Source organism: Perognathus longimembris, chromosome 8 (genome assembly GCF_023159225.1).
Source record: "Perognathus longimembris pacificus isolate PPM17 chromosome 8, ASM2315922v1, whole genome shotgun sequence".
NCBI classification, from domain to species: domain Eukaryota; kingdom Metazoa; phylum Chordata; class Mammalia; order Rodentia; family Heteromyidae; genus Perognathus; species Perognathus longimembris.
In genome coordinates, this window is record NC_063168.1 from 24,255,091 (window position 1) to 24,399,269 (window position 144,179).

Here is a 144,179-nt window from a genome sequence, read left to right on the forward strand (position 1 = left end):
TTCCCTCGCTGCTTCCCGAGCCCGCTGGGAGAGGAGGCTGGGGTTCGCCGCGGAGCTGGGCCAGGCCGGGGGCGCCCCAGGTCGAGGGGCTCCGCCCTCCGACGGTGTGGGGATCCCCGGCCACCAGAGACCCGAGTTGTGCGATCCGGGCCGTGGCGCGGGGCTGGGGCTGGGGCGCCGGGGCAGGGCAGGGCAGGGCGGGGCGGGGCGGGGGGGGGGTGGAGGCGGCGCCAGGCGGGGACCAGGTGCGAGCGCGGGGCGCGGGAGGACTTTCCGGTCGGTCCCGTGGGCCGCGGGACAACCAGGAACTCGGGCTCAGTCTCCACCCCGAGGGGGGCGGGTCCGCCGGCATAAGTACGCCCGAGGTGGGGTCTCCGCCGCCGCTGAGGACGCCCGCAGTCCCGACTCGGCTCGTGAGGTAAGGGGTGGAGGGACCCCGCGCACCGTGCCCGGCCGGGGCGTGGCCCTCGGGGAGGCCGGGGAAGGGGCGTCCGCCGCCAGCCCGCGGGCGCCGCCCTGGAGTCCCCGGGGTGGAGCTGGGCCCGCGCCGCTCGCTCCCGGGGGGAAGGGAAGGCAGCCGCGGCCTCGAACGCAGGAACGACCCGGGACACCGGCACTTCGGTGCCAGGCGGAGGCCTCGGTCCTTCGTTCTTGGTTTCTGCGCTGGGATTAGTAATCCCCAGAGCTAATGCATCGCCCACTTCCTGCGTTTTAACATATTTTTTAAAACCCCAAACTTCTACGATCCAAGTATGAACATAGAATAATGAAACCCTTAAGAGGCAAGGGTAAGAAAGAGTCATAGAGGGGTGAATTTAACTGAAGTACATTATGTGCATATATGGAAATACTACTGTGAAGGGAGACAGACAGACAGTGACACAGAGACAGAGAGAGAGACAGACAGAGACAGATTTTTTCCCCTAGTCTCTTTTCTCCTCCTGTGTCCGTGGCCTGGGCACAGGGCCTGGTACACACAGGAGAGTTATGAGGAGCTCCACGGTGTGGGACAGCCCCTCTTTCCTCTTGGCTTTGAACAGCTGGAGACTTGGAGATCAAAGAGGATGGCTTTTCAACAGTTTGCCAACTTGTGTGCAGTGTTCTGTGTGGGTCTGTGCTGAGTGGCTCATGTATTTTTTTTTTTTAATGAAAACTGGGCATCTGCTCTCTCCACTGACACAAGGATGGGTATGATGCCTGTTTCCAAATTAGCAGTCCCATGGCCCATCGATTCTGGGACCTCTCGGCCCCTTTACACTGCAAGTAACTATTATTTGGTGGCTTTAAACCACAATCCTTCAGATCTCAATGTCTCCAGTAGCCAGGATTACAGAAGTAAGCCACCACACCCACTTACCTTCTCTTTCTACTTGCTCTTTCAACACTCCAAACCTCTGAGAAATCACTGGCACAGAAAGAGCTAGGGCCTGGCTATTTATAGAGTCCAAGGCCAGCCCAGGCAGAAAAGCCCAAGAGACTCCATCTCCAAAATAACTAGTAAAATTCTAGCCCCAAAGTGACTTGAGTGGTAGAGCACCTGAGTTCAAACCCCTGTATACAGGAGTGGAGGATGAAAGGGACTGGAATGAGAAAAATGGTTAACATAGCCCTTTGAGAGTGACTGACTTCCCAGAGCCCTGATCTGCCAAAAGCCAGATCAGACCAGGTTTCTGTTTGGGGGTTAGTACACGCACCTATACCCCTGCATACCTATTGGATTAAGGACATCTGTGAATTTCTACCAGACATACTTGCATTTGGTTAGGGGCAATTTTTCTTTGAAAGCAATATAGAATAATCTGCACAGCTGGGCCACTCCACCCCTCAACACTTGAAAGGTAAGCCTTCCGAAGTTCATCCCAGAGTCATGTCCTTCGGGCATGATGATGTCTGGTTGTTTGGTTGGCTGTGGGCTTTGGACTCAGGGCCTGGGTGCTGTCCCTGAGTGATTTTGCTCATGGCTAGTGCTCTTCCACTTTGCGTCACAGCACCATGTCCGGCTAGCATCACGTCCAGCTTGCACCATGTCCGGCTTTCTGGTAGTTAATTGAAGATAAGAATATCGCTGGTTTGGAACAGTGATCTCAGATTTCAGCCTCCTGAATAGGTAGGATTACAGACATGAGCCACCAGTGCCCAGCTTTTTTTTTTTTAATGTCCAGTTACTATATTTCCCAATCTTGCTTATCTGTTTATAGACTCAGCTTGGTTTTCTCCAAGTAAGATCACGGTGTGGGGTAGGCTCTTGGAAAGATGGTCAATGTGCCAGGGAGTACTTGACACTATACACAAAGGTGGGTTTTTCTTAGGTGTTGATTTCACCCAAATATATAAGGATCAAAAATATTCTTAATATTAAAATTGCTGAGTGCTGGTAGCTCATGCCTATAATCCTAGCTACTCAGGAGGCTGAGATCTGAGGATGATGGCTCGAAGTCAGATCAGGCAAGAAAGTCCCTGAGACTCTTATCTCCAATTAACCACCAAAAAAAAAAGTATACATGCTCCTGGATCAAGTGGTAGAGCACTCTCCTTGAGTAAAAAAGTTAAGTAAGAGCAGGAAGGAGTTCAAGCTACAGTACTGGAACTAAAAACAAACAAAAACCTTAAAAAAAACCAAACCCACCCAAGGCCTAACGTATGAAACTGTAACCTCTCTGTACATCACTTTGACAATTAATAAGGAAAAAAAAAACCCCAATACCTGGCCCTTAGGGTTAGTTTTCAACTGAAGTTTTATTAAAGCCACCTGTAGAACAGTTTGGTCAGAAACTGCAATGTCCTTCCTGGAGCAACTCTAAATAATTGTCATCCTGTGTTCATTCATTTAATCTTCCTTTCAGTCTGAGAACTGTTTTGTGAACTCCTTTACAGAGGAGGATCCCTACGACTCCACAATACTTGGTTCACAGTGATTTAGTGTTTGGATTTTCAGTATTCCAGCTTATTAGCTAAATTGTAAGCCAACATTTTACCTTTCTCTCAAGTTTCTGCTAGTCAAGATGCTGTGTGAAGTGGAACTGAATGAGCGAGAACTGTTTCTAGTAGAGAGGGAAGGCTGGGGTGGGTGTGGGTGTTCACATTAGTGTCCCCGACTTCTTGAGGAACTTGGTATGTGGATGAGGGAGTAAACTCACTCATTGTGCTGTTGGACATTGGTGAGTAGGAGGTTTTCTTTTGAACTCAGGGCCTAGGCACTTGTCCCTGAGCTTTTCTGCTCAAGGCTAGTGCTCTACCAGTTTGAGCCACAATGCCACTTCTGGTTTTCTGGTGGTTAATTGAAGGTAAGAGTCTCATGGACTTATCTTCCCAGGCTATTTTCAAACCTTGATCCTCCGATCTCAGACTCCTGAGTAGATAGGACTACAGGCATGAACCACCAGCGCCTGTCTAGTAGGTGGTTACTGAATATTTGGCACTGGCTGAATCTGAACAGGTGCCTGTGGAAGCCTGTAGGCTGGATGGCCTTAGATTTGGCAAAAACTCACCAGAAGTATCTAGGCAGAGTAGGCAATCCTTTTCCGATGGAGCTGCAAATGGTTTCTAAAGCCTCATTTCTCAGACTTCAAGAAGCATTGTTTCTCAGTAAGCATGTACAGTATGCACATTCTCACCCCACTCTCTAAATTCTTGTTTTTCTTTTCGAGACAGTCTCTGTTTGCCTAAGTTAGATTCACACTCCCGCCTCAGCCTCCCCTGTGTTGGGTTATAAGTTGTGTGTCATGGGGTCCTTTGGATCATTCCCCAAACTTCTAACTCAGAATGACAGATTGGCATCCAGCATCTACATATTTAACAGCTACCCAAGACTCAGGACCGTGCTTTGAGAAACTGTGCTTTATAAACAATATAGGATACAATTAACACATGATACAATGATACAATTAATATATTATACAAACAATTGGTACATTGAATCAAGCATTAAAAACAATAGATCTTGGAAGGTCTATCACTAAGCTCCAAACTCTAGGTGATAATGGTAAATGCTGAAACTATGTAATGAGGTAAATCCGCAAACCTTCTCATTCCCCAGAATCATTTTTTTGTGTTTGTTTTATCTTGCTTGCACTGGGTTTTGACCTCAGATCTAGTGTTTCCTCGGCTTTGCTGGCTCATCAGGCACTTGAGCTCCACTATGTTGCTGGTTATTTTGGAGATGAGAGTCTCACAGACTTTTCCTGCCTGGGCTGGCTTCAAACTGTGATCCTCTGGATCTCAGCCTACTGAGTAGCTAGGGTTGTACCCAGAAATGATAGTTCTTTCTTATACTAATCATATTTCTTTCCTTATTTAACAATGATTTTTTTTCTCTCCCAAGCGCAACTGAGTATTAGAATAGCTAATGCCACTAGAACAATATACTTAACATTTCTAGATTTTTAGCTCCAACTAAAGGTATTCATTCATTGTGGTTTAATGTGACTGACTAAAATGGGTTAGTGCAGTCAGGATTAGGATTTCTAAAGCCTGCTGCTGGTTTCTTGAGGAGTAATTTCCTTCTCCAGGAAACTAGAAAAGGCACTCTTTGAATTCCATAGGGCGTCAACTTCTTCAGTAGTGTCTTTTAGACGCTGTACAGGACTGGATGACTTAGTAATTCTCATCCTTTTTAGAGACACAGACTCCTAAAAGAATGTGAATGACTCCATGGATCTTCTCTTAAGAAAATTAAACTTACACTTAACATTCTTTTATATGGTTTCAAGGGGCTAATGAACACCTTTCTCAGCCCAGTCAAGGATATCTAGAATGTACCTAGAGACTATATTAAGAATTACTCTGAGCCAGGCTCCGGTGTCTCATACTTGTAATGCTAGCTACTCAGGAGGCTGAGATCTGAAGATTGTGGTTCAAAGCCAGCCCGGGCAGGAAAGTCTGTGAGACTCTTATCCTCAGTTAACCACTAAAAAACCAGAAGTGACTGTGACTCAAGTGGTAGGGCACTAACTTTGAGCTGAAGAGCTCAGGGACAGTGTCCAGGCCCAGAGTTCAAGCCCAATGACCAACAGAGAGAGAGAGAGAGAAAAGAGAGAGAGAGAGAGGAGAGAGAGAGAGAGAGAGAGAGAGAGAGAGAGAGAGAGAGAGAGAGAGAGAGAGAGAGAGATTTCCCTGAAATTTGATGTATTTGTCAGCGTGGGAAAAAATGGATTTTACTTTATTCCAGGAATTTTAGTTCTAAGAGTTTATCGTAAGGATATACTTGGGTGTATGTGTAGAGACACGTACATAGGATGTATATGTTGGAGCCTTATTTTAGTAGGACAAGACTGGAAGTAACCTGTCAGTAAATGGCTGGCTAAAGGATGAAACATATATGCAATGCTAAGATTAGCAGCTGTTAAATGGGTAGGTTGCTAGGTATTGATAGTAAACAATATTGAAATGTTCTATTTTTTAAAAAAATCAGAGTACCAATTTGCATGGTATGCTACCATTTCTGTATATGAAAACGATGGAAGCTGTGTCTATTCTTGGGTGTTTGCTATTGCACTAACTACTTCTGGCAACGTGGGCAGGAAAATTCTAATGGATTGCCTAAGGAATATGACTAAAAAGTCTTACACAGACTTATATACTTTTACTACACTAGTTGAATTTTCTCATATTCATGTGTTATCTGTTATTTTTAATTGGAGAAGAACAAATTGCCTTCTGATTTTTGTGAAGAGGAAAAATAATATAGAAATCACAAATATATAATTATATTTTCCAGTCTCAAAATTGACATATGAGCATGTGCTTCCTTATTTGCATACAAATAACTAACATGTTACCAAATGGAAAATGAACTATACAATTTATGGATAGAGATGGGAGGGAAAAACTGGGAGAGAGCAAGGGAAAGGGTACTATTGTCCAAAAAGAAATGTACTCTACATCTGACTTACATAACTGTAACCCCTCTGTATATAACCTTTATAATAATAATAATAATAAATTTTAAACATAAGTACAAATTAAAACCAAAGACGCAAACAACAACAAAAAGAACGAACATGCTGTTACATTTGCTTTCCCAAAAGGGGAGTAACCACTTTCTTTCCATGCATTTCGACTCACCTGGCTGTACAATGGATGATTCCAGAAAGAAGAATTCCAGAAAGAACAGGATGGTGGGGGAAACTTTATTTTGAAATTGTCTGACAGGTTTAATGGGAAGCAGAGAGAAAAAGTAGGTGAGCAAAGTTAGGTCTTGTGGTCTAGATAGTGCAGGTGAGAAAGAATGTTCTTGCAGAAATATTCTGTCATGAACATTGAGGGGTCTGACCTTGGCCTCCAAGCTTAAACCTCCCCTTCCCCCTGGACTATGTGTTAGTCTCAGAGAGGGCTTGGCTTCTCTGTAGTTCACTTTCTACTTCTCAGGACCCTCACCCTGTGCCAGACATCTGTCATGTTATTTTATTAAGTTGTCACTCCTGTTAGGTGAGTGTGGATACTGTTGCCAATGTACAGATGAGGAAAAAAGTTGAATTTTAATTTAATTTATTTTTTTTGCCAGTCCTGGGCCTTGAACTCAGGGCCTGAGCACTGTCTCTGGCTTCGTTTTGTTCAAGACTAGCACTCTGCCACTTGAGCCACAGCGCCACTTCTGGCCATTTTCTGTATATGTGGTGCTGAGTAATCTAACCTAGGGCTTCATGTATACGAGGCAAGCAGTCTTGCCACTAGGCCATATTTCCAGCCCCCCAAAGTTGAATTTTTTTTGTTCTAGGTTGCTTACTGTCAAGAGGTAGATGTGAACTTGACAATCTAATTCTACTGTATAATGTATAACGAGTTCCAAGTGGAGGGTAGAGCCAGGTTCTGGCAGTTCATGCCTGTAATCCTAGCTACTTGGGAGGCTAAGATCTGAGGATCATGGTTCAAAGCCAGCCAAGCAGAAAAGTCCATGAGACTTTTATTTTCAACTAACCAGCAAAATGTCAGAAGTAAAGCTATAATTCAAGTAGTAGAGCACCATCCTTGAGCAATAAGATAAGGGACTCTTAGTTTAAGTCCAGTACTGGTGCATGCATGCATGTGTGAATGCATGTATGAACACGTGTGCGCGCGTGCACACACACACACAAAATGGAAGAGTCAGGGTTGGGAGATGAAGTTGACTATGGCATCTGCATTCTTTATGAAGTTAAAAGGTCGTCTATGTCTTAACTCTTGTCCAAGATGTATTTGGTATTGACTTAGGTCATTCTAAGTATGAAGTTGCTCCCAAGTGGTAACTGAGGGTAGAGAGCAGAGATTGAACCAAGATAATGTGTTGTATCTTGATTCTGGTGGTCCATCACATGGAATCAGGACTTGGGCATGCTTCTAAAAGTGAGAAAGGGTTGGAGGCATGGTTGGAGGGTAGGTAGAGCACCAGCCAATGAGGAAATGCATCAGGTACCAAGTTCGAGTATCAGTTTTGAACCCAAAAAGAAAGGAAGGAAGGAAGGAAGGAAGGGAGGGAAGGGACAAGGAATAAAGACAGAAGAGTAAGCTCAACACCTTGGGAAGGGTCATGGGGAGATAAACTAAAGGTAAACAGCTCCTGCCAAATGGACAAAGGTTCTTTTATTATATAATGTAGCAGGCACAAAAATTCAAGGATGAAATGAACAAGAACTATATCCTTAGAGAAACAAACAAATCAGACATCACAGAACCAAGATGGAAACACTGGTGTTTCCCTGTAGTCCCAACTACTCATGAGCCTAAGGCCAGATATCTAGACCAATCTGAGGAAAATATAAGATTCTAGCTTAAAAAAAAATCACAGAAATCCAGGTGCCGGTGGCTCACACCTGTAATCCTAGTTACTCAGGAGGCTGAGATCTGAGGATCTCAATTCAAAGCCAGCCCAGACAGGAAAGTCCATGAAACTCTTATCTCCAATTAAACCACCAGAAAGCCAGAAATGGCTCAAAGTGGTAGAGCACTAGCCTTGAGCTGAAGAGCTCAGGGACAGTGCCCAGGCCCAGATTTCAAGCCCCACAACCAACACCCTCCCCCCCTCCCCCCGCCCCCCCCCCCCCGCCCAAAGCACAAACTCTATAAGAGACTTGGTGTATGGTGTACCAACTTGCATGGAATAACAGGCAGTAACCACTTTCTAGTGGCCAGAGAAGGCTTTGTGGCGGGAAAGCCTTTTGGCTTGAGAGGATGGGAGAAAGAGGGCTATGTATGCACAGACTTGGGTTTGAGCAAGCAAGGCTATGTGACTCCAGAGGGCAGAGCCTGTAGGCTCTGTAGAGTTCTTTTGCAGGCCTGGGAGGGGTGGGGCAGCTCTGGCTTCTTGCATGAACTGTAAATCTTTAGTTTCTTTTAACATCTGTTCCATTGTCTGACACAATTGTATAATAAATTGTATAATAAGTGATTTAGATAAAATGGACGTGTTGGCAGGGTACCAGGAAGGAAATAAAGGCAAAAATTCAATTTTGGAGAAACATGAATTCCAGCCCCAAACCTACCCAAGTCACTGACGTTCATCTGAGACATAGTTGACTTTTCTAGTTCCTTTTCTAGTTGACTGGGACTGCATCAGGGCCCTCCTGTGATTCACCACTGCTTCATGATTCACCATGACACCCTCCTGGGTCTAATTGCATGGCTGTCTCCACTCAGCTTTGAAAAAATCTGAGGACAGAGGCCTCGAAGGCCTTTTCCTGTGACCTAGCCTGGCTTTGTGCTGAGCACACAGTAGGTGCTCACTAATGAGGCACTCAGTGAAGGGATGATTTCCCATGGCTTGGAAATATTAGTTCAGACTCTACGCTTGCCCTGTGCAAGCCTTTGTCTCTCACTCCTCTCTCCACCGTGTCTTGAGCTGCAGCCCAACTACAGACTAAGAACTCTTTTCCCAAGTAAGTCCTACTATTTGTAGTCACAACTGAGGCTTGTCTCTGTATGGAAAACTGTCTGTTGAAACCTCCTGTTGCTCAAAGCCTGAGTCAAAGGAAAACTCTTGAATTTCTCAGGGGACTTTGTCTTCATCTGCTCTGCACCTCTCATACTCTATCTTCCATCTGCTGTGTGTCAGGATGAGTTGTCCACCTGCTGTTGCTCTTACTCGGTTACACGCTCCTTGAGCGCAGTATCACATCCCCTCCAGCCTTGTTGCTCCCACAATGCTTAGTACAGGATAGACACAAATATTTGAGGAAGGAGTATGATTGCTCAAGAGACATTATACGCACGGGGCTTATTTAAACATGGTTAAATAATTTCTCTGGGCTCTATTCTACTAGCTGAAGCCCTGGAGTTCAGAGCTCCACCCCGACCCCCAGTCTGTATTCTAAATACTCTGTAGATGATCTTCGCACACTTTGATGCTTTGATACACTCCAGATACCACACGTCGTATGTTACAGTCTATACTGATGAGAAGCCATACCTCTGGACATCACATCCTATCCACATCCAAGGATGCATGCCAGAATAAGCTAGCTGGTGGATATGGGTTAAATCTAAGGGCAGAGGAGAGACTGGAACTCAGTGTGTTCTGGATTCTCTGCCAGCACAACCCCCATTACAGCCTGTACCAACACTCATAGGCAGAGAGAGAATTTTCGTTGGAGTTCCACAGATACTATAAAATAGATCAGACATGTTAGGATTGTTAAATCTTTACAATGGATAGTTTCAGAGAATTCTGCTGACAGTTTTGTTTCTGTTCTCCCATCATTAATATAACTCTGTTTCATTCCCTTGTATTTGATGACAAATTTTCAGCAGGCATCCATACCTATGAAGTGCCTAAATGGTATTTCTTTGGGGCATCAGTAGTTGGAGTCTAGAATCATTACTCTAGAACCCAGGTTGTGAAGCTTGAAAACATATCAAAATTACCTACAGGACATAAAAAAAACCCATACTGCTGGGTCCTACCTGTAGGTCTGTGGTTGAGCCCCCAAAATTTGCACATTGAAAACTCTCCCATGTGATGGCAAGGCTGCCGGTCTGGGAATGATTATTCTAGAACACTCTCTGAGCTGAGTAAAATTTTAGATTGGGATACTGACCTGACTTTTGTTTTTCTTTGTCCTTTTTTTTTTTTTTAATTTTCTTCTGGTCTTCTTCTGGTCCTGGAACTCTGGGCCAGGATGCTATCCCTGAGCTCCTTTTGTTCAGGGCTTAGCGATCTACCACTCGAGCCATAGCTCCACTTTTGGATTTTTCTGTTATTATTTGGAGATAAGAGTTTCATAGACGTTCCTGCCCCGACTGGCTTCGAACCCCAATCCTCAGGTCTCAGTCTCCTGAGATCTAGTTAGTATTAAGGCATTAGCTATCAGTGCTGACTTGTTTTTATTTTTGAGACAGATTCTCATTATGTAGTATTCCAGGCTGACTTCTGACTCCCAATCCTCCTGCCTCAACCTCCTGAGCTCTGGGTTTACAAGTTGTGCCACCATGCCAGGTTCCTTTAATTTTAGTCCTTTCCTAATAGTTCTGCCTCAGAGCACTTTTCCTGTGTCTAAAAAAAGAAGAGGTTGTGGCTAGGCTTAGTTGGCTGGGAGGGGAACAAAATGATTCAGAGGTGGGCTGGGAATATGGCCTAGTGGCAAGAGTGCTTGCCTCCAACACATGAAGCTCTCTGTTCCATTCCCCACCACCACATATATGGAAAATGGCCAGAAGGGGCGCTGTGGCTCAGGTGGCAGAGTGCTAGCCTTGAGCAGGAAGAAGCCAGGGACAGTGCTCAGGCCATGAGTCAAGGCCCAGGACTGGCCAAAAAAAAAAAAAAAAAGATTCAGAGTAAGAAAGTTAACTTCATTGGCCAGTTTCCTCAATCGAAAAATGAGAGGGGTGGGAGAAAAACTAATGGAAACAAAATGAGTATTCTAGCTATGGTAGAGAGATTTTACAAATAATTATGGACATTTTCCAATATACATCTAAGTGAGAGAATGGCAAAATAAACTCCAAAATAAACTACCTGTTCATCATCCAGCTTAACAATTATCAATATTTTATAACAACAAAAGAGATGTCTTAACCTATTAAGGTAACAAAAGAGAGAAATACAAACTAAAAGATGGATAGGTATGATTTAAAACTTTTCTCCAAATTTTTAAAAATATTTTTTGTTGCCATTCCTGGGGTTTGACCTCAGGGCCTGGGCACTGTCCCTGAGCTTCTTTTTGCTCAAGGCTAGCACTCTATCACTTGAGCTACAGCTCCACTTACAGCTGTTTTAGTAATTAATTGGAGATTAGAGTCTTATGAATTTTTCTACTGGCACTGAGCCCATAAGACTCTTTTCTGTGATTAACCACCTACATGTATATACATAATGCACACACAATTACAGTTTATAAAATGTACATCCCAGCTTACATTTCTACCTGTATTCTCATTGAACCATCTGAATCTATTCTACCATCGTGGTTTCCTCTGCAACAGCTCTCCCCAGGTTTGGGAGTGAGGAGGGCCAGTGATAGATGGATAGCCCCATGTTGTAGCTCCTCATCTCAGGGTGGTGTGAGTGGAGTAGGTGTTTCTGGATGGATCCCATATCAGATAGAGTCATAACCCATCTCCCTGCTTATATGTGCGTGTGCGCGCGCACACACACAGACACACACACACTCAACCTAGCTCCATTTTGCTTTAAGTTATCTGGGTTCCTCTCAGCTTTGGATGTGATCTCACATCTGTGCTAGTCGTTTGAGATTTGCCCCAAGAATTTTCTTTTTCTTTCTCAAGCCTTGAACAGTAATTGGCCTCATCAGAAATAGCAAGCTCCCTGTGTGAATCAGAAAGCCAATGTGGAACAATTTTAAATGTTCTGGTTTGTGTGTGTGTGTGTGTGTGTGTGTGTGTGTGTGTGTGTGTGTGTGTGAGAGAGAGAGAGAGAGAGAGAGAGAGAGAAAGAGACAGGGGTGAGGGAGGGAAGGAGGGAGGGGGAGAGAGACAGAGAAGAGAGGGAAGGAGAGAGGGACAGAGAGAGAGAGAGAGAGAGAGAGAGAGAGAGAGAGAGAGAGAGAGAGAGAGAGAGAGAGAGAGAGAGAGAGTGTTTCCTGCCAAAATCAGCTTGAGTTCTGGAGCAGAAGCCTGCGGTGGTCCAGGAGAGAAGCAATCACGTAGATTCCCTGGAGGCAGGTACCTGGGCCTCTTCAATGTCTTTTGAAGAGAAGAGTGTTTGCTCTCTGCTAACTTCCTGTGTAAATCTGTGAGGAAACCTAGGCTGCTTTTCCTGTTTGTCTGGAAAGAGCATGTCCTTCCCTCTTTGGTAAACTAGTAATGATTTGTCTCTCCAGCCAGAAAGAAAGGGATAGGCTGTATATAAGGCCTGTTTTCCCAACTCCAGGCAGAGGAAGCTTACTGGTTTTTCTCAGACTGGAAGCCTGGCCCCAGAGCTGACTCACTGCAGAGAACTTCCCTCTTTTGCTTTACTTTGTTAAACTTTTTTTTGTTGGTGGTCTTGGGGCTAGAACTCAGGGTCTGGCCCTGTCCCTGAGCTTTTTCACTCAAGGTTAGCACTCTACCACTTTGAGCAACAGCACCACTTCCCATTTTCTGGGGGTTCATTGGAAATAAGAGTCTCAGGGACTTTCCTGCCAGGGCTGGCTTTGAACTGCAGTCCTCAGATCTTAGCCTCCTGATTAGCTAGGATTTATAGGCCTGAGCCACTGGCACCGGGCTAAACTTCCCTCCAGTGCTCACCATTGAACTCTGCTTTGTAAGTTGAATTGTTTTAGATTCCATCTAGCAGGGACAATCTACAACATTTGCCTTTCTATGCTTGGCTTGTTTTACTTAGCATAATGTTCTCTGCCTCAGTCCATGTCACAAATGAACAGACTTGGCCTGGAGTAGTGACATGACCAGCACTTGGGAAACTAAGAAAGCAAGCAAGAAAGAGGGAAAGGGGGAGAGAGAGGAAGGAAGGAAGGGAGGAAGGAAGGAAGGAAGGAAGGAAGGAAGGAAGGAAGGAAGGAAGGAAGGAAAGGTAGAAAGGAAGAAGGAAGAAAAGAAAGGAAAAAGGGGAGAGAGGGAAGTTATGGAAGGGGAAAGGAGTGAAAGAGGAAAGTAGGGAAGGAAACTTGTTCTTTTCATTTTTTTTTTTTTTTTTTTTGGCCAGTCCTGGGCCTTGGACTCAGGGCCTGAGCACTGTTCCTGGCTTCTTTTTGCTCAAGGCTAGCACTCTGCCACTTGAGTCACAGCGCCACTTCTGGCCATTTTCTGTATATGTGGTGCTGGGGAATCGAACCCAGGGCTTCAAGTACACGAGGCAAGCGCTCTTGCCACTAGGCCATATCCCCAGCCCCGAACTTGGCTATTTTGAATAATGTTGCAAATCACATGGGGTGCAGACATCACTTCAACATACTGATTTCAAACCTTTTGATAAAAGAAGTGAGATTATTAGGTCCTATGGTAATTCTATTTGTAGGTATTTGTTTTTTGGTGGTGGGACCCAGGATTAAACCTGGGGCCTCACACATGCTAGGTGAGTTCTCTGGCTCTGAATTGCATCTCCAGCTCTATTGTTAGTTTTAGTAGCAGCCACCACAGGGTTTTCCATAATGGCTGCACTCATTTCTATTTCTACCAGCATGCACAAGGTTCTCTCCCTTCACACCTCCTATACTTCACTGTGATTTTTCAAAGAAAGGTAGAGTACATTTTATCTTTTCTGAGAAGGATTCTAAGAGAAAAATAACATGCTAGCATCGGTGTTCTTTTCTCCAATGAGAGATATTAGTTTTTTTTTTTTTTTTTTTTGGCCAGTCCTGGGGCTTGGATTCTGGGCCTGAGCACTGTCCCTGGCTTCTTTTTGCTCAAGGCCAGCACTCTGCCACTTGAGCCACAGCGCCACTTCTGGCCATTTTCTGTATATGTGGTTCTGGGGAATCAAATCCAGGGCCTCATGTATATGAGGCAGGCACTCTTGCCACTAGGCCATATCCCCAGCCCCGAGAGACATTAGTTTTATCACTGAGACTTATGATTGCTTAGACAGAGAGAAGATACTAAGGGGTCTGGTCAACCCCAGGCTTTGGGTCTCAGGATGTGATAGGCTATAGAGTGTGAGCCTTCAGGAGAGACCAAAGTGGTAAGTGCAACAAAGAACTAAACAACAGTGCCACTCATTTCTGATTAGCCAATTGGAATTCCTGTCTAAAATTCTCATTTGCCTGGGCTAGTTTCCCTTTGGTGTTTCTAGAGAGAGAATGTGGAAGTAAGTGATCTTCTACATTTCCTTGAGGGCCTTTGGTTCTAAAATAATCTGGAGAACTGATCAGGAAACAGGTTGTAATCTCAGGGGCAGAGCCTAATGGTGCTTGACAGGCTTTTCTTTAAAGAATTAGTTATACCTTCTTCTACCTGCAGTGCTGTGTAAAAGCCTACTGGGTTTAGGAGTCTACTGAGTTGGTAGAGTACTGTTGCTAACAAAGGGTGTTATAATAGCAGCGTGCTTCCAGTGAGAGACAATTGGCAACCAAAAGACAGAGGCCTCGACCTCAAGTGGTATATATGTATATTATTTTATAGACACAATATGCATCATAAATATACAGATCTTAAGGACCGTTTTGTTCATTGAGGTGTGTGTGTGTACGTGTGTGCGTGTGTGTGGGGTGTGTGTGTGCATGCATGTGTGTGTGTGTGTGTATCTTGGGGCTTGAACTCAGGGCTTTGTACTCTTGCTTGGCTTTTTCACTCAAGGCTGATGTTTGAGCCACAGCTCCATTTTTGGCTTTTTTGCTGGTTAATTGGATATAAAACTCTCTCAGATTTGTCTCTCTGGGCTGGCTTTAAGCAAAGGGGTGAGCTGGGCACTCCCTAAAGTCTTTTCTGCCCAAACAATCCAACCATGGTGGAAATGTACTCTTTTGAGAGACAAACACCCTTTTCTCCCATCTCTACTCCTGAGTTCTTGGTGTAGTTACACATTAACCTTGGAACTGCTCTCTCCCACTGTGGGATGTTTTGTTTTTCTTGGTGTAGACTCTAGGTCTTGAATTCAGGGCCTGGGTGCTGTCCCTTAGCATTTTTCACTCAAAGCTAGTGTTCTACCACTTGAACCACAGCTCTACATTCAGCATTTTGGTGGTTAGTTGGAGATCATAGATGTCTTTCAGATTTGTCTGTTCAGTCTGGCTTTGAACTGTGATCCTCCAATCGCTGGGTAGCTAGGATTACACTCATGAGCCACTGTGCCCAGCTCTCACTGGGGTTTGCTTGGCAGTTTGATCAAATATAAGGGAAATTAATACTGAGTGATTGAAAGAATTGTGTTTAAAGTCTGGAGGGGCCCTTCCTGTAATAACAAGCATCTGTAATCTAGGGCTTGAAAATCATGTTATAGCTGTGTTACCCACACCTTAGGCTTTGAATGGAACTCAGAATGTTTTCTATGCCTAACAAAATTCTGGACAGCTATTTATGGTATGGCTGGCTCTCTGCAGGTATATACAGGACAGCCTTCCTATACCCATGAGCGCAGTCAAAGGGCTTACTACCAACCTACTCTGGCATTAGATTCAGACTAACCCAAGGGCATGTCTAAAGCAGGCTGCCCTGCCCACTGGTTTTAGACCACAACTCACTACTTAGCAGTGGCTGGCCTTAAGCTTATAATCCTTCTGCCTTAGCCTTCCTAATGCCAGAATTACAGGAATGTGCACCACACCCAGCCAGGCTCCACTTTTATATTGTGGTTGGGTCAGCTCTGACCTTCCCAACTGTACTCATGGGATTCTGGCCCTTGTTCTATTCTCAGGCAGGGAACAGAATGTGCCAGGTTAGAATCCATATGTCCTCCTCTCAGCTGGAGATGGCTCATCACTGGCCAAGTATCTGCTCCAAGGGACATTATCACAGAGTACTGTCACACTCTTTGCCAGAAAGGCCGTTCTCTTTAAATGGCCACTGGCTGTGACTTTGACTGGGATAGGGGATGTGTGGTTAAAGTATGGCTCTAGGAGTGTTTTTTTAGTTGTTTTGTTTTTTGTATCAAACATATAAAGTACAAGAAAGTATTTAGTTCAGTGAGAAATGTGACAAGGTTTTAGTTCAGTATTATTCTGAAAGCTTTTTCTTTTTTCTCCAACATGGGGCTTGAACTCAGGGACTGGGTGCTGTCCCTGAGTTCTTTTGCACAAGGCTAGTGCTCTACCACTTTGAGCCATAGCACCACTTCCCATTTTCTGGTGATTAATTGGAGATAAGAGTCTCACAGACTTTCCTACCAGGGCTGGCTTTGAGCTTCCATCCTCAGATCTCAGCCTTCAGAGTAGCTAGAGTTATAGACGTGAGCCATTATCACCCAGCCTGGAATTGTTATCTGCCTTTGTACTTGTTTTTTGAGACACTACTGAGGATCAAACTCAGGGTCTGGTAGACAAGTGCTCTACCACTGAGCTACACCTCCAGTCCTTTTTGTGCTAGGGTTGTTTTTTTTTTTTTGTTTTTTTTGTTGTTTTTGTCTGTCATGGGGCTTGAACTCTGGGCCTGGGCCCTGTTCCTGTGCTCTTCAGCTCAAGGCTAGCACTCTACCACTTGAGCTACAGTGCCAATTCCAGTTTCCTGTTGGTTAATTGGAGATGAGTCTCATGGACTTTCCTGCCTGGGCTGGCTTTGAACTGTGATCCTCAGACATCAGTCTCCTGAGTAGCTAGGATTACTTACGGGTGTGAGCCACAGTCTTCCGGCAATGTGCTGGTTATTTTTGAGACAGCGTCTCACTTTATACCCCAGTGCATACCTAGGTGGTGCTCCACCTATTTTAAGCCTCCCATTACAGCTTGGTGATAGGCACAAACTGGATTGGATAACACTTAGCAGGAGTGACTCCACTTTGATCTGTGTATTGGGACTTAGTCTAGGAAGTTCAGTTTAATCAATAATGCCCTCCCACAGATTTTATCTAACACACATTTCCAAATTTGTGCTTTTTTAATGCCTGTGAATAAAAGTTTGAAAATACTTATGCCACTGACTCAAATCTCATCACTGCAATAAAACTTCCTTTTTCTTTAGAAGGATCTAAATTTCAAGAAGGAAGGGAAAAAGTTGCCTTTATTTTCCCATTTCATAGGCAGTTTTGCAAACCTTCACTTGGGTGGGGCCCAGTCAAATCCATGGGCCAGAAGTTTAAATTTGTCATCTTTGTGGGAGGTAAAATGAAACCATGTCCCAAAGAAAAATAGTGAGTAACACACATGTGATCTTCCAGAAACACTAGATTGTGCCAATGTGAGAATGTGCTACAGACAGCAAGTCCCAGTGAAGAAGGCTTGGGCTCTCCTCCTCCTCCTCTTCCCCCTCCTCCTCCTCCTCCTCCTCCTCCTCCTCCTCCTCCTCCTCCTCCTCCTCCTCCTCCTCTTCCCTCTTTTCTCCTTTTTCTTTCTCCCTCTCCTCTCTCTCTTTATATATATCTCTCTGTGTGTGTGTGTGTGTGTGTGTGTGAGAGAGAGAGAGAGAGAGAGAGAGAGAGAGAGAGAGAGAGAGAGAGAGAGAGACTGGGGCTTGAATTTAGGGCCTGGGTGCTGTCCCCTAGCTTTTTTGCTCCAAGCTAGCTTTCCAAGCCAATTCCCCTTCCAGCTTCATGCTGGTTAGTTGGAGATAAGGGTCTTCCCAGACTGGCTTCTAACAGCAGTCCTCAGATCTCTTGAGTAGCTAGGATTGCAGGTGTGAGCCACACGCACCTGGCTGGGGTTGCCTGTCTTCAGTGGGGTCAATGTTAGGAATCTGGATGTAGGCTGCCAAGCGATGTAGGGGTCTCAAGAAGAGCATCCATTTGCATGTGAATGTCCAGTTGTTGCACACTAAGAAGAGGAGGTTCTGGTGCTCAGAGACAGCTACATGCACATGCACACACATGCACCTTGACTCAGCTAATATATTTATTTACATGAAAATAATCATACCTCAAGTATTTGTAGACAGGTCTTCTTGGGAAGCCCAAACTCTTGGCAACCATGGAATCAGAACAAAAATGGGTAAAATCACCATCACAGCGGAGATGTATCTGGCTCTTTGACCTCAGAATCCATGCATGTGTGTGCATGGGGTCATGTATGATAGATAGCTCTGTTGGATATTTTGCTTAGCAAACAAGAGATGTATTCTGAACATACTTAATTTTTCTTTTGTACAACATCATGAGTTATTTCTGGAAATTTACATAATCTTACTTGAAATAGGTTGAGTTTATTTTAATCTATTGGAGTAGGTTTCATGTTTAATTCCTACATTTCAATTGTTCTAAAACAGTCTGCCTTTAAAACTTTCCTAGTCCAAGTTCTCTTTGTAGAATTGTGGTATTGTTAAGCAGTTGTTGTTTCTCTACCTACATATAATATAAGCCTTAAGGGGAAGTAGTGCTGTGGCTCAAGTGGTAGAGAGCTATTTCTTGAGCACAAAGAGGCTCAGGGACCTTGCCCAGACCCAGAGTTCAAGCCCTACATCTGCCAAAAAAGAAATTAAGTTTAAAATATAAGCCTTAAGGTTTTGTAGACATCACTACAAATGGGGAAGGAATGTCAACTTTAGTCTTAGCCCTTCCATCTTGAAGAGTCCTGATACATTTAGAATAATTTTCATATCCCTGAGATTCGAGCCTGTTTGTTTTTCACAGATGTAAAAGCCACCATGGGGTTACTTATTATTTTGTCAACCCCAACACAAAACCTGAGTCATTGTACGTGATCATGTTGTCCATTTTCTAAAATTGTAGAAATGCCTTCAGAGAAAAAGACAAAGAAATCGAGGAAGCTGAGATAACAAAGCATTCCCAGCAGTGGATCTGCAAGAGTGTAACATTACAGGGAAGGTAAAAAATGGGTGAAGCTTCTAGAAGCAGTGCCTTTTATTTCCTGGGGGCTGATCATTTTGTGCAGCTAGGAAAAGGCCCAGAGGTATTGAGGAACGCAGTTCTTTCCTCACTCGTAGTCTGTCACTGGAGAGTGGATGAGGGCCTCCCCTCAGCTTCCTAATTCCACACAAAACCTTAGGTCTTGGAGATCTACTCAGGAAAAACACTTATGGGTGTTCCACAAAAAAGAGAGTCTCACAAGGTGAACGTTTAACAAGGATTTATTCTAGTATAACAAGGTTATAAAGTAGAGAGAAAAAGAAAAAAAGAGAAAAATATTCCCTGCTCCCCCATGCAGGAAATGAGAGTTGAAAGACTCAAAATGATAGCTGTTAACTTCTGCCTTGATTCTTTCTGAGCCAGGAGGACATACATGTGGTCATGCTGCCAGCAAGCCCCAATGATTCTGGATGGCCAAGATGGGCGTGATTATTATTATCAAGCAATGTCTCTAGGCTTATCCTAAACATAGGGTCAACGGGTGAATTTTAGGACTTCCTTTTTCTTGATAAACTTCTTTCATTTCTTTACCTAGAGTTGACAGGATTTTGGCATTTCGAAGGAGAGAGCAGATTTAGACAGCTAACCACTTTTATGTCTCCCAGTCCTTGTAACTTAGCATTTAAATAGAGGAAAGCTTAACTGCTTTTTCAGTTCCTTTCTGGTTTCAACTTCTAAATCTGGCTTTTATTTGTATCCATTAATAATATAAATTGTTGAATGTCTGTGGCCCATGCCTGTAGTCCTAGCTACTCTGGCTGAGATCTAAGGATCTCAATTTGAAGCCTGGGCAGGAAAGGCTATGAGACTCTTATCTCCAATTAACCACCAAAAATCTGGAAGTAGAGCTGTGGCTCAAGTGGTACATGCTAACCTTGAGCTAAAGAGCTCAGGGACAGTGCCCAGGAGCTAATAGTAGTGGTGGTGGTAGCAGTAGTAGTAAGAGTAGTAGCATATTTTCCCTGTCTCACCATTCTATCCTGCCTCAGCTCCTTTTTCTTCTGCCAAGAACCATTTCCTTCTTTCTAGGAGGCAGACACTGCTGGAAGACTATTGGGTAGTCCAACTTTGCTTATATTGTGCAATAATGCTTGAAGGAATCAAAGACTACCACTTTTTACAATTGTTTCTATACCCTAACTATAAATGCATTTTTGTTTGTTGTTTGTTTTTTGCTAGTCCTGGAGCTTGAACTCAGGGCCTGAGCACTGAACCTGGCTTCTTTTTGCTCAAGGCTAGCACTCTGCCACTTGAGCCACAGCGCCACTTTTGGCTTTTTCTGTTTATGTGGTGCTGAGTAATCGAACCCAGGGCTTTGTGCATGCTAAGCAAGCACTCTACCTCTAAGCTATACTCCCAGCCCCTAGAAATGCATTTTGTACTAGTAAAACTTAAACAGCACAGTGATTTCTGTATAAAAGGACTTGAGCTATGTGCTGACCACATTTCAAAATAGATTGTCTTATTAAAGAAACCCAAAGTTCAAATACGGGACTCTGTTCCCCTTTAGTAAAATATTTCTAGCTTCTTGAGTCATGATGTCAGTATTTTCAGAAGGTTTTGCTCAAGGATTCTTTCTACTTCTTGAGTAAAAAAGGTGTGGAAATGTTCACAGTAGAAGTTGCCTTTTGTGAGAGAGATTCCTCCTTCCCTGCTTCCTCACTTGTCATGGATTGCAAAGCTACATGAAAGCAAAGAAGCGGCCCTGGCTGCTAAAAGCTATGTCTGCCAGATTTGTCAGCCAATCCTCAGTAGCTCCATTCAACTACAGAAGGATGTGTGAGGAGGGAGGTGGGTATGTATTGATTACTCATGATTGTAGAACAGGACCTCAAGATAATGGCATGGGTGAAGCCCCAAGGAAGCTGAAAATAGCTGTTTTGGGCTTTTGTGTATATGTGTTGCTCCTGTTGAAGCCATAGTTGGAGAATTCGGGTTAGGGGTGAGAGGTATATATAGTCTCAATCACAGATATGTTCCTGGTGGTCAGGGGTGGCCTGAGGGAGTCTGGGAGCCCGTTGTCTGAGGATTGACCTGATGGGGTCTTGGTACAATAAGTTATCAATGGCTGGAAGGTTGTTTGTTCTTCTGTCTGTTATTTCCTGGCTTTCAAGATGGCTGTAAACTAACTGTAGGAGAAAATGCCTCAGGACCGGCTGGGAATATGGCCTAGTGGCAGGAGTGCTTGCCTCATATACATGAAGCCCTGGGTTCGATTCCCCAGCACCACATATATAGAAAATGGCCAGTGGCGCTGTGGCTCATGTGGCAGAGTGCTAGCCTTGAGCAGAAGCTAGGCACAGTGCTCAGGTCGAGTCCAAACCCAGGACTGGCAAAAAGGAAAAGAAAAGAAAATGGCTCAGGATCAAGGATATAGATATAAAAACGGAGGCTGAACTGGCAAGCTTTTTTTTTTTCCTGTTTTTAACTCATGGGCCCAACTAAGTACTGTTTTTTACAATTTCATTATTATTATTATTATTTTTAGCAATAGCAGTGGTTATATTATCAATATTTGTTATGGTGATACGATTGATATTTGTATCCATATTCATTTCAATTTTGCTTTTTAGCAAAGGCAGTGCTTATACTCTCAATATTTGTTATTTTTCACAACTATTTAAGCATTTCCAACCTATTTCATCCCTTGACTCCCAGCCTTTTCCTAATCTCTTGTTTTTTGTTTATTTATTTTTTTTTCAGATAAAATATTATAGGTTTATTTAAAACTTAATTCTCACCTTGAGTATGCAAAATACAAACTCCACAAAATGTTCAATTTTTTACTTTGTAGTTTACAAATATACAAAATAGAAGTTTGCTTAAATTTATATTACATATTTATTAAGGCAAGGAACTATATAGAAAAAACACATTTGTTCTGCTTAAGGCATACTTGGGAATAAACCATTGTACAAATTATTGCACATCTGAAACCACAGTGCATAACAGACTGTCTGCATAAAAAAATGTTAAAGAAGTAAACCAGGTGTAATTTACCTGACTTAGGTCATACATATAGATCGGAAGACAAAAATAGATTCCTTGTCAAAGTATGCAGCAGTTTGAGAACTTTGGCTTCCTCTTTTGGTACCTTTAGAACCAAGACTCACCAAGCACCATCATTTAGGCTATTAGAACACATATTCTGTACCTGAAATTTCTTCCTCTTCTTCTAACTGAATAATGGCTTTTAGAAGGCAAAGAGAATACAAGGTGATCTTTATATATTTATATTGCATCTGAAACACAATTCAAGGGAATTCTGGTCTTCCCTTCTCCCCCTCCCCCCCCAACTGACGGATCTAATTTATACCCTGATATCCACAGCTTCCAAGATTTTTTTTTTTTTTGGCCAGTCCTGCTCTGCCACTTGAGCCACAGTGCCCCCTCTGGCCGTTTTCCATATATGTGGTGCTGGGGAATCGAACTGAGAGCTTCATGTGTAGGAGGCAAGCATTCTTGCCACTAGGCCATACTCCCAGCCCCCCTAATCTCTTGTTAATCACTGCATTTACTCTTACCTGGTAATATGTGTCTTCGGCAGGGGGATATCATAAAGCCAGTCCCACATGGCTTTCATAGCAGTAGCTTCATCTGAGGTGTTCCATGGGGCATTTTATGGGAGAGGGACTTACAAGAGCTTATATCCAGCTTACCAGACTAGTGTTTCCTTAGGCTCTGTTCCCCTATCACAGATATCCAGCTATGAAGCTATGATTTTCCTAGAGATTTGTGAGTCTTACATAAACCCAGGCAAGTTCTTTTATTTACTATGTAGCATTCAAGCCCAAAACATTGCCTCTAAATGTGTCACTCAGTTTTTCTTTTTTAATTTGAAGCTCCTCAGGAAGCTGACAATATCAATGTACAAAGTGAAACAATTTCTTCCAATTTTTGGCCTGTTTTTTTTTTCCCCAGTCCTGGGCCTTGGACTCAGGGCCTGAGCACTGTCCCTGGCTTCTTTTTGCTCAAGGCTAGCACTCTGCCACTTGAGCCACAGCGCTACTTCTGGCCACTTTCTATATATATGGTACTGGGGAATCGAACCCAGGGCTTCATGTATACAAGGCAAGCACTGTTGCCACTCATCCATATTCCCAGCCCCTGGCCTGGTTTTTGTAGTTTCTTGATTTTGTCTTCCTCCCATGCACATGTTTTTCATGACCAGAGTTCTTAGCAGTATTTCTGTAGCCTTGGCATAATTTTTTCCCCCTTGTGGGTGTCTCTGAGATTAGTGGCCAAAGCCTCAAACTCACTAATTCTCTCTTCTCTTTTGTAGTACTAGGGTTTGAACTTGAGGCCTTACACTTGCTTGGCTTGTTTGCTAAGATGGCACTCTACCATTTGAGCCACAGCTCCAGCTTTTTGCTAGTTATCTTGGAGATGGAGTCTAGCAAACTTTTCTAACTGGGTTGGCTTCAAACCTGGATCCTCCAGATCTCAGCCTCCTGAGTAGCTAGAATTACAGGTGTAGGCCACTGGATTCCCACTCCAGTGTCTCCTTTAGTTTCATTTAGACAATTGCAGGTAACAGTAACCCAGAAATTGAAAGTTTCAGCTTTTCTCATTAGCTTGCAGTCTATTTGTATATCAGATTAGGTTACAGTATATTTCCTCATGCATTCAATGAATCAGTCTTCTGGGAGTTATATTAGCTCTAAGTTCCATTGGTAGCTTTTAACTTTAGCAACTGATCTTCCAAATGAAGTTATGCTGGGGATTTGGAGAAAAAAAATCATACTGAAGTAAACCATACTGAAGAAAAAAATCATACTGAAGTAAGCCCAGAAAGACAAAGGGCATGTGTTTTCTTTCAGATGTGGCTCATAGACCCAAATATAACCTCCCAGGTAAACACATACACAGGGTGAATGCGTGTATACATGTTCATCCCAACTAAAGTACATATAGTACGTGCAAATATGAAATTCCATGGTATAAACCCTTTAAACAATTAAAAGATAGTTTAACAAAATGAACATCAAGAAGCTGACCTATGTTTTGAATGGGGGTTAATGGAAGGGTAGTGAATACTGTCACAACATTCAATGTGTGAAGAAAGAAGTGGGAAATGATATGACTGGTGGAGGAAGGACTAAGTAGAAGAGGGTGGGAGAATGACAGAAAGGTTAACTGATTAAAGTGTAGGTACACATAAATGGATGTGTTAAATTGTAACTCCCTTGTACAACATTTATAGATTTAAAAAATAGTGTACTGTTTTATATAAAGGAATGTAACACCCAAAGACTAGTTATCTGATAACTATTCCTGACACCTAACACTGAGAAATGACTATAATCTTAATACTATATGTCTGGCACTAAGTGGAGGTAGCAGTGTCATGCCTTTCTTTACCCATCATGAAGTTCATGGCCAACACTCTTACAGCAAAGGAGACAGGTTAACAAAAGGAAAGCATAATAAAGTCATTTAATGTTATAGGTGGCATGAGCATCTGTATAAATAAAGACCTCCAATACCTAAGGAAAATTCTTTTTTTAACACATAGGTTTGTTAAAGAAAGAACAACTGTGTAGAAATGTGATTGGACAAAAGGGTATGCCATAGTCATCTGAAGGAGGAAAGCTGGCTAGACCTGTCCAGAGTCTTCTTGGGCTCTGAATAACATTCTTTTTACCTGAGTATGAGGCAGGACCTCTTGAACTGAGTGACTTATGACCTACTGTCAGATAAGGTAGGTTGGAGAATTGTTTTATGGCTAGCTCCTACACAAAAACTCGGGGAAAGGGCATTCCGACTGACTTTGCAAAGAGTGTCTGTAACCTCCCCGTAGAGAAGAGGAATTCTAGTTTCAGTGACTGGTTTGGGGACAGTCAATATAGGGGGCAAGAGACAGGAGGTAGGAGAAGGTTGGAGGACCTTGCTTTTGAGGCTGCTGGAGAGACCTCCATTCTCTTTTAGTTCAAGGTACTTACCATGTCAAAGTGTCATTCTTTGAGGTATTGTGATCAGTTTCAACAGATGTGTATTGGTGAAATTCCCACACCAAGAAATTCTCCAGTTCTCAATGGACACCAAGTAGGTATTCTATTCTGACAGTCTACTTGGAATTAGTGTCATATCTCACAGGTTTAGGTTCAGTCCCACAAGACTGTCCCACTTAAGATGTCAATCCCGAGACCATGTGTGTGTCTGACACCCTATAAACTGAGGACTCTTGTCTTTTAATTGTTTGCCAATATGGCTTCCAGAACTCAGGAAAACAGTTTACTTACTTATGAGTTTATCATAAAAAGCTATAAATCAGGAATAGGCAGATGGACAAAGTGCACAGGACAGGTATGTGGTAGATGACATGGAATTCTCATGCTATTCTCCTATCCACCTTTTTGGAGTTTTATGCATGCTTTATTATGATTAAGTCATTGGCCATTGGTGATTAAGCCAGTCTCCAGCTCTCTTCTCTTCCCTGAGATGGGGAAGTAAAACTTTCAATCCTTCAATCACATTAGGTTATCATGGCAATGAGTCCCTTATTCTGTGGGGCTTTCTAAAGGTCATTCATGAGCATAAACGTGTGGGAGTGGTTGGGAGGGCTTCCTGTGAGAAACACAGATCTACCTTTTGTCCTTAGTGGGCAAAGGAAATTAGGAATTTAAAAAATTATAGAGATTCTTTGCCAACAGGATGAAAACCAAATATCCCCCCCCCTTTTTTTTTGCCAGTCCTGGGCCTTGAACTCAGGGCCTGAGCACTGTCCCCTGGCTTCTTTTTGCTCAAGGCTAGCACTTTATCACTTGAACCACAGTGCTACTTCTGCCTTTTTCTATATATATGGTGCTGAGGACTCGAACCCAGGGTTTCATGTATACAAGGCGAGCACTCTACGACTAGGCCATATTCCCAGCCCGACCAAATATTATTTCTTATTATAAGTCACAACAGCACATAGACCTTCTGTATCTTCACCTTGTGATACTCTTATCCTTGTTCTTGCTTTAATCACTGGAGGCTTATTTCTACCTCAGGATTCTTGGACCTACTGTTCCCTCTATCTGAAAGAGTTCTTCCCCAGAATCCCCTTCTATCCATTCAGAACCTCACTGAGCCCACATATTATCTCCTCAGAGATGCTTTCCAGATCCCCTCCTGTCCAAACTCACCCTGTCCAGTCCAGCTGTTTCCTGGTCACCTGATGACAGCATCCGCAATGTGAGAGGCTGACCAAGTTTTCCTGTAAATATGTTCACCTTTGTGGATACTATAGTTTCTGTCACAGTTATTCATTTCTGTACTTGTAAGCATAAAAGCAGCCCCAGAAAATATATAAACAAATTGAGGTAGCTATGCATCAATAGGTCTCTATTTATGGAAACTGTTAAGAGATAAAATTTCAATAAATCTCCTTTTGTATATCTTAATTGGCTTTATGATTCTAGATCCAGGTGCAGCCTAGATTAAAAAATAGCTTAGAATATCTGGTCCTACAACACAAGCAGGTTTTATTTATAACTAGAGAAAAGGAAGAGAGAGTGACAGACAGAAAACAGGAAATGAGGTACAAGTGATAGCCTGATGAATTATAGCTTTTACCTATTTGAAGGTGACTTGAACAGTTGGCTGCTTCTGATTGGGTGAAGTGTGGCTACTTGTTAAAGAAGTAGGTTGTAGTCCATTTACCTACCATTTTAGGTTACAGTATATATAGTATATGGAGAAACCTTTAAGCCAGACTTAAAAATGTTCAGAGGCAGCTTTAGGACAAACTTAACAGCACTGAATTTAAATTTTATATCATTTTTATATGTCATGATGTATCCATCTTTTGGCTTTTTTTGTCAATTGCTTTTTTTTTTTCTTTTAGTCATGGGGCTTGAACTCTGGGCCTGGGCACTGTTCCTGAGCTCTTCAGCTAAAGGCTAGCACTCTATCACTTGAGCCACAGTGCTGTTTTCAGTTTTCTGGAGATAAGAGTCTCATGGACTTTCCTGCCTTGGTTGGCTTTGAACCTTGACCCTCAGGTCTCAGCCTCCTGAGTAGCTAGGATTACAGGAGTGAGCCACCAGTGCCTGGCAGTTGTCAACTATTTAAAAAGGTAAATGTATCCAAAGCCTAACGTATAAAACTGTAACCTCTCTGTACATCAGTCTGATAATAAAAATTTGAAAAAAAAATAAAAAGGTGAAAATAGGTCTTAGCATATAGGCTACAAAGACAGAATTTGACCCATGAGCTAATGTAGTTTACAAGCCCCTGCGGTGTAGTATTATCCCATTATACATTTTTCTTACTAGTATCTGAAATGATCTTATGTATACACTGGTTTATCTTTTGGCTTTCTCCTGGTTGACTATAAGCTCATGAAGGCAGGTTCTTTGTCTTATATACTGTGTTCTTTCCATCAACTAGGGCAGTACCTGGAATATGCAGTTATGTTATGAATATTTGGTGATTGAATGAATATATTTATATAGTCAATGAGTCATGACATCCAATAAAGTCCTCAAGAATATTATATTCCATGTGCCACACCCTATCCACCTCTTTCTATAGTCATCCCTCAAGCCTTCCTGACTCTTTAACTTTCATTCTAGTTTCTCTTACTCTGACTGTCTGACAGTTTAGCACCTTTATAAAGCATTTCATATAATGTATCTGCAAATAACAAAGCTAACCACTTTTTTCCCATTGCTTGCAGTATAAAGCTACACTCCTCACTTGGGGGAACAAAGCCCTTACTTACCAGCCAATTGCTCCTATTTTCTAACCTGATCTCTGGGCCGACCTCAGAACCTAGGCCTATGTCCTAGGAAGGAGTTGAATCTCTGTGTAATTTGAGATCAGTTCACAATGAATGGTAAAACCAGGAAGAACACAACTAGGAAGATGAAAAGTGAGCACAACCAAACCAAACTTAAGTGATAAAAAAGTGAGATATGGGGCTGGGAATGTGGCTTAGTGGTAAAGTACTTGCCTAGCATGCATGAAGCCGTGGTTTCCTGAGCACAATATAGACAGAAAAAGCCAGAAGTAGCACTGTGGCTCAAGTGGTAGAGTGCTAGCCTTGAGCAAAAAGAAGCCTGGGACAATGCTCAGGCCCTGGGTTCAAGCCCTAGAACTGGTGAAAAATAAATACATAAATAAATACATAAATACATAAATGAGATAAAAAGGACTTAGCTATCATTAAAAAGTGATCCTTAGCCTGGTTGTCTAGGCTGGTATTGTTCAAACTACTGGGCAGACAAATGTTTCCAAAATCTTGTTAAAATGAGGATTTTAGCAGTAGATCTGGGGTAGAGGCCTAAGAGTTTCCTTTTATTATTATTGTTGTTGTTTTGTTATTTGTTTTTGAGGCAGAGCCTTGCTGTATGGCCTAGGCTAGCCTCAAACTCCCAATCTTCTTCCTCAGCCTTCTGTGTGCTAGGATTACAGGCATAAACAACTATGCCTGGCCTGATTCTGCATTTTTAGCAAACTCCAGAGATACTCAAACTTCTGGTTCTAGGATGACTATTTGAGTGTCAAGGATCTAACCGAATGCTTAGAAATGATGTCTGATGCATAGACTTAGATAGGGAAAAGGAGGCAGATGGTCTACTCCTCAGGGACTTGCCTAGAATGTTGTTAGACCTCCAACAAGGGTCTTCTTCCTGTGCTCTGAAAAATTCTTTTTATGAGGAGAAAGTGCTAGAAACTGGGGACAAAATTGAATGGGTAAGGCTGCAATAAAAGGAAGAATAATCTTGAGGTGGCCTCAGTGAAAATAGCCATTGTGAAATGAACAGATTCTAATGTTGGTAAGACCACTGGTCTGTTTCTCTCTCTCTCTCTCTCTCTCTCTCTCTCTCTCTCTCTCTCTCTCTCTCTCTCTCTCTCACACACACACACACACACACACACACACACGTGTGGGTGCTATATTTTCCCCGGTATAGGTGGATCATCTCTTCTTTTTAGTGGGGCACCTCTCCTGGTTCACCATAGTATATAGTTTAGAATCCATGTCCAGCTTCAATATCAGTAGTAAAGCTGAAAGCAGAGTGTTAGGTTCTAGGCCCCACTCAAGGAGTTCTACATGTCAGGTCTGACCACTCAGTCTAATACACCAAATAAAGAAACGTGGTAAAGGGCAAAGAAGGGCAATATCATGTGACACAAGCAGCTACAGGAAGATGGCAGCCCATCTTCTGGCTATAGATGTGAGCTTTAGGTTAAAATAGACAAAGAACTGGAGGTAGAGGGCGTGCGTTATGCATAATGATCAAGCATCTCTGGCCACAGGTGTGTTGTGGTGTATGATTTTTTTTTTCTTATGCTGGTCCTGGAGTTTGAACTCATGGCCTAGATGCTGTCTGTGAGCTTTTTTTTTTTTTTTTTTTTTTTTTGGCTCAAGGATAACACTCTACCACTTGAGCCACAGCTCTACTTCCAGCTTTGTGGGCTTTGAACAGTCATCCTCAGTTCTCAGCCTCCTGAGTCGCTAGGACTGTAGGTGTGAGCCATCAGCCTGGCCTCAGTCCTTGTTTTCTTAAGAGAGGATCTGTAAAATATCACTGTCTTTGTGAGGATAGACAAGTCATCATTGCCTGACAGTGATCTGTCTTGTAGTTCTCTGCTGTTTCTTTTCTTGGGGCCATATTTTCCATTCCTGCTTCTAAACATGTTATCAGTAAGTCCTGTGCGTCCAGATCCCATGACAAAGTAACTGCAAAGAGAATAAGTTAGAGCAAAGACAGACACAAAATGGAGGCAGGGATGCTAAGCTTTTCTCCTGCTTTAAATTAATTCATGGTTCCAGGTAATAAGTCAGTGCTTTTCAGCAGTGCAGTTTAAGTACCTGGTTTTTATAGTGTGTGTTTTTAAGTACCTGGTTGTTTTTATAGTGTGTGTCTCCAAACAGAAGAGCTACTAGGAAACTATTTTGTTGGCATAATAAACTTGACTGTTCAAACTGTTTCTCTTTAATGATTAGCCTGACCCTTGACTCTGTGCCTACTGCCGAACTACCTTTAGATGAAGGGTATGTGTCATTTCTGTTTGGCTTAACTTGGTGCAAATAACAGAGTAATGATTTTAACATCACTTCCTTCATCATAGTCCTTTCCCCTCTGCTTTTTCCACAGAGAGGCTTCTGTCAGGTGACTGGTTCTGATTGTAACCATGGCCATGGTAAGTTGCGGAGTGCCTCGCCCTGGGTGCCAGCCACAGCCAGGTACAGAATGTGAGCTTTGGGACAGGTTTTGTTTACCCAGCAGAGGGGAGAGGAGAGGATATGAAAAGACAGTTTCTTTTCCCCGTTTTGTTTTTGAACATCATTTAATTATTTATCATTTCAGAGATGATGAATAAATAACTTGACCCTGAAAATTAACTCAAAGTTAGAATCCTGTTAACATCCTGATAATATAAAAACAAGTTACAGTTTTCTCTCGTGTTCATAAGACATATGTCCTACCATTGTCAACCAAGGTTGGTGTAGCCCCATCATTTCAGGTGCATTGAGGGGTGATTCCTAGCAATGTATGTTCATCACTTAGCTCCTGCTTTCATCTGTGATCGGATCCTGTGGGGCTTGGTTATCTGATCTTTGAGACAGGCATGGAATCAGATCCTTTCGAGCACTGGAGGAAGCTGAGTCTCTTGACTATGAACACAGCTCTGCTAAGGCTATCTGGTCTCCTCCCACTTAAAGAAGGTTCCCGATAAATGGGTCATTACAATCCTAGCTCCACTAGAAAAAATAATAGGAGTAGAATTGTAACACCTGGAAAGGAACTGGATACTCTGCCAGCTCTAGATGGCTTCCTTTAAAAAGATGGATAAGAAAACCATCCTGAACACATAATATATTCTTTTTAAAAATGGTACTAGAGGTTAGATCCAGGGCCTCAACATTGCCTAGCGGATGTTCTACCTAACAATGTGGCTACCACTAGAGCCACCCACAGCCCTTTTTTGCTTCAGTTATTTTGACATAGGATCTCACAGTTATGAGCAGGCTGACCTGGTCTGTGATCCTTTTTATGCTTCTTGAGAAGCTGGGATTGTAGCTGTGTGCCATACACCCAGCTATTGATTTAGATAAAGTTTCCTTAACATTTTCTTCAGGCTGACCCTCTAGATCTCTGCCTTCCCAGTAGCTAGCATTACAGACATGAACCACCATGCCCAGCAAGAATATACTCAAACTTTTTTGGGGGGGGTTGTGTGGCTTGAACTCAGGCCCTGAGTGCTGTCCCTGAGCTTTTTGCTCAAGGCTAGCCCTCCACTGCTTTTAGCCACAGCTCTACTTCTCGCTTTTTGGGTGGTTAGTTGGAGATAAGAGTCTCATAGACTTTCCTACCCTGGCTGGCTTCAAACCATGATCCTTGGATCTTAGCCTCTTGAATAGCTGGGATTACAGGAGTGAGCCACCAGCACCCAGTTTCAAACTTGTTTTATTCTAGACCTTTCTTCATGATCCCTGACAAAAAGCTTATTTGTATTCACTTCAAATCTTAATGCTTTGGTCATCTGTTTCTTGTTGCTTGATGCTCTGTAGGCTGAAGAAAGTTTACCCAGAAATGTTCTTAGTTTTGAGGGCTCAAAATTAGTGCGTTCAACAAGTATATAGCTTTCTTGCAGTGAAGACAGTAGCCAACTAATCTTGCAGCAGTGGGCTGTAAAGAATCACCTCAGTTGCCCTCATTTTCCCTCCTAGATCCTGTTCATCTATTATGACTGTCATTTTACTGGACAGATAGAGGATATTTTTAGAAGAAGAAAAATCACATGATTCAGTCACAACATTGAAATACATATTTCCCATTTTATATAGACTCCTATGAAGTGATTTTTAAAAACATAAATGTTTTGTGTTCTGCTCCAGTCCCCACTTAGTATAGGAAAATACTTAGAATAAAATTATACATGGAATAGGATATAAAGGTATGTCTTCAAGGCCAGGCATGGTGACTCTGAGATGTAACCTAGGTATTCAGGAGGCAGAGATCGGGAGGATGGAGGTTCAAACCCAATCAAAAGAAAAGAAGTTAGCATATCAATCAGTAAACTAGATGTAGTGCTGTGTGTCTATCTGCCAACCTTATGCTGGGGGTGTAAATAGGGAGCTCATGATCTGAGGCCAGCCTGGACAAAACAAAAATGAGACCCTATATGAAAAATAAAACAAAAAGAACTGAGGGTCTAGCTCAAGTGGCAGAGGAATGCCTGCCTAGCAAACATACGACCCTGAGTTCAAAATAGTACTTCAAAGAGAGACAGGGAAAGAGGGAGGGAGAGAGAGAGAGAGAGAAAGAGAGAGAGAGATACATATTCACTCCAATACTTTATCTCATCTTTATACTAACATCTTTACATTACATTTTAAAGCATTATAACTATTTACTCTAGTACCATACTAAAATTACGTGCTCTAAACTGTGGAGGTTTTAATCCTCTTCTCTTTGGTTTGTTTTATTTTAAAAAATTCTCTACAAGGGGCTGGGAATGTGGCCTAGTGGTAGAGTACTTGCCTAGCATGCATGAAGCTATTTCATCCTCATCTAGCATCACTTCCCACCTATGGTCTTGGCTAAGACCCTCAACTGCTCTCTGTGTCTCCTAGCAGCAGGAGTGAGCATGTCATATGCAAATAAGATCACACACGTGGCCTCCTCCACTGTGGCTATCTTTTGCACTTAGAATTAAAGCAAATTCCTTACCCAGCTTGGAAGCATTATGGTCTTGATTCTCCCGCACCCCAACCCCTAGCTCACATTTCTGATTTTCTTCTCTTTTCTCTTGAACTTTTTTTTTGGGGGGGGGCGGGGTGGGAATTATACATATCTTTATATTACAGAAACTAAGTTTCTGCAAAAGTAAACAATATTATGAGGCCGCCTTTGTGTATCTATCAGTAATTATTAACTCATAATTGATTTTATTTCTTCTTTTATCTTTACTTCTTGTATCTCTGTTGTTTCAGAGCAGATTTCAAATATCTGATCATTTCCTCTGTAAACTATTTCAGCTGAATGAGTAAACTTTTCAGAAAAATAAAAGGTAACCATCACATTGCGAATGTTAGGATACTGAGTCATGAGCATTAGGAAAGATCAAGTGGATCAAGTGGATCAAATGAAGAAAGAAGACAGAGACCCCTGCAGACCAGACGGGCTTTCCTCATGGCTTCAGAAGAGCTCCTTGAACACTGAGCAGCAGGGCCGGAGAAACTGGGAGTAGGGAGCGGGGAGTGGGGCAGGGGTGGAGGGAGAGGTTAGGTTTTTATATATTCTAAGATGAGGCTCTTCTTTGGAAATCCTTTGACTTGTCCTGCTGAGTGTTAATTTGCCAGCAACTGTCCAGTTTGAGGGTTTACAGTGTAAGCAGTCCTGTTTGGCTGGTTTTATGGTAGCATCCTCTGGACACCTGCTTCCTGCTCTTCCAGATAAGGCCCAGCTGGCATTTTAGATAAAGCCAGGTGTGTCTATGGCCATACCACCCTGAACGTACCTGATCTCGTCTGATCTCAGAAGCTAAGCAGGGTTGGGCCTGGTTAGTACTTGGATGGGAGATAAGGCCAGGTGTGAGATTTTCCAGGCGAGGTCCCCAGGGGAGGGTGGTCAGGGGGCCTGGGCTTTGGGAGCAGCATGGAGTTACCAAAACAAAGCAGATTCCCAGCAACCTCCATCCTGAGAATCTTAAGAATCATAAAATATCAAGTCAGTTTTCAGATTCTAAATGTCTCATAAATGTCTTTTTTTTCTTACTGTTTGTTTGATTTGGAATCCAAATAAGGTTTAAGCTTCACTATTGATATCTTTGTTTGTTTGTTTTTTGTTTTTTTTTTTTTTTTTTGGCCAGTCGTGGGCCTTGGACTCAGGGCCTGAGCACTGTCCCTGGCTTCTTCCCGCTCAAGGCTAGCACTCTGCCACTTGAGCCACAGCGCCACTTCTGGCCGTTTTCTGTATATGTGGTGCTGGGGAATCGAACCTAGGGCCTCGTGTATCCGAGGCAGGCACTCTTGCCACTAGGCTATATCCCCAGCCCGATATCTTTGTTTTTTAACATGCCTTTTAAAAAATCTCTTAAACTATAGTCTCTTTCAATTCCATTTGCAATTCATTTGTTGAAGAAGCCAGATCATTTGCTTCTAGGGCCTGACTGAATCAGATTTAGTTCTCTCTCTTCTCTCTCTTCTCTCTCTCTCTCTCTCTCTCTCTCTCTCTCTCTCTCTCACACACACACACACACACACACACACACACACAGAGAGAGAATGGACAAGATTGCTTACTTCATAGTCAGTGGTGTATCTAATCTTACGACTCCCTCCTTTCTAACTTGAGTCCCAGGGATCTCTATCTGGTTTTTCTTACAAGCATGTTCCAGCCTCAGGGCCTTTGAAGTAGCTTTTTCTCTTGCTTATGTGTTCCCTCATCTTTGTATGGTTACCTCTCCTAAATGTCACTCAGTTCTGTCCAGCCAGTTCTTGCCTAAATGTCATTCCTTACAGCAGGCCCCTGTCAAGGACTTCTCTATCTGCTTCATGGTATATCTTCCCATCAGGCAAATTATAGAATCTTTACTTGTTTACTGTCTGCCTCCTCTTCACTTAGAGCTCCATGGAGACAAGAGCCTTGTTGTTTGTGGTCACTCTTGTATCACCAGCACCAGAGTAGAGTCAGGGCTCCCGTAGGTATTTAGCATGGTTCCTAAATGAGATGCTGGCTGTCAGTCAGTCACACTGTTCTCCATGTTTCCAGGCAACCAAAGGAGGGACCATCAAGGCTGCTTCAGGATTCAGTGCCACTGAAGATGCCCAGGCCCTGAGGAAGGCCATGAAAGGACTTGGTAAGTACCCTGTAGGAGGTGAATCTTCTTCTGCATTGTACATCACAATCACCCAGGAAGGGGCTCTTTGACAAGTTGGCCTTTCCAGACACATTGGGGAATGGAAGCATGGCTAAAGTGGTAGAGTGCTTGCCTCACATGTGAGAGGTAGTAAGTTCAATCCCCAGTCCTGAAAACAAAAAAATATTGGAAGAGTTTAGTCAGCCTTATGATACTATACCAAAAAGTGTGAGATATTCCGCTTAAAAGGAGGAAAGATTTATTTGGGCTGATAATTTGGGAGATTTCAGTCCGTGGCTGGTTGGTCCCTTACTTTTGGGCCTGTGCAGAGGCAGAACAGCATGGGAGGAGTGCAGGGTGGAGGAAGGTATTCCACTTTGCAGCCAGAGATGAAGGAAAGAAAAGGAGGGGTCAAGGTCCCAATAGGACCAATAAGGGTACCACCATCTTCCCCTCCCCCCATGGCCTAGCTTCCTCCCACAAGGTTTCACCTCTTAAAGGTTCCATCACTTCCCATTAGCTCCCAAAAGTGGTGACCAGGCCTTCATCATGTGGGCCTCTGGGGGACATTTCAGATCCAAGCTATAACCGAGGGCATTCATTGGTTCTGTCATTTAATGCTGAATTTTGAATTTAATGCGCTTATTATAGATTTCCACAATTGCTTAAGTGTGCTTTGAATTACAACATTATGAATCTCTGCACAAATCTTTGAGAGCTTGTTTGGAGGTTCTAGCAGGGGCGCGCAGCTACTCATATACCCTTGACCGAAGACTGGTCCTCCTCTATCGGGGATGGTCGTCCTCTTCGACCGAGCACGCAGCTTCAGGAGGGACACACATGGAGCGGTGAGGGAGGAAGGGGACACCCGCCTAGCCAGCCAGATCAGTCGAATCAACCCTGGCGATCAATGGGGTGACAGATGTCGCAGCCAGATCACCCTCACATCCTCTGCACAAATCTTTGAATGTTATTTTTCAATTATGCTGATTAATGTGTAGTAATGTAAAGTTTTCAAAATACATCCACAGACATCATCACATTGGATAGATGGAGTTGCCCCTATGAGTTAGTGAAAGCAACCATTACTATTGTTGTTTTTGCCCACTTTGCAAAGTCTCAAGGAAGCCACATAACTCTTGCAAACTCATATAATAAGTGGACCGGAGCCATGGCTCACATTTGGCAATGCCTGGTCTCCAGTTCAGGCTTGCCATCTTTGAGTCCACCTCCTTCTCTTTAAATTCCTCTGCTTGCAGCTACAGCAATGGTCTTAGTTACCACAGCAGAACCAGCATACAAAGTGAGATATTTTTGTGTGTGTGTGCCAGTCCTGAGGCTTGAACTCAGGGGCTGGGCACTGTCCTTGAGCTTCTTTTTTTGCTCAAGGCTAACACACTGCCACTTGAGCTACAGTGCCACTTCCGGCTTTTTCTGTGGTACTGAGGAATTCAATCCAGGGTTTTACACATGCAAAGCATGCACTATACCACTAAGCCACATTCCCAGCCCCAGAGTGAGAAATTTTATGTACAAGGCTAGCTGTATATTCCATGGCCCTACCCTTCCATTATGTTCCTAAAGATGGGCACAGTTGAGGGTGCACTGCAGGCTACCCTGGCTAGTCCCTGCCTCTGAAACTTTGCCTGAGTGAACTTCTGGCTAGAGAATTGTTCCCTGGTCCGTATCTGTTATTTAGAATCTCTGGAAGATTTGGCTAAAAACTCTATGCCACAATCCCTTTCTTCTCAATTTCTCTATCTGAAAAGACTTCATTTTACTCAGACTCAATAATACTGATATTAATAACAATAACAATAGTACCAGATGCACTGTGTACATATACAATCATAGCTGTACTGTGTGTCAGGCATAAAGACAGAGTCTGAGAGAATTGCCTGATTTAAACCTTGACAACAACTCACTTTACTTATGAGAACCTGGAGTATAGGAGCTTAGCTATATTGGTATATAGCAAGAACAGTATAATTCCATAATAATAGCATTCAGAATTCTCAAGCCAAGAATCAGGAAATACCAGGCACTGGTGGCTCACACCTTTAATGGTAGGTGCTCAGGAGGCTGAACTCTAAGGATAACAGATTGAAGACAGCTTGAGCAGACAAGTCCAAGTGATTCTTATCTCCAGTTAACCAGCAAAAGACTGGAAGTAGAGCTTTGGTTCAAGTGGTAGAGCATCAGCCTTCTGCAAAAAAAAGCTAAGTAAGGATGTAAAGAGACATTTTGACACAACCAACTACTTTTCAGTGGCTGCTCTGGATGGGCTAATGGAGAAGACCAAGATTATAAAAACTAGACCCGCAGATTTGAGGAGTGGCTCCAAATCTTGAGGAGAGAGGCTTACTCCTGAAGCTGGTGGGAATATAGCTCTCTGATAGAATGTTTGCTTGACAATTGCAAGCCCTGGACTCAATTCTTAGCTCAAAAAAAAAAGTACTACATTACTTTCTAAATTCTAGTCTTGGTGGTCAAATAATCCATAGATGTTAGCATCACAGCTAAGGCCTACACAGAAATAACTGAGATTGGTTCATCAAATGATAATGCTAGTAAGATCAGCAATAAGATCCCTTTGGGATTCAAGGAGAGCATCAGGCAAAACTTCTTGGAGGATGGATAATTTGACATGGGCCTTGGGAGGTGGGTTTCCATAGACATTGAAGAGAGAATGTGTTTTAGGTAAAAGGAATATGAGCTGAGGCCTAACCACAGTAAATGCACAGAAAGATGACCGTCAGTGAGAAATGCTTGCAAAGCAGGAGTAGTCTGGTTGGGAGCTGTCTGAGATAGCAAGTATCAAAGGGAGGGCCCAAGCATACTGCAGAGAAAGCCACTCATGTAGCCACAGACATGAAGTGATAGCCCAAAGGTACTGTCAGGAAACCACAAGTACCAAAATCATAATGCTAAGTCTAGGGACTAGGGAAACACGTAAGCGAATAGACTAGTAATGTTAGGAGAATAAAGTGCAATACGGGGGGTAAAGACAGCCAGGCACAAGTGGCTCACGCTGGTAATTCTAGCTACTCAAGAGGCTGAAATATGAGGATCAAGGTTCAAAGCCAGCCTAAGCAGTAAAGTCCATGAGATACTATCTCCATTTAATCAGACACACATGCGTGCGCGCACACACACACACACACACACACACACACACTGCAGTAATTTAAGACCTATGCCCAAGAATTAGGGTGTGTGCAATCCTTTTGCATGGGTATTTATAGTACAGAATAGGAACTTGTAAAGAGCCTCTCATGTTGGGAATACAACCCTATAGTAAATCCAGCAGACAAGAGGCTTGGTGAGGTTGTTTTTTTTGGGGGGGGGGGAGGTGAGAGGGGGGATAAACTCGAAAGAGCTCTGGGAAGACTGACTAGAAGGTAAAGATTGTAGTTAGCATGCATTTATAGTTATGAAAGAAGAAAGCCTGAGGTCCTAAACTGGTAGGTACAAGTAGGGTATGATGGTGTAAGGAGTTAAAAAGAAAGTAGACATGCAAAACAGGCTGCAGAGCAAGAGTTTGCATGACTTGGAGGAAATTTGAATATGGAAGAAGAGGAAGCATAAAAAATACCAAAGTTATTTCGAGGAATTCAAATTTGGCCAACTAAAGGAAAGGTGGTATCTTTTACATAAACAGGAGGTGAGCAATGGTAATGAGCCTGATGCCCAGCTGAGGGCACTGGAAAACAAAGGTTGCTGTTATCTATTGTCCTGTTACTTTTGTTGTTGTCAGTTGTGGGGCGTGAACTCAGGGCCTGGGTGCTGTTCGTGAGCTTTTTTTTTTTTCTCTCCTTTTCTATTTTGTCTGTCTTTCTCTTTTCCTCCCTTCCTCTCTCCCTCCTTCTGTTCCTTTCTTTGGTCAGTCATGAAGCTTTAACTCAGGGCCTGGACACTGTCCCTGGGCCTCTGTGTGCTCAAGGCTAATGTTCTACCATTTGAGCCATAGCTCCACTTCCAGTTTTTGAGTGGTTAATTAGAGATAAGAGTCTCATGGGGACTTTTCTCCCCTGGCTGACTTCAAACCATGAGCCTCAGATCTCAGCATCCTGAGTAGCTAGGATTATGAGTGTGAACCACCAGCGCCTGGCTTCTGAGCTTTTATTTCCTCAAGGCTAGTGCTCTACCACTTTGAGCCATAGTGCTACTTCCAGCTTTCTGGTAGTTAATTGGAAATAAGAGTTTCATGGACTGGATTTGAACCATGATCCTTAGAGCTCAACCCCCTGAGTAGGATTACAGGTGTGAGCCACCAGCACCTGGCTACTTTGTTTCACAAAACGAATAAGTAGGTCCATAAGTATGTACATTTAAAGTTCTATAGCTTTTTCCCGATAGCTCATATTTTCTTGGGTTTCTAATCATGCAAAGAATAGCTGAAGAGCTTCCATATTTTCTTCATGCCGCTCTCCAGTATTTCAGTAGAACTCCTGCTGGGACCCACTGTAACTTCCCATATAGCATAAACAATGAGGAAACTGAACATTCACCAAGTATACACAAATGTCCCACTGGTACAAAGATGTAGGACCAATATGAAAAAATCAGTATGAAATCCCCTTCTAAAAGCTGCTTCAAGCTATAGGCAAACAAAGCTTAGGACATTTCTAACTTGTAATTCTGGCTTGAAGTTTTGCTAGTATTATCTATCACAGAAACCCTTGAAGATGGAAAGACAGATCAGAAATGAGAGACATAGATTTTATTTTTAATGCAGGGAATTCCGTGGGTAGCCAATTTAAGCCGTACAAGTCTGTGAATTCAAAACAAGTGGCTCACACCTGTAATCCCAGCTACTCAGGAGGCTAAGATCTGAGAATCGATGTTTGAAGCCAGCCCAAGAAGGAAAGGCTATGAGACTCTTATCTCCAATTAAGCAGGGGGGAAAAGCCAGAAGTAAACCTGTGTCTCAAGTAGTAGAGTGCCAGCTTTGAGGAGAAAAGCTAAGGGAGAATGCCCAGGCCGAGTTCAAGCATACAAGGTGAGTTGTTTCAAAATTCAGAGAAAATGACCAAGACAAGAAAGGAAAAAGCACAAAAGACATGAAAAGAATTCCAACAGGAGGGAAATAGAATTGTCCGGGTCAACCTTTACTGAATTAGTAAGAACTGGGCTTTGTGCTGAGTAATTCACGTCAAATGAAATGAATTTATTCAAGCAGCAAGAGTTGAATAGTACTAGGATTATTCACATTTACAGATAGGAGACTAATGCTGTTTTCCACTAACATAGATGGATTTGTTCCCTTTCTTTCTTTCCCCCTTTCTCTCTTCCTTCTCCTCTGTACCTTTCTCCTCCTTGAGAGAGAATCTCTCTCACTTTGTAGTCCAAATTGGTCTTGAACTCAAGACCTACCTGCTTCAGCCCCCCAAAAGTGCAGACTCTCAGCATTTTTCTGGTCAGCTAGTGTTCACAGGGGAAACCACTTTCTCATTCCTCTGTCAAACCCCAGTCCCTCATTGTCTTCCTCACCCCCAGGCACCGATGAGGACGCCATTATCAGAGTCCTGGCCTATCGCAACACTGCCCAGCGCCAGGAAATCAGGACGGCCTATAAGACCACCATCGGCAGGGTAGGTAGAGTCTCTCCTGTTCTGCTGTGCTGGCCAGACAACATGGAAGCAGGGCCTTGTCCTGAGCTAGATGCCTGAAGTAGCCCTGACTTTTAAAAGCCAAGTCATTTGTCTTATTCACAAACATTTAATAACGTAGTGTTTATCAAAACCTAGAAAAGAGGGAGTCAAGGGAGGGAGAGGGTGAGGAAGGGAGGGTGGGAAGGGAGATCTCACCAGGCATAGGGAAGCAGTTGAAAATGTTAACAACGATTCATCGAATACTTCAAAGTAGCTACTAGAGTGGATTTTGAATGTTTTCAAGATAAAGAAATGATAAACATATTGGGTTATAGATCTGATCCCTACACGTATTGAAGTGTCACACTCTACCGGCACATATATACAACTCTTATCTGTGAATTAAAAGAAAAAATACTTTTAGAACTTCTGGAGGTATGCCTCAATGGTAAAAAGCACCTGCCTTGCAAGCACAAGACTATGAGTTCAAATGCCATTACTGCCAAAGAACTTATTTTATTTTATTTTTTTTGCCAGTCCTGGGGCTTGAACTCAGGGCCTGGGCCCTGTCCCTGAGCTTCTTTTGCTCAAGGCTAGCACTCTACCACTTGAGCCACAGTGCCACTTCCAGTTTTTTCTGTTTTTGTGGTATTGAGGAATCAAACCCAGGGCTTCATGCATGCTAGGCAAGCACTCTACCACTGAGCCATCTTCCTAGCCCTTAAATAGATATTTTTAAAAGTTTTAAAAGAATTCCTTTTGAAGACATTCTTGAAGAAATACACACACACACACACACATGCACATGCACACACACACACACACAAATGGTGTAACATACATGTTTTCCCCCCAGACATATTCAGAAGTAAATTTTAGGAGTTCTTGACTCACAGACTCAAAGCCAAGTTTGGCCCCTCTCCCCGGGCCTCAGAAACTGGCAAGGCTGAGCTTCCCGACTGCTTCCCTGGCCCTGCACATCAATACCACCAAACTGACTAAAATATCTGCATCTGGTTTGTTTTAAATTAGCTCTCCTAGGGTATAATGACCAAATGATTCCATATAAACTCATTTATAGTGGATATTTCTTTCTTTGATGAACATCAGTTAAGGGACACCCCTTGTATTAGTTATTCAATTCAGTAACCAAATAAATACCTGAGAAAACAGCTGTAAGGGAAGGAAATATTTATTTTTGACTTGTCATTTCAGAGGCTTTAGTAACTCATGGCAGATTGGACATGGCAGTGCAAAATAGCTCACGTGGCAGCTAGGAAGCAGAGACAGAGAGAGAATGTGCTAGCAGGCTTTCTGTTTTTTTCACTTTTATTCTACACTGGCCCCTGGCCTCTGAGATGGTGCCACCCACATTCAGAGTAGGTTTATCCCCCAAGTTAATCTTCTCTGGGTGATACTTAGCTTCAGAACTAAGCTAACTTGCTGGTAATTTTTTAGGATAATCAACATTAACAAATAAGCTAAACATTAATTTATCATTCAAGTCCATCCATCCATTAGTTCACTAAATATGTATGAATATAGCATTAAAATATGCACAATAAGGTAACATAAACAAAATGTGGTGTAATCAGGTTTATAAGAAAGAGAGTTCTGGATTGAATAGGAAGTCAGGTCTTTATTGTCAGATGACTTTCAGAAGATTCTTAAACTCCCTGACCTAAGAGGGAATAATGAACACATATGTTTAGAATTTGGCTCCAAATAATTACACTTCTTTTTAAGAAATGAGCCTTAAGAAATAATCATGTATGGTCATAAAGATAAAGTTCAATGCCTTATGTAAGCAACTGCAAAAATAGACACAAGGGACAGGATAAAGAAATTATATTCTATATGTAGAAATCCTTACAAATGTTAAGTGTTAAAAATGTCATAGATGAAAATCACTTAAACATACATATATTATTAAGCAATGCATTTAAGGTAGTAGCTACAAACGTTAGCATCACAGATCTTTATACTCTTAAATTGAGATCTTCTTTCATTTCTGAGGGTGATAGCAATTGATATTTAATCATATTAAAGTAAAAATGGAGAAAATTTCAAAATAATACTTAATGAAGACATGAACATTTTGTATTTGCAAATCTCTTTAATTAATACCCCTGCTCAATTCTCAAACAGCTTCTGCATTCAATTTGTTGTAACATGTAGTATGGTTGGGGTATATGAGAAAAATCTGGTCTCAGGCAGATTATAGTTAGAAGTAAGGAGCATTTAAATAGCCCTTTGACACAAACACAGTCATGTGGATGTGTCAAGAATCCTTGAGAACACCATGCACATGAAAGGATAATGCCTTAGAGTTTTTGTGAAGAAAGCTTTGACCTTGCCTGACCCCTGGAGAGGCCTTTAAGACCTCAGACACCTAAGACTACATCTGGCTAGTGGCTGGTTTAAGCTACGGCAGCACTGAAGCAGAGTTGTGTTCTTCTGTTGCAGGACTTGATGGATGACTTGAAGTCAGAACTGAGTGGCAACTTCGAGCAGGTGATCATCGGCATGATGACGCCCACCCTGCTGTACGATGTGCAGGAGCTGCGAAGAGCCATGAAGGTCTGTGCTCCTCCCCTGAAGTTCCTGGCACAAGCAGTGCCGTGGGGTCTCCAGAAACCTTAGTAAAGCCCTTCTGAGAAGGGAAGGATAAAGTCTGTGACTTAGATTTTCCTTCATGATGGCAACTTGAAAACTGTACTGTGACTGGAAGCTGGAAATCAGTTACTCTTTCCTGTGCTTGGGGGCCTCAGATTTACAAAGCGCAGCTCTACCAGCAGTCGTGACTTAGCTGTGATTTTGGTACATGTCCAGAAATGTTCCTGTTATGTTAAAAACTTCCCTTCTTTCCTTCCTTCCTTCCTTCCTTCCTTCCTTCCTTCCTTCCTTCCTTCCTTCCTTCCTTCCTTCCTTCCTTCCTTCCTTCCTTTCTTCCTTCCTCCCTCCCTCCCTCCCTCCCTCCCTCCCTCCCTCCCTCCCTCCCTCCCTCCCTCCCTCCCTTCCCTCCCTCCCTCCCTCCCTCCCTTCCCTCCCTCCCTCCCTTTCTTTCTTTCTTTCTGGTCCTATGGCTTGAACTCTTGAGTCTGGGTGCTGCCCCTAAGCTTCTTTTGTCCACAGCACCATTTCTGGCTTTTTCTGAGTAGTTATTACAGATAAGAAGCTCACCGGCTTTGCTGCCCAGGCTGGCTTCAAACTGCAATCCTCAGATCTCAGTTTCCTGAGTAGGTGGGATTATAGGCATAATCCACCAGCACTGGCATGTTAGCTACTTCTGTGGAGTGGGCCTTTTTTTTTTTTTTTTTGCCAGTCCTGGGCCTTGGACTCAGGGCCTGAGCACTGTCCCTGGCTTCTTTTTGCTCAAGGCTAGCACTCTGCCACTTGAGCCACAATGCCACTTCTGGCCGTTTTCTGTATATATGGTTTTGGGGAATTGAACCCAGGGCTTCATATATTCGAGGCAAGCACTCTTGCCACTAGGCCATATCCCCAGCCCTGTGGAATGGAACTTTATGACTGACACCTCCAGGCCTTCAGGTCTGTCTCCAGGCTTAGAACTGGCAGGAGAGCCCCGGATTCCCTCGGACCAGGCCATCCACTGTGCCCTAGTGTACAGTGACCGTAATGATGTGCAAAAATGCCGTGTCAATAAATACTCAGCCACATGGAGGCTCTGGGCTAGGCTCTGGGAAAGCCGAAGGGCCACAAAGTCTTAGCCAGAAGATTCTACTATTCAGAGGAAGAGCACAAGGATCAAAGAAAGATCAAGCCTCCCTATCCTGAACCTAACCAGTCACAGCAAGCAACAGTCTATAGAAGTGTTTGTTATTACTGATAATAATTACAGTGAACACATTGGGTTTGGGCAGGATAAGTAAACAAGTGAACAAATTTTGTTGCTACAAACCAGTATGTTGTCTTTCTACACCGCAAATTTGTGACTCTGTGTCTGAAATTCAATTTTAAAATGTTTAATCTAGTTGCATTGTTTTATTTTCTAAGGGGTGCATAAAACATAAAAAATGTATAGCAACTTTGTTATCTGTCTCATGCTGTCCTTTCCTCTGGTCTCATGTTTAGGGAGCCGGCACAGATGAGGGTTGCCTGATCGAAATCCTGGCCTCCCGGACCCCAGAGGAAATCCGACTTATCAACCAGACCTACCAGCAGCGTACGTAGCATGCTCAGTGGCCCTGGCTGAGGCTTCGCTGGGATTTGAGAATGAGACTACCTACCATCAGTGGTTAGCTACTGCACAGACTCTCTTCCTGGACACACTGGGTGGGGAATCTTAGTGCCACGGTCTGCTTTGAGGCAGATCTCCGTCCAGGCAACTGACTGTTGGCTTCTTAAGATTTCTTCTCCTGCTTCTCCTCCTTCTCTTCCTCCTCCTCTTTCTTCTCCTCATCTTCCTCCTCCTTCTCCTCCTCCTCCTCTTCCTCTTCCTCCTCTTCCTGCTTCTGTGTGTGTGTGTGTGTGTGTGTATGTGTGTTGGGTCCTGGGGCTTGAACTGAGGTCATAGACACAGTCCCTAGGCTTTTTTGTCAAGGCTATTGCTCTACCACTTGAACCACAGCTCTACTTCTGGCTTTTTGGTGGTTAGTTGGAGACAAGAGTCTCACAGACTTCCTTGTCTGGGCTGGCTTTGAACCTTGATTCTCAGATCTCAGCCTCCTGAGTAGCTAGGATTATAGGCATGAACCACTGGCCCCTGGCTGCTTCTTAAGATTTCTGAGGGGAAGAGGGCAGTCTGCCTGAAATCTGAGAAGTCATTCCTTATAACCAAAGTCAAATTTCTGGCACAACCAGTCATGGTGGTGCATGCCTGTGATCCCAACATTCAGGAAGTTGCAGCAAGATCACAAGTTTAAGGTCAGCCAGAGCCACATAGTGAGATCCTATCTCAAAGGGGGAAAAAAAGTACAGTTACTAGCCATTCTAGTCATTCCAAGGAGTGGCCTGATGGAGCTGGCTGGTCCAAATTCTGCCTTCTGACTATGTCCTCCTATCATCTCAGTGTGATGGCCATTTATTCCCCTTACGTGCTGCCCAAGGATGGTATCTATGTAGAACCTTTTTACAATGAAGGCCTTTCGCCCTAAGAATAGAACAAAAAATGCACAAAGATTTTGATCCCATGGTATATATTCAGTATTATATTAGCTAAAAATGTCCAACAGTAGCAGATTGGCTAAACAATATGTAGCACAATCACACGATGGGCTGTTACATAGCCATTAGAGCTTATATTGAAAAGATACCATCAAATTATGTAGAATAGTGTGGTATATAGATACGTGAAAAAAGATAAGTCAAAAAACAATATGCTAGAACTATTTTTTCTTTTTTAATAGTGGTAGTAGAGTTTGAACTCAGGGCTTTATGTTTTTCAGGCACTCTACTGCTAAGCCATACCTCCAGCCCTAGTTTATGTCTATTAACGTCCATTATTATAGAGTCTTGCTTCTCACCTAGGCGCATGGCTAGACTATAATCACCTACTTTAGGCTTCCTGTAGTTGCTGGGATGACAAACGTGCTCACTGTGTCCAGCTGCCCTCCATGGAAATGGGGTTGTTCAGACTTTTCTGACCAGGCTGTCCTTCCTGATCCTCCTGATCTCTACCTTCCAAGTGGCCTGAATTACAGGTGTGAGCCAAGGCACCTGGCCTTGTAGAAAGAAAGGGAAGGAAGGAAGGAAGGAGGGAGGGAAGGAAGGAAGGAAGGAAGGAAGGAAGGAAGGAAGGAAGGAAGGAGGGGAGGGAAGGAATGAAGGAAGGTAGGGAAGAAAGAAAGAAAGAGAAAGGGAGAGGAAGGAAGGGAGGGAGGAACAGAGGGAGGAAGGGAGGGAGGAAGGGAAGGAGGGGGAAGGGAGGGAGGGAAAGGAAACAATAGGTACATGTGGAGGAAAACTAAGCAAGATAGTCACCAAAAAATATCACTGATTATTATTTCTGGCTGATTAGATATGATGAAGATTTCCCTCTTCATTTTACTTACTTTTTCCTAAATTTTCTGCCCTATGCACTTATTGCTCTCATTCCCAACATGCTAGGGTTAGAACCAGTGCCCAGGGGAACTAGGTGAGCACTCTATCCTGAGCTACATTGCCAGCCTCAGTTTTCTCCTAAATTCACTACAGTCAATATGTATTACTTTTTTTTTTTTTTTTTGGCCAGTCCTGGGGCTTGAACTCAGGGCCTGAGCACTGTCCCCTGGCTTCCTTTTGCTCAAGGCTAGCAGTCTACCACTTGAGCCACAGCGCCACTTCTGGCCTTTTCTTTTTAAGTGATGCTGAGGATTCGAACCCAGGGCTTAATGCATGCTAGGCACATACTCTACCCCTAAGCCACATTCCTAGTGCATGTATTACTTTTATATAGAGAAAAATAACACAATCAGAGCAGGCGATTCTAACATTGTGAACTTGTATTTAGCACCCCAACCCCTACATCTACTCCATGTAATTTCTCCCCACCAGGCTGTGGGGGCTTAGAGCTCATCCTGGAGAAACTTATCTCAGAACCACCCCAGTGGAGCACTGCTCTGGTCACCAACTTCTGCGAATGGTGGCCAACCAGGGGCTTTCAGAGGAGAGCCCAGGATAATAAGGAAAAGAAAAGGGATTTCAGTCCCCTTTCTTCCTCATCTTAATGACCTGGAATCTTTTGTTTCCACTACAATGACAAGATAAATGGATCCCAACCATTTCATTAGAACTTAGTTTGTGAGAAAGTCTGTATAGGGGAAAGCCCTGGATGAGCTACTTCAGTAAGTGGGTGGTCCTAAGGAGACAGAACTCCAGTGAGGGAGACACAGTGTTGGGCGGGATTCTTTACTCTAATGGATGTAATTCTATTCTCTTGCTAGAATATGGACGGAGCCTTGAAGATGACATCCGCTCTGACACATCGTTCATGTTCCAGAGGGTGCTGGTGTCTCTGTCAGCTGTGAGTTGCTTTCTGCCACCTGCTTCTGGTGGGGGCTAGTTTTGGTTGGTTGGTTGGTTGGCTAATAATTACTCTCCATCCCCTATATCAGCCTCTCATCCACTCTGCCCGTCCCCCTCACAAACATGGATAGTTCCTAGGTGTTGTTCTTTGCTCTGTCATTCACAGACCCAGGCTGGTCGTGTTTGCCCATTTAGCCTATTTTAATTCAATATTCAGTAGTCTCTAAACATAAGTGCCCCTATCACAAAGTTCACTGAGAGCACTGAAGATGATCAAGAGGCACTCGTATGCTTTAAGAGTTGATATTATCAAGAGGGAACAGATCAGGATCATAGGTCACTGGAAGGCAGGAGAGACTTGAGTTGCATAAACAAAGCAACCTCTGCTTCCTGGTAGATACTGGTCCACAGAGGGCCCAGAGGCTCTCTAGGATTCCAAGAGGGAGAGATGTGGGTTCGTATACTTCAGGAAGGGAACAGAGCTAGAAACCAAGTGAGGAGATGGGAAGCAGGAGGTGTGTTCAGCGAACAAGGGGCTAAACAATGAGGCTGATCATTCTAGAAGTATGGAGGGACAGTATTGGAAGGAGTTTGTGTTTCATTTGGAGACTAGTAGGGAGCTGAAGTTGTGGGGGCAACAGATGTCGTGATGATGATAGTGGTGACCAGGTAAGAAGTTCTATCTTACATGGTGATCTGGTTGAGAAATATAGCTAGTCTTAGCTAGGGGCAGGGCAGAGAAAGACTGCTGAAGATATTTCATATGACCCCTAACTTCCTCCTTCCTGAGTGTGAGAGTTGTTTTTCTCGATGCTTTTTAGACATTTCCTTATGGATGTATTTGACCATCACCCCAAGAAGTCACTTTGATTTACTAAACCTGGGCTCATTCTTCTTCCTGGTCTCCCTGGGTAATTAATGCTCTTGCTCTTATTCTGAAACTCAAAGTGGAACCCTGGAGACTGTCTCCTGTTCCCCCTATGCTCTGGTCTTGTCTCTGATATTTACTTAAATTATTCCTGTTTCTCTTATTTCCTTTCTATTTTTTCCTTTCCTGCCATATTTATCTCCCAATAAGCTATGCTTAGACAATAAAATATTAAGGCAGTACAATATTAAGTATTATCTAACAAGGAAAGTAGCCTATTTCTTTGCTTGCTGGTATTTTCCCCCAGTCTTTACATGCCCTTCTGTATGTCGATATGCTCTGGATGTTTTCATTACATGGGCTCCTCAAGCCCCACCACAGGTCACCCAGTCTCTTCACGCTCCTCTGTTCTAACCTCTTTCTGGTAGAAACTGATCAACTGGCAGAGACACCTGCATAACATTCAGGGTCACAATGGTGCTGCTGTGTTGATAAAGTTCTCTGGCACAGACCACAGCCTGGTAACTGTGTAAAAACATTGAGATGATATCTGTCCTGCCTCCCTAGGCTGGAAGGTCCACCCTTTATGGCATTTTGTGTCATTTCCAAGTTTTTGAGTTCCTGTTGACAGATCTTCTATCTTAACAGCACCTCACAATCCTCATGGATGTTCTCTTATTCTCCTTGAGTTTGTGTTTTTTTTTGTTTTTTTTTTTTTTTATCTCATCCTCAGGGTGGCAGGGATGGAGGGAATTACCTGAATGATGATCTCATGAGACAGGATGCCCAGGTTAGTAGAAATATATTTCTATTTTAAGTTAATTTACTTTATTAGTTAGTGGATGGTCTTTTTTGTTTAAGATTATATTAGTTGGGCTGGAGTGTGTTATGAAGAAAAGATTCCCACAGATGATCTTTAATAACAAAATATGAGGAACTTTGGCGTGGCACTGGACATTATCATACCTGGATCCCTGACTTTGTGTGTGTGTGTGTGTGTGTGTATGTGTGTGTGTGTGTTTATGTGTGTGTGTGTGAGAGAGAGAGAGAGCAGAGAGAGAGAGAGAGAGAGCAAGAGCACGAGAGCACGCACTGGGGCTTGAACTCAGATCCTCAGTTTCTGCTGGTTAATTGGAGATAAGAGTGTCATGGACTTTTCTGCCCAGGCTGGCTTCAAACTTCAATCCTCAGACCTCAGCCTCCTGAGTAGTTACAATTATGGGCGTGAGCCATCAGCACCTGGCCCTGGACTTCTGCACATTGAAGCAGTGCTGGGGATTGAACCCAGGGCCTGGCCCATGTTGTGCAAGTGCTTTTCCACTGATACAACCTCAACTTTTCCTTTGAACCACTTGGAGGTGGAAGAACCTGCCTTTGTTTACTGTACTTTATTTTCCTCAGCACTGGAGAGCAAGCTGTGTATTTTAATTTCATTCAATTGGACCTGTGTAAAACAACTTGGAACAGAGTATACTCTGTGTCATGAAGTTAACACCAAACCTCAAGCAGTGATTGCTCCCTGGCACCTAGCCCACTGAAAATTATCCTAACATCAACTCCTGTGGCCAGAAGACACTAATAATAACAGCTCATAAAAGCACATCCTAACCAGGCACCAAACATTAAGACTTTATATTAAGTATAGCAGGATTGTGATCTCCACTTTACTGATAAGCAAATAGGACTGTTATTGTCACCTAGACCTTGTATTTACAGCCAATATCTGACCACAGTGAGGGATTGGGTTGAATCATTGTATGGATATAAATTACTATTGTTATGCAGAAAAGAGCCTGTTGTTTTTAATTAGAAGAAAAAGGTGTGATAGTTTGGGCTTCTCAGAGCATGTCCCCTGAGGATCCAACAGGGGGCACCCAAAAGCAAGCCTTCCCATAGAAACAAAGGGAGCTGCTTGACTGTTTATACTCTAGCCTTGGAAACTGATTTTACTTCTACCATACTTTATTAACCAAAACAATGTGTTAGTCAAAGTCTTACAATAAACAGAATAGGATGTGTATATACACATACAGTGGCACTCCTCAATTTACGATGGGATTGTGTACTAATAAACCTATTGAAAGTTGAAAATATTTTAAATCTGAAAATGCATTTACTACACTGAGCATGGGGGCTGGGAATATGGCCTAGTGGTAGAGTGCTTGCCTCCCATACATGAAGCCCTGGGTTTGATTCCCCAGCATCACATATATAGAAAAAGCCAGAAGTGGTGCTGTGACTCAAGTGGTAGCGTGCTAGCATTGAGCAAAAAAGAAGCCAGAGACAGTGCTCAGGCCCCAAATCCAAGCCCCAGGACTGGCAAAAAACAACAACAAATAAACAAAATACACTGAGCATGTCTAAACACCCAAGCTTAGTAATGCGTACAGAACCTCTTGGTTCTGTAGCTGACTGGCTACTGCCTTCATCTCAAAAGAGAATCATACTGCATGCATATCACTAGCCTGGGAAAAGATAAAAATTCAGGATCTGAAATATGATCTCCTCAACATGCATCACTTTTATACTGTTGTAAACTTGAAAAATCAGAGGGACCCTTGGTTGTGAGTGTGTGTTTTCCTCTCCAACCAACAAAAGAAAACTAAGTCCGTGTGGTTATTTGATGTGTTGGAAATACTTGTACATGTCTTGGAACTTTCTCTTTGGTGTTTTAAACTCATGCTTTCTTTGGCTTCAGGAGCTATATGAGGCTGGAGAGAAGAAATGGGGGACAGATGAGGTGAAATTTCTAACTATACTCTGTTCCAGAAATCGCAACCATCTCTTGCATGGTAGGCACTTACTTCACTTTGTAAAGGATCTTTGTTTTTTTTTTTTGGGGGGGGGCAAGGGTGGTGGTCCTAGAGCCTGAACTCCAGGCCTAGGCACTGTCCTTAAGCTTTTGTGCTCAAGGCTAGTACTCTACCACTTGAGCCAAAGCGCCACTTCTGGCTTTTTGGTGGTTAATTAGGGAAAAGAGTCTCACAGACGTTCCTGCTCCAGAGTTAGCTTTGAATCATGATCCTCAGATCTCAGCTTCCTGAGAAGCTAGGATTATAAGCATGAGCCATAGGCTCCCAGATCCCAAAGAACTATTTAAATGCCAATGAAAACTGTTCCCCTTCTCTTGGGGCAGAAAACTGAACTGTCTCACCTTGGAAATATGTGAAATCAATAATATGAATGAAGGCTGATTTCTGGAAAATAAATTAGGAATAACTAGCAGGTTATTTATAATGTATTCATAAAAGTTCAGTACTCCTATTTCCAGGAAACTGACTCATAGTGAGTCATTTTTCCTAAAGCTGTCCTAAGACTTGCATTTTCTTTTAGTTATGTAAGAGAGAAATGAAATAGAAATGTTGGTTGAAGTTTATTTCTACTTAACACTCAAGCTGTGAAACCAAAGTAAGTTATTCCTTTAGAGCTTATGTTGCATGGAATGAATAATGGATAATTTCAGATTTTATTTCCTATGTGTGATGTTTCTTATTTGTATTTGATACTTCAAAACTTGGTAATGTGCATTTACGTTCTCTGAGGAAAGATACTATACAAACATAGCATATTTATTGTCAGGCTTATATTCTTGTAAACAGTAATAATGCTCTAATAGGGACATTTCAGCTCAATTTTATGAACATTATAATTTTATAGAGCCACCATATTATCACATCCACAGATTTGCAAAGCTTGTGGGAATTATGAGGATATCTTCGCTGAGTTGAAGACATAGAGTGATTGAAAAGTACAACACATTTTGAAGTTATTATTTCAAGTATTCCCCAGTAACAAACAAGACCAATTATTCCTGCTAATATCATGAGCTACCCACCAGGTTGCAGGGACTTCTAGCTCAGCTTGGTATTTCATTGCCTTCCCTTGCAGATCACAACAATTCAAATCTCCCCCTGGTGGTGTTTCCTCAGAACTGCAGGTCCTCCTAAGCCGATCCTGTGAATTTGTAAGAATTTTCACTCGCTGGCACAAGTCAATTGATAAGATGGTTGAAATGACTGTTTGTAAGCCACTAATAAAAAAAAAAATTAACCACTATTTGGGTAGCATATGGTCTTCTAGCAGGGTGTTGTGACTCAAAACTGTAATTCTATCTACTTAGGAGGGTTAGATCTGAGGATTATGTTGAAGCCTGCCAGGCAAAAAAGACCATGACATGAGACTTTTATCTCCAATTAACCAGCCAAACGACAACAACAACAAAACCCAGAAGTGAAAGTGAGACTCAAGAGGTAGAGTGACAGCTTTGAGTGAAAGACTCAAGCAAGAGCATGAAACCTTGAATTCAAGCTCCACACGCATATAACACACACATACACACATACACAATAACAGCAACAACAATAATCTTACCAACTACTAATAATGGTGAAAACTAGGGTTCTGGTAATAAGTTTTTTATCTCTTTGATGCAATGCATATAATAAGTATTCTGTCTTGCAACATCTCAATGGAGTAATCATTATTCTCCCCAATTTGCAGAGGAGAAAACTGAGCCTTAAGAGAGCATGCCAGTTAGGGATGGGAATATGGCTTATTGGTAGAGTGCTTACCTAGCATGCATGAAGCCCTGGGTTCAATGCCTCAGTACCACATAAACAGAAAACGAGGGAATTGGTGCTGTAGCTCGTGAGCATACTCATCACATTAGCCTTGAGCAAAAGAAGATCAGACACTGTGTCCAGGCCCTGAGTTCAAGCCCCAGGACTGGCAAAGACACACACACACACACACACACAGAGAGAGACACAGAGAGAGAATGTCAATTCGATTTTGTGATTTTGAGTAAATATGCACTTACTTGAAAATATCATGGATTGAAGCCAGAGGTCATTCTGGTGACGTCCTAGGAGCAAGTTGTGCAATCCAAGGCATCCTCATGATCTACTCAATTAAAAAAACCTCCCAGGAGGAAGTTGGGAAATGGTGACTCAGGCCTATAATCTTAGCTACTTAGGAGGCTGAGATCAGAGGATCAAGGTTCAAAGTTGCAAAAATGTTTGCAAGACTCTTACCTACACTTAACCAGCTGAGTGCTGGACTCGAGGCATGGCTCAAGTGGTAGAACATCATCTGTAAACACATAAGCTGAGCTTGAATGAAAAGCCCTTAATTCAATCCATTTATACATACACACAAGGCACATGACACACATACAAACATACAAAAACTCCTCAGAGGGCAGATCTGAGGAGTCTTTACTGAGTGGATGGTCCACTTGTTTGGTATAGGTTTTGTTTGTTTGTTGTTGGGTATGGCCTCTGAGAAGCAGATTGATAGGGGAAAGACCCTACAACACCCTACACCAAAGAAGGTGATTAAGGAGATAAACAAAACAGATATCTACTGTAAGAAAGCTCTAGAAGAAGCCAGCAAGAGAGCAAAGCATACTCATCACAGTAAAAAAAATTGGCAAAAAGCAAAAAAAAATTATGCTAAAGTCTAATAAAAGATGAAACTGGCTGTTCTCAAGTGTGACTCAGTTTTGAAGAGGCTGAATTGCTTTAGTTTTAATGAGCCAAAAGGAAGATGAACACATAATGAGGTCCCACACCAAAATTACAGAAAACACATTCTGCTTATTAGAAGTAATGAGAAAATAAAGCAGCTGTCTCAGGGAATGTCTCCACTTCATGTGTAAGGAAACAAGATCCAAGATAAGGAAAGGGACTTGCCCGTGGTCCACCATGCATCTCCAGGCTCCTCCCTCCTAGCCTTGGGCCCAATCCACTGTGGTTCTCATACATAGCTCTTATTAGTCCCCTCTTGAATAAACAGTGTAAACTCACTAAAGATGCTATTCTTCCTAAATTTTAGTTCCTTCTATTGTTTTTATTGTTAACAATTCCATTTTGTTATTGTTTTTAGTGTTTGATGAATACAAAAGAATATCACAGAAGGATATTGAACAGAGCATTAAATCTGAAACATCTGGTAGCTTTGAAGATGCTCTCCTGGCTATAGGTAAGTGCAGGAAGCAAGGAGCAGAGAAACAAATATGAATCCACTTCCTTCTTGTTAGCAGTTTCTTCTCATGATGATATAGAACTTTTTTCTGAGATCAAGATTGTTTAAGTTATTCAGAGTACATTCCAGAATTATTCTATCTCTTCCTTCTTCCCTCTTTCTTCCCTTTCTTCTTTCTTCTTTTTCTCTTTCTCGTTCTCTCCTCTCTTTCCTTCTTTCTTTTTTCTCTCCTCTCTTTCTCTCTCATTCTTGCTAAGTTGCCTGAGCTGATGGAAGGGACTGGGATGTAGCTCAGTTGCAAAGTACTTGCCTAGCAAGTGCAACATCCTGGGTTCGATCCCCAGTACCAAAAAAGAAGAGAGAGAGAGAGAGAAGGGGGGGGGGAAGTAATAGGATTATGATTTGAGGAAGCTAGAGCCAGGATCTATTTGTAAAACAAATCAAAAGCAAAGGACTACAGGTGTGGCTCAAGTAATAGCGTGCTTTCTCATTAAGTGGGAGATCCTGAGTTAAATTCCTCAGTACTGACCAAAAAAAGTGATCCTTCCACTCATCTTGGGAGTAGCTGAAACTACAAGTACATGCACCATGCCCAGCTCTTCCAGAATTTTAAACAAGAAATATTACATACAACCTGGTTGTTATTGTGTCACATCGCTTCTCTATCTCATTATACAGGAATACTATCGTAGCTTCATCTTGCAAGTCTATGAAAGGTTAGAAAAACCTTTTCATACAGTGAAAACACAATAATCAATTGGAAACTATATGTCAGCCTTTGCTTTGATGGCCTTTATTAATTACTTATCTAGGAACTTGATAAGTCGAGGAAACTTTCCATACAAGAAAATGTTCATGGCTTGGTGCTGGTGATTCACGCCTGTAAGCCTAGCTAGTCAGGAGGCTGAGATCTGGGGATCTCAGTTCAAAGCCAGCATGGGCAAGAGAGTCCATGGAACTCTGATCTCCAGTTAATCACAGAAAAAGTCAGAATGGGTACTGTGGTTTAAGTGGTAGAGTGCTATCCTTGGGCAAAAAAGGACCTTAGGGACAGCACTCAGGGCGAGAGTTCAAGTCCCTGGACAAGCATAAAATTAAAAAAAAAAAAAAGGAGAAGTGGGAGGGGGAGAGAGGAAGGGGCAGAGGGAAAGAGAAGGGGGAAGAAATGTTCATGAAACAGCTTGACCGGCAATCAAGAGAGATTTCTTGATGCTCTGTATGAAAGGAGGAACAACTGTCGCTTTTTAGGGCTGGGGATATGGCCTAGTGGTGAGAGAGCTTGCCTCGTATACATGAGGCCCTGGGTTCGATTCCCCAGCACCACATATACAGAAAACGGCCAGAAGTGGCGCTGTGGCTCAAGTGGCAGAGTGCTAGCCTTGAGCAAAAAGGAAGCCAGGGACAATGCTCAGGCCCTGAGTCCAAGGCCCAGGACTGGCCAAAAAAATAAATAAATAAATAAATAAATAACAACTGTCGCTTTTTAGTTTCTTAGATTTTCTTAGATCTTATCTGTAATCTTTTCTTTGTTTTTCTCTTGACAGTGAAGTGTATGAGGAATAAACCTGCATACTTTGCTGAAAGGCTTTATAAATCTATGAAGGTAAATGGCATCTGAATGACTTATCTACCTTCTTAGGTCTGTTTATATCCCCATCTAACTTCCTGCCTGAAATATCCAGCGTCATATATCCAATTCTTCATATACCTGCTGGGTGTGGGTGGTACATTCTTGTAATCACAACACTTGGGATACAGAAGCAAAAGGATCATGAGTTGAAGGCCAACCTGGGCCCCAAAGCAAGTTAAGGCAGGCCTGGGCTTCCTAATGAGACCCCATCTCAACCCTGCCCACCCACTCATAAAAACCACCAAGCATATTAATCATATACTCATCAAGTGCTGATACTAAATAATCATTATTGGGTACTATTATTGAGTACACAGCACGAATCACAATGTGTGCATGATTTAATTTGACCCCACCACAGCTCAACAGGGCAGGCATTATTACTGATTCTATTTTACAGATGAGGAAACTGAGGCATAGAAAAGACATACAGTTTCCCAAGGCCCTCAATGAGGAATTAGTAGACAAGGATCCAAATACTGGAAGTTTCATTTCAGAGCCCATGTTCCTAACCCTGGATTATACTCTAAGCATGCGCCATGAAGGAACCATACAAGGTGCAGGAAAGGTGAAAATATAGTTCTCTCAAAGAATGTCCACCTTGTGAGAAGAGAAAGCATGTGTAAACATCAACACTAAGAATAGAAGACATTAGTCCAGGATCCCAGTATTATCCAAACATGCAGGGGAGGGTGTGTTTTTTCAGTGTTTATGTTTTAGGGGGATTTGAACCTTCAAGCCATTTTTACACAACGGGGAATAATGGTGGTAGATGAATGCAAGCAAGCTGAACAACATAGTATGTCTCTAGAAAGGCTGAGAGAGCAGTGTCCTCTGCTCAGAATGTAAGAGTGTTAGAAAAGTAAGTTGTGGAAAGCTTTGAATCATATAGCAAGGAGTAAAGATGACCTTGGGGTCTCTAAGGTCATGGAACAAAGGACACTATATGGAAAGTCACCTACCATCTTGTCTTGCTAGCCTGGGGAAGAGCATTATCTGAAAACAGCTGGGCTTTCCTGCTCAAATCTCACTTTCTTCCACAGGGCTTGGGCACGGATGATAGCACCCTCATCAGAGTGATGGTTTCCCGTGCAGAGGTCGACATGCTGGACATCCGGGCAAACTTCAAAAGGCTCTATGGAAAGTCTCTGTACTCTTTCATCAAGGTAGGGCAAACAGCGTCACACTGCCCCTAGGAAAGCACTCATGAAAGGATGGGGCCTAACCTCAGCACTTAGCACTTCTCCTCTTTGGTATCTTTCATTCCTCCTAAAAATAGGTCTCAATGTCAGATATTTACAGACTTTCTCTTTTCATACATATTTCTAACCTTTACCATGTTATAAAGCTAGAACCATTTGCCTTTTAAATAGTCATTATTTCATGCTGACCCCAACTATCCCATTTTAATGCAATGACATTTTGATGTACACTTTAGGAGTATAATTTCCATGTCTACATAATAACAGCCAAAGAAGTAGCAGAACTCAGAATCCTTCAGGACCCGCTAAGATCTGCTGGAAATGTAGGACATTTTCATTCTCCTAGATTGCTGGGTTCTGTTCTCTACCTAGATTTCTGTTCTTTACCTGGTAAAGCACCCAGGAGTCCCCAGATAGCCTGAGAGTGGCGAGATAGGACTCACATCTCAAACCCCTCATCACTGGGATGTTGCTTCTTGAGGAAGCTACAATAGTATTCCTGAATCCAAATTATCAGAAAACAAATTTTCAGATTATCATCTGGAAACCAGTTACCTGAGACTCGGTTTCTTTAGAAGTTGGGGTTGCCTGCACAATAAGCATTACAACAGGATTTGATTTATGAATTAAATAGTCTTTACGTATGAAATAAGTTTTTACTTTATTTATGAAACAAAGAAGACATTGCCCATTCAATCACTGCCATGTAAAGAAGCAGAATAAGTTCATATGTAAATAATAGATGTTACAAAGGATAAGAACCTAAGTTCTAATAATAAATAATAGAAAAGTGACAAAAATAAAAATCTAAGTTATAATGTATAACCTAAGTTTAATTATATAAATCACACAAATCTACTAGAATAACTACATTACATAATAATATAATAACTGAAAGTAGACTTTGGTTAGGTAAAAACACAAAGTCCAACTTTATGTGGTTTATAAGGAACATTTTTTACAGGAGCATGTAAATAGTTTAAAGAAACAGGCCAGGGAAAAGAACATTCTACAAACACCAAAAAAGTAAGACAGGGTCACATGAGTACTAAAGAGAAGAATTTAAGAAGACAGTGGCTCACTTTATATTAATGCAGGCAACAATTCATAACAAGGATTAATCAAGAGACTCTGGGGCTCAAAAAAAAGACATTGAGAAAACACTATGTTACTGAGAGACTTTAACAAATCCTTATTCTTTGGCAGATCAATGAGTCAATGCATAAATAAGAATATATTGAGGGGCTGGAATATGGCCTAGTGGCAATAGTGCTTCATATACATGAAGCCCTGGGTTTGACTTCTCAGCATCACATACAAGAAAAGGCCAGAATGGTACTGTGGCTCAAGTGGTAGAGTGCTAGCCATGAGCAAAAAGAAGCCAGGGACAGTGCTCAGGCCCTGAGTCTAAGACCCAGGACTAGCCAAAAAAAAAAAAAAGGAAAAAGAATATATTGACTGATTTTAACAGATATTATGAAAATTTGAACTCTATATACTGAGATTTCATCTATTAGTGTCTGTGAAGGACCAACAAAAATTATTGGGTTGGATGTAGCAGTGGAGGTGCACACCTAAAGTTCTAGTTACTCAGGAGGCTGAGATCTGAGGATTCTAGTTCAAAGCCATCTCAGAAAGACAAACCTAAGAGACTCTTATCTCTTCTTACCCAACAAAAAGCTAGAAGTGGAGTTGTGGGCCAAATGGTAGCGTATAAGTATTGAGTGGAAAAAGCTAAGCAAGAAAATGAGACCCCGAGTTTGAACCCTACTTCACTGGGCTAGGTGTGCAGCCTAATGTATGCACAAGGCTCTGGGTTTAATCCTCAACACACACACACACACACACACACACACACACACACACACACACACACACAGAATAAGAAAAAGGTTTTGCTTTCTCATTAAACTTCCACAAAAAATTTCCACACAAACTTGATAGAACTTTCTTGGAAGACTGCTTTACAAGTCATATCAAAATGCGTGATCTTTAGTGATTTCTATTTTATTAAAACTTATTCAGAAGTAAATTATGAAGAAAATGCACAAAAGTTTAGCTAAAATAAGTATATTGAAGCAGTATTTATTATAGTGAAAAATTGGAAACAATGGAGAAGAGTGTGTAGTCAAATAAATGTTTACTTATGTATAATGAAATACTCTGTAATCACTACATAATATTGTAAGGATATATAATAAAATAGGTAAGCAGTCTTAGTCTTAAATGCAGCAGATACGTGGGGCGGGGGCATAGTACAATGGTAGATTGCTTGTCTAGGGTTCTAGCCCAGCACTGGACCAAAACAGGATATAGAAGAATACTACCATTCCACTACATTGGTATCTCTGTGTATAGAAAAAGGATTGGAAAGATATGTACACACAAAATGTTCATGGCATAACCTGTAGGAGGAGCTATATGTAGGTGATTTGTGTGTGTGCATGCTTGTGTTTAGGTGTGTGTATGTATGTGTGTGTGTAGGTCCTGGTCCTGTTTCTGAGCTTTTTCATTCAAGGTTAGTGTTCTACCACTTGAGCCAGAGCTCTGCTTGCAAGCTTTTTCCTGGTTAATTGGAGATGAATCCTATAGATTTTCCTGCCGGGCTGGGGATTTAGCTCAGCGGAAGAGCGCCTGCCTGGCGAGTGCAAGGCCCAGAGTTAGGTCCTCAGCTCAGGAAAAAAAAAAAAATTCCTGCCTGGGCTGGCCTCGAACCACAATCAAATTATAGTTGTGGGGCTGGGGATATAGCCTAGTGGCAAGAGTGCCTGCCTTGGATACACGAGGGCCTAGGTTCGATTCCCCAGCACCACATATACAGAAAACGGCCAGAAGCGGCGCTGTGGCTCAAGTGGCGGAGTGCTAGCCTTGAGCAAAAAGAAGCCAGGGACAGTGCTCAGGCCCTGAGTCCAAGGCCCAGGACTGGCCAAAAAAAAAAAAAATAAAAATAAAATAAAATTATAGTTGTGAGTCACTGGCACCTGGCTTCTTATGTTCTTTTATGTCTTAAGTTTCTACACTGAACAAAGCATTACTGTTATAAAATATAATTTATAAGAGCAGAGAAGGAAAAAGAAAGACCAAGGCTTGAAGGAAACACAGAGAAGTCCACTTATCTCACTGCAGCTTGGCTTTCCTCACCACAGGGCGACACCTCAGGAGACTACAGGAAAGTACTGCTCATTCTCTGTGGAGGAGACGACTAGAACAAATCCCACCACTGGAGGATTCACAACACTGATTGCTTCTTTAACTTCATTTTTTCTACACTGCTATTAGCATTAGCTCAGGATGCTTATTTCTGATTACAACGCCTACAGTTGCCTCCCAGAGTATAGATGGTATTATTATTATCTATAATTAGTCATTTTGATGCTTTAAAGCTGTACTTGCTTTTCAAAGCTTGTAAGACCTAAATGAAGAGTTAAACTTAGAGATTAAAATGTGCCCTGTGTTTTCACCAGGTTATTCCTTGTGTTTCACAGAGATTGAATGTGTTTTGCTAACTGGGAAAACAAAACTACGAAAAAAACCCTTAAAATTAAAATTGTCTTGCAATCACTTTTTTCCTAGCCCAACTTTCAGAATGCCTGGTAATTTCTTCATTTAAAATTGTGAGTACCTAATTAGTAATAATACCCACCCAGGTTTTTATTTCTTGTAGACACACACTGAAAGGACCCACACTTCTCTTTTTGGTTTTGTCTTTAGTATTAGTTGATCTTCATGTGTATCATGGGAGATTTCAACTTCTTCTTTGTTGAGATTTTTCTTCCAGTTGAAGCTTACCAAAATCACCATGTGTAAGCAAACTAAGTTTGGAGTGTATAGTTATACAGATCATCTATGTTTAGTTGTCAAACATAAATGCTAACATTCCACAATATTAATGTCTTACTATAGTTTAAAAAGTTAGTGGGGGAAAAAGCTTTGAATGAGATAATTCTGGCAACACTATAATGCTCTGATGTACTTTGGTTTAAAATGTTTGTGCTTAATGTAATTTTTTAAATATTTTTAAATTTTGTTGATTTGTAGTCATTTGCATTGTGCTTTTCCACCTTACAATCATTCTGGAAATGTATTCGATTTAATTGGAAAGTTTGCTTTGTATACAACATGGGAAAATTTAATAAAAATGATGCTTTTAAAGTGAGGTATATTCTATCTTTGATTTTTCCACTTCTGAGACTATTTTTCATTGTTGACTATGAAAGATGCTAATTCTGAAGGAATTTGAAGTTGCAGCAAGAAAATAAAATGAAAATTTTAGTGTCATGTTTGCCCACTGCTGTATGGAAACCTAATGCTTGCTTACATCCACCCAACAGTACTTGATGGAATTATATATTAATTTATTCTCTGGAAATGTTATATATTGAGTTTAAGAATTCAGTTCAATGGTAGGGCTGTACCCAAGTTCAATCCCTAGTAACAAAAATAAATTTAAAAGTTATAGATATAAGCAGTACCTGTGGCTCATGCTTGTAGTCCTAACTACTCAGGAGGCTGAGATCTAAGGATTAGGGTTCAAAACCAGCCTAGGCAGGAAAGTCTGTGAGACTCATCTTCAATTAATCAGCAAAAAGCTGTTGTTTTAGTGGTAGAATGCCATTCTTGAGCAAAAAAGCAAAGAGACAGTACAAAGGCCCCAAGTTCAAATCCTGGTACTGCATGCATGCATGCATGTATGCACACACGTGCATTCATGCGCATGTGCATGTGTGCACACACACAATTATAGATGTGTAAAGAACAGTAGGGGCTAGAGCATGGCCCAAGCAGTAGACTACAATCCTGCATTCAGTACCATCTTCCTCCCAAGGAGGAAAGCCCTTGAACTCAACTTTTTTTTTTGCCAATCCTGGGGCTTGAACTCAGGGCCTGAGTACTGTCCCTGGCTTCTTTTTGCTTAAGGGTAGCACTCTGCCAACTTGATCCACTGTGCCACTTCTGGCCTTTTCTATATATGTGGTGCTGATGAATCGAACCTAGGGCTTCATGTATACGAGGCAAGCACTCTTACCACTAGGCCATATTCCCAGCCTGAACTCAACCTTTTTGTTCAACAATGGCCTTAATGGATGGTAAAAGAAACTAGATTTTCCATAGGGGCAGTCAGATGGGGAGAGGGTTGAGAACAGGCCCTGCGAAGTAGGGAGCGGTAGAGTACAACTGCATTTCTTTTTTTTTTTTTTTTGCCAGTCCTGGGCCTTGGACTCAGGGCCTGAGCCCTGTCCCTGGCTTCTTTTTGCTCAAGGCTAGCACTCTGCCACTTGAGCCACAGTGCCACTTCTGGCAGTTTTCTGCATATGTGGTGCTGGGGAATTGAACCCAGGGTTTCATGTATTAGAGGCAAGCACTCTTGCCACTAGGCCATATCCCCAGCCCTACAACTGCATTTCTGGTCAGCTATAAAATGACTGAGTTTGTAAATAGAGAATGTTCTCTCAGGTTGGTGTGTTCTTTCAGTTAGGTATAGTCTTGGCCTGGTTTGAGTTCTTGAGAGAGTTGAGAACATTTGAAAGTGTTCTTTAAAGTGGTACAGGGTTTGAAATAGGTCTTTCTACAGAGGTTGAGTGAGGTACAGTCCAGAGAGAATGTGTCTGGTGATGAGAGATGTTCCTGAAGAGATTATCTGAGTTGGAGCTTCATGCAGTATACCTCAGATGAAAGGTGGCCTGGCTATAGACTAGGCTGACAGATTTTCTGGGACAGGAATGTTTCCTCCATTTAGTCCCCAAAGTCATATAATGCTGTTAGTCCCACCTGGGTTTCATTTGAGATCAGGCAATGGTCTCCTAAACAGAGAGAGGTCCTAGATCAAGTAGCTTTGGGGCAGTATGTGGGTATCACGTAAGGGAGGTGAGCAGAAATCTTAAGAGTAAATTCCAGAAGGAACCCTCATCACTTTTGTGGCTATAGGGGTATTACATTTGCTTGAAAAGGATTCCTCTCAAAGGGGCCCATGAGGTTTTTTTGCTTTTGTGTTCATGTTTTGTCCTGAGAGGTTCTTTACAAGCAATCAATGTTTAGGGTATAAAGATGTTTCAGAAGAAGAGCCATCAGGTTGAAGGACTTGTTCAGAATATCTCCTGAGAAGCTAGGGAGTGAGACCAGCAGCAGGCAAGTGGGAGCCCCGGAAAGGGGGATCCTAGGGTATTGATTTGTGAGCATGGCATCTGTATATAGGTTCAAGGAGATGAGGAAAAGAGGGATTCTTCGGGTAGTAGTGAAAGGAGTGGAAATCAGTCCCATCCAGCTTGGATGGGGTTCCCTACAGAGATTGTTGTCTTTTATGCAAGGATGGGAATTTTCTTTCTCCACTTTTAGGTATCAGCTTTGAGCTTCATTCTGCCTATCATTTCCTAAGACATCTGCCACCTGTTGGGTGATTTGAGAAGTGAAGGCTGACTCAGCCAGTGGGCAGGGAAATGAAGAGCCCAGAGCTGGGGAATGATAGATTGTAATAGGATTCAGATGCCTCCTCAGAGGTGGCAGGAAATGTCTCTGTGCACCCAGTAAAGGAATCAATGTTTAGACATAGCTATTGCACTGAAGGAGGGAGGAGCATGAATGTGAGATCTTTCACTACTCCTCACATAGAGGGTTCTTCCTAAGAAGCAGTGCAGAGTGGATCACACGTGCCCCAAGGGTTAATTTAATTCTAGACAGAGCCCTGCTATGTCAGAGACAGGAGAGAAAGCAGTGAGACCATCTTGTTATAGTGCTTTTAATACTTTCTTCTTTGTATGTAGGGAATTGTTGTTGTCCTTATGAATGTCTAGCTTGCTGTTATGCAGCATGCTGTTTTACTTGTAGGAACATCTGCAATATCTACCACGTAGCCCCCAGGGACAGGAGAGTGTGGTTTCCTAGTGGTTCTACCAGAAATAAGGAGATTGAGAATAGGGTAGGGCTGGAGTCTGACTACAGGTTCATGGAAGTTCTGTGTAAGGGTATGAAGCCTTTTGGCTACCTGGTCTGCCTTCTTGGCTATGGATTCCAGGGATAGGTGTCCTTGTGTCCCCTACAGTGGTGACCATTCCATAGATAAGGCGATCACACAGATACCAGATATACTGTGAAGCAGGAATGTCAAATAGGATACCCCGGAGAAAATTATAAATAAGACATGCTAAATGTACTTCTAGTTTCCATAAAGCATTAGCCTCTTGAATATAGTGGGGCTTAAGTAAGGTGAAGCAGCGCCACCTTGTGGTCAGAGACACTCAAAGTTTCTATGACTTGCTACAGCCTAGCCTATAAAATTTTTTCTCCTCAAGTGCTAAGCTACTGCCCTCCACACTCTAGGTATAAGGAGGGTGGGGAATGGCGGGTAGGTCATGTCTCACTGCACTGGAGTGTTTGAGTGTTTCTCCATGTGAGTGTTCCAAGGGGCAGGGCTGTTGGAGGACTGGAAACAGGATAGTAGGATTGAGGACCCAGCAGGTAGAGAGGGCTTATCCAGGAGAAGGGTCTGGTATTGTGTAATATAATTCTTAGAACCAAAGTCAAGGACTCTATGATTTAGGACACCCAAGTCCTGATGAGATCTCAGTAATTGAAGAGATTGTCCCTAGAATACATTACTAGCTTCTGTGGTTGGAAGGACCCCTGTGACTCAAGCTTGAAAGCATGGGTCCCAGCCTAGGCCAGTATTAACAAGCATCTTAGATGAGCTATGGCTTTAGTCTGGTCCTGTTCTTTATCCTAGCATTCCTTTTGCTAGGCTACTCCTCTCTTTCCTTGTGTACAATGTAGAAAGGTTTTAAGATTGGGTACGGTAAGCAGGAGCTGGAATGAGGGTGTTCTGAAGAGAAGAAAAGGCATTTGGTGAGTTTTCCAGGTGCTCCAATTCTAGGCCTCTTATACAGGTCTAGAAGGGAGTCCAAATGGAGGTATTCAGAAAATAAACAACCTTATCAGTCCTGAAAATTAGGAGTCTTATGTTTCCAACTAGATAAGAGGCTTTGAAGGATTTGGTAAGTCACTTTTTCAGGGTGTGATGTGCTTTGGCCAGGCCTTGGAGGAATCCAAGACATATTTTTTTTTCACCAGTGCTGGAGCTTGAACTCAAGGCCTGGGTCCTGTCCCTAATATTCTCTTGCTCAAAGCTAGCACTCTACCATTTGAGCCACATCACCACTTCTGGCAGGGCCTTTTCATAAGACTTTGCCCAGACCCAGAGCAGCATCAGCAAGCAGTGAGCACCAGGATCCGGGCTGCCCAAGTGCAGAGGAGCAGAGGCCCGCGGTCGCAGGTGCTAGTACACCCACTTTCAGACATGCCTCCTCGCCTCGGGACAAACCCCTGGGCCAGCAGCTTAGGGCCAGACGGTCCCAAGGAGATGAGCTCCAGCCTGCCCTGGCCCACACTGGGAATGGTCCCAATCTAATGGTTTCTTATTCTCTGCAGTCCAGTTCTGGTTCAATGTACATTCATGTCTGTTGGGAGTAGATGAAAGAAGGCTGATATTCATACTGAAGGAGACCCTCCTGAGATACTAGTTCTTTTCCTTCTATTTAGTGTGTGTGTTTTTCAAAATTTATAGAAGGTTACATTAGAGGTACTAATTTTGCTCTATATTTAAATCTTTTATGACCATCAAAATCTATGAATAATGATTTCACATCATTTTCAGGATAATGCATTGAAATGGCAATCACTGTGTTTTGTTAAATAATCCAGACTAGATATGACCTACCATGTTTTGTCTCCTTTGGGAAATAGAGATTGTTTTTCTTTAAAGGAAGGTGTAAAGCTAGGTGTCAGTGTATCAAGCCTATAATCCTAGCTACTCAAGGTGCTAAGATCTGAAATTCCTGTTTTCGTTTGTTTCTTTTGTATTGTTTTTTGCCAGTCCTGGGGCTTGGCCTCAGGACCTGAGCATTGAACCTGGCTTCTTTTTTGCTAAAGGTTGGCACTCTACCACTTGAGCCACAGCACCACTTCTGGCTCTGTTTATGTGGTGCTGAGGAATCGAACCCAGGACTTCTTGCATGCTAGGCAAGCACTTTACTGCTAAGCCACATTCCCAGCCCTGTGATTTCTGTTTTAAAGGCAGCTTGGGCAGGAAAATCCATGACTCTTATGTTCAATTAATCATTCAAAAGCTCCAAGTGGAGCTGTGTCTTAAGTGGTAGAGCATTAACCTTGGGCAACATAAGCCTAGGGACAGTCCTCATGCCCTGATTTCCAGCTCTAGGACTGGAAGAATGAAAAAGGAGGAGGAGGAGGAGGAGGAGGAGGAGGAGGAGGAGGAGGAGGAGGAGGAGGAGGAGGAGGAGGAGGAGGAGGAGGAGGAGGAGGAGATACACTTTGAAAAAGAAGATACATAAATGTAGATGACAGGCTGGGAATGTGGCTTAGTTGTAGAATGCTTCCCTAGTATGCATGAAGCCGTGGGTTCAATTCCTCAGCACCACATACACAGACAAAGCTGCAGGTGATGCTGTGGCTCAAGAGGCAGAGTGCTTATGTTGAGCAAAAAGATGCCAGGGACAGCCGTCAGACGCTGATTCCAAGCCCCAGGACTGCAAAACAACAACAACAACAACAAAAAAAAACCCATGCTACCACTGTATCACATCTGAGTATCCTGGATACTGTTAATATGGGTATTAGAACTGGGGAAAGGAGAGGGAATACTAAAATCAAGAGACAAAGAACAAAAAGACAAACCATTCAAAAATGAAAACTTAAAAAGCCATTTGGTGTAAACCAACTGCACAACTCTTGTTGGGAGAGGGGAAAAGGGAGGGGGGAATGAGGGAGGAGGTAACAAGTAGAATAAGAAATGTACTCACTGCCTTTCATATGAATCTGTAACCCCTCTGTATCACACTTTGACAATAAAGAACAAAAAGAAAGGAAAAAACAAAGTAGTATTTGGGAATTAGAGTAACTCAGGCTAGCCAAAGTAAGACAAGGTGGGGCAATGATTTTTTTGATATGAGGCCCTTGTCTGTTGTCTGGCTGGTGAAGATCTCCCAATCTGTGCACTTCCTATTTATCTTGCTATGTCATTTGCCATGCAGAATCTCTGCAATTTAATGCAGTGTCCCTTATTCAACATTTCTTTGATCAAGAAAATGTGATAGTAGATTTTGTTGGAATTTCATTCACCCACGAGAAAGCATGATATTGAGCTGGAAAAATTATGTTACGTAAGACAGGAACTGAGAGACAAGGACACACATTTTCCCTTACATGTGGAAACAACATTTAGCTCATAGAATTATAAGTAAATAAGTTGTGTGGTGTGCAGGTGTATAAAATGCATTTGTTAACTTTTAAATTGTGTTGTTTGTCATCTTATTGATTTGTCTACTGTTGGTGCTCAAATTCATTCCTATTCCCTGTTCCTCCATCTGCATGTATTTTTCAGATGGGGTCAACTTGGACTCACTGAGGTACATATTACCAATTAAGCTATGTGGCTGCCTGTATTTGGAGCCCCTATTCATCTTGTCTGCCACTAAACAGATTCAGTCCTTAGGGTCTAGGATAGGTTTTCTCTACACTGTCTATCAAAGCACCTATTAGGAGATCTTTCTCCAAATCATACCTTGCCAGGGGTTTTTAGCCTCCCGCACTCCCCTGTCCTGCAGGAGAGATGGGATAGCACACCCCACATGGACGGGTCCAGGAGGAGGAAAAGAGGGCTGACAGACTGCCACCCAGCCCCCCTCTCGACGGAGGACACACAGACAATCCGGGAGCCAGTCAGCGCTAAGACTCATTTAATGGCGGCAATGAGCTGTTCTTTTAAAGGGGTTGGAGGGGGGTGGAAGGGGAGGGGTACATGCAGCTACCTAGGGGCTGGGATTTGATGCCTGAGCTGTCCATCAGGCTGGAGCTCTGAGGGACCTCCCTAAGGGGCGGCCTACATCTATGTCACGGCCCACGGGACCGCCTCCGGGTTCACCACCAGGTGCCATCTTGGCTACACGTGGTCCCAAGGCTGGGAGGCGGGGCCAGCTAGAACCACCTCTTAATGATGCAAGGCATCCGGGCAGGCGTGCCCCACAATACCTACCTATCATCATCTATAGATAATATGTTAACCAAGAGTGAAATCAAAATATTTCAGAGCAAAGCAATTTACAAATATTTGGGAACTGATTAGGATTGTAGTCTGGAACAATGACAATCCAAATAGTATGTTTCGAGGTTTTGCTTTTATCTCTATAACCATAAGTATATCTATCTCTATATCTATAGATATACAATATATAGATACATAGATATGCTATATGTATATATGCACTATATTTAAGTATATCTAATATAGATGTCCATATGTACACTACACATACTATATCATATATAACTATATATGTATATAGTATATATAAAGCTATCTATAGTATAAATAAATCTTTCTCTCTATATATCTATATATAGACATATGTCTGTAGACATATAGATATAGACACATAGATAGAGATATAAACATATATGACAAGGCTTATGTCTCAAGTGATAGAGTAGTTCCCTAGAAAGAATAAGGCCTTGAGATCAAACTCTGGTCATGTGTGTGTGTGTGTGTGTGTGTACAAGCGGGCACTTGGGAGCATGTGCTGAGAATGGATTCTGAGGCCTAGTGAATGCTAGAATATACTGGGTACATTCATGAAAATGTCATAATAAAACCCATTATTTAGTTAATATTTGAAAATTAATGAAAAAATGCCTTTTCAAGTATTGCAGGAAACTGAAGGTAAATACAACAGGAGCAAAGTGATATGTTCTGTATAAACAAATACAAGAACCATGTCATGAGGTTTGAAATCATGGTATCAAATGATCAGCCTTGGCATGAGTTACATAATAAAATCCTGTGTCAACCAACAGTCAAAATGAAAATAAATATATAAATAATGTGAAACAAGAAAATCAAAATCAAATAAAAACAAATATTCTGAAAAATCCTAATGCAGTAGTTATTGTCCTCACCAAAATTTTTTGAAGACAGTTCTCTTTATATAAAACTCATGGTGGGGCTGGGGATATGGCCTAGTGGCAAGAGTGCCTGCCTCGGATACACGAGGCCCTAGGTTCGATTCCCCAGCACCACATATACGGAAAACGGCCAGAAGCGGCGCTGTGGCTCAAGTGGCGCAGAGTGCTAGCCTTGAGCGGGAAGAAGCCAGGGACAGTGCTCAGGCCCTGAGTCCAAGGCCCAGGACTGGTGCAAAAAAAAAAAAAAAAAAAAAAAACAACTCATGGAATCCGTTCTTTTTCCCTTTTCTAGGCTGCCAATGAGCACAGTTCCTTTCACATGACCTAGAGATCACACTATTACTGAGTTTACCTAAACATCGGTCCCAACACCATCCAGAAATTAAAATAAAAATATGACTGATTTTCTAACTTATAGGCAATTCAGCTGACTCTGTTACATACAAGCTATAGATAATAATGTATAGCAGCAATTAAACATTAAATTGGGTAACACTGGTGGCTCATGCTAGCTTCTAAGAGGCTGAGAGATGAAGATCACATTTCAATGTTAGCCTTGGCAGAAAAAATCTGAGACTCCACTTTCTCTAGCCAGAAGTACAGACAGGTATAGCTCAAGCGGAGAAGTGCTAGCCTTGAGTGAAAAAGGCAAGTGAGAGCAAGCCCCAATACGGATATAATACTTGAACTGGAGTTCAAGTCCCAATACTAGCACAAAAACAAAAGAATAAATTGTGTGGTTTAAAGTACAAGGAGTTTACAGAAAGGTGAGAACACAGAGAATGTAGCTGAGAAAGGCAAGGAGGAAAGTGGTGAGAAAAGTTTAGAGGCAGATAGGCTAGGCCACTGCAGTGTTTCATAGGTTCTGTCAAGGTTTGGTGTTTATCCCAACTATAATCCAAAGCCATTAAGGGGATGAGAGGTGGGGAGAGGACAGAGACAGAGACAGTGACTGAGACAGCGACTGAGACAGAATTTTAACATTATCCTCAAAATTACCAGGCACCAGTGGTACACACCTGTAATCCTCCCTATGTGGGAGAATCAGAAGAGGAGGAATTTGATTAAAGGCCTCCAGGGGCAGGCAAATCTTGAAGATTCTAGCTCATCAGATAGCAGCTAGGCCTGGGGCCACGTGCCTATTGTTGCAACTACAAGAATAAGTCAAAACTCAGTGAATCTCAGTCCAGTAGCAGACATAGGCAAGAAGTAAGACCACTTTTTATTTATTTTTTGCTGTTCCTGGTATTTGAACTCAAGGTCTGGGTGACATCCCTGAGCTTCTTCTGCTCAAGGCTAGCACTCTACCATTTGCACCACAGTGCTACTTCTGCATTTGCTGTTTACGTGGTACTGAGGAAGCCAACCCAGGGCTTGGTGCATGTTAGGCAAGCACTCTACCACTAAACCACATTCTCAGTCCTGAAACCCTACCTTAAAATTAACCAGTACCTGCAAAAGCATGATTTTGTTCAAAGTATACAATGAATCCCACTCATATTAAAATGTATATTAACTTAAAAGTAAATATATATGTACATATATATAGATATTTGTTACTCAAATCTGTGAGTTCTAACTACCATGGAAACGGAGACCTGGACAATCAAGGCTTAAAACTAGTTTGGGGCAAAAAGTCCATAAGATTCCAGTTGACTAGTAAAAGCTGGGCTGTAGATGTGGCTTGAATTGTAGAGAATCACAACTGAGCAAGAACACAAGGCTCTGGGTTCATGTCCTGGTGCTATCAAACAAAGAAAGGAACAAGCAAATATTTTTTAAACTACCTTGCAAGATGGCTGGATGTGTGGCCAAGGAGCCAAGGAGCCAAGGAGCTCCTACCTATAGCTCAAAAAATTAACCCCCTAATAACAATTTCTCAAAAACCAACAACCCCAATAATAAGTAGGCTAAAGAATTAAGAAGAGATTTCTTTCTTTTTAGGAATGTTCACACATTTATTATAACTCCAAACTGAAAAGTAGACATCAGTAACAGAATTCTTAAATAGTCACACATTGCTAAATGTAATACTGTAATAGATGGCAATTCAAGAGTATGAACTACAGCTATATGAACAACTGTTGGGGTCCATCTTCCCCCCTAGATGGAAGGGGCCTGAGGCACCTCTCCCAGCTGGGGAATGCGGCCTTTCCATCCTCTCTACATTGGAATCCGGAGAAACCGGTCGGGCAAAGAGACCCCCGACTTAGCTGGCAGCCAGCCTGGCGCCTACCAGCCCCGCCCTGGTTTGGCGCGCTCAGAGTGACGTAGCCCCTTGGAGGTCAAGTGACCAGCCCCTTGGAGGTCAAGTGACAGCCTTTTGGCCTATGGGAATCCTGGCCAACCCCCTTCCCCCGATCATCTCCCCTTGTCCCTTTCTCAATAAAGTTAGTTCGCTCTCAGAAGCTGACCCGTGGTCTATGTACGTAGGTAGGATAGCGGTCACATTGCCACGCGGGTCGCGCGCACGCCAGGACGGAGACGCCTCTACGTCTCACCCTGACAGACCTGCAGGCCGAGGGACTGCAGGGACGATACGAGGGTAATAAGAGAGAAAGGAATAAGCATTTGAGCCGGAGCAGAGAAAGCAGACCCCACAAACAACCTAAACAGCCTATGGATTAAAACAATATTATTCAAATGGAGCAAACATAATAGATTATATATTATACTGTTTCATATACATACAGTTCAAGAGAAAGAGTAAAACTAAACAATACATTGTTTAGGGCTGAATGTTTGTGATAAAACATTAAGGAAAAACAAGGAAATGGTTATCATGAAAGTTCGAATAATTGCTACTTCCAGGGCAGGGGGAAAGGCCAAGGGCATTAGAGGGTTTCCGTGGAGCTAGCAATATTCCATTTTTTGACCTTATTAGTTTCTTTCTGCATAATACTGTAGTCACTTTATGCATTTAAAATACTTGACAATAAAATTTTAAAAGTAATTTGATATACTGTAGATAACATAGGAAGGAAAGAAAGTTTTCCAAATTATGTAATCTTTGAAAGTAAAAACCACTGGTATGGGAAAATCACGGATTAGTTTCTCATAAGTGCTCATTTTCAAGTGTAGGTAAGCTGAACCCTATACTCTTTTGTTTTATATATATATATATGTAATATAGCATGCAGATCTCTATCATAAATTGACAAACTAGGTAAAGAACTGTTGGCTGAAGTTCATTTTCCTTTGAACTAACTAGTTGATTTGTCCTCTATATTTATAAGCAATGTAGATTAAGAACTAACAAGATGTAGAACAAGTCAGAAATCTATGCACTTCCTTCTCCCCAGTGGCTAGTTCCAGCGGTTTCCCTGAGTCAGCAGGCTGGGTGGGAGGTACGTGGATCTTGCCAGGTAAGCTTAGTGCAGCTGGCAGTTCACAAGTAGGTGGTTCAGAGCTCTCCTGTCATTCTGTCCCTCGGTGTTAAGGTTCTAAGGTGGAACTACTGAAGGTTGTAATTTTAAGACATAGTTCTGAGAATTCTAGTCCTTTAGAAATTTCTATTCCTAGAAATCTACACTTAAAGGCCTTTGAAAAACTCCAATGGAGGGGCTAGGGATATGGCCTAGTGGCAAGAGTGCTTGCCTCGTATACATGAGGCCCTGGGTTCAATTCCCCAGCACCACATGTACAGAAAATGGCCAGAAGTGGTGCTGTGGCTCAAGTGGCAGAGTGCTAGCCTTGAGCAAAAAGAAGCCAGGGACAGTGCTCAGGCCCTGAGTCCAAGTCCCAGGACTGGCCAAAAAAAAAAAAAAACAAACAAACAAACTCCGGTGGGGCATACTTTTTGGAGCTGTTCACTGGGTGACACAGCTCTGCTGGGTGCATTCTTTTCATTCCAAGCTCACAAAGTTAAACTATGTGATGCTCAGCTTCACAAAAGTCTAAATTTGTGTCTTACTCTTTTAATTTCTCCTCAGTCAAAACAGGAACAAAATTGGAAGACCGTCAAAAGAAAAAAGAAAAAGAAAACAAGATTCTGCTGCCATTGACTGTTGATCTGATTCCCTGTGAATGTAATTTCGGATGATGGTCACATAGAGACAGTCAAGTCTAGGGCAATTAAGGCAGAATGCTCAGCCTGCCTCTTGGAGCATTAGGTGGAAGGAAATAGGGTCAGGGGCAACTTTTGCAGCATCCTTCTCCTCTCTTTTTCTATCCACATTTCCTGCAGCATTTTAATTTAAAAAAAAAGTTGTTACATTACTCATTAGAAGTTTCCCTGGCCTAATGCTTGCACATGCGTGGTGGTGGGAGTGCAGAAACCCCGAGCTTCCCGACTTGGTCTCTTATACACGTGTTCCTATTCCCCTCCCTCAAGTGGAGACGCACTGTCCACTACAGCAGCTTCCAAGCGCACCTCAGAGCCGGGGGAATCTCTTGTTGTTTCCCTTCCTTGCTGCTGCTTTAGTCTCATGCTCACACTACTCTGCAGGGCAGGGTCAACACCTAATTTTGAAGGTTGTAGTCCTTTCAAAATGTCTAGTCCTAGAGGACTCCATAACATTCCATAAGTTTTTTTTTTAACTGGAATTTATTTTCCAGGACAGCAACATCGCTAGTAAACTTGCAAACTGTAAAAATATTTCACAAGTAGTTAAGTCAGACCTGGTGACTCTGCACTCAAGCCAACCCGTTTCAGTTCCCGGCTGGGTCCTGTTGTTACTTGCTATTTTCTTACTGGTTTCTTAGAACACAAGTGCTTGTGGAACATACAAACTCCTTAGACACAGTATGAAGTGTTTCTCCTGGCTTAAAGACAATGAAGAACCCCAAAGGCCCACAATAGCCTAGGAAGAGTCCTTTGAGTGATAACTATCTTTTTTTTTTTTTTTTTTTGCCAGTCCTGGGCCTTGGACTCAGGGCCTGAGCACTGTCCCTGGCTTCCTTTTGCTCAAGGCTAGCACTCTGCCACTTGAGCCACAGCGCCACTTCTGGCCGTTTTCTGTATATGTGGTGCTGGGGAATCGAACCCAGGGCCTCATGTATACGAGGCAAGCTCTCTTGCCACTACGCCATATCCCCAGCCCCTGAGTGATAACTATCTTGAGAATTGCATGTATAGCAGTAGAGATGAGACCAGGAAACTACATAGGTCAGATGGAAGAAGATACAATGACGTATTTTGAATGATCAGCCACACATAGGCACTGTGGCCTTTCTGTTTCTGTAAGAGCATCCTCCTTTGGTCTCACTGTGTGAATTCCTAGAGACCTACATAAGTATGTCCCCACGTATTTTAGTTCTAGCTTCTCCATATGAGAGAACGTGCACCATTGGTCTGAGCTTTGCTTACTTAACATGGCTATGGGGTCCAGCGGGAGCTACACCAAGTGAGACTTGAACCCACATCCCTCCAGAGTTCACCACACAGAGACAGTCTCAAATAAAGATGGATTTATTGGGGAAGTAAAAAGTGAGCTGACTGGCCAGGGACACAGCACAGACTCTGGAGCTGAAACTGCCACCACAAGGCCACTCAAGCCAGGGTTTAAAAAGGAAAAAAAATAGTCATGCCTGGCCACACTCAGGTAGCCATTGGGGCTACAACCTGCCACATAGTGTCTGTTTGAAGTAACCTATCATTGTGGTCCAAATTGGCATGTGTATGTGGTGTTTGGCAAACAAGCGTTTGCAGGGTCCCCTCACAAAGGGAGCAGATGTGAGAATTGTTAAGCCACAGCTCTTGACCGTACTCATGGGGGTGGGGGATTAGGCTGCTCCTTCCTGGAAGGGCAAAGGTGGGCGGGCTGCTTTACTATTGCTAGCCCCTAACTTTCCCTCCTCCTTTTATGTCCTTGAATCAAATCTTTGATTCTTGGTCTTCTTGATGAAGGAGGTAGTATTTGGCCCTTAGTTTTATGGATCCAATTCTCTCCTTCTTGCTTTGTTATATTTTTACCAAATACTAAACTTTTAATTCTTTTTTTTTTCACAGTTGAGTATTCACCACATCTTTATTACAAAACAATACAAAATAAACACATGAATGTCAGACTTTCTGTTGAACCATTGCAAGCCAGGAACATGAAAAGATCAATTTTAGCTTTCCTGAAGAATTTGCATTGCACTTTAAATGTTTTATTTGCTGGCATCTGGACACCAGGTGTCTGTGCCAGGACTGGCCCAGCTGCTCTTCTACCAGCTGAGGTGCTGGATTAGCATGGTGGTTTCGATGCTGGATTAACCACCCTCTGGCACCAGTGGCTTTCCCCCTTCCCATCATATTAATGTTGCATTTGCAAACTTCTCAGAAGAGGATTGAGGACCATGGTAAAACCAGGGACTAAGATCCCTAGAAGCTATCTTTATAATTCATTTAAGAACCTTCAGGTTTGCTCTCTGTAAATTTTACAAAGTGACACTTGCTGGTTATTAAGAAGAGGTGCACTGGATGTACAATCTTTTCTTTTTTGTGTGTGCCAGTCCTGAACTCAGGGCCTGGGCGCTGTCATGGAGTTTCTTTTTGCTCAAGGCTAGTGCTCTACCACTTAAGCCACAGTGTCACTTTTGGCTTTGTCTGAGTAGTTTATTAGACTCTGAAAGAGTCTCCTAGCCTTTCCTTCCTGGGCTCTTTTTGAACTGCAATCCTCAGATCTCAATCTCTTAATTAGCTTCTATTACAGGCATGAGCCACCGGGGGCCTGGCTAGTTTCTGCTTTTTTGAGACAGGATCTCCCTATGTAGCCTAGGCTGGCCTTGAACTTCCAATCCTCCTACCACAAGCTTTGTACAACTGGGATTACAAGCATGGGTCACTGCACTCAGCTCTTAGAAGACACGTGGTAGGGTGCTGAGGCTTCTTTCCACACCACTATCTCCAATCCCTTCCTTTTGTTTCTTACTGTGGAAAGGAATGAAGTAACTTTGTGACTTCTGAAAGCTTTAGTAAAGTCAGGCAGCAAGGATAGATCAGGGTTTTTCTATCTATGATGAATGGGAAGCTGCAGGAGCATGCTGGACTGTATGTACCCTGGACTACCTTCTCTGGCTAGTTACTGCTGGCCCAGGAAAGAGGCCATGGGGTCATCTGGCCTCTGACGCTTCATCCTGTAGGCCTCAATTTTCTCCTCCATGGGCTCCTGAGTTTCATATATGCTGTTGTATAGCCGCTTTGTCTTGTCAATCTGCATGATCTTCTTGACATGGAGGAGACAAGCCTCCTTGATGTTCAGTGCCTTTTTCAACTTCTCATCTTTCTCTCTTCGTCATCACTGTCAGAACTGCTCTCCTGGTGCTTCTTCTTCTTTTTCTTTTTCTTCTCTTCCTTTAGTTTTTCTTGGTGCATCTCCACAAGTGTCTGTGGTTTCTTCACCAACTCTTCTCCAACGTCATCACTTATCACACACCCCTTCCCAGCCTCTCAGGTGCAGTAGGAATACTTGAAGAAACAGTGACAGCGTTTGTATCCCCATCGGCCTTCTTTCCAATAAGATCCCCAGATGTGCGTGTGGTTGTGGATCTTCATGTCCTCTTCATACTTGGAGCAGGCCATGGCCCGCTCCTGCCCCGTGATGATGGCCCCGTGCCGAGAGTACTCCATGTAGTCCTCCATCTGGGCTAAGAGCAGCTTGGCAGAAGGGGCATCCAGGTGCACCTGGCCTCCATACTTTTCCAGGATGCTTTCTTTCTACTGTTCTTTGAAGTCTTCTGTTTTGACTTTGAAGGACTTGTACAACAGCTCAAGTTTTGTGGGATCGGCCTGCAGATGCACCTCTGAGCCCTTGTCATAGGCCTCCCAGGCAAACAACTGTCTGAGCCATGAAATGGTATCTTCTGTGTATCTGACGAAATTATCTCCTGTGTAACTCACTTCATCTGGATTCTTCCCCGCGTTGGCATAAGGATTTTCTCTCATTGCTCTATTTTTGGATCATAGTAGGCAGAATTTGGATCTACGTTTCTCAAGTATTTTGCAATATCTTTTCGAATCCTTAGATTCAGGACTGTAATTCACCTTTTAGAATCAAAATTCTGCACCAGCATGTCGATATCATCTGCATATTTATCCTCATCCTCATCTTTGCTGTTGTGATCTTTTTCCATCTGAGAATTTGGTTCCTCTTCTCCCCACTGATGTTTTGGAGAATTAGCTTGTTTCAATAATTTTCCTGAGGCTAATTCTTCTTGTAGTTTCTGGGCTTTCAGTGTTTGTTTTGCCAGGTCAACTCTTCCACAATTTTCATGTGTTCCTCTGGATTGTCGTTGTTCCAGCAATCTCTCTTCCCGTCGTAGTCAAATGTGAGCTGAGGCTGCACCTGGAGCTGTGTTAGTCCTGGTGAACTTGGCGCCAACTTGTCTGGGCCTCTCAAAGCAGTCTTTCTTCTTGTGCATCATGGCTATGCAGTTCTCACAGGCACCTCTGCGGTACTTGTTGGTTATGGAATTCTCTTTTACACCCCTCGTGTGCCATTCTCCAGATGAACTACACTGTTTCTGTTTCTCTGGTTGTGGCCTCTGATGCTTTAAGGTGGGTCTTTTTGATGGATCAATGTACCAAGGTACTGACAAAATATACTGAGGGATGTGTGGATTGATATCTTTTCCTTCTTCATCCACTTCTGCAGGAGCATTATCCAGTTTTTGCTGTTCTTCTAGTTCCTTGTTCTTCCTCCAGTCCTCTCGAGTCATCTTTAGAGTGGATTTCTCCAGTTTCCTGTGCCTCTAAGTCCCTAAGTTTGGCCAGTGATACCTGTGAGGCCCACCTCCAGGGCTCCAAGCAGGTGCTCCCACCTGTTTAAATCTCTCCAGTTATCTAGGTTACTGGCACACCTGGAGGCAGTTATTTCCCTCCCTTCTGAGATCACACCCTAATCCATCTGGACCCACCCTAATACACCTGGACTCCCACCCCAGGCATCTCCTGGGAGTGACTCTCTAGCCTGCCACTCATGCTTTGGATTTAGCAGCAGGCTAAATCCAAACTTTATTCCATGGAATAAAGTTCTCTCTCCACATGGAGTTCTCCATAATCAGTTGTCTACTTGAAAATCTCTTAGAATATCCAATTTTTTAATAGAGCTAGTCAACTCCAGAGGAGTGGGAAGGTTATCACAGAAAGAATGTCCCCCCAAAATCTTAGTTTCAGCAGATCCAAAGTAGCCTTCAAACATAGTCCTAATCCTGGCAGATCCCAAACTGACTGTCGCTGGAATCTGTTGGTTAACTTGCTTTCCAAGGCAGACTCAGAGTGAGGTGAAAGTGGACCATCTCTCTGGCTACTACAATAACCATGAGTGTCCAAATCATAACTTGTAAAAATAAAGGATACTAATCCTAGGGCAACTGGCACAAGCATGGGGCTATCGTGGACAAGCTGGTATAAGAGGTCCCAAGAATGTGAGGGTGGGTGATGGCTGGACTTGGAACAGAGCAGATGGAAGCATTGTAAAGGTGCTAGAGAAAAGTTCAGTGGCAAACCAGTGACATTCAGATGAACTCAAGTTTATACCAGTGGACACAAAGCTCACACTTGAAATTCTGGGCCTCAAGATCATTGAGGCTACAGGGTTTTAATGGGGCTGTGCAAGAAGTTACAAGAGCTGTGCTATCTAAGAGAGTATAGGGAGGTTGCACCATTGGAGGGGGCAAGACTTTTGCAAAGTGGAGGAAAGAAGGAAAGAAGTTTCTAGTGAGAAACTATTTTTTCCTTGAAAACTTTTAATTATAATTCAACCTTACTATTTTACTACTAAAATATACTTAAAAAGCATCCAATTCTATGATTCTAAGCTGTTTTATATAAAACATTTTACAACAAATCTTTAATGAAGATAAAAAAATCAAGGAAATATTACAAAGAAGAGCAACAAGGACAAAAATGAGTTTTGGTACGTCAGGAGACATAATTAAATTTTGCTATAAGTTTACACAAATATACAGTAATATTTAAATAAAAACATGATTTATGCAAAAATATCCTAACACAGTAGAGTCTCACAATGCATTGGCAAACATCAATTTGATGCTTTAGAATTATTTTAGTGTGTTAACAAATTTTCAATCAGGCAAGTTTAGATATGTCTTCATATAGAATTCCTTCAACTCTCCGTCCTTTTAAAGGCCCAGTTTCAATAGTGATGGTGGCTGAAAAGGTCTTCTCATTGATGGATTCCAGGGTGGCTTCATTGCCTCGGTAGCCCCCATTTAAAACCAGAATTCTTTTTCCTGGTGCCGGAATTACTGTCTCTAAATGAGTCTGGTCAAGTTTCAGCTTATCTCCAGAATCAATCATCTTTACAACAGCTGTAGACTTGTCAATTACTTCCTTGACAATACCCTTTTTCTTATGATATTTATCCCCAACATTTTTGGTTATAATCTTTACAATAATTTCGGGCTGCAGCCAGTGGTCAGTACGGGACGTTCTTTTCTTTTCCTCTTCAATCTCCATGATTTCATCCAGTGCAGATTTCTTTTTCTTTTTAGCCTGAGCTGAGCTCGCAGAGGAGTCTTTTCGCTTAACCGAGGCTACACTCCCCAGGGCTTTCAGGGCACTGGGCCCCAAGAAACTTGATTTGGGAGATGTTCCTGCTGAACCACATGCTCCTTTATTCAGATTAAATGTAACTTTCTCTTCATCCTTTTCTCTGCTTAATTCCGTGAAAACAGGGGCCTCCTGCTCTTTCCCTTCCAGACCTCGTCTCACTTGCTCTTCAATAAACTTGGCCATTTTTTCCTCGTCGTCGAGGTCCGCCTTCTTCTTCCTCTGGCGCTCCAGCTGCTGCCGAATAGTCTCCGGGGCCCTGTCTATGTACTGGATGTACCAGCCCTTGGGCGTCTCGTCCACTTTGCACAGGCCTTCCCTGCCCAGCCACTTGGTAAAGTCGGTCAGCGTTTCCCACCGAGTGGCGTTCATGTGGATGTGCTCGCGGTGGCTGATGTACTCGTTGTAGACCATGTTGTTGTGCACTCTCTTCGTACCAAAGCGTCTCCTGAGAAGTTCCAGAAAGTCGTTTCTGAACTCCTCTGAGAAATAATCCATAAACCGCTGAGGGTTCTCTGAAGCCAGCAACAGCTGTCTCTGATGAGACTCGGACGTACAATGGCACTTGAAGCCATTCTCGTCCCGACACTGCTTCTGGCACATCTGGCAGTACCAGCGCAACTTCTGAAGCCCCTTGGATTTGATTCTGTTGGCGATGGCCTTGGGAGTAAGAAAATCCGACTTCCCCATCGCGACCACCGCTGCGACCACCACTGCGACAGCCGCAGGTACTCACCACCTTCGGGAGCGCCTAGCTCTGCGGACTGGAAGCCAGAAGCCGGAAGCCCGACTGGCAGGGCGGGAGTGGGCCGGACAAATATGACAGCCTTTCCCTGGACCCACCTTTTTCCCGCTGAGTTCTAACCCTCGCGAGACTTTCCCCGTCAGGGAGCGTGCAGGGCGATTCCACACATGCGCACTAAGCAGGTCCCTCTGCTCGACCTTCAGCAAGGAAGTAACCACCCTCCTCCTTGGCACCAGGGTCACTGCGCTGTCTGCTGTGGCCTTGCACTCGCAGTGGTATGGAAATTTGTGAGAGGATTGCAAGGGGTGGCAGAGCTGGGTCAGATGGGGCAGGGGAGATGGCACCGGAGGGCAGGGCCGAGTCCTGCCCAGGCAGGGGCCTCGGGTAGCAGCGTGGAAGCCGGGTAGTGAGAAACGTTTTGCAGAAGCAGAAACAGCTGGGTGTCTGCAACTTTGTTGTCTGTGACATGCTGACCTTGTCTGGGGTCATTTTCCTGTGTACTCCTGCACTTAATATCAGTTGGTGGGGCGGCTAGCCATGTCTTCATGTCTGCTTCTTTACTATGAACTTCTCAACTTGTGGGACTAAGTTTAGTGACTGGGATCAGGCTGATCTTATCCAAAGCTGTTGTATTCCCAGAGCGAGAATAATCCATCTGGGCACAACTTAAGGTGGGAAGGGGCTTTATTTACAAAGGGATTTTATTTACAATCTAAAACCCGGAACCAGAGCCACCCTCCACCTCCTAATGCTTGCCTGTGACTACCTTGTCCTGGGTTACCCAGAACCCAGACCTGAGACATGTCTTGACTTGAACTCTGAACCACCACCTTAATTTCCAACCACCTCAGCCTCCAGGCCTCCAAATCTCCAAACCTCTAGAGGAGCAAGCGTCCTTCCTGTAGGCCTCGACTCTCCTCAAACTTTAAGCCTCAAGCCCCCACACAGGCTTTAGGCCTTTCTGCCAGCCTCAGGCCTTGGACTCCTCCTCGGGCCTAAGGCTGCGGACTCTCGCTCAGGCTTCAGCCCTAAACTCCTCCTCAGGCCTAAGGCTTCAGACCCTTCCTCAGGCCTCAGGCCTAGGACCTCGAACTCTCAGGCAGGCCCAGTTTGGCTCTCAGGTCTGCTCCTTTGGCTGGTCTGGTTCCTCTCTGTCCAGCTTCACTCCCCACCTCTCTCCTCCTCCTGCTCCTCTTCTCCCCCCCCCCCCCCCGCAGTTGTGGGTGGAGGTTCCAGTCCCCCAGTGTGGGGAAGGGATCTCCTCTTTCTTCCCCAGTGGGGCGTGGCAATCACACCAATCTAGGGAGGGGCTTCTGCCCTCAGGTTAATTACAAACCTACTTCAGTTTCTTTGGTCCATATGGTGGTTAATTAAAAAAAAATATTGAACCCAGTTCTGTATTCCTCCCTCTTCTATGTGACACTAAGGAATGTCAGTACAGTGGCCAAATCCTGTCATAGTTGGGGCTGTTCTGTGTCAGTCCACCAGGTGACTTGACTTTGAAATGAGCATGCTCACTGAGGATGAGCAAAATAACCTGCCAGCTGTGTCCAAGAGACAGAGTTCCCTTCAATGCTTACTGGATAAAGCAGGTTTTGCCCCATTAATGGATATGGGCAATCGGGAATGACCAAAAAAGAGTGGGTTACTGTTCACTGGCCTATATCCACCATCTGTGCAGTAGTCCATGGATAGGAGTTAACTTTTCCTGTTGCTCCCTGGATTTGGGTCTTTTACCTAGAAATGCCTCCCTTGGATTCCTATAAAACAGAATAGATAGCACCAGTATGTAATTCAACGTCTTTTCCCCCACCCTGTTTTACCCTGGACTCTGAGGGAGGTTTAGAACCCTGGCCTCACCAATCCTTATGAGTTCAGAATGACCTTTTTAGGTCTTGTCTGTGAATGTTCCTTTAGCTGTGGGAATTCTTGCTCCTGATGGCCTAGTTCCTTACAGTAGGCATATTGATCTTTCTCCAAAGGAATTCTGGAAGGAGCCAGCCTATCCCCAGTGTTGGAGCTGTATTCTTGCCTTTCCCTCCAGTAACCTTCCTGTCCCCTGTGTCTCTCCTTTGCCTCAATAACTGCTAGGACAGTCCTCATAAACCCCTTTCCTGGCCTGGGTCTTTTCTACCTGTCTTCATTCTTCCTTTCTCTTTTCAATCTCCACTTCCTTGCGATTTACAAAACCTTTCTCTGCTCTTTCCATCAATTCTGACATTATTTTCTCTCAAAAGCCTTCAACTTTTGTAGCTTCCTTTTAATGTCTGATGCCGACTGGTTAACAAAAGCCATATTTACAAGCCTTTGATTCTTGGCTAACTCTGGATCTGGAGGGATATGGACTCTATGAGGCATTCTGAGAATGCTGAGGGGGACTCATCTGGTCTCTGAAGAAATTCTCCTACCTTGATCATACTTGTTGGCTTGCAGGTAGCTTTCCTAATGCCTACTAAGAGCCTGGTGATAACTGGAGATCACCTCCTTACCATAGTCCTCATTGTAGTCCAAGTTGGGTCAAGTCAAAGGGACCACCTAGGCTAGGCATTCAGTATCTGAAGAAAGGCAACCATCAGTGTCAAGAACGATTTCTGGCCTCCTTGTTTGACCTGCTCCTCGGTGGTAAACGGTCTGCAGGAGCTGCTGACAATCATCCCAAGTAGGTTGGATCACAGGCTGAGGCTGTTCAAAGAAAGCAGGAGTATGATGCTTCCGATTGTAAAGGCCAGAAGTAGAAAAGTGGGCAGATATCATTTAGCCGGGGCTGCCTCCTGGTGCAGAAAGCTGGTGGAGGGCCAAAGACTAGGAGGGTCTGGATTTGCATAATTAGAGCTACTATGAGTATGGAAGGGGGGTGGCTGACAAGAGGAATGCCAGACTGGTTGGGAGATAGAGGAGGATGGGGAGTTGGCTCCAAGGGCTGGGGATGGGGATAAGAAGGGGATTCAAAGAGGAAGTCTTTCACCAGGTTCTTAGTAGCCTGAAAGACTGGAGGAGGCTTTTGCTTACGTTTCCCCTTAGGGGGTTCTGATAGGGCCAAGACTGGTTTGGGGGCCCTAAGTCCTTTTAGAAATTTCTTAATCCAGGGAGGATTGTCAGCCAGCACATCAATCCAGATTGTGATGTATGGAACCTGGTCAGGATCACCAGGGCCAATCATGCCCCAAACGGTGGAGCAGGCAGGATTCAAATCTGAAAAGAGCCTTGGGAAGGTCAATCAGTTTCAAATATGGGCCACTTGGCTTCACCAAACTTGTGAAGGCATCCCTTAGTGACCCCAGTCCACAGTCTGGGGCATTTGCCTGGAAGAGGAAAAAGTGGTCAAGCATGAATTCACAGATAATACAAAAAGGATGTGAGGATAATGCAAATAAGGTGTGAGTTCTTCAGAATCTTTACTAGTATGTGGGTATTTTCTGTCTGCATTTGCTAAACCTTTATACTAGGCAGGGATGCCACCCTGAGGAGCCAACACAAAATCTGAAGCTTATACTCTAACAAGAGCCCACTTTCTCTAGCATCTGGACATACTTAGAGTACATGTCCTTCGATCCCCAGCAACACTTCATTCCAGGAAAAGCTCTGGGGGAGAATCTAATTTTACTAGATCGTATACAACAAGGCCTTGAGTAAATGATGCAGAGGTCTTCCACTAAATGGCCTCGTCTTCCAGTATGTCAGACATTCAGGGACAAGATGGGAGTGAACCATGACCTGAAATTCCCAACATGGAATAGGCTTAGCTCCTATGTATATGGCTGAGTGTATTTGCTTACTTATGACCCCGATAATCAAGTCTCATTATCAGATTGTCTTGCTGCTCCCTGACTGCCATTCTGATCTCCTCCAAGGTTGCTTCCTTTTAATGTGCTAAAGATGTATTTCAGAGTTCCATTGAATTGACCCAACATGCCTGACTTTCTGATCACCTCTCTAATGTTGGGACTTACCTAACAAAATAAAATTCATGAGGAAAAAACATCAGAGAATTCTTAGCATCCTATTCCTGTTTTTTTGTCTGTTTGGGTTTTTTTTTTAATATTTTTTTATTTTTTGCCAGTCCTAGGCTGTGAACTCAGGGCCTGAGCACTGTCCCTGGCTTCTTTTTTCTCAAGGCTAGCACTCTGCCACTTGAGCCACAGCACCACTTCTGGCCATTTTCTGTATATGTGGTGCTGAGGAATCAAACCCAGGGCCTCATGTATAGGAGGCAAGCACTCTTGCCACTAGGCCATATTCCCAGCCCACTGTTTGGGGTTATTTTTGCTCAATTTTGCAGAGGGAAGCTGAAGTAGCAGAGGAAATTATGATTGGAAGAGGTCAATACCCTAGGTTCCAGGGGTCCTATTTATTATTAGTGACCATCACCTTTGTGGAATGGTAAAACTTTTTTTTTTTTTTTTTGGCAGAGGGGCTGGAGAAAGTAAGTGTAGATATCCATGTTCATATTGTGACACATGCTGTAAGATTCAGCTAAAGTCCTCTGGGTCTCAAGTCACAGCAAGCAGTGTGGGGAATAGACTCTTAGCATCTTCAGGTTCACTGTTCTAAGGAGGCACCCATTGAGGGAAATGAGTAAATTCTCTGGATGTGTAGAATGGAGTACTAGATTGTTTCCTACACAGGTCTTCTGCAGAAAACCTGCCCTTTAAAGTTTTCATTGAAGTCCTTTGGGGCATTAGAAGATGACCACAAACTTACACCTTGCTCTTCAGCACCTTTGGCTTTGTCAGAGGCATGGTTTTCACATAAGGGCCTGGACATCCTTAGCAGACCGCAGTGATTTAAATATAATGGATGACACAGAACTGCCAGAGATCTTCTCAGTATGAGCTAGGCTGTATAATACACACACAGTCATGAACCATTTGTTTCTGGAACCTTTAAAAAAAAATCCTGATCCAGGCCGTATGCAATGTGTAAATGGCAGACTTGCTATATTTAAGGCTTTAACAGCTAGACAAAAGCTATATGTCCACAGGGACTTTGCACAACTCCAATAGTCTTGTAAGTCCTGTGCATGCCCAGGAGGGTGTGTGTATGGGGGAAGCCAGAGTGTCCCTAAACTCTGACCTCTGGCTGGCCTCAAGACTCAGCATTGAAAATAAAGGCTCAGGCAGAGTTCCAACTGCCCAGTTAGCATTGAAGGAATGCCCTAGAAGAGGCAGACAGCCCCTCAGAAAGTACTTGAAGTCTTATTGATTGCAGGCATTTAAGGAAATGTGTCCTATCTGTGGCTAACCATTTAGCCGAAAAGACTTCAGTGCATGCACATTGCAGAACAACAAACCATGGGGTGCATCCTACTTCCAGATTTGCCACATTATTAATGTTCAGTTTAAAACATGCCAAAAAGGCAATTAAGAAATTGAGACAGGGGCTGGGGATATGGCCTAGTGGCAAGAGTGCCTGCTTCATATACATGAGGCCCTGGGTTCGATTCCCCAGCACCACATATACAGAAAATGGCCAGAAGGGGCACTGTGGCTCAGGTGGCAGAGTGCTAGCCTTGAGCTGGAAGAAACCAGGGACAGTGCTCAGGCCCTGAGTCCAAGGCCCAGGACTGGCCAAAAAAAAAAAAGAAAAAAGAAATTGAGACAACCCAGGTTTTAGAATTACCATAGTGATGGTGCATCGATTTTAATTCTTTTTCCAAGAAGTAAAGGAAATTATGCTCAACCAAAATTCTAAATGAGAAAGGTTTCTTAATAGAATAAATATTAAAGGTTGTTTTAAAAGTGAAGTTCTGTAAAAGTCAACTTCAGCAGAGAGGTAATAGCAGATATAAATGGACAGGAGGAAGGATCTGTAAACTTGAAGACAGATGAATTGAAGATGGGATTATATAACAATCTTTTTTATTGAAGGCTGAGGCTGGAGGTTCAAGGCTAGCCTTGAAACTTATTCAGGATCTTTTAAAAAAGAAATGTGGTTTTACAGCCTTGTGAATATACTGAAAATCCTTAATTTCTATAGTTTTTTAAAGGGTAAGTTTTATGGCATAAGCATAGCTCAAGAAAAAGTAAACTATAACAACTTAGGCCTAAGTTGATTGCTTGCAAGGCAGTCCAGTGGTATCCCCATTAACCAGTTCTAGTAATGTCTAGCAGTTCATAGCAGAGATATGATGTAGAATATCTACCATCTAAGTAACTGGAGAGAAAGGTTTGGTAGCAAACAGATAAAACCAGAATAAAATAGCAATACTTGTTAAAATCATAGTACTAATATACACCTTCTCACTTGCCACACACTTTCACAAAACTTTCCAATGAAAAAATTAAAGCAGTATTTTAGCATAATCTAGTTATGTTGTATTACTAATACCACAACCTACTTTGCTAATGGCAGACTTCTAGTGACCCTAACTTGTATCTAGAATATTTATTAAACAGTCCTGGGATAAACCTTGGTTATGCACTTGTTCTTACATAGCTCTGAGGCTCTCCAGCAAGCCATGTTTGTTCTAGAATGACTGGGCAGTGGGTTTTAAAATGTCATAATGCCTTGGACAAATTTCCCCGTGAAATGGCTTTTGGAAAAGCAAATTTCGCAGATGGCAAGATGGGTCACTATCATGTTGGCTATAGTAACACCAGAATCTGAGATAAAGGAATTGAGTTAAGAGTCATTTTAAGCCTAGCATGTTCTCCCTCTCCCTGTGGGTGGGGAAAGGCCTGATGTGCAAGCTGCAGCAAGATGTGATCCCATTACAGCTGTTTCATTAGCAAGTTGGCTGTGGTCTTAAGTTGTCCTGTCTCTTGCATTGGGGCCAGCCACTAACTCTGAACTTTAGTAACACACAGACCCAACTGGGGAACCAGACTGCTTGAAAAATGGGCTTCCTGGCATAAATGGACATATGTGCATCTCCCAACCCTTTCCTTTGGAGCCATCTCCTTATCTGTTACATATTTTGTGTATCAAATGACAGCATTATGCATGTCATTGGAACATGTTGGTGTCCCTAACTTAACTCCTATCTGCCTTCTTTGCTAGAAGGGCTATCAAACTCCAAACCCTTTTCTTCTGGAGGTAGAATAGCGGCAGCACTTCTTCTCTTGGGGACTTTGACATTTCCCATGCAAAGCTGATAATGGGACAGGCTTCCCATGGAAGGTAGGCCAAAATGCTCAAGTCTTGTACCATTTTATTTGCTGTAGGAAAACATCTGTGCACTTGAAACTTGGTCATTGAAGACACAGCAATAAGCAAACTGTTTCCCACAGATTCTACTTGTTCTGGGACTCTTCCAGAGTTTTAACTTTTATCTTTGGATCTAGCAGCTATAGGAAAAAGCCTCACAGCCTGTCTAAGTGTTCTTCTATTGAAGTCTCTGAGTTTCTTTCTGCTACTCAGGATGAAATCCCAGATGCCATTTAAGAAAATAAGGTTGATACCTCACAAGATCTGGGCAACTCGACGTTAAATGTGTGTGTATGTTAAATGGGTCACTTGACCAAGCTTATCCATCTGTTTATCATGGTGTCTAGGGTGGGTGGCCCAAGTTCCAGTGCCTGAGCAGCATGGCAGGGGAGCTGAGCAGCACCATCTATCTCTTGTGTTTGATTCTAGTCAAAGGTCATTGCCTGATAAGGACCTGATCATACTGTATTGGAATTTTGTCAAAGGTCAGGCAACTGGTATGAAATTCCTTACTTAGAGAGGATCATACTATTGTTTGAGAACTTGAAATGGGGAGCTAAATTGATGGCCCAGAGAGGAAGCAAAGACTAGTCTCTTCCTAGACATGAAAATGCAAGAGAAAGTAGGGAAATGAGGACACTAGTTTCTTAAGCGCTCTTAATGTGGGGTGACAGGGCATCCCCAAGAGCAGCCAACAAGTGAGAATGAGGACCCCTCTATGCAGGTACATCTACTTTGGAAATGGGCCATGATTCTGTCCCTGTGGGCTGGATAATAGAGCCAAGGGCAGGATACCCAAGCAGGTCCAACCAGCAGGGAGTGATGACCAAAACACAATTACTGCAAAGTTGAAAGGCAAAGACCTCAGAACGATGTTGTAGTACTGATAGTCTTCTGGTACATAGGTCCACGGGCTCTTCCTGGGCTGACTAAACAGCCTGTAGCCATGATTCCAGGACTACAATGTGACGATGTGTCTGTCAATTGGGAGAGGTACTTCCAAGTGATGCCTGGTAAAGGGGCAGCCCTGGCCACCATTTCCCAGAATAAGTAGAAACTCTGAAGATGGAAGGTCCCATAGCCTTGAGGTCTACATGAAATGCTGGCCAGGCACTGGACACTGCACGCAGGCAGAGGATAGAAGGTCTGCTCATTGTGTAGCTGTAGCCCAGAGTCACAGAGCCATGTACACAATGTTTGTGTAGACTCAACACAGGACAAAGGTTTACCTATACCTAAAAGGAACCAGTTCTAAGGCACATGGCCTGACAGGTGGGAGGAACTGAAGCCATGGGATCCTATTTCTCTGAAGTCCAGTCACACTCTTAATTATTAAGACTATGCACCTGACATCAGTAACTGCTGCACATCAGTGTACCTCACAGCTCTTCCATATTTAAAATTCTTTACTCCTTGACAAAATACATTATTTAAATGAAGTTGTCCAGATGATCTGCCTTCTGTAGAATGTCTTGAGTTGATAGTTGGCCAGAACCTGCTGTCCTTCAAAGTCACTAAGCCAGCTGCTTACACTTTAGTTTCTATTGGCCTGTATTCTTCAGGAGCTTCATGTGTTTTATTAACCAGTGCTTCTATTTCTACCCTGACCTCGTTCCAGGGAAGGTGAGCCATTAAGACATGGTTGTAATACACAGTCTTGTCTCTGCTGGTGTAACAGAAGAGATGTCTTTGAGAACCTGTTATGGGAAGAATGAGGCTTTATCCTCACTAGTGCAGAGATGTCAAGAAGCACCTCAAGGCTGTGCTGGCACATATGCTGAACTTTAGAGAAGATCCAGATAGGTGTATACCTCACACGAGGCTGTACCTTGTCAGCATGGGTCAGACCTTCCTTAGATGACCTGAGGCATCTGCAGCAGGAATGAGTGGTGAGAGTTGGAGGATGGTACCCAGTATGATTAGAGAAAGGAGAAGGAACCATGCAACTGATAATTATTATAGTTATATATTAATGTAATGCACGACTCACACTTGCTAGACCTTCCTCTGAGAATATTCTGTGCAATCTGTGTTTCTGTCCTTTAATTTGAAAAGATTTAGAGAAGGAAAGCCTCAGCCTTCCAGCTCTGGTCTCCGTAAATCAGAGGCTAATTCCAGGCAGTATTAACTTTCCCATATATCCCAATTGCACACACATGGCTCTCAGCAGAGGTCTAGAACACCCGATGCTCCTAGATCAGTAAAAAAAAAATAGGCATTGAGGTGGATGCATGAAAAATGATGTAATCCACTACAAGATATGAAAATGGGATATTGGGGCTGGGAATATGGCCAAGTGGCAAGAGTGCTTGCTTCGTATACATGAAGCCCTGGGTTTGATTCCTCAGCACCACATACATAGAAAATGGTCAGAAGCAGTGCTGTGGCTCAAGTGGTAGAGTGCTAACCTTGAGCAAAAAAGAAGTCAGGGACTGTACTCAGGCCCTGAGTTTAAGGCCCAGAACTGGCAAAAGAAAGAAAGAAAGAAAGAAAATGGGATATTGGCTACTATCACAAGGATGAGGTAAGGCTCAAGGGCCCTGAAATGGAAGGTCACAGATCCCTGATAACATTTTGTGCATATGATCCAGCAAGTAGAAAAAAGGTACAGGTTTGAAAATTGAAGCAAGGCAGAAATTTGAGCTTGGTACTGGTGGCCCATACCTACAGTTCATTGCCATAGCTCATATCATAGTTCCTCGCTACTCAGGAGGCTGAGATCAGAGGATCACTGTCCAAAGCAAGCCCAGGCAGAAACGTCCATGAGACGGACTTGGGAGATGGACATGAGATGCAGCTGTGGCTAAAGTAGTAGAGCAGTAGCCTTGAGTGAAAAAGCTCAGGTACAGAACTCAGGCCTTGAGTTCAAGCCCTAGTACTGGCACACACATACATATGCACAAAGTTGACAACTTGAATCTTAATAGGCATGATTTACAGAACATGTATAAGTCACTTGAACCCATTTTGTCAGACTAGGTAATTTCAAATACATGCACATAGAATGCCTACAAGATGATCAGCTGACTCTAGCTCCCAAGCTTTCAGCAAGCTTCAGTATTGCATCAGTCATTCTTGGTCTGATGTTTCTTTCCAGAAAATGGGACTTGAGGAATAAGGTTTATTTTGGAAGTGATCACTAGGAGTAGGAGTGATGAGTGGGGAGAGACAAGACTAAAAACCAACAAAGGGAATGTTACAAAGCTGACGACTGCTGTGGGCATCTGGGCCTGGATCCTTCAGGAAGTCTTAAGGAATTCTGGAACCTTTACAAGGCGAGAGGCTGGGATATACTCTTCCTTCCTCTTCACCCATCCCTACTGGCCAAAGCAATTATCCCTGAAATACTGATTCTCCAATTCTAAACTATCCTGCCTGGGTGTTGAATGAGTCTTTGATTACAGAGAAAGCCAGGGAGGAAATGAAGGTTTGGGGCTTGAGATAGGATGCTCTTCCACTGCTGAAATCAGATAGAGCCAGGTTGATAGAACAGGGACACAAACGCTTTGCTATACATAGCTACCAACTTCTGCGACCAAAATATGACTTGATTTCCTTCCTGGTCTAACTTAACACCCACATATTGAGAGTTCTGGAAACACTGAAATGCTTCAGGTAAGATCAAATGACAATATAAATGAGATCCTAGAAACAGATGAGAATAGATGCTATAAATCAAACTTTTGAGCTATAGAAAGTAAAACTGACAGGAAATTTGGAGGCGATTTTCATTTTTTTTCTTTAGCATCCTGTTAGTAAGCAAACATCACTTTTCTTCCTCTCTAGGATTTCTTTATGACATAAAACATACAAAAACAGGAGAACTTAATGAGATAAACTGCTTTAACAGGGAGAGTTGACCAAAGCAAATGTTTGTAGGGTTGGAAGTTTGTTGTTTTTTGGAAAGACCAACAAGATAAGCAAACCTGAAGTGTATGGTGGTGCTATTGGTGCCTGAGCCTTAACTCCATCTCTTAGCACAGGTTTGTCTCTGCTCAGTAAACATCTCTGCCTCAGGTCTTTCCCAAGGCCAGAGAAAATCCCTTTGGCTTGTGTGTAGGGCAGGCTATCTTTGTAATAGTTCTTAACAAATACTTGATGTGAGTTCCTGTGTAAAATATCCTCACATCCTCTGCCCTTCAGTGGGATAGCTACAGAATTTTCCCATGAGGCTAAGCCCTAGCCATTCCCTGAAGCAAGTAGCTTAACATTACATTCTAAACTTCTGGCTGCCTCTCGCCTATCTTGCTGTGTTTACCAAATCTCATTGTATTCAAGTTCTTGGGGACTGCTTTAAGAGACATGAAAACTAAAACAATCATGTTAAAACATGCTTACAACTAAGCAGTATTAGAACTCAAAAAATGAGAGATTATGTGCATGGTGGTACATGTCTATAATCTCAGCACCTGAGAGACCAGAGGATTCAGCATTCAAAGCCATCTTGGACTACATAAGAGATCCTGTCTCAAAACAATGACAAAAATCAAAAGTTAGTTGATGTCAGTAACTTTAAGAACTTACCTAAGATGAATACTTCCTAGAAATTCACGAAAAAAATTAATCATCGAAATAAGCTTTTATAGCCATGAGAGAAATTAAAATCATAATTAAACCATTTCATACTTAATCATTTTTAGTCAATTCCAAAGTCCTCCAGAATTTACAAAAAAAGACATTTCTAAATTTGCTTGGAAATTCAGTTGTTAACACAACATGGACAGCTCAAAAAGAGAGATCAGCCCAATAGTCATAAACATAGATGCAAAACTTTTAAATACAAGATTAAACCCAACCTGACCTTATACATGTAGACATAAAGACATTCATCATACCCTTTGCTAGTTTGGCTCACTTGGCATATCCATTGAAGTCTCATCTGAGAAAGAAATTCCCTTTGCTTAACATCCCTGGAGTTTTCTAACAGTGTAGAGTATTGATTTCCCTGGGTGGAGAAGACTGGTGATGGAAGACTTAAGAAACCAAACAGGATGGTGGACCAGCACAGATAAGCAGGAAGTACATATTTTATGATTCCATTTAGACAGAGTTCTAGGAGAGTTGAAAACAATCTACAATGAGAGAAATCAGAGCAGTTATTTCCTGGGGTAGAAGGAAAACTTGCTGGCTGATGAAAAGGCTCTACATCTTGCCTGGAAAAGTGGTCATGTAGGTGTCAACATGTCACGCTTGTTGCTCTACCTTCTGATTTATTGGAATTCTTCATATACTCCGGTTACTAATCTTCCTTGTTCCCCAAAATTCTTCTCCCCAATTGTGCTTTTATTTTACATGTCCTTACAGCCTTCAGCTCTTCAGTATTATCCGTAACACCAAGACATGTCCTGAAGATAACCTAGACCTTAAATATGAAATAAAACAGTCAACTGAGATGAATTTTAATCACTCAGTCACAGATGAATTAAATATCTAATGCTGTTTGTCTATGCGTGTCTATGTGCGTGTCTATGTACGTGTGATGGATGGTAACCTATCAAATAGTCTATCCCTTTGCCATTGGCCAGAAATACAGCTAATCAATGCCAAGTTGTTGTTTTTTTTGTTTTTGTTTTTGTGTGCCAGTTTTGGGGCTTGGACTCAGGGCCTGATTACTGTCCCTGGCTTTTTTGCTCAAGGCTAGCACTTTGCCACCTGAGCTACAGCGCCACCTCTGGCTGCTTTCTATATATGTGGTGCTGAGGAATCGAACCCGGGGCTTCATGTATACGAAGCAAGCACTCTTGCCACTAGACCATATTCCCAGCCCTCAATGCCAAGTTTTTTTTATGTGCATAGTTTGTCTATTTTGCTCTGTTCTGTTGGTCTATCCTCCACCAAATGTAACACTTCTATACCTTTAGAAATTTGACATCTTGATCAGAATAGAGGGATTTGGCTCTCCACCACATTAACCCTTTGTCTTCCCTGACCATAACTTACCAGTTGGTATAAGAAAACCCCTTAAAATGATCCCTTAATACAAAGAAATACCCAAAGCAATCTTCTGAGTCAGGAGCCAGTGGCTCATGCCTGTCATCCAAGCCACTCAGCCTTTTCTGTCAAGGTTGGCTTCAAACTACAGATCTCAGCCTGAGACTCTATGTCTAAAGCAACTAATAAAAAGCTGGCCTAGGGCTGGAGATATAGCCTAGTGGCAAGAGTGCCTGCCTCGGATACACGAGGCCCTAGGTTCTATTCCCCAGCACCACATATACAGAAAACGGCCAGAAGCGGCGCTGTGGCTCAAGTGGCAGAGTGCTAGCCTTGAGCGGGAAGAAGCCAGGGACAGTGCTCAAGCCCTGAGTCCAAGGCCCAGGACTGGCCAAAAAAAAAAAAAAGCTGGCCTAAAGGCATGGTTCAAGTGGTAAAACACCAGCCATAAGCAAGCACAAGGCTCTGAGTTCAAGCCTTGTTATACAAAACAATTGTGTGTATATAGACATAGATATATAAATATCATATATATACATATACATATATATATATATATTGCAAGAGGTAATGGTAGTACCACTTTTATATAAAGAAATCATGGGTAGTGCTGTCCATATCTGTTTAGTTCCTCAGTAGGAGGGCTGTAAAAACTGTGTTGGTCTGGCATGTTTTGTTTTTCTTGATCTTCTAAAGAGTCTCCCCAATTTCAAATTATGTATGTAGCAGCTGCTGTCTTTACTAGAACTCACTTGGCCTCCAGGATGTGCTATGCAATTATAACATGGGTTCTTGGCCAACTTAAACCAACACCAAATGCATATCCTAAAATATTTCCCTTATGGACTGAAAGTATTCTAGAATATAATAACTACTTGGTTAAGTGGTTTTTCTTTATTTCCAGCTAATTTCTTGCAGCAGAAAAAATTGTAGACCTTCTGATAGATTGATAATTACACACTGAACCTTAGTACCTCACATTTTCTGTGTATCCATGGAATGTGAATATCCATTTAATACCTGGACCAGAAACTTCTAAATATAAAAAAGCAGGAATTGCATTGTCATTGGGAAAATAGAACCTATGCAATTTCAAATTCTTATAACCCAATTTTAAATGCTCTGTTTCATAATTACTGGGTCAAAGAATAAATCAAATACCCAGAGGTAAACTCATACTGTTAAATACTTCCCAAGAACACATGTTTTTGAAAAACATTACAAAACATTCAAGTGTAATTATAGGTTTAGTCAATTCTACATACCTTTTTGTTTAAAATTGAAGTTAGAAAACTAAAATTCATTAAATTATGCAGCTGACAAATGTCAGTGCTGGTTCTCGGGGCTGAGAATGAGTGAGGGAAAGACTTCCATGAACCTTGTTTCTGACTGTCAGGGAGTAGATGAGTGGGTTCATAATGGGATTTGGGTCAGGAGACCTGGCCACTAATTGGTCATTTGGCTTTAAACAAACTGTCTCTCCTCCTCTCTCTAAGCTTACCATCTTTAAAGTAAAACTGAAAGAGAAAGGGGCAGCAGAAAGGCCTTGGCTACATCGATGGCTAGGAAAAAGGACCACTGTTACTGCCTTGCTTCCTACTGCACCAGTGTGTCTGTGCTCCTGAACGGCATGCGGCCTGTGCAACTGAGCCAGGCACCTCTGAGCATGGACCACAGAAAGCTATCTTGGACCCTTTCCCCCAGGGTGGTAGAGATGAGTGTTCATGGGCAGTTCTGCCTTAAGCAGGGAATCCAGCCATGTCTCATCATCTAGGCCTTTTGTCTAGAGAGTCTTTCTCAGAGCACTGTCTTCAGTCAAACACCTCTTTGGATTCATTCTAAGCATGGTTCCACTCTCACTTATGAAATTTCTCTTTTCCCCAAACACTGGCAACATGTGGTAAAGAATAATGGAAGCTAGGAGCCATGGTTCATATCTATAATCTCTTCTACTCAGGAGACTTAGCAGGAAGATCTCCGTTTGAGGCCAACCTAGGAATAAAGACCCTATCTCAACCAATAGTTGCCTGCAGTGACATACACCTGTCATCTCAGCTACCTGGAAAGCTGAGATCAAAGCCAGCTAGTTTCAAGCCAGCCTGGGAAAAAGTTTGTAAGACTCACCAACCCAACGGGTAAAGCTGGTGTGCTGTGGTAATCACTGGCCATCCAACCTACAGCAGGAAACAAAAAAATGGGATGGCAATTCAAGCCAACATATGCAAAAAGAGCCCACACTCCACACACCCCCACACCATAATCTCAAACTGAGCAAAAAGAACAGGAGGCAGAGCTCAGAGTTCCTGCCTGGCCAACGCAAAGAATTTATATTTATCTAATGGTGTGCTCCTATACATAAAAATAATTTTTTTCTATCTCACTCTAAACTTTCTAACTTCACAAGAGATATTTTATTCTCATATCCATGTCTTGAATGTGGAATTGATACCGTTTAAATATGACGTAGTATCTTTATTGGAATCCCCTCCCACATATGAATAATCTGTTAGTGATTGATATACTCTTGATATTCTCTGCTCAGCAGAGCAGGGCAGGAGCAGGGATGTGTGTGAGATCAGATTTTTTTGAAACTCTTCAGGGTTCTTCTCTGCCATTTCGTCCACCATTTTGGTGGAACATGTATCGCTTGATTTCAGCTGATCTTAATCCCTATGCATCCCATATAATTTTAGAACAAATTGAATTAGTAGGGGATAAAAAGCTGCTGGAGCCTGGGATTGTGTTGATTCTTTAGGACCCTGTGTTTGACATTCTGCATGTGTTCTTGGAGGCTTGAAAATCAGTAGCTTTCACTGTTTGTAAACTCCTCAGCATTCCTATTGCCTCCTTGAAATACAGTTCCTGACTTAAAATAGCTGATTTTTTTTCTATTTTTATGATGGCATGCAAGTAATAAACATAAAATTTTCTACTCTATTTCAAGTTTTGATCTTTTCCAAGAATGATAGGTAGCACTGTACTCTTGTGTTTCTGGAGGGAGGCTGAACTATAACTCCCAAGCATCTGATTGATTGTTTTCTCTTTACAGTAGGTTATCCTGTCTGTTAACTTCTGAGCACCAGCTCCTAGGAGCAGTAAAGCCTGAGAAGCATGACTTATCCTCAGAAAGGATTACCTGTGGGAAGTGCGCCATCAAAGCAGAGGCTGAGTTGGGTCTTGAGTTTTGTTGGTCCTGTACCTACATTGCTTTCCATCTTTCCCAATGGGTCTGGCCTTTATGTGTGCCAAGCTCTCGTGGATCTAACATCTTGCTTTTTTCACAGAAACTCAGCCATCATATTAATAAGGAATTCTTCATGTCTGCTGGCTATTCAGGGGTGCTAGAGTTAGAGTCCAGGAAAGCAAAAAGGGCTTGTAGGGGGAATGGAGAGAAGGGAAGAATTGCCTGCTGGAGGAATGCAGAGAAGAATGGGGTGCAGCCTTTGTGCCTGGCCTCCAGCTGCATTGCCTTCAGGCCTGACATTTCTCTTGTCATTCATCTTTCTCAGGCCCAGCCAATGAAAGACCTTGACCAAGAACCTGAGTGCAAAGTCTGCTTGTGCCTTAGTAAGGAGGGGGCAGTGATTGCAAGCTTGAGCCACTTACCAATCTTTAAGAATTTCTTCACATTTTTCCAAGATTTTTTAAAGCCACCTTTAAGGCTTCCTGAATGTGTTCTGCTAGGGGTAAAACTATGTTCTCTACCCTTTCCTTTGAGGGGGGCTCAGTGTTAATTGAAATTTGATTTACCTCACTGCTTTAGAACCTTGGTCTCTATGGTCTCCCTTATTGGGTATAATTAGTACAGGTATAGGCAAGTCACAGCAGAGGATCACAAGAGCCCAATAGCTATACCCTTATGATAAGATGATGCTAAGTGAAATGAACTCCATGTTATGGAAACGATTGTTATATCACAGTTGTAACTACTTTCAACGTCCCATGTGTGTCTGTAGCTACTATTATTGACGATGTTCTTGTATCACCTTCCCGTGGTTGTACCTACACTATCTCTGTAATCTTTTCTGAGTATATTGGAAAGCATGTATACAGGTATTAGAACTAAGAAATTGAAAGGGAAATTGAGAGACACAGGGTAAAAAAAGAAAAACAACTACAAAAGCAATACTTGCAAAACTGTTTGGTGTAAGTGCACTGAACACCTCATGGGGGGAAAGGGAAAGGGGGAGGAGGCTGGGGGGGGTACAAGGGACGAGGTAACAAACAGTACAAGTAATGTATCCAATGCCTAACGTATGAAACTGTAACCTCTCTGTACATCAGTTTGATAATAAAAACTTGAAAAAAAATGTAACACTAAAATATAAAAAAAATAAATTGCATGTATAATTTTAAAAAAATAAAAAAAAGAATTGTGTGAATCATTTTTTACTGTTAAAACAGTACCTTGTTCCCAAATATTTTCTAACTTTCATCATGGGTTTCTTTTTGACCAAGGGATTACTTTACAAATGAGACTACTAATTGTCCAATACAGAATGATTTAAAAAAATCATTGTTATTGATTTCCTATCTACCTGCATTTAATAGGAGGCCTTTTGTGATAACTGGCCTCTTGAGGTTGTAGATACACTCTGTATTTAACTTTTTCTTTTTGCAAAACAACTGTATGAGCATGAATGTGTTCCCGTGTTTACAGTGCAGTGCTCTATACATATCATGTTCAAATTGATCTACTTTCCTGTCCGTTCCTAGGAAAGTTATATTAAGGTTCCAGTATGCATCATGGGATCTATAGCTCTTATTTGATTTTATTCTGAGATGGAGTTATTACATAGATTCTAAGTGAATAACTTATTTTGAAGTGACTATTGCTACTCCCATTTCCCCTTATTTCACCTGACTTGTGACTAGTCCACAGGTTCTATGGTTCTTTCTCTCCCTTTGAATTAACTAGTGGATTTTAGATTTTATGTGTATGTGTGGTGCTGGGGATAAAACCTAGGGTCTTACAGATGTTAGGCAAGCATTCTACAACTGAGATATATACCCAGTCCCTGATTACATTATTGTCCCAGGATTTCCTCTTATTAGTGAGTTTCTATATTCCCCATTTCATGACAGAGATAAACATTACAATTGCACTAAAGGCTAATGGTGCCGAGTATCTTAATGTTCAACGTGGACAATCATACATTTTTAACCTAGTTAGGTTCTATTTATTGATGTCTAGGTTTGTTTGTCTTTGGGCAATGGGAGCCTCTTCAAGTGAAGAATGGGGATTGTAGGGACTCTCACCAGTTGTAAATGGAGTAATTATGTCTTCCTCCATGGCAGAGCATTGATTCTTCACATTTTGGTGGGTATCAGAATCACTTGAGGAGCTCGGTTAGGTGCATGGCTTTCTTGCTTCGTTGAGCCTGTATCTCTACTTTCTTGTCACTTAAGGTGGATAATATAGGAAGTCTTGAACCTCCAGTAAGTGGCACAGTGGCCAAGACTTCTCCCTTGTGAATGGAGATAACACACAGGAGGGAACAGATGCTCAGTTTCTCTTAACATTTGAGAGAGGGAGATAGTAGGATCAGGATCTAGAAGTTTGTTACACCTATCTTGACACAACTTACTGCCAAGCTAGTACTGAAGAGAGAAGAGAAGTTACAGCCATTGATACATGACATTTACAGGGGTTCTTAACTGAGACTGCGAGATACTTCTGGAAATCAAGCCCAGTACAGAAGTAGAACAGAGATGAATGTCACATCCCTAGTCTCAGAAAGAGACAGAGGAGGAGTAAGAAGCTAGCATGGGGGCATCCGCGTGATACCTGAAAGCTTTGAAGACCCCAGTTCCTTGAATTCACTGGGCCTTCCCCTTATAAGGATGAAGTATATTATTCCCTGAAGTTATGCCCTGTTGGGGTCAGCTGTGCCTTTAAGGAGCCACTGCTGACCTTGGCCTGATCCTCCCCTTCCTCCTTTGGCAGGAAGAGAAGGCCCTGCTCCTGAGGCAGCATGTGTGTAATGGAGGACACCACAGAAACCCAAGCCTTGGGGGGCTGGGCCTCCGCCCCCAAAGGAGGTCCCCTGACATCATTTGATGGACAGCCCTCTGTGGCCAATCTGCAATCCCTCTCTTGTGCCTGCCCTCGGGGGTATACCTGGGGGGGCTCCTCATTTGAATAAACAGAAGCCCTAGAGGTTTTCTCCGAGATCTCACGCGCTCGTGTCTTCCTTGGGCTGGCGAACATGGAAGTCTCGCACCCACATGCGACCCGAGGCTAAAACCCGGGACCCCACTCCAGCGTCGATACCCTACCGGCGGGGGGACGTGAGAGAGTAGGTATGGATCCACCGCAGAGAAGATAGATAAGCCCAGGACCCCTCCCCACGTGTTGGGGAGGGATAGAGCTAGCTCGGCAAATTTACAACCCCAACATTTGGCGATCTGAATGTGGCGGCTCGCAGAACCCACTTGAGAAAGCCGTGGCTTCCGGTAGCCCTCGGGAAGATGGAGAGGAGTTCTCCAGGACGTGTGGGTCCCCACCGAGAGAGAGAGAAAAGGTGGTGCAAAACCGATCCATGTCCAAGAGACCGGACTGAATTTTGGCATGGGCCAAGGGCCGAGAGATGCCGGCGGGGCGGAGCGCAGCCCTTACGCGTCTCCGAGCACCAGACGGCAGCCGTGGCTGTGCGCTTAGGGTCCAGGACAAGCGGCGCGAATTCCGGGCCCGCCGCGGTGATATCGCGGCCCCGGCAGGGTTGAGACATTCGAGCATAGAGACCAAGGGCACAAATTGCTAAGAGATGCAGACCCCAAAAAAGCCACTGAATTTGCTGATTCGAGGCTACGTGATAGGCACAAAATTTATTTTTCTGCAGTGCTAGGCCTGGCTGACAGCTGTAGAGAAGGCAACCAGAGCTGTGCAGGAAACCCGAGTGGAGAAACTACTTTCTACTACTCCCACAGAAGCAACTTCCATGGGTCTGCTGCTTGCTTTGCCTGCATGGTCTGTGCTGCTGTGGCCTGGCTATTGCTGGCCTTCCAATTCTTTGGGATCTCCAACCAGATCTGACTATATGAATTCTTCCCCGACAGAACACAAGACGACATCTCTGATTCCTGGCCACTTGGTTGTTACCTTTCTATTCTATTTCTTTCTTTTTTTTATTTTTTATTGTCAAACTGATGTACAGAGAGGTTACAGTTTCATACGTTAGGCATTGGATACATTTCTTGTATCATTGTTACCTCCTCCCTCATTCTATTCTATTTCTTGCTATTGTTTGAGGTAAATTATAGCATCTCATTGATGTCTTTTCAGTTTAATGTTGATCCTAGTTCTACCCAGCATGGATTCCTTCGTGGATCAGAATTTTAGCTAAATTTTGGTTACAACTACCTGGTGAATGAGCTGGCAGGTGGCTTGAGTGGCCTTAATAAATGAGCAGATCTTGAAGTCAAGATCGCTTTCCCAGGATGATTAAAGTTGCTTACAGAGGAACTTAGTATAACTGTCCTCCGCAGGCCGGGATTAAATGAATCAGCTACAGAACTGGGCTCCCCGAGGCCCATCATGATGGCATATCCCCAAAATGGCAAAGGCTTGGACACAACACTTAGCCATTAGAGGTAATGTGGATATCATTAACTATAAAGATAGATGAAATGCTTCTGTCACCGGACATAAACTGTTTGATTATCTATAAAGAAAATTCCTCATAGTTTCACATGCACAATGATAGAGGAACTGTGCTCAAAATGAACTTTTGGACCCATAACCTGGAAACTTCGCATATATGGTTACATTTTTATGCATATGGAATCGTCATTTGATTTCTGGGCAACTGATATTTTTAGGTCTTGTTGCTTGAGGAACACCTGACAAGTCCACTCACACCTAACCATGACCTAAATAAAGCCCTAGCCAAGTGAAGGCTTGGGACTCTCTTGAGCCATCTCTTAGGGGGCTGCTGTTCTCTTGTAGCATAAATTCTCATGCACTTTTGCTATAAGCTCTCTGTATCTTCCTCAGTTCTTTGGGAATGGAGTTTGTTTTCCTTTGCAAGGTGCTTCCAAGATCCTTTGCTGTCCCACACAGAGACACAAGCATGGGATACGTGTTCATGTTTTAAAAGGCAGAAGCAGATAAAGAGGTAACTGGTGCTAGATAAGTTGAAAACCCAGCAGGACAAGCAGAAGTTGAAGCTGAAGAACAACTTGGCTGTGATTGCTTGTCCTGCAGCCCCGATTCTATGGCTTTGCTGGTTCCAGTATGCCCTGCAGCTCTCCTGGTGAAACTGGGCCCAGGATACAAAGCTCCTGGTCTTACTAGAGAAAGAATTGAAGGACAGACACAAAGCACTTAGAGGGAGCAGCTTTATTAAAACCAAAGGAGTGAAAGATTCCTCCTGAGATGGGAGGAAGAGCAGGATGGAGCATGAGAGTCTGTCCTCAGGTCCTAAAATTTTGAGCCTTTATCCAGCTCTGAGGGAGGTAATTATTTCTCAGAGAGTGTTTGGGGGGACATATGTAGAATTAACAAGTGGCTAAAAGACACCATCCAGAATTGTGTGACTTGTGGAGTAATTGAAGGAAACAGAAATCTCAATACATTGTGTCTATAATATAAAGAGCATAAAGAAACTCACTGACAGCTGCTGAATAATAGGAGATGGGAGGAGAGGGAAGATGGCGCCGCCACAGTAGGGAGGCACCCCAACTCGCTCCAACTGAATAGCGAGCTGGGAACTCTAGCACCCAACATCCCATCAAGAATCCAGCAATCCCAACAACCAGAAGCAACAGAGAAACACAGGAAACGAAAAAGAACAAAAAAAGAAGAGCCTATAACCTGCACGGAGCCGGAAAATCACCTGGGTACCCCTGCTCCACCCGCCGACCCTGGCCTGAACCGGGCCAGGCTGGGAAAGGGGACCTGGCACCAGCAAACCAACTGCCGAAAAGTCACGCCAGGAGTGCAGAGTCCAGACAGCAGGACCCCACGGACCCCAGACTGAGTGCAGAACAACCGAGACAGACGGTGGCGTCGAGGGACCAGAATTGCAGAACCGAATGGCCGGGATCAGACGTAAGCAGCAGGGGAACCGGGCAGCGCAGAATGGGATAGCCGGGGCCGCTACCACCAAACGACTGATCGCCAAACCCCAGCACCCCACCCCCGAAAAGCCCACAGCAGCACGGGACACACACACAATCCAGGACCAGTAAGTTTCCCATTAACCCCCCCCAATGGGAGACCAGCTCTAGCAGAGACCCAAAACCTACAAAGAAGCTAGAGCTCCCTCCCTCCCCCTCCCTACTCCGAGGGAACAAAGGACCCCCAAATCAGCCAGCAAAAGGTCCCTACAGACTCTGGGAGGACACAGGAGCTAGCAGGGGTGGAGCAGCACCAAGGCAGCAGAGGAGCCTGAACCAGGCCGCACCGGCCCCGCCCCCTCCCCAACAGGGGCCAGGGGACAGGCAGGCTTTGGAAGCCCCACCTGAGGCACCTGGTCCTCACGGACTTTTTGAACAACAGTCACAGGCTCACTGGTGGGCAATACCAGCCCAGCAGGGACACCTGGGCCCGATCACAAGCCCCCCCCCCCCCCAGCTGAGGCGCAGAGTCTGTGGGCACCAACCCGTGCCTGGACACTTGACCCTGCTGGGACTCACGCATACCGCCCCCCACAGCAAACTCGCGAGAGGGCACAAGCACACTCCAACAACTCGGGGCAGCACGTCCCCAAAGGAAGCACTAGAGTGCACACACACGCACCCCCGTGCCCCCCAAGGGCCAGCGTGGGCCAGCATGCTAGCCCTCCAGTAGGAGGATCTCCTGCCCAACCCTCTGCGGGAGCACACAAGCAGATGAACTACAACACCCGCTCTGAAAGGTGCACTTTGCACAGTTGGGCAGGGCCCCCCAGCGGCAGCACCCACTCTGGTAGGCACACTCCGCATAGGTGGGCAGGGTACCCCCAGCGGCAGCGCCCGCTCTGATAGGCGCACTTTGGACATGTGGGCAGGGCTCCCCAGCGGCAGTGCCCTCTCTAATAGGCGCACCCTGCACAGGAGGGCAGAGCCTCACAGCGACGGCGCCCACTCAGATAGGCGCATTTTGCACAGGTGGGTGGGCCACCCCTCAACAACAACACCGGCCCCAGAGCAATCCACACAGGTGGGCGAGCCACCTGTCAGTGGCAAATCTCAATCTGAGAGGGGAGCTCCTCTGACCAAGATACTGAGTGGAAAAAAGAACCAATGAAGAGAAAAGCCTCCACGCCATGCAGAATCAGCGACCTGCAAACCCCCACCAGGGGCACGCTAGGGTCAGAAAAACACAGCGGCAAGACACTATCCTGCAGAGAAAGACACAAAACCAACCCACCCCCAAGGGCAGGGAGGGTGACCACCCCAGCAATAACTGAGATGGTCACGCTCACCCATTGGGCAGTAAGGTTCAACAGCCAAACTCAAACCCAGAGCCAGGGCACAAACAAGTCTCCCACTGACGTACCAGTGGGAACCAGCACAAAGCCAATACAAGGAAGCCACCTACAGATCTCCAGATGTGCAAATCACAAAGAAATATTACAAGTTACATAAAAGGGCAAGCCAACTCGCCAGCTCCAAAAATCAGTATGACCAAAGAGGAGATGTAGAATAAAAAAACAACTGAGGCTATGATAGCAGAAATGATGGAAAGCCTCAGGAACGAATTCAGAAAAAAATTCCAGGAGTTTAGAACAGAAGTCTTGAAGGACTTTCAGGAAATCAAGAAAGAAATGGAAGCAAAAATGGAGACAGGGAAAACCTCCGTTAAAGAAGATCTTAACATCCTGAGAAGCAAAATGCATGAAAAAATAGATTTAAAATACAACTCTTTAAAGAAAAAAATTTCCACGATCAGAGCTGATCTGGCAACCATAAATAGCTCCCTGACATCCATAAACTCCACACTTGAATCCACAGCACAAAGAATTGACCATATGGAATCCAGAATCTCTCTCTTGGATGATGATGCAACCAATAAGAACCAGAAAATTACCACACTCCAAGAAACGGTAAAGCTCCAGGGCAGACTAATCCAGGAGCTAGTGGACAAAGACAAGAGATATAATCTGCGCATAATTGGAATAGAAGAAGGAGCCAAATATCAGAGCAAAGGGCTTCAACATATTTTCAATAAAATTATTGCAGAAAACTTCCCCAATCTCACAAGTGACCTCACCCAGGTAACCGAAGCCTACGGGACGACTGGCAGACCAAACCCTAGAAAATCCTCACCCAGGAACATAATAATCAAGACTTCAGATCTCAAGAATAAAGAACAAATTTTGAATTCAGCCAAAGTGAAGAAAGACATTTACTACAATGGGAAAAGGATCCGAATAACAGCAGACCTGTCCACACAAACCTACCACGCACGAAGAGAGTGGAAGAACACAATCCAAGTCCTACAGGCCAACAATTGCCAACCCAGAATAAGATATCCAGCTAAACTACAATTCATATTCGAAAGTAAAACCAGATCTTTCCATAGCAAAGAGGATCTAAAGGAGTATGTGAATAAAAAACCAGCCTTACAGCGAATTCTAAGAGAGGAACCCCACCCAACAGAAATCACACAGGACACACAGATAGAAACAGAATGAAACTACAATAGCCAGAGCCCAACAGAAAGAGCAACTCATTAAAGACAAGAAAAAAAGAGAGGAAAAACAGCCTAACAGGAAAATGGAAGGGGAAAAAACACTCCTATCTTTGATCTCTTTGAATATAAATGGCATAAACTGTTTGATAAAGAGGAGCAGACTGGCAGAGTGGATCCGCAAACAAAAAGTTGCCATCTGTTGTCTACAAGAGACCCACCTTACAACGAGGGATAAAAACAGGCTCTGAATGAAAGGATGGAGCAAGATCTTCCAAGCAAACGCACCTACCAAAACGGCAGGAGTAGCCATCCTGATCTCAGACAAGCTGGACTTCTCATTAAAATCAACTCAAAAAGATAAAGAAGGACACTACATTTTAATACATGAAAAATCCAGAATCAAGACATCACAGTGATAAATGTATACTCACCGAACAAAAGAGGCCCTACATATGTCAAGCAAATTCTCACAGAACTACAGAACAAGATAGACCCAAACACAATCATAGTGGGTGACTTTAATACCCCACTCTCCAAGAGACAGATTCAACACCCAGAGGATTAGCAAGGGAGCTGAGGACCTAAGTAACACCATATCCCAAATGGATCTGACAGATCTATACAGAATCTTTCACCCTACAGAGACCCAATACACCTTCTTCTCAGAACTCCATGGATCATACTCCAAAATAGACCATGTCATAGCCCACACAAAGAACCTCAGCAAATACAAAAGTATTGACGTCATCCCATGTATTATATCTGACCACAGTGGAATAAAAGTAACCCTCAATAACAACGGTTACCACAGAGGCTATACACATTCTTTTTTTTTTTTTTTTTTGCCAGTCCTGGGGCTTGGACTCAGGGCCTGAGCACTGTCCCTGGCTTCTTCTTGCTCAAGGCTAGCACTCTGCCACTTGAGCCACAGCACCACTTTTGGCCATTTTCTGTATATATGGTGCTGGGGAATCGAACCCAGGGCCTCATGTATACGAGGCAAGCACTCTTGCCACTAGGCCATATCCCCAGCCCCAGCTATACACATTCTTGGAGGCTAAATTCCTCACTTTTATCTAACACTTGGACCACAGATCAAATTGAGGATGAAATTAACGAATTCATAAGCCATAATGACAATGAAAATACATCACAAAGAAACCTATGGGATACAGCTAAGGCAGTACTGAGGGGCAAGATCATTGCCCTCAGCACTCACATTAAAAGGATGGAAGCAGAGCAGGTGATTAAATAACCTCACGATGAAGCTAAAACAACTGGAGAAACAAGAAATGATCAAATCTAAAATGACTAGGAGGAGAGAGATCACAAAGATTAAAGAAGAGATAAATCTGATTGAAAATAGAAAGACCATTCAACAAATAAATAAGACTAAAAGCTGGTTCTTCGAGAAAATAAATAAAATCGACAGACCCCCTGCAAGACTTACAAAAAAAAGAAGAGAAGAGAATCATATATGTAAAATCAGGGACTCCACTGGAAAAATTACAACAAATACACACGATATTCAAACAATCATAAGGAACTATTTCCAGAACCTCTACTCACGAAAAAACAATAATTTTACTGAAATGGATCAATTCTTAGAGAAGTATAAACTGCCCAAACTGAACCAAGAAGAAATAAATCAACGAAATAAACCAATAACTTACAGCTAGATACAGGGGGTAATCAAGAACCTCTCAACAAAGAAAAGCCCAGGCCCAGATGGATTCACCAATGAATTCTATGAAACCTTTAGTGAGGAGCTAATATCAATACTCCTCAAACTCTTCCGTGAAATAGAAACAGAGGGAGAAATCCCAAACTCATTCTATGAAGCTAATATTATACTCATCCCCAAACCAGGCAAAGACCCAACAAAAAAAGAGAACTAGAGACCAATATCACTAATGAACACAGACGCAAAGCTCCTCAATAAAATATTAGCTAACAGGATCCAGAAACTGATCAAGAAAATCATACATCATGACCAAGTAGGCTTCATCCCACAGTCACAAGGATGGTTCAACATCCATAAATCAATCAATGTAATTCACCACATCAACAGAACTAAAATCAAGAATCACATTGTTATCTCAGTCGGTGCCCAAAAAGCCTTTGACAAAATACAACATCCATACTTATTAAAAGCTCTGGAGAGAACAGGAATAGATGGAACATTCCTCAAAACAATAAAAGCCATATACAACAGACCAACTGCTAATATCATATTAAATGGGGAGAAACTAAAATCATTCCCCCTAAACTCAGGAACAAGACAAGGATGCCCACTGTCCCCACTTCTTTTCAACATATTGCTGGAATCCCTAGCCATAGCAATAAGGCAAGAGGAGGACATCAAAGGGATCCACATCGGCAAGGAAGAAATCAAGCTATCCCTATTCGCAGATGACATGATCTTATATCTGAAGGACCCAAAAAACTCAGTCCCGAAACTCCTAAACCTAATAAACCATTTTGGCAAAGTAGCAGGATACAAAATCAATCCACAAAAGTCAGCAGTTTTTCTGTACACCAGCAATGTACAAGCAGAAAAGGAAATTATGGAAATAATTCCATTTACAGTAGCCAAAAAAAGAATAAAGTACCTAGGGACCAACCTAACCAAGGACGTGATGGACCTATTTAATGAGAAATATAAAAATCTAATAAGGGAAATCAAAGAAGACACAAGGAGATGGAAAGACCTCCCATGCTCATGTGTAGGCAGAATCAATATAGTGAAAATGGCCATATTACCCAAATTGTTATACAAATTCAATGCAATCCCCATCAAAATCCCAGCTACATTCTTCACTGAAATAGAGAAAGCAACCCATAAATTCATATGGAACAGCAAAAGACCTAGAATAGCCAAAGCAATTCTAGGCAAAAAAAAAGCAGTGCAGGAGGTATCACAATACCAGACTTCAAGCTCTACTATAGAGTCATCATAACAAAAACAGCCTGGTATTGGTATAAAAACAGACCTGAAGACCAATGGATTAGAATTGAAGATCCAGAAATAAAACCGCACTCTTACAGTCAGCTGATATTCGACAAAGGAGCTAAAGACATACAATGGAATAAACAGAGCCTCTTCAACTACTGGTGCTGGGAGAACTGGGAAGCCATATGCAGAAAACTCAAAGTAGACCCAAGCCTATCAACATGCACAAAGATCAACTCAAAATGGATCAAGGACCTCAATATCAGACCTGAATCCTTGAAACTACTAAAGGATAGAATAGGAAAGATGCTAGAACTTATAGGCACAGGAAGGAACAAATAGGGGAGAGACTCAACAAATGGGACTACTATAAATTAAAAAGTTTCTGCACAGCTAAGGACAGAGCCACTAAACTAGAAAGACAGCCAACGATATGGGAAAGGATCTTTACCAGCACAGCAACAGACAAAGGCCTAATATCTGTCATCTACAGAGAACTAAAAAAACTAAGCCCCTCCAAGCCCAGTAAACCAATTAGGAAATGGGCAAAGGAGCTAAAGAGAGCCTTCACAAGAGAAGAGATAAAAATGGCTAAGAAACATATGAGGAATTGTTCAACATCCCTGGCAGTAAAGGAAATGCAAATAAAAACAACCCTGAGATACCACCTCACTCCAGTTAGAACAGCCTATACTCTGAACTTAGACAACAACAAATGCTGGAGGAGGTGCGGGGAAAGAGGAACCCTTCTCCATTGTTGGTGGGAGTGCAAATTAGTACAACCACTTTGGAGAACAGTATAGAGGTTTCTCAAAAAGCTCAACATAGACCTACCCTATGACCCAGCCATACCACTCCTAGGCATCTATCCTGAACAACAGGTCCCAAGATATCAAACAGACATTTGAACTTCCATGTTTATCGCGGCACAATTCACAATAGCCAAAATATGGAAACAACCCAGATGCCCCTCTACAGATGAATGGATCCAAAAAATATGGTACCTATACACAATGGAATACTACATAGCGATTAGAAATGGTGAAATATTGGTATTCGCAGGGAAATGGTCAGAACTTGAACAAATAATGTTGAGTTGAGAAAACAAAGGGCATGATCTCCTTGATATATGACTGTTAAGGTGGGGGGAGGGGGAGACAGTAGAGACCAGGTCTGTAAAACCAAAAACTTCTTGTCAAATGGTATTTCCCACAGGTTTGGGTCAGTGACCCCACATTATGTAACTAAAACCAAACAACTACTCAATATATAAAGGTAAAAAATTGACCTCTCAGTGGAATATAATAGCTCAAAACCTATGTATGTACATTCATATAAGATTATTGTTGACATATTGTCTATTGTCGACATTACATTTAAAGCCCTAGGTGAATTTTCTTCAGCGTAGGCCACGTGGCTACTGTATATGTTCTTGATACATTGTATATTGTATATATGTCTACCTGACCTAGGGAAGGGAAAGAAAAACAGGGTGTAAGATACCACAAGAAATGTACACACTGCCCTACTATGTAACTGTACCCTTTTTGCACAACACATTGTAAAAAAAAATTTTAATTAATAAAAAAATTACAAAAAATAGGTGATGGGAGAGAAGAAAGCAATTGAACGGGGTTAATCTGATTAAAGGTAATACATGCATGTGTGAAATTCCATGGTGAAACACCTTGGTACAATTAATACACACCTACAATGAATGACAGGAGTAGGGGGTGAATACCCACAGGAGGAGAAGGCAGCTCTACAGGTGGGAAGAAGGGAAAGTACAGTCCAACTATTCTGGATATGCATAAGAAAACAGAACACTAAAACCGGGTTTTAAAGGGGAGGAAGAGTGAAGGAGTGGCCAAGTACAATCAAGACCTTGTACAGACATATGGAAATGTCACATGGCAACTCCCTTGTATAATGAACATGATAAAATATAAAATGATCACAAAATTTTCAGAAGTGTTCAGGTTTTTTCAAATGAAGAGCAACTGAGAGAAAGGAAGCTTGAATTCTGAAGTTTAATTCTATTTCTTTTTTTTTTTTTTTCTTGGCCAGTCCTGGGCCTTGGACTGAGGGCCTGAGCACTGTCCCTGGCTTCTTTTTGCTTAAGGCTAGCACTCTGCCACTTGAGCCACAGTGCCACTTCTGGCCGTTTTCTGTATATGTGGTGCTGGGGAATCGAACCCAGGGCCTCATGTATACAAGGGAAGCACTCTTGCCACTAGGCCATATCCCCAGCCCCTTAATTCTATTTCTGTAGAAACGGAACCTGAGGAAGCAGTGGCTGAATGGAAGCCTTGGCAAAGGGCACCTCTAGATGAGGAAGGATGGGGTGGCTAGTGACTGAATGTCCACCATGCCCTTATTTCTGATCCTGTTCTTAAAGGAGCTTGGGCTGAGGCCAGCATGCAGGTGGTCAACTGGGAACATGGCAAGAACCCAAGGATGCAGTGTTGAGTCATCACTAAGGCAACTGTTGGCTCATCTCAGAGGTGCCAGGGAAGGAAGAAAGGAAAAGGGATACACATCTGTCCAGAGGCTTTAGTCAAGTATCTCCAGGTGCAGCCCCCTTGCCCTTCTGGTCTGCACGGGTGTGAGCATGCCTAGGTTCCCACAGGTGGCTGTGTGGCCAGGTCCTGCACTCCAGGACAGGATCTCAGCTGGGTGAAACGCTGGGTTGTTCCAGGTGATATTGGGCTTCATAACAATGGGTCAAAGGGCTTAAAAGTAAGTGTCCAAATGTTTCCAGATAGATTCTTTGAAAAGACTATCCGTTCCTACAATGTCTAGAGGATCACTTGACATATTTAAAAGACTTACATGGCATTGTACTTATAAACTGATGTTACTCTTTTGCACCACTGCTGAAAGATAATTTTACAAGTGGAACAAAAGTAAAATGACAAATACATAGTCCACTTAAAACACAAAAAGTGTTCCATGCCTTAATGAGCTAGGAATGAAAAATATTCACAACACAGGCTTTAGCTAGTTGTAATTGCAAAGTATGGTAAGTAAGTGTTTAGGATTAAAATCGTGTGTGTGTGTGTGTGTGCGTGTGTGTGAAATTTACCCCATTGATCCCATTGAGGATATCTTTTCAGCTCCAGGCACCCCGTTTTCAACTTCTCCCTGGCAACTCCCTGTTCATGAATGATGCATTGGGTGAATTGCCTCTCTGCTAGATCTGTAAACTTCAGTATCAACAGTGATTACACTTATATTTTCCATGAAGGGGTCATTTCCTGTGGAATATTGCTCACAAAGTAATTTTAGGTGTATATCATTTTTGAAATGGAATCTGGCAGATAGCACAATCTGAGACATGTGCAAAGCATTCATACTTTATATGTAACTGCATAGCAACCTCCTACATGCTGTAATTTGTTCTAAATCTCAATTCCCTAACTCTTCAGTATTATCTGTGTATCTGCCAATGGTATCTGATGACACAGAAGTACATTTGGGTGGGTCTTTTGTTTCCAGTATATTCTATCAATTTATATCATGGTAGGAAGAGCCATTTACCCAAGTGGTAAATTGATTTTTTTATCTTTCACTTCCAAACTTTTTTTTTTTTTTTTTTTTGCCATTCCTGGGCCTTGGACTCAGGGCCTGAGCATTGTCCCTGGCTTCTTTTTGCTCAAGGCCAGCACTCTGCCACTTGAGCCACAGTGCTACTTCTGGCTATTTTCTCTATATGTGGTGCTGGGGAATCTATCTCAGGGCTTCCTGTATTAGAGGCAAGCAGTCTTGCCACTAGGCCATATTTCCAGCCCCTTGTGGTGGCAGTTTCAGCTCCAGAGTCTGTGCTGTGTCCCTGGCCAGTCAGCTCACTTTTTACTTCCCCAATAAACCCATCTTTATTTGAGACTGTCTCTGTGTGGTGGACTCTGGAGGGATGTGTGTTCAAGTCTCACTTGGTGTAGCTCCCGCTGGACCCCATAGCCATGTTAAGTAAGCAAAGCTCAGACCAATGGTGCACGTTCTCTCATATGGAGAAGCTAGAACTAAAATACGTGGGGACATACTTATGTAGGTCTCTAGGAATTCACACAGTGAGACCAAAGGAGGATGCTCTTACAGGAACAGAAAGGCCACAGTGCCTATGTGTGGCTGATCATACAAAATACTTATTGAAATGAACTTCAAAATTAGGGAATGTTCAAAAAAGACATATGCCATTGTCACTAGAACATTTCGACGTGCTCATTTCTGTAGTTGTAAGGGCTCTTGGTGCTGCCTAATGAAACTGAATTACTGAGATTCCCCATAGGTAGCTAAAGCCCGGCGAGTTCAGCATCTTGCTACTGTGAAACAGTGAGAATTCAGAAATCCGTTGTGTGGCTGCTTATTATGGGATCCTCTTTTCAATAGCTCTTCATGACTACCAGGTTCCTGGTGTTTCACACCCATGTCAATCCACAGTATCACACCATCTTGTGATAAAAACTGTAGGAGTTCATGGGCAATCCATTTTCACAAATGAAGCAAGAGGAGAGAAGGTAAGGGCATGCTTCCCTCTGCATAATACACAAGTTTTAGTAGGAGTTTTCTCTAAGGGTTCAGGTGCTGTCCTAGTCCCGTGGTGCCTCGAACACAGTCCAGATAAAAATCTGCTACATGCTACAAATGTAAGGCAGAGGAACTTCAGAGGGACCTCCATTTCCTAGGCTGTCATTCCAGCTTCTAGGCTAGATTTGGCTGGTGGGACACATGGAGAACTGGAGGCCAATAGGAATTCAGAACCACATCTTCACACCTCAGCAGAGTCTGCTACAGAGGCCATGGTACTTCTGACATTCCCTCCCAGGAATGTCAGGTACATTCTGAAAGGACCATCATCTCCCCGTGCCCACTTCTGGGATACCTCTTTTGAAGAAGCTATGGGGGTGCTGCTACACTGAAGAGCTTTTTACCATTTCTATGGGTTTCTTCAGTATTTTCTGGTTGACCTCTAGCTTTTAAAAGCTTGGTAGCCTATCACCCACAGCATGTTCCTTCTGTTGAACGAATTAGCCTGACCCCACTCTCCCGAGTGGACCTGAATTGTTCAGCTGTCTTATTTGTAACAATAAGCAATCACATTGTTATCTCTTTCAATTAGCAGGGGTTAATATTCATCACACAGAACACTTGGAGGCATCTTAATAAATGCACCATTAATCATAAATAGCAAGTAAATATCTAGGACACCAAGCAGATTAACCTGCTAATTAGACATAACAAACAGTGAGTTTATCTCTCTGACAAGGGGATGCTTCCTACTAAAAAAAGAAGGTCGAAGTCAAACGTACACAGACAGCATCCTCCTTGAAGCCTTCTCCAGCAGCTTTTCTCAAGTGCCCAGCAATGGTGTAATTCTCAGTAAGAGAGGCTGCTTTACTTGTCAAGCTCTAGAAATTACTCTTGTTCCTCAAGCCAGTTTCTAGTCTCAACAACAAGCAGGTATGAGGAAACTGCACTTTTGAAGGCTAAGGCATGGCTCCAATGCTCATGCCTGTTGCAATTGTCCCTCTCAAAAATTAGGTAACATATTGCCATTTACTCCAGTTAGCAACCAGAAAACTCATTAACCCAAAACCTATGACTTTACTCATTCTAGTAATCACTACTTGCCAGCTAACTCAGCATTACTGTAGGCTTCCTCATAAATCTAGCACACACAAGGAAGAATTGCTCTGGTGGTTGCCTTTTCTATGGCCCAGGAATAAGATGGCTTGAGACACATACTTACAATCTTAAGGACATAGCCTCTTCCTTCGACTAGAACCTCCAAGTCATGCATAGCCATGCTTCTATCCATACAAGTAGACAGTATCACTAAGAAAGTGGGTAATCAATGCAGTCCTTTTTTTTTTTTTTTTAAGAGTGAAGGGCCATGAGAAACATTGTCTGTCTAAAGTCATTGTATCTTCTTCCATGTGGCCTATGTAGTTTCCTGGTCTCATGGCTACTGCTATACATAAAATTTGTTATTCCTCAAAAGACTCTTCCTAGGCTATTGTGGGCCTTTGGGGTTCTTCATTGTCTTTAAGCCAGGAGAAACACTTCATACTGTGTCTAAGGAGTTTGTATGTTCCACAAGCACTTGTGTTCTAAGAAACCAGTAAGAAAATAGCAAGTAACAACAGGACCTCTAAGGCCCCTTCTAGGACTGGATTCTAATACTTCTTGTTTGAAGGCTCCAGACCATTCTCCTTTCAGTGCATCATATACTGCCTGCCTGGGCCACAGTGAGGGGGGGTGGGGGGGCGAGAAGAGCAGGAGTTGGAGAGAGGAGGTGAGTGAAGCTGAGTAGAGCAGCACCTGGTTGGCGGGAGGAGCAAGGCAGGTTTGGGCCAGAGCCTGAGGCCAGCAGGGGAGTCTGGAGCCTGAGGCCTGCAGAGAAGCTTAAGGCCTGTGGGGAGGCTTGAGGCTTAAAGCCTGAGGAGAGGAGAGGCCTACAGGAAGGAAGCTTGCTTCTCTAGAGGTTTGGAGGTTGAAGGCTGAGGTGGTTGGAGGTTAAGGAATGGAGGTTCGGAGTTCAGGTCAGGTCTCAGGTCTGGGTTCTGGGTAACTAGCCCTGCACAAGGTAGCCCCAGGCTAGCATTTGGAGATGGAGGGCTGCTCTGGTTCTGGGTTTTAGGTTGTAAATAAAATCCCTTTGTAAACAAAACCCTTCCCACCTTAAGTTGTGCCTCAATGGATTATTCTCCCTCCCGGAATACAACAGTGGTTGTTCATAGGCACTTTTAACTGCTTAGCATTGAACATCTCAGGAAGAAAGACCTCTAAACAGAGGTGGGCACAGTAGAGTGGATAGGTTGTGCAAGGTCAAAGAAACCAGCAGATTTATGGTCTATGAGGACACACATGCCTTTAATCAAGACTACTGGGATGCAAAGGGGGAGGAAGTTTCCTTCAGGCAACTTCCGCTTCCGATTTCCCAGTATTTTCTTTAGTTTGCTAGCTTTAAGCGTTTCCAGTGAGGAGGTTGTCTCCTTGGAAGAAGGTTTGAGGAGATTTGAGCTTCCGCCAGGATGATCGAGGTTGTTTGCAATGACTGCATGGGGAAGAAAGTCTGAGTTAAGTGCAACACCGATGACACCATCGGGGACCTTAAGAAGCTGATCGCTGCCCAAGCCAGCTCCCGAAGAACAAGATTGTCCTTAAAAAATGGTACATGGGGGCCTGGGAATATGTCCTAGTGGCAAGAGTGTTTGCCTCGTATATGTATATATGTCTACAGACATATAAATATATAGATTCATACTATAGATAGCTTTATATATACTACATATACTATATAGACTATATACATATACAGTTATATATGATGTAGTATGTGTAGTGTACATATAGATATCTATATTAGATATACTTATATATAGTACATACATACAAATAGCATATCTATGTATCTATATATAGTGTATCTATAGATATAGAGATAGAGATAGATATATTTATAGTTATAGAGATAAAAGCAAACCTTCAAAACATACTATTTGGATCATCATTGTTCCAGACTACAATCCTAATCAGTTCCCAAAGATTTGTAATTTTCTTTGCTCTGAAATATTTTGATTTCACTCTTGGTTAACATATTACTTATAGATGATGACAGGTATTTGGAGAAAGATCCCCTAATAGGTGCTTTAATAAACAGTGTAGAGAAAACCTATCCTAGACCCTAAGGACTGAATCTGTTTTGTGGCAGGCAAGATGAATAGGGGCTCCAAATACAGGCAGCCACATAGCTTAATTGGTAATATGTACCTCAGTGAGTCCAAGTTGACCCCATCTGAAAAATACATGCAGATGGAGGAACAGGGAATAGGAATGAATTTGAGCATCAACAGTAGACAAATCAATAAGATGACAAACAACACAATTTAAAAGTTAACAAATGCATTTTATATACCTGCATACCACCCAATTTATTTAGTTATAATTTTATGAGCTAAATGTTGTTTCCACATGTAAGGGAAAATGTGTGTCCTTGTCTCTCAGTTCCTGTCTTACTTAACATAATTTTTCCAGGTCAATATCATGCTTTCTCATGGATGAATGAAATTTCAAGAAAATCTACTATCACATTTTCTTGATCAAAGAAATGTTGAATAAGGGAGACTGCATTAAACTGCAGAGATTTTGCATGGCAAATGACATAGCAAGATAAATAGGAAGTGCACAGATTGGGAGAAGATCTTCACCAGCCAGACAACAGACAAGGGCCTCATATCAAAAAAATCATTGCCCCACCTTGTCTCACTTTGGCCAGCCTGAGTTACTCTAATTCCCAAGTACTACTTTTTATTCCTTTCTTTTTTTTCCTTATTGTCAAAGTGTGATATGGAGGGGTTACAGATTCATATGAAAGGCAGTGAGTACATTTCTTGTTCTACTTGTTACCTCCTCCCTCATTCCCCCCTCCCTTTTCCCCTCTCCCGACAAGAGTTGTGCAATTGGTTTACACCAAATGATTTTGTAAGTTTTCATTTTTGAATGCTTTGTCTTTTTGTTCTTTGTCTCTTGATTTTAGTATTCCCTCTCCCTTCCCCAGTTCTAATACCCAAATTAACAGTATCCAGGGTACTCAGATGTGATACACTGGTAGCAAGGGTATTATTTCTTTTTTTTGCAGTCCTGGGGCTTGGACTCAGGGCCTGAGGGCTGTCCCTGGCATCTTTTTGCTCAACATAAGCACTCTGCCTCTTGAGCCACAGCATCACCTGCAGCTTTGTCTGTGTATGTGGTGATGAGGAATTGAACAAAGGGCTTCATGCATGCTAGGGAAGCATTCTACCACTAAGCCACATTCCCAGCCTGTCATCTACTCTTATGTATATTCTTATTTTTCAAAGTGTATGTCCTCCTCCTCCTCCTCCTCCTCCTTTTTCATTCTTCCAGTCCAAGAGCTGGAAATCAGGGCATGGGGACTGTCCTTAGGCTTATGTTGCTCAAGGTTAATGCTCTACTACTACTTAAACAGCTACACTTGGAGCTTTTGAATGATTAATTGGATATAAAAGTCATGCATTTTCATGCCCAAGCTGCCTTTAAAACAGGAATCACAGGGCTGGGAATGTGGCTTAGCAGTAGAGTGCTTGCCTAGCATGCAAGAAGTCCTGGGTTCAATTCCTCAGCACCACATAAACAGAGACAGAAGTGCTGTGGCTCAAGTGGTAGAGTGCCAACCTTTAGCAAAAAGAAGCCAGGTACAATGCTCAGGCCCTGATGCCAAGCCCCAGGACTGGCAAAAAACAAGACAAAACAAACAAACAAATGAAAACAGGAATCTCAGATCTTAGCATCTTGGGTAGCTTGAATTATAGGCTTGATACACTGACACCTAGCTTTACACCTTCCTTTAAAGAAAAACAATCTCTATTTCCCAAAGGAGAAAAAACATGCTAGGTCATATGTAGTCTGGATTATTTAACAAAATACAATGATTGCCATTTCAATCCATTATCCTGAAAATGATGTGAATTCATTTTTCATAGATTTTTAATAGTCATAAAGATTTAAATATAGAGAAAAATTAATACCTCTAATGTAACCTTCTATAAATTTTGAAAAACACACACACAAATAGAAGGAAAAGAGAAATAGTATCTCAGGAGGGTCTACTTCAGTATGAATATCAGCCTTCTTTCATCTACTCCCAACAGACATGAATGTACATCGAACCAGAACTGGACTGCAGTGGATAAGAAACCATTAGATTGGGACCATTCCCAGTGTGGGCCAGGGCAGGCTGGAGCTCATTTCCTTGGGACCCGGCTGGCCCTGAGCTGCTGGCCCAGGGGTTTGTCCCGAGGTGAGGAGGCTTGTCTGAAAGTGGGTGTACTAGCACCTGTGACCGCGGGCCTCTGTTCCTCTGCACTTGGGCAGCCCGGATCCCGGTGCTCATGGCTTGGTGATGCTGCTCTGTGTCTGGGCAAGGCCTTAGGAAATGGCCCTGCCAGAAGTGGCAATGTGGTTCAAATGGTAGAGTGCTAGCTTTGAGCAAAAGAATCTTAGAGACAGGGCCCAGGCCTTGAGTTCAAGCTCCAGGACTGGTGAAAAAAAAAAATGTCTTGGATTCCTCCAAGGCCTGGCCAAAGCACATCACAACCGGAAAAAGTAACTTACCAAATCCTGCAAAGCCTCTCATCTAGTTGGAAACATAAGACTTCTAATCTTTAGGACTGACCAGGAGTTTTATTTTCTGAATACTTCCATATGGACTCCCTTCTAGACCTGTATAAGAGGCCTAGAATTGGAGCACCTGGAAAACTCACCAAATGCCTTTTCTTCTCTTCAGAACACCCTCATTCCAGCTCCTGCTTACCATACCCAATCTTCAAACCTTTCTAAGTTGTACACAAGGAAAGAGAGGAGTAGCCTAGCAAAAGGAATGCTAGGATAAAGAACAGGACCAGACTAAGGCCATAGCTCATCTAAGATGCTTGTTAATACTGGCCTAGGATGGATCATCTTAGTCACAGGCCAGCAGTTCGGTAATAAACTTTCTCTCCTGCCTGAATACTGCGTGGCGTTCTCGTTTACTGGCTACCTACTTTAAGAAACCTAACATATATGGTGCCATGACTTGGGAAGGGCTTAAAAGTCAGGACAGGCGGGATTCCCCTCTATTTTTCTCCTGCTTCTGGGAGTATCCCCAGTCCTGACTGCCCTTTTTCCTCGAACTGAACTGCTGCGAGTCGCCATGTGGCACTTTTCACAGATACTATTGCTGGCCACCTCCACATCCATCTCCACCTCCACACCACTTGTCTACCCTGGTGAGTGAAACTGCTGCTGCTCCGGTTCTCTGCCACTCCATCCACCGCTTCTGCATGGTAAGCTCATCTACTCACCAGGCGCCTCCCTCCCGTGCTTTTTGGGTTTTTGCATCACAGTCACACCCAAGCAGGGAAAATGCTAGCACGCCTCTTGACAGTGCAATGAGGCCTGCTCGAAATACTCACACAGATACAGTTTTTGCCACTGCAATGGTAAATGGTCAGGAGTCACTTATATTCAGGTACTCTCTCTCTTCCTCTCTCTTCCTTTTTCTCCCTCATCTGCCTGCTTGCTTGCTTACTTTATAAAACTCCAAGTCATACCATCCTGATAATGTGCCTTGCTCACAAAGCTGCCTCTTTTCACAGACCTCCGAAACTGAGGCTTGACCACCAATGTGCTTTGTCAGCAAAGATATCTAAAAGTTATTTTCTCTATCATTAACCACGTGGTGGATATTGGGTTGAACAGGCACCAGCTCAGGTGCCATTATGCCATGCTCCGTGTTTTCTGTTAGTGTGTTTGTGACCTCCTGCGACTCCCCTCAAAATGACATCCCACTGGAGTTTATCAAAATATGGTTTCTCCATTTTATAATCTGAAAATTTTTGTTTGCTAGCAAAATTATCTTTCTAACCAACCACGTGGTTCTAAAATATTGGGCAAAAAAAGGTCATTTAATCTATTGGAATTCCAAAAGAGTATACTGCTGAAATTCATTTTTGCATGCTGTAAAACCTATGTGCACAGTGTGTATGTGTGTTCCATGTGTATGTTTGTGTAAATGTCATTTGTTAGTGAAGTCTCAGAAAAGGGAATTGAAGAAACAGTGTAGGAAGAAGATGGTATGGGTATGTCTTAAATTCATACAAGACAAAGATTGTTAAATTGGTGTACACTGTCCATCTAGCTATATATCTGTGCTAAAACTCATCACATCTACTGAGTTTTGTCATTGCAGAATTCTGGCAAGTATTTGGTCAATTCTTGACAAAGTACAGGTAAGCTCTAGTCCCCTTGGTCTCCTTGTTGTTTTAATTGGAAATAAAAAAAAGGGCTTTTGTAGCAAAGACACCTTGGATTGCAGTTCGAAGCCAGCCCAGGCAGAAAATCTCTCTCAATATCCATCAACCAACTAACCAGCGAAAAGCCAGGCTGGAAGCATGGCTGAAGAGACTTATATCTAACCAGCCAAATGCTGGAAGTGGAGCTGTGGCTCAAATGGTAGAGTACTAGCCTCAAGCAGAAGTGCTCAGGGACAGTGCCCAGGCCCTGAGTTCAAACCCCGTGAGTGCCAACGGGGGCAAGCCATTCCAGCAACAAGCATCTAGACGACTGGGACTCAGCCAGTTCTGGGAACAAGGATCATGGAGTGCAGTAAGAGGAAAATGATCACATCCTAAATGGAGTCACTTTATCTTGCCCTTTCAAAGTTAATCAGAGCTGGGGATCAAGAGATAGTAGCTTGTCCAACTAATGTCTATACCTGAGTATAAGAACTAGCCAAGTCATCCAACTTTTAATTTTGTGCCCTAAACCCTTCCTTTTGCATAATATATTTTTTGTCCAGTCCCTGCCTCATGAGACTTCTTCCAGGCTTCATTCAAGGACTGGCATCGACCATGAAAGGACCCTGCTGCTCCCCTTCTCCAGGAGGGGCCACATTTCTGCCTTTTAACCCTAATGCCAATGCTCGTTGCCAGCAGGAAGCAGCCAGAGAGAGTCTTCGCCCTTTTTCATAACTATTAAAAGGCTGGAATGCAAGGTCCTGTCCCTGAAGGCTCCATGTAGATGTCCCCACCTCATTAAGTCTCCACCCAGTTACTTGGGTAACCAGCAGGCCTGGAAGCAGTTACCTCCCCTTTCCCTGAGGTCACATCCTAATCCATCTGGCCACACCCCCTGCCCCTGCCCTAGATATAAGGCAGGGCTGGGTGGGGGGGGGGTCATCCCTTCTCTCCCTTCTCTCCCTTCTCTCCGGCCATGGATCATCTCAGCCACAGGCCAGCAGTTCAGCAATAAACTTTCTCTTCTGCCTGAAAAAAAAAATACTGGCCTAGGCTGGGACCCGTGCCTTCAAGCTTGAGTCACAGGGGTCCTTCCAACCACAGAAGCTAGTAATGTATTCTAGGGAAAATCTATTCAATTACTGAGATCTCATCAGGACTTGGGTGTCCTAAATCATAGAGTCCTTGACTTTGGTTCTAAGAATCATATTACACAATACCAGACCCTTCTCCTGGATAAGGACTCTAACTGCTGGGTCCTCAATCCTACTATGCTGTTTCCAGTCCTCCAACAATGCTGCCCCTTGGAACACTCACATGGAGAAACACTCAAACACTCCAGTGCAGTGAGACATGACCTACCCGCCATTCCCCACCCTCCTTATACCTAGAGTGTGGAGGGCAGTAGCTTAGCACTTGAGGAGAAAAAATTTCGTAGGCTAGGCTGTAGTGTTTACCATGCAAGTCATAGAAAGTTTGAGTGTCTCTGACCACAAGGTGACGATGCTTCACCTTACTTAAGCCCCACTATATTCAAGAGGCTAATGCTTTATGGAAACTAGAAGTACATTTAGCATGTCTTATTTACAGTTTTCTCCGGGGTATCCTATTTGACATTCCTGCTTCACAGTATATCTGGTATCTGTGTGATTGCTTTGCTTATCTATGGAATGGTCACCACTGTAGGGGACACAAGGACACCTATCCCTGGAATCCATAGCCAAGAAGGCAGACCAGGTAACCAAAAGGCTTCATACCCTTACACAGAACTTCTGGTAGAATCCATGACCCTGTAGTCAGACACCAGCCCTACCCTATTCTCAATCTCCTTATTTCTGGTAGAACCACTAGGAAACCACACTCTCCTATCCCTGGGGGCTACATGGTAGATATTGCAGATGTTCCTACAAGTAAAATAGCATGCTGCATAACAACAAGCTAGACATCCATAAGGACAACAATTCCCTACATACAAAGAAGAAAGTATTAAAAGCACTATAACAAGATATTCACTCTGCTTTCTCTCCTGTCTCTGACATAGCAGGGCTCTGTCTAGAATTAAATTAACCCTTGGGGCAAGTGTGATCCACTCTGAATTGCTCATATACCACTTAGGAAGAATCCCACATGTGAGGACTAGTAAAAGTTCTCATATTCATGCTCCTACCTCCTTCAGTGCAATAGCTATGTCTAAACATTGATTCCTTTACTGGATGCATAGAGACATTTCCTGCCACCTCTGAAGAGGCATCTGAGTCCTATTACAATCTATCATTGCAGCTCTGGGCTCTTAATTTCCCTGCCCACTGGCTGAGTCAGCCTTCACTTCTCAAATCACCCAGCAGGTGGCAGATGTCTTAGGAAATGATAGGCAGAATGAAGCTCAAAGCTGATACCTAAAAGTGGAGAAAGAAAATTCCCATCCTTGCATAAAAGACAGCTTTACAATCTCTGTAGGGAACCCCATCCAAGCTGGATGTGACTGATTTCCACTCCTTCTCACTACTACCCAAAGAAACCCTCTTTTCCTCATCTCCTTGAACCTATATACAGATGCCATGCCCACAAATCAATACCCTAGGATCCCCCTTTCCTGGGCTCCCACTTGTCTGCTGCTGGTCTCACTCTCTAGCTTCTCAGGAGATATTCTGAACAAGTCCTTCAACCTGATGGCTCTTCTTCTGAAACATCTTTACACCCTAAACATTGATTGCTTGCAAAGGACCTCTCAGGACAAAACATAGAAACAAAAGCAAAACACCTCATGGGCCCCTTTGAGAGGAATCCTTTTCAAGCAAATGTAATACCCCTGTAGCCACAAAAGTGATGAGGGTTCCTTCTGGAATTTACTCTTAAGATTTCTGCTCACCTCCCCTACTTGTTACCTGTGGGGCTAGATCTCCGGCAGGAGGTAAGCGTGAACGAAGCGCACACGGAGCACACGCCGGGAGGACAAGCTTGAAGTAGGTCTCGTTTATTGTTGTGCATATCAGGAATTATATAGCCCCAGCACCCCAACCTCCTGAGTCCTCCCCAGCCAATCACCTAGCGAGGAGTTGATGTAAGGCACTTGTGGCAGGTACTGATTGGTCCCCGGGGGAGTGTGGACAGCTTGTGGCTGGCAAGCCAGGCAGATGTGCCTGTGGGCTATGTCTCCATGAGCAGGAAGTGTGCTTCTACTGCTACTCCAGCTGACTCAACCAGATCTGACCAGCTCTACCCACAAATTTCCCCTTTTCTTTTAAAAGGACCGTCATTATGGTGACCCGTTGTTGGAGTTTTTGCCAGGAGTGTAGGCATTTAATAATCCCCAGAAGAATAAGCCCTAACAGCACAAGGCCTCCCCAGATAACCAGAGAGGATGGCGAAAACCATTGCTGTAGCTTTTTAAGCACATCTTCTAAAAAGGAGGCAGCGTGAATAAGCTCTATAGTGGTCTGATTTAGGTGGGTAACATCATGCAGTAAGTGTTGGGTAAAATTTAAGTACTTAAGGGACCAAGGGCCTTTAATGTAGTCACTAAGCTCAGTGACATTGGGCACGGGAGTGGAAAGCTGACAGACAGAAGTAGTCATAGTATTACACAGTCTTCGTTGTTGCAGCTGAAGAAATGTAATCTGCTCTTGGAGCAAGTCTATTTGTTGTTGGAGCACAAGAAGGCCTCCTTTAAGATGACTGGCAACCTGCAGATGCTGCAGCTCTATGGATGACAGCTGAGGGATGAGCTGGTTTATCTGATGCACTGTGGACACGCTCTGGGACAAAGATATAGCGGCAGTGGTAGCAGAAGCCACTGAAGCAATGATTGCCGACCCGATCGCAATGATCAATCCTATTGCTCTCCTAGGGTGTGGACGAATCAGTTGAACCTGGGAAAACTGAGAGTTGTTAGTAGCCAAAACAATAAATGGGGGAACATGCACCAGCCTGCAAAGGAATATGTGTCATTTGGTTGCCAGTGATTACTAAGCATGCAGGTGTCAGAAGAGTTGTCTCCTAGACAAAAAAAGAACGGGGCTCTAACCACCACCATCCCTGACACTTGGTCGCTTGCAGAGGGTTGCAGCGATGCGTGTTGGCCAATGGAAAGGGGGACAGGTCCAGGCAGGAATGTGATGAACAAACGATTGGCATGGGGGGTCCTAGGTCCACCAATCACCCCCCCTGAAGAGTTGTAAAACTCCTTTAGATTTTGAGGTTTGGGATTCTCCTCAGACCCATTGTATATAGCCGGGCATAGGGACAAAGTGAGGCTTCCAAACATCCTGCCTTGCCAGGAGCTGGCACAAAAACTAATCACTAATTCCTCAAGAGGAGTGGAAACATTGCTAAAACTATTAAACTCCCTACGGGGACATAGCTGCATATGGAAAGGTATGTCAGTAGCTTGAGTGCAATTTTTCCCAGTGGAGCAGACAGGGTAGGGTCCTGTGTATTTCCACCATCCTGTCCCATGAGTCACTTTGGTGAGGGGGATAGTACAGCCATCAAACTGTCTTACTGACTCGTTTGAAAAGCAAAAAGAGATGGCCTACTCCCATCCAAAAGTGAGGTTTGTTTTTTGATGCCATAGGGCATCCACCGAGAAGGGGAGGCCGACTGTGCCGTTGGAAGAAAGCATTTGAGGGAAGAGGGTGGCATCTTCCCCTACTATCATCAAGATCTGAGGGCTGGGCACTAGCGTTATCTTACCCTGCCCTGCAGCAGATTGGGAATTGGCTGTAATAATGGCACACATCAGGAGGAATAGAGTACCATGCCCCGGGTTTAGGTCTGGGGCCATAGCTTGAGTCTGTTCTACCAATCCCTTTAGGTCTCCCCAGGTGATGGCATGGGCACTAGCTCGAGGTCTGCACCTTCTCCTTTGTGGGCTGTCCAAGCGTAGTCGACGCATCTCGTTCGTAGGTGGTGACAGTTGGTCAGACATCTCGAGCTGGAATCCAAACAGGTTTGTTGCTCATGTCTGGAAAGATACAAGCAAATACTCTCCCCTGTGCCATTAGGGGGGCAGGGCCCTCCCATTTTCTTGTGATGGGGTCCCTCCATCTAACCACAGGGACCAGAGAAGGTGCCTTCAGGAGACCCCAATGCAGGGCTGCCAGGGACCCGTGCGTGGTAGGTGCAAATGTCAAAATTTTTTTCACTATAAGACAATAGTTTAATTTTGTTTGGGGGGGTCTTTAAGCCTTAGCCCCTCCATCTCCCATTTTCTTTTAAAAGAAGGGTTTTGATTTCCCTGTGAGTGCGTTCTACAATGGCTTGGCCTTGTGGGTTATATGGGTTACCTGTGTGATCCGTAATGTTCCAAAGGGCGCAAAATTCGCGAAACTGTCTGGACGTGTAAGCAGGGCCATTGTCTGTCTTAAGGGTCCAAGGAACGCCCATAATTGTGATGGCATGTAAAAGTGATTTGATGGTGGGCCTTGTTTCACCAGTTAGGGCTAAGGCTGTTATAAAGCCTGAGAATGTATCTATGCATACATGGATGTATTTTTGTTTGCCAAACTGGGGAATATGGGTTATGTCCATTTGCCATGTGCCATTGGGCCTAAGGCCCCGCGGATTTGTTCCCATGGGTTGTAGTGGTCCTAAGGGTAAGAGAGGCGGCACAGGAGGAGCAGGACCGAATCATGTGTTTGCATTGTTGGTGTGTTAAATCAGAAAATAACTGTTTGATAGTGGTTGCTGGTAAGTGGAAGTGACCATGCAACGCTCGGGCCTGGTCCATGGATGTATTGGTGAGTAACACGGTTGGGGTAACAGCATGGTCAATAGCTTCATTACCAGCAGCTAGGGGCCTGGGGAGGTTAGTATAAGATCTAATGTGTTGAATGTACCAGGGTTGGGCACGATTGTCTAGTACAGTCTGAATTTTGAACATTATTTGCGTTATATCATGACCATCATCCCTTAATAAGGCCCCAGGAAGAATGGTGACAGTTTGTACAGCATATAGACTATCAGAAAAAATATTAAGAGGTTTATTGGGAAAGGATGTAAGGGCAAGTAATATGGCTAGTAATTCAGCAGCTTGAATGGATAGGGAATGTTGTTGAAGCATATATTTTTTAGTATTGGCATTGTAAAATCCGTAAACAGTCTTGCTAGCATCTGTAAAAAGCACAACAGCCTGAGGGATGGGTTTCCCTTTTGGACAGGCAGGGCACCACCATAAAAGCGGGAGCTCTTGGGTAACTCTTAACACAGGGTTTTTGGGCATGTGATTATCAATGCTAAAATAGTAGTGGATGACCTGTAAGGCTAATTCCTCTTCAGTTGTCAGGAAATCAAAGATGGTTTTTCCTATGGGCCAGATAAGATGGTCGGGGAACTGGCCATAGGTTTGACGGCATCGTTCCGCGCCTTTGATGTCCAGGTTGCATAGCATAGTAATGGGCGTGCTAATTTTTGGTAATTGGGAAGTGGCCAGATGGATCCATTGCAACATACCATGGGTTTGTGTCAGCACCGCCATCAGGCAATTATTATTTATTATAATTAAAGTGATCTCCTAGTGGTATCTAAAAACACCAAAGCACCATAATTGGTCAGCAACTTGTTATAGAACTTGCTGAGCAACAGGGGAAAGTATACGAAGAGAAGTTGGGTCAGAGGGTCCCTGAAGTAATTGAAACAAGGGTTGGAGCTGTTGGGTAGGGAGATGCATAAGATCACCTACCCAATTGATATGTCCACATAACTGTTGTAGTTCAGTTAAAGTATATTGGGGTTTAATAATAATACTAGGCCAATTTGGGGTAATCGTTTGATCTAAATGGTATCCAAGATAGGCATAAGGGGCTTTGATTTAAATTTTTTGGGGGGCGATATGGAGGCCTAGCACTGTAAGGTTTTTCTTAAGTTGTGTTAGGCAGTTTTGTATAGTGGCAACATCTTTGTGTGCCAGCAGAATGTCGTCCATATAATGAATGCAAAAACACTTAGTAGAGGCTGGATAGCATGGGCAACATACATCTGGCATAGTGTAGGGCTATTTTTCATCCCTTGAGGGAGAACTTTCCATTGATATTGGCGCATGGGTAGCTGACAGTTAGGCTCCCACACTGAAAAGGCAAAATATTCTTTATCATCAGGGTGTAAGGGGATAGAAAAGAAGCAGTCTTTAATGTCAATAATGGTAACCATGCCAGCCTTTGGGTATTGCAGAAGGGTGCAGGAGTCCGGGTTGGAGCGTTCTCATCTTTTTCATATGACTATTAATGGAACATAGGTCATGGAGGAGTCTCCATTTCCCTCAAGTTCTTTTTTGGATGACAAAAATGGGGGAGTTATGGGGACTGGTGCTGGGTTCTATGTGTCCCCTTTTTAGTTGCTCCTCCACTAGAGCCTGGAGATGGGGGAGCTTTTCGGGGGAAATAGGCCACTGTTTGATCCATATGGGTTTGGTGGTGTCCCACTGGACTGGGATTGGCTCTGGTCACATAACAGTGGCCATTAGAATTGGGGGTACGTTGGGTGCTTAACGGCTTGATCTGTCATGATGTCTTCATAAAAGGCCCTATCATCCGTTGTTGGCACAGTACCCATATTAGTAAGAACATCCGTACCGCAGAGATTGCATGGGAGGCCAGGGGCAACAAGAGGCTTAAAAGCTCTGCTGGCCCCATCGCAGTCTTCCCATCTCACAGGCCACTGGACCTGGAGGGAGGCAGCTTTCCCACTGACACCCTGTAGGCAGGGGCCAGGAACTAGGTTCCATCCTAACCCTTCGACCTCCTCTTTTCTAAGGACTGTACAGTCAGCTCCAGTATCAATGATACCTTTAAATTTTGTTCCATTTACTTTAAGTTCCATCCTAGCTTTTCCATTTTGGATAGGGATAGTCCATAATACCTGGGGGGATGGCTGCGTTGTTGTCCTCTTGGGGTAGGAGCTGAGGACTGCCCCTTATCTAGTTTAAAGGCTGAGTTTTAGAGCGGCATTTGGAGGCCCAGTGAAAACCCTTCTTGCATTTAGGACATACGGAAGGGGGTTGTTTCCTCTTGGGTGAGCCCTGGAGTGATGGACAATCCTTTTTAAAATGACCAGTCCTGCCGCATCCCCAACAAGGTTGGGTTCCCGTGGCGCCACTAGGGGGCGTGTGAGTGTTGGCGGTCATAGAGGTGAAAGCCTGTGCAAGGGCAGTCATAGCATGAGTTGAGGTCCCCAAATCTCTTGTGGCCAAGATCCAATCAGTGATTTCCCCATTTCGATCAGGGGCAATGGCTTTTCTACATTCCTGAGTGGCCCCCTCCCATATCAGGGTCCTGGCTAGTACGTCTCAGGCTCCAGCGTGGGACACTTTCCAGGCTACTACCTCTTGAACACAAGCAACAAAGTCAGTGAAAGGCTCGTTGGGACGTTGTATGAGGGTTTTTAGTTGTTTGTCCCCTTCTTTAGAAGGGACTGAGGAAACAGCCCGTAATGCACAGAGGCATACTTGGTCAAAGTACTGCGAGGGTGCCGCTGCTTATGCGACAGGAGATGCATAAGCTTCCTCCCCCTTTAAGCAATCAGGGTCCGCCATGTTAGCATCATGTCCTCCAGCAGCGATATTTCGTGCACTTTGTTGTTCACATTCATCATAAAAGGCAGCTTTCCATGAAAGGAAGTCTCCCGAAGATAGGGCTGCGAGCATTAAGCTCTTCCAATCATGAGGGCAATTAAGATCGGTGCTAATGGTTTTGAGCATCTGCTGAGCATAAGGAGAGTGCAGTCCATCCTCCCTAACAGCGGTCGGATATTTGTCAAGCACCTTCGGGTCATGGGGGTACCATAGATTGGCTAGGCTGGCCTAAACGGCCAAAAGAAACAGTTGGGTGGACTTCCTGGGATTGATAGTGTGGGGGAGGCGGTTTAGCAAGTATAGCTGGTCGGCCCTCTGCGTCACAAGATGGCGGAAGTTCTTGTTCATCTACACTATTACTGGACTTGTCTGCTGTGTCACAAGAAGACAGAAGTGCCTAAGCAGCTCCGCCATTTTCTGTATGTTCTGCCTCCTCCCGCAGTGAGGCGTTGAATGCGTGCAGAGTTTCCCCCTCCTCTCTCCCTGACAGACAGGCTTGAATGGCTACTACAATAGGGTAAAAAGTCAAGGGCAGCTCAGCGCCTTCGTGGACTTCTTTTTTACGAGCCGCTTGAAGGACGCCGGTCCAGCTATCTGGATCCCAAATGTCCCTGGAGTCAATCCATGGGCACCATGCACTTACTATTTCCCATATCAAACTAGCTTCCTTTTCTGATACTTTTATCTGCCTACTCCAAAGCAGGGCAACAAGCGCTCGAGATTGAGGCTCTCGTGCTGCAGGGGAAGGTTGCCCATGGAGGCGCTTACCTTGCACTAGACCGTCCGCCTGGCGAAAACACTCAAGCCCCACATTGGGCGGCACTTGTGGGGCTAGATCCTCGGCAGGAGGTAAGCGTGAACGACACGCACACGGAACACACGCCGGGAGGACAAGCTTGAAGCAGGTCTCGTTTATTGTTGAGCAGATCAGGAATTATATAGCCCCAGCACCCCAACCTCCTGAGTCCTCCCTGGCCAATCGCCTAGGGGGGAGTTGATGTAAGGCACTTGTGGCAGGTACCGATTGGTCCCCCAGGGGAGTGTGGGGAGCATGGACAGCTTGTGGCTGGCAAGCCAGGCAGATGTGCCTGTGGGCTACGTCTACATGAGCAGGAAGTGTGCTTCTACTGCTGCTCTAGCTGACTCAATCAGATCTGACCAGCTCTACCCACAGATACCCACATACTGCCCCAAAGCTACTTGATCTAGGACCTCTCTCTGTTTTGGAGACCATTGCTTGATCTCAAATGAAACCCAGGTGGGACTAACAGCATTATATGACTTTGGGGATGAAATGGAGGAAACATTCCTGTCCCAACAAGTCTGTCAGCCTAGTCTATAGCCAGGCCACCTTTCATCTGAGGTATACTGCATGAAGCTCCAACTCAGATCATCTCTATAGGAAAATCTCTCATCACCAGATACATTCTCTCTGGACTGTACCTCACTCAACCTATATCTGTAGAAAGACTTATTTTAAACCCTGTACCATTTTAAAGAACTCTTTCAAATATCCTCAACTCTCTCAAGAACTCAAACCAGGCCAAGACATTCTCCTATACCAGATGGAGAGAACATTATTTACAAACTCAGTCATTTTACAGCTGACAAGAAATGCAGTTGTACTCAACTGCCCCTCCCTACTTCTGAGGGCCTATTCCCAACCCTCTCCCCCTCTGACTGCCCCTATGGAAAATCTAGTTTCTTTTACCAGCCATTAAGGATGGATCAACAATTCTAAGTTATACACTAACCCAAACAAATCAGAATCAAGATGGGACTTTCACCTTGATAGAATAGTACGGCAACATGGCATCAGGCTAATCTTCACTTAACTTCACCACTAACAACTCAACAGGGTAAGGGCTATCTAAGAAAGCCCGGACCATCAAGCTCAAAAGTGTTTCCTGTGTGGCCATTCTTTTCTGACCCTACCTAGAAATGCCTTTGAACTCTATTTTGTTCCAGAGTTATACATCATATTTTCAATTCAATTATCCCAAACTTTCGACATTCTGTCCAAAAGCTAACTGTAACCTGACTAGCACTGTAGAGCAGAACCCACATCATTTATCCTCAGCTGGTGTTCTCTCAAAAGTGCCCATAGGAGGGAATGATGTACCCAATTCTGTACAGACTCCTGAATGGTCCTTATTGCTAAGCCACCAGGTCAAACTACTCAACTCTATGCAGACTGTACAATACCAATTCCCAACTTGTGGTCCTCAAAACCATAGAGCTCTAGCTCTCTTAGTTACCCGCCAAGAAGGGAACTATGTGATCCTGCAGGAGAAATTATACTTGTGTTCATCAGGTAATTGAAATCACGCAAGATGACCAAAAAATACTCATTGCTGGAAGCTTGATATCTGGTCAATTTTTTAATGGCTTAACCTCCTTTCCAGCCCTCTGTCCATTGTCCTGAATTTTAATCCAAGCATTCTCTACTTTCTTACAAGCTTCTTTCAGAATGGAATAACCCATTGATTCAAACCTTATTCTATCCCAGTACCCAAAATTTTTCACCTGTTTGGCTTCAATCGGTCCTCCAAAGTGACCACCTACTTCCTCAGAGCTGTGACCCTTCTCAGCAGTAAGAAGCTATAGATGATAGGAGACCTCTCGTCTTCAACAATTCTAGAGTGGGGGCTAACTCTGTCAGTCTCCTGAAGATTCATCTCTTCACTGGCTGAGGGAGGAAATATAGAACCAATGAAGACCTAGGTAACTTCATTTAGTACCAGAATTCTATTTTATTTAGGTTCCCATGAAGCCTAGTTTTGTTCAGATTTAGATACTACCTTCTGTCCTCTTTTTGGAGAAGCCACATACTTGGGCACATATCCAGGTAAAAACATATCGTGGACACATGAGGACACACAGTCCATTATCTGTCATGAGAAACCAACTATGCCCACTCCAACTCCAACCAGCTTCCTACAACCCCTGCCTTATAAAACACCTTTAAAACATCACTCCAATCATCCGATAGGGCGTGTACTCACACTTACATTCTCCAAGAGAAAGGGAGAGTTATATTTGTTGGCCACTCTCAGTGAAATCTTTCACACTCATCCCACAGGATGAAATTCCCCTACTAACCATGGTAAGACAAGGTATCAATGATAACTAAGTATTAACCATTTTTCTACCCTGGCTAACAGGACATATGCCTATGTGAATATAATGCCCTACGTAGGGTAACTCAGAACTTGGTCACAAAAGTAATCACCCAAATGGTGAACAATTACCAGGATCCACTCGTGTACCCAATGTCTGATTAAATGATTCCACTATCCCCAGAAATGTGAGACATAATTCTGATAAAAAAAAAAAAAACAGTGTTTGGATAGTAGCAGCAGCAGCACTAATAGTGCTGTACTCTTTTGTCTGCCTGATTGCCAGTGTTACTTAATGGCATCTTAATAAACTTTTGTTTTTTACTAGTCTCTTGTCTTGTTAAAACCATTTACTAGCCTGCACCTCTGCTATATCCATTTAAAATTGTGCCCTTCACAAGGGGTCTTAGAAAAGCTCTGTCCTTTATATAGCAGGACCTACAATATTCCTGCCCTTGGATTTGGAGACAATTGAAGTTCTCTAGCCAGGGTGACTCTCTGGTGAGAACTAACAGTCCTTCCTTTTGTAGGTATCCAGAACATGTCACTCTTAGGAGGAAGGATGGGAGAATTACACAGACCTTTCTGTGAAACAACCTACTTCTCTTGAAATGTGTGGATCTCTGTAAGTAGATGGGACCCACTTTGATTTTTTTTGTCTGTTTCATCAGAGAGTTATATTTGCCAATTTCCAAGAGTAAAGAGCTTCCATTCCAACAAATGTTGAGACTACTTCTCTCCTTACACTTCTTTTAGTTGCAAATCTGCTTCTGAGCTGCTCAGACAGCATCATTTCTGTTTGCATATCATCCTCCATTTTGACTTAACAACCTCCATCTTAAGTCCTCGGTCCTTTCCCAGAAATCAGGTGACCAGATCAGACCTGCCCCCACTTCTTACCTCCCAACACCATGACCCATAGCCTCCTGCTACAGGAGTGGAATGCCTTAAGCCTAGACCTAACCCCAACTGTTGCAAATAGTAAACCCAGACTTCCATCCCTAGCCCCTGGCTCTATAACAATATTCCCTTTTGCAAGACAAGCAGTGCGTTGCATTGCACCTAGCTGGAATGCCACAGCATTGTTAATTTGCAGGCAATAAACATTGTTGTCCCTCTATTTGGTGTATGCGTGGTCCTCTGGGCTGGATCTTTTAATCTCAGCCTTGAAGTAGTATTATTTCTACCCTATGGAAGCACAAGTGGTGTCCCTAAAGTTACAGAAGAAGCTACAGCATGGTTCTGTCCTTTGCCACCTGACCCTCCATTGTCCTCCTTTCAGTGCCCCCAAACAGGCTTCCATACAATTCTATTCCAGTGTTTATTTAGTCTCCATGTCTCCACAGACTGTTCTACAACCCTTGCCAGGACAAGCAAATTCCTAGGCAAGCATAGATACCACATAGATACCACATAGTTAGAAATCATTACAAGAAGATGAGACATTTGTCTCACTACAACTAGAATTCTTTCTATGAGTCTTTTGGAAGGAATGGAGAGCAAAGTGATGCCTTAGGTAGACATTGTACACAGGAAAATACCAAAGGTTAGGTAGAATTTGTAGGCAAGTCACCAGCATGAAATAGGCAATGTGGAACATTATATAGAATATGCCACAAAATAATCAATCAGCAAAGCCCATGGAAAAGAAATTGCCAATCAACTGTTCAAATTCCAGGAGGCCTCAATCATAGTCAAATCCCATCTGCACATGGGCAGAGCAGTCGTGTCATGCCCTACCAGCCTGCCCTCCATGGTAAGGGCATTTGAACAAACCTGTGTTTCTCCTAAAAGAAAAGGAACCCAGGAGTTGGGAACTATGTGGTGACAGCGTTTTAAAAGATGACAGCTTTTTTTTTTTTTTTTAAAACCTGCATTCCTTTTTAATCCTATCTATACCAGAAGAACACACATTGGAGAAAAACACACAAACCCTAGCCCTCCCTGACTCACAATCCTTGCAAGGAACAATACAAACAAAAGAAGCTATGCATAGCCCAACAACAGGAAAGCCCTGTTCTTTCACAGCCAGGGACTGTCATTTTATTTTAACAAGTCTTTCAATGTATTCTCCTGGTAAAACTTGGAAGGAAACATGGCAATTGGGATCAGTGAGACAAACTTGTGTTTTTCCAGCAATGCCAAAATCTCTGGGCATTGAACTGCCTATGAATCAAGACAACACTTATAGGATATGTTGATTGTAACAGAACTTAGAAACTGTTCTTGCTGAAAGACACCAACTCCTCACTTGAGCCTGAAATCCCTGCCTCAGTTTTGCATGTCTTTTAAAAATCTTCTGTCACTCTTGTGGAAGGCTTATCAGTCACTGGAGGAGCACCTGCCCTGAACACTGGGCATACCTAATGCTGTTAGCCCCTTTCAAGGCTGAAGAGCAAGAGTACTGTGCTGTCCATGTCCTGGTCCCTACCTCAAGAAAAGGACCTGAACAAATCATTGTTAGGACAGCAAAGGTCCATTCACTTTGGGTTCTGGCAATTGCAGGGGTGATTGATAAATGTCATAGCCAGAGTCAAACTCACCTGCCCCACTGGTGATCCCAACAGCGATCAACTAGACCAGTTCCAACAAGAGTAACCCTAACATAATTGCAGATATTCTAGAAGAGAAAATGCAGACCTTGGATTAGGAAGAGCCGCTTAGCACAGGGCCTGCTTCCTTTCCCTTCTCTGTGCAAAACTCTGGTTTTCTAATTGGCCCTAATTTGTCAGAATGGCAGCTTGTTTATCCTGACTTCTTTCCTACAAACTCATCTCCAGAGAATTCTCTTTTAGAAATGAGCAGACATAAGTGGGTCAGGTAACAATACTGAATTAGGCCAAATGCACTTTCTTAGCATTTCTAAGAATGTAATTCTGTCCAAGAAACATAAATAATGCTAATATCTTCATACCTTGCTGTTAACAATTCCTAAAAAGACTAAATTGGTGTGACAAGTGTTGACTGTTTACTTCTTTGCATCCATATCAAGAGATTAAAGGTAATTTCTAAAATCAGCTGTCTTTGAAAGACCAGCAGAAGCAAGAAGGCTATTAGGCCTTGTAATTTCACTTGGATAGGGTGTGATTATTTTTAAGTAGATGCTTTTTAGTATCATGCATTTAGTATCATTTAGTATCATGCATTTTAGTATTGTTTCTTTAAGGTATTCTACTGGTTCTTCTTTTGAGCCTGAGTTAAAAAAACACAACAAAACTCAAATGGAGTTCCAGAAAGGAATAGATCCTCTAGATTTAGAAAACAGTGTGTTGTTTACTGAAGGATCTACTTCATTCACTAGTTAAGCTGGTAGCTTAATTGAAGCATTTGTTAAAAGAACAGAGCCAAACCACATGACATGACACACCAGCTCTCCTCTGGTGAAAATGTGGAGGGAATGGATGCCTCCTAAGGCACACAGGTCTCAGAGGCAGAACTGATAACACCTGTGACAAAAACATTGGAGGACCTAGTGCGCAAGCGGGTAGCAGGGGTAGTGATGAGCCATACCCCTGGCTGTGATAGCAAGCAGTAGACAGATTTCTCTGGAACTCTGCATAAATCACATATCCAAAAAAATTGTTTTTAAGAGCGCAAGCAAAAAATTGTTCTAAAATGCTAATGTGGAAAGATGTTGAAGAACTATTCAAACATGGCCTGCGACAGAAGCTGTGTTCTGGTTGCATCTATATTTGCTACTGAGAGCTTTGTGAGGATTTCTTTCAAGCTTCCCATTCAGTGATGTCACTCAGGTAGTGTGACATTGCTCCGTGGTTGGAGAATTGACACTGATACAGAACACTGTTAAAGCTACACATACACCTTCTGTTCCCTTTAAGAGCCACAATGCTCAGCCAGGACCAGAACTGTTAGTGAAAGGTCAGACTTGTTTTTAAGGAGCAAGACACTCACAATCACTTTAAAAATAAAGTTAAGGGTCAGGGAAGAGAACAGATGACTTTTCTCGAGCAGGTTTATAAATTTTTTTTTTTTTAAAAACAACCTATCATACTTTGGTCTTATGCTACCATGTTGCTGGGACATTTAGCAAGTACTTCATGCCAAGTTCATATGGGAGGAAAAGAGGTAAAGAGGTAGAGACATTGGTTTTTGAACCTATACCCTAACCAGTCTCCCTTGAATATCTACGTTGTTTCCAGGCTGTCAATACTGTTCTCTAGTCAAATGCGAAGTTGGACTTGATCACAGGAAAAAAGTGCAGTCGTTCATAATATTTTAAACAAAAAAATGATTTTAAGTCTCTTTAAAATGTCAAACATGGTTCAGGACAGGAAGTAGGAGCTACAAAGAACAAGTTTATCCTCCTTTCTCAAAGGCTTGTGCAGATATACATGCACCGGAGCCTGTAAGGCTTATCTTACTCTTACTTAGCTCTGCGAACTGGATTCCCCCCAAATGCAACTGAAGTGAAGAGACTCATGATTGCATTTTCTTTTAGCTTCTGGGGTGCAGAGATATCAGCACAATCATGTGTACTAACCACATCTAGTCAAAGCTCCACAGAATACTAGATGGCCCAGATCTCTCCAGATTATATTGTGACAGGACAGGAGAATTAGAACTCTGTGGGACAAAATTACAACTATTCTTGTGTCTCTCTATAAACCTGTAGACCACGCCCTAAGTCCCACTGGCTATTGACTTTATGAACCAGGTTTTATTAGAATTGGACATGAACATGCTGTTGGACCACTTCTACATTTCCACATGGTTGAATACTTGCTTTGGAAATCACATGGCTTGAAAATCTCCTAGAATATCTGCTATCTGAACCTTTACCAAAGGTTTGCCACCTTCCCCCTCCCCCCGCCCTCAGAAATGACAACCATCTTTCCTCATTTGGACAAGGCACAAATGTGTTAGATAACTAGCAGATGGTGATTATTTAAGGCTTTATTAATCTAATTTAGTGAAGAGAGCACTTTTGGCTTGGTGACTGCTTCTAAGGTTTCTATATGTTCGGTTGGTGGTAGTCCACCATGCTCCAGAGCTATCCGAATTTTTCAAGAGCCAGAATAGTAAAACCTATGGAAACATACCTTATATATTTTGTTAGGATTCTGAGGCTTGAACCCGGGGCAGCAAACATGCTATTCAAGCACTCTACCACTGAATTACACCTCAGATCATTTAGACAGCAGTTTGTCAAATTCAATACTGTTATTTCAGGGTAAGAGGAGAGCACAGTGAGGCCATGCCTACATTGTTGGAAGCAGAGGAAACTGGAGGGTTGACAGGGAGAGGCTCCCTACTGCCAGCTCTCTGCATCTGGACAGATCATCCTTGATTGCAGATCTGGACATTGAATGCAACGCCATCATCGTCGCCCAAAGTTAAACCAGAGATCACATATTTGCCTGGAATATTGAAGGCTCAAATTCTGGAAATTTTGGAATCAGTTTTGCATAGGAAGGTGGCTATACTGTTTCTAAAAGTGTCCTGAGATTACTGTAATTAAAGCAACAAGAGATATAGTTGTGAGAGAGAAAATGTCACTAACAAGGCCAAAGACGATTCTCTGTAGGGCAATATTTGGGTAAGACCTGCTAGCATGGAACTGGGGCTCAACTGTCAATGAAGATGAGAGCATACCAATGCGGGAGGCGGGTTGGGTGACAGACATATGACCACGAGGATTGAAATAATGTCAACACTATAGTGGGGAAAAAACAAAACATCGGTTTCCCACAGGCACCTTTGGCAATGGCTTGATTCTAGGGTGACCTCTGCAATACAATGGACAGACAACTGACCAAGATGACAGGAGATCTGTACAGCCATACTTAGTCTTATTCTCATCCACTCAACTAAGTCAGCCACCACCTGGAACATGATGGCCCCTTACTCAATTGCACTCATAATTAAAGGTATAAAATAATATGATACCATGAAGCCTAAACAAAATATTCCCCACGCTGTCCCAGGAAGAGACCTGCAACCAAATGGGAAAACCCTATACTTCTTGAGAATGATTCTTCAAGGGCTAGAATTGCTTTGAACCCTAGCCCCACTGATCAGTGAGGAGGAAGGAGACTATCATTGGAAAATTTAGTGTTAGATCTAGTTTAGTAATACTCCTAGTTTACTATTCGATTCTGCAGACTTCTGCATAAGCTCTCATTTCTAAGACAGTGCTGTAGGTATTTATGAGCATGAAAGCCTTATCTGACTAATTAGTCAACATTCTCAAGTTCTTATTGCTACTGTTCCTTCAGTTAAGGCCACTCATGTCCCTTCTCCTCTAATCACAGCCTCTTTTAGCTCCTTCTATACCCCTGTAAGTTAATTTTACATACTTTTCATAACATGTACTGTGGCTCTTTTCACTAAAAAATGATAACTATATATCTACATATCAAGTAATTTCCAACTCCCATTAATTACTTTTGCATATTTTAATGTTCATATGCCTACACACTTAAACCTTCATGCCTTGATATACCAGAAGGTCACATTTCTGAAGGTACTATTGAATCCAGAGTAGGAGCCACTGCTATTCACTAATTAGTATTCAATCTAGAGGCTCTGGGTGGAAAACCGGTGAATGTAACATCCCCATGGACTTTTGCTTACATCTCTGCCCTCTTCTGGCAACCTGTATAACTGCAATTAGAGAAAGCAATATGGTGGCCATTTCCCCACATACCGAGGATGCTAATAGAGAACTCTAGATCCAGATTCCCAAAGGACTGCCTTAAGGAGATTCTGACAATAGTTCTTTTCATGACATGCCCACAGTTCATGTATAAGCCAAAGTGATTGGAAAGCACCTTGAATCAACATAGTATTACAAAGGCAACCTATTCATTTCACAAACTCATGCTAGAATAATCGTTTGCTCCAGGGACCTGGGAGTGCACCTGGGAATAAGTAAGCTAGGCCATGCAAAGCAAGGTCTACATCTCCTGTGTTCTCTTAGCCCAAACCCATCTTCCCTCAACCCTCCCCCCCTTTTTTTTGGCCAGTTCTCAGGCTTGAAGTCAGGGCCTGGGCTCTGTTCCTGGGTTTCTTTTGCTAAAGGCTAGCACTCTACCACTTGAGCCACAGTACCCCTTCCAGTTTTTGTTCTCTGTATGTGGTAATGCAAAATTAAACCCTGGGCTTCATGCATGCTAGGCAAGCATTCTACCACTAAGCCACATTCCCAGCCCCCACCTTCTTCTCTGTCACAATTGTTTGAAAGATTAAAGAAGAAATGGAAGGTTCTCCCAAAGTTTTCCCAAAACGAGAAAGAGGAACATCGTGGAAAGCATGTCAGTCACATCTGCTTCTGGGAAGGAGGTAGAGAGGTCATTAAAATTCACCCTGTCCTTTCCCTCATGAGTTTTTTGGAGCACACGAATGGGGCATAGCCTCATTCCTCTGGCAACCATCCTTTCTGTCATTTCTTTATTCTTTTTTGTTTTAATACTGGGAATCAAACCCAGGACATTGCACTTCCTAGGTAAGCACTGTGCCACTAAGCTACATCCCAGCATCCGTATAATTTCTAAGTGGAATGTTTCATGGGATAAAGGCCCACAGAAAACGAGGTGGAAATTCTGTGCTATCCATTCCAGCCCAGGAAATCTATCTACACATACACAGACACACAGATACACACAGACACACACAGACACACTGTGTCAACTAGGATACTTCTTGCCACTAACCTGCTTTCTCTCCTGAAGACCTCTCAAGGTTTCCCAAGTTGAGCCTGTATACTCACCTTGACAACATTGTCCCCTGAAGTTCAAAGCACAGCCATTTTATCCGGCAGCCTGTTCAATAGGTGAAGATCCTCCTGAACGAGCTGATGGTCCTACAGCGCAGCCAATGACTTTTGCCCACCTGCCCCATCTTCCTGCTCAAACTCATGAAACCTGGTAGTACAGACGGGATCCTGAAAACAATTCAGCATCCTTCCCTGGAGGCTGGGTGAAGACCCATGCTCTTCCTCTTTCCACTATACAGAAAGTGCCAGGTGGCTGTTGTACATTTTGCTTATAATTAAAGGTTTCTAAAAAGAGAAAAAATTGGGACCAAGTTTCAAGTTTTCCCCATAATCTATTGTTTCAGATTGAGAGTAAGGGCAAATGTGAGATCATTTTTACGCAATGTGTCATCACATCTAGAGGGCTGCATGCCTCCAATGAAGAAGAGCTATGTGACTACGATCTTTTAACAGGCCCCATTATAGACATGCATCTGCAGACCATCTGAGTTGCTAATACATCTATAAAATACCATCACCTTTGACACTTAACACTGTCTAATTAACATAACTAACTCAAGTTCCTAACACCAAATGACACATCAGGGTGGCATTCTAGAATTCCACACACCATACCAAGTATCCAATTAGAAAATTTGCCAGAGATTGGGTTAAGAATCATACACTCTCATTGGAAGTTGACTGGCTAGGATTTAATCTGGGAATTGGGAAGTGATGACAAAGTGAGTTGAGGCAAGACAGAGCAACTTAAGACAATCTAGCTGAATGTATTGCTGTGTGACAGCAAAGCCAGTATACATTCTTCTGGGCTGTCCATCTTCACTTGAGCAGCATGCTCAGATGGGCTTGCCTGGAAACCCTGGCTCCAGCTCTCAGCTCCTGTGAGCCAGCAGTTCATCAGCTGCCCCATCAAAAGCAATAAGCATTCAAACAAAACTAAGCAATGCTGCCACCAGGAGCACCATGCTAGCCTGTTGAAGATGTCCTCTATTCCTGCAAGCATTTGTAGTAACCCAGGGTCTCAAGCGTCCTAGACAAGTAAGTCCTCCAGCACTTAAGCCACACCTCTGGCAGTGTTTTGCCTTTGTTTGAATTTAAGATACTTAGGACCCTAAAGAGGCCTGAAGATTCTGATAGTGAGCATTCTAGAAGGGATATCGCCCCCCCCCCTTTTTTTTGAGAGGCAGAAGGGCAGAATGCAATTATAGAAGCTGGGTGGACCTATACCTCCTGCCTTTTTGAGGAATGCATAGAGGACAAGATGGAGCCCTTCATTCCTCTAGCCTTTCATTCCCTCATTTCACTTGAAACCCTCATCCTCAAAGGAAAAGTCAGCTGATTCTCTCAAAGCAAACACCTATGTTAACACTTTTAGGCAACTCCATTTGAAGATCAAAAAAGTTACTAGGAAAGAAATCACACTCTAACTTTTAGAAGTATGATAAACCCATGGGATAGCCTTCAAGACAGCCTTGAAGACACAGAGCCCTTAAACTCAGCCTTTCTTTCTACCTCAGTGGTGGCCCAGTGCAGACAGAAGATCCTCCAGAATCCTGGGTATGGAAACAGATTACCTGAAGTGGTCAAGGCCACATTCATGTCTCCCATGTAATCAATAATTTGTAGTTATTCATCAAATTCTGTATACACTGGGGCCCAAGTTTCAACTAAAGAAGCTGTGTGATGGGAAGCCTCCACTTGTCCACATGTTCTAGCATGGAATCAAGAGACCTCCTCATTGGAACATGCGGACAAGAACTCTGGGAGATGTGAAACTACCACGGTGTAGTTAGCATGGCTACACACAAACATCTAATGCCTATATAATTGAAAGTCCAGTGAATATAACCCATGATGATGGTGGTGGTGGACATCAGCCCTTCCTCAGTTGCAATTTACAACCTGACAATATGCTAAATATCACCTGCTCAGCCACTACCAATACAAGACCATGGTAGCAGTACTGAAGACAAAAGAGCCGAAAAGCCAATCTAATTGCAAAGTGCAAGAGAAATCCAGTATAATGAAAGACAGGTCACAAAAACCAGTCTCAATGCACAAGTAGAAGATCTAGCTAGAAGATCCTTTACTTTACAGCCCAAGGAACCATTTCAAAACAGACTGAAAGGCTCTTACAATTTCTGCTGTCTCAGCTCAAACCTAAGTCATTTTCCCTCCATCATCTCTGAAGGACAGCATCACCAGGTAGAGCATTCTTAGCTGGCAGTTTTCATCTTGAGTGCTTTGTTGGCTTTGAATCCCGTGTCCAGACATTTGCTGCTAGGCTTGATAGAACTCACTTGCATGAGAGTTTTCTGTTGGGGAATCTGACACAACACTAAATTGAGCCCAAAGCCTGGATCCTGGAACCTTTCTGGCAACTAAATGAGGCCTAGGGCAAAAATATCCAAAACATCACTATTGGTCAATGTCTAAACTATCTCTTGATGCTGAGAACTATGAGCTCAGTTTGTCAATGGTGTCCCACAGCATACACTAATCAACGAGAAGGATCCAGCAAGAGAATCACATTCCCAGCCCTGTGATTCCTGTTTTAAAGGCAGGTTGGGCAGGAAAATTTTCCTATGCTGTGTTTAGGTGTGTAAGAGTTGACTAACGGAAACTCCCACAAGATTAAAGCAGAAGAAGTTTCATTGAGACAGAGGGAGATCAAACAGCCTGTTACACAAGATGGAGGCAGGAAGAGCAAGAGCTTCTGGATGAAGGAGACAGATTATACAGGGGAAAGAGGGGGAATGGTGTGGCCACAGAGAATACAGAAGTGACCTCAGAGGATGAGGAAATGACCTCAGAGCCTGGGGAACTCCCAATGCCCCAGGCATGCCAGTTACCTGGGTTACAGGAACTGAGCACAGACATTTTGGTTGCACCAAGGGAGAGAACCAAGGGAAGGGGTCATTTCTCCTAGGTGGACCTAATAAGATAGACCAATGTTAAGATTCCAGAAGGAAGCAATCCATCATAAACTCTAGAGAGAATAACATTCAATTACATCTACAGCTACTTCCAAAACATTCATAACCCAGCAGGCTTATGGTTTGTTATAGAAACATGTTCAGTTCTTCCAAATAAACCAGACACTTGATGTATCATTGGCTACACTGTTCCAGCTTCAATGATTTACTCAGTTATTTACTTTCAGACTTAGTCCTGAGCAGCACAGTATGCCACGTTGTAGGGAATTGCTATCCTCTCTCCACTTCTTAGCCACAAATGTTCCAAGACTGACCCAGATTAACATCCAGGAGTTGGAGCTCTCTCTGCCAAAGTGCATAGAATACAGGCACCATACCAATATGTTTTCAGTTTCCATCACTTAAGTTTTAAAAAATAAGAGGATGTACTGAGTAAAATTCACCCACCAAGCAACTATGGGAAACAAAGTTGCATCTTCTCCACAAAATTTGCTTTACCAAGCTTCTATTGTTCCTTTCCTGAATGCTTGACATCAATTTTCATTTCATTTTCTCATGAAAGGAGACATTGAACCTAAAACTTGAGAGCCACAGGAAAGAACCAAACAACCCCCCCACACACCTTTTTTGTGCCTGTCGTGAGGTTTGGACTCAGGGCTTGAGCACTGTCCCTGGCTTCTTTGGTCAAGACTATCGCTCTACTACTTGAGCCACAGTGCCACTTCTGTCTTTTTCTATATATGTGGTGCTGAGGAACCGAACCCAGGGCTTCATGCATGCTAAACAAACACTGTACCACGAGGCCACATTCCCAGTCCCCCAAAGAACCCTTTCTTACATTTAACCTTGGAGTCACTCACCCATTCTCAGTTTACCGGTAGCCACCTTCCCTCCATCTCTGTGGCTGTCATCTAAAGACCGTACATAACGAGTGCTTTCTAGTAAGTTCTCTGCAGAGACCAACACAGGCTTAGCCATTGAAAAATTTTGAACTGGTAGGTTATGGATGGTCATCTTCTCCCCTCCAACACGGATCAAGGTGCTAAGCAACACAGTCATTTTTTTCTTGGATACCCTTCCACAGTGGATAGCAGCATCTCAAATACTAAGTCTTCTGTTTAGACTTACCTAGGTGGTGAGTTTTTTGGAACATTTTTATGACTGTTAAGTAGTTGTGCAAAGGAGCTGCCATTCACCAAAGCAGTTTAGGAATACAGTTCCAACACTTGTGGGTTATTATAGATACTTTTCCAGGGTGGAGAGAGGCATTCTCTTCTCCTAATAAAAGAGTTTCCTCTGTATCCCAGCTTCCTTTATGGAAAATAATTCCCTGCTTTGGCTTGCCAGCATCAGTCCAGATGCACAATTTGTCTTCATAGTAACCCGATTTTTGGCTAAGTCTCTCAACATTTCCTGGAACTTCCATATTCCCTACCACCTCCAGTCCATGGGAAAAGTGGAACATGCCAATCACTCCTTTAAACAGACTCTAAGTTGTCTCTTGAGTTACATATAGACTGGTTAAAGCTTTTACCTTTGCCTCTTTTATGTCTATGGGTTTTACCTAAGAAGCCAAATGCTTAGCCCTTTTCAAGTCATGTATGGCAAGCAGTCAGAGCCCAGCGCCAAACAAGACATATCAAACTTACAACTCAAGAAGTGGAGAAAAATTGACAAAATAAGTTCATGTAACCAGGTCTAGTCAGCCCACTGGGCTACAACGGTCCACAGCTCTGTGGAAATCACAGTTTGGCCTAAAGAGATGGAATGCCATAGAAAGCCTAACATACAAAACAGGCCTGGGCTCTGCACAAATCTCCAGCCAGCCTTCTGCCCAGCAGTAACCCTCACTGTTAGGGAAAGAACAAGGGGAAGAAAGAAGAAAAAGGAGGCAGAGACTACAACAGACTCGAATAGGCTTTAGTCATTGCTGTACCCAGACTCCATGTAACACCAAGCAGGGTGAGAGAAACAAGCAGTGTGGAGTGGGGAGGGCTTTCAATTTTTATACATTCAAGAGATCTTCTTTGAAATTTCTTTGTTCTGTCCTGTTCGGGATGCAGGTAAGGTCAGAGATGAAGTTTTCCTGAGAACCAGGAGATATCAGTGAGCCATGGAGCAATATTGGCTTATGAGTACAAAGCAGATTCTGAACTATTGCCTAACTCACTTGCCCAGATTTCTGATTAGAGAAGCCACCCAGCAAGATGGCAGCAGGGTAATAGAGAAATGACTTCACAGGCAAAACCCAGGAAGCAGAGCATATGAACACCCAACACTGACTTTCCATTCCCCAGGTGGCTAG

The 144,179-nt window shown here is 43.2% G+C and overlaps 2 protein-coding genes and 1 pseudogene across 2 annotated transcripts; 1 reads left to right on the forward strand and 2 right to left on the reverse strand.

Moving 5' to 3' along the window:
• The first annotated feature begins 291 nt into the window (after positions 1 to 291).
• Anxa4 (annexin A4) lies at positions 292 to 61,030 on the forward strand. Its single transcript, XM_048352669.1, has 13 exons — positions 292 to 418; positions 29,908 to 29,953; positions 34,531 to 34,618; positions 40,118 to 40,212; positions 42,679 to 42,792; positions 44,308 to 44,398; positions 47,097 to 47,176; positions 48,780 to 48,836; positions 50,745 to 50,838; positions 53,933 to 54,028; positions 55,576 to 55,634; positions 56,705 to 56,827; positions 60,010 to 61,030. Exons 2-13 carry the CDS (start codon positions 29,945 to 29,947, stop codon positions 60,067 to 60,069), a joined length of 966 nt encoding a protein of 321 aa, XP_048208626.1. The 5' UTR covers positions 292 to 418; positions 29,908 to 29,944; the 3' UTR covers positions 60,070 to 61,030.
• A 14,530-nt stretch (positions 61,031 to 75,560) lies between these two features.
• LOC125356861 lies at positions 75,561 to 77,473 on the reverse strand (annotated as a pseudogene).
• Positions 77,474 to 78,775: 1,302 nt separating this feature from the next.
• Positions 78,776 to 80,042, reverse strand: LOC125356862 (DNA/RNA-binding protein KIN17-like). Its single transcript, XM_048353564.1, has one exon. It carries the CDS (start codon positions 80,016 to 80,018, stop codon positions 78,846 to 78,848), a length of 1,173 nt encoding a protein of 390 aa, XP_048209521.1. The 5' UTR covers positions 80,019 to 80,042; the 3' UTR covers positions 78,776 to 78,845.
• Between the last annotated feature and the right edge of the window lie 64,137 nt (positions 80,043 to 144,179).

Bases quoted from the DNA above. Each gene is read 5' to 3' on its own strand.
- Anxa4 (XM_048352669.1), top strand. The intron at 48,837-50,744 runs GTTAGTAGAAAT...CTTTGGCTTCAG, and splicing joins TCATGAGACAGGATGCCCAG to GAGCTATATGAGGCTGGAGA. The intron at 54,029-55,575 runs GTAAGTGCAGGA...TTCTCTTGACAG, and splicing joins AGATGCTCTCCTGGCTATAG to TGAAGTGTATGAGGAATAAA.
- LOC125356862 (XM_048353564.1), bottom strand. From the start codon at position 80,018: ATGGGGAAGTCGGATTTTCTTACTCCCAAGGCCATCGCCAACAGAATC.